This window comes from Molothrus ater, chromosome Z (assembly GCF_012460135.2).
Source record: "Molothrus ater isolate BHLD 08-10-18 breed brown headed cowbird chromosome Z, BPBGC_Mater_1.1, whole genome shotgun sequence".
Lineage (NCBI taxonomy): Eukaryota > Metazoa > Chordata > Aves > Passeriformes > Icteridae > Molothrus > Molothrus ater.
The window spans coordinates 8,903,607-9,027,131 of record NC_050511.2 but is presented as its reverse complement, the minus strand read 5'-3'; the positions used below and the strand labels follow the sequence as shown (position 1 = coordinate 9,027,131).

The following is a 123,525-nucleotide window of genomic DNA, read 5'->3' as shown; positions in this document are numbered from 1 at the left end:
AGTGAAACAGGAGAGAAGGATTTACCCTAACCTCACCACCCTCTCCAGCTCCACAAGACTGTACTGCAGCCCCATGGCAGGGGGTGTCACCCTCTCTCTCCCTGCCCCACATGGATGCACTATCTCTGTTATGGGGCACGGGGATTAACCCCTTCCTGACACACTCTTCAGAGCCACAGGGACACATGGTCACCAGGGTAGGGCAGCCCAGTTAACCCTGAGCCACAGCCCCACCAAGAAACCCTGACAGCCCACAGGAGCCAGAGATGCCAACTCCTTCCTCCCCCACCTTCAGCCCCATAGAGACTCCGTGTCACCCCATGGTGACAGAACAGGCTGGCTACCCTCTGCTCCCCACCCACGAAGGGGCAAAGGAGCTAAGCTCCCAGACCCACTGCCAAACCTGTCACCCCTTGGGGCAGAGAGGCCGATCCTGCCAGCCCCTAGGGACACCCTGCCACTTCACAAAGCAGAGGTTTAGTCCCCAGATCAGAACAGACTGTCACCCCATGGGTGGAGTGGGGCAAGCACCCCTTCCCAGCCCTATAGGGACATGCTTTCACCCTATGGGCAGAGGGGCAAATGAGCCCTGCAGTGACACCCTGTCACTCCTCGGGGCAGAGGGACTGACCCTCCCCAGCCCCACAGTGACATTCTACCATCCACAGTGCAGGGGGACTGACGACCCCCCAATTTCATGGCAACAACTTGTCACGCACGGCGCAGGGAACTGACGGCTGAGCCCCACAGCAACCCCTGTCACCCCCTGGGCAGGGGGACTGACCCCACAGCGACACGCTGCTAGCCCCAGACAGGGGCATTGCCCCCCACCCCAGGGTGACCCTTTGTCACCCCCCGCCGGTCCCACAGGGGCACCCTGTCACCCCGGGCTAGGGGGGACTGACCCCCGCCCAGCCCCACGGCAACACCCTGTCACCCCACGGCGCGGAGTGACGCCCCACCCCACAGTGACACCGGGGTGACACACGATCCCCCCCACCCACAGCGAGCCGCTTCGCTCTGTGGGGCACGGGGGCTGACTCCTCCCGGCCCCTCGCCACCAACTTGTCACCCCACGGCAGTCCCGCAGTGACGCCCTGGCACCCCGCAGGGCAGGCGGGCTGGCCCCCCGGGCCGGGCCGGGCTGCGGTGGTCGGTGTGGGGGTGCGGGGGCGGTCGGGGGGGCCCCCCCGGCACTCACCGCTCCCGCTGTCCCGGGGCGCCGCGCGCTCGCTGGGCCGCCCCCGCCCCCGCCCCCCGGCCGCCACGTCAGGGGAGACCCGCCCGCGCGCGCCACGCCCCCGTTGGCCCGAGGGGCTGTCCATCGCCCTGCTGCGCCACGCTGATTGGTCTGCCCTGAAAGGGAGGCGGGGCGAAGGCGGGCCCCCGCCGTTCACCTGCCCACCTCTCCCCCACTCGCCTCGCAGTCCCCGCCTTCCATTGGTCAGTTCAAGCCAGCACCGCCCTTTCGGCGCTCTCTGATTGGCCGGGCGCTCGCTCGCAGCGGCGGGATCCCCGGGGGGAATCTTCTGGAAAGGCGTTACGTCACCGAGGAGCCGCACCTCAGGCCGTCCGTGGGCGCGCCCCCTCCCCCGCCGCCCGCGGCTCCGGGGGCTCGGGGAGCGGGGGTTGTGACCCGGCCGGGGCGGTGCGGCGGCCGTGGGTGGTTCTGAGGGCACCGGGGCAGCCAGCACGCTGTCGGGGGCTGGAGCTGCTCAGGGCCCGTGCCCCATCCCCCAGGCCTGGCAGCCCCCAGGACCCCGGCGCAGGCAGGGCTGTGGTGGTGCAGCATCCCTGAGGGAATAAGGTTGGAAAAGACCCCTGAGCTCAAGTCCAACCTGTGAGTGGACACATCGCCATCAACCAGACCATGGCACTTAGCGCCAGGTCCTGTCTTTTCAGGGACGGTCACTCCACACCTCCCTGGGCAGCCACTCCAAAGCCCAGTCACTCTTTCTGTGACAAAAATCTTCCTAATGTTCAACGAAAACCTCTCCTGGCACAGGTTGAGGCTTTGTCCTCTTGTCCTGTCACTTGTTCGCAGGGAGGAGAGACTGACCCAGACCTGGCTACACCCTTCTGTCCCAGAGAGTGATAAGGCTCCCTTTGAGCCTCCTCCAGGCTGAACACCCTGAGCTCCCTCAGCTGCTCCTCATCCCCAGCTCCATTGCCCTTCTCTGCTGAAGGAGGTTCAAGGTCCTGGAAGCACTTGGCAAGGCCAGGAGGGCTGGATCCAGGGTGGGAATTGTGAGGAGAAGGTGTCAGGAAGGTACTGGAGCATCGGGGCCATGCCATGGGAATGCAGGGCAGTGCAGGCATCTTAAGAGCCCTGCCTGCATGAGGTGTGCCCTGCTCCATGTGGGACTGGTGGGGGCAGGAGGGACAGCAAGTCCTTGAGGAACTTAAAAAAGACATAACGGTGGTAGAGTGAGTCCAGAGAAGGGAAGTGGAGCAGGAGAAGCGTCTGGAGCACAAGTCCTGTGTGGAAGAAGAATTGGCTGAGGGACCCAGGAGTGTTTGGAGAAAAGTAGGCTCAGGGGGCACCTTATCACTCTCTGCAGCTCCCAGGAGGTATAGCCAGATGGGGGTTGGTCTCTTCTCCCAGACAGCCAGGGACTGGAGAGGAGGACAAAGCCTCAAGCTGTGCCAGAGGAGGTTTAGGTTGGACATTAGGAATAATTTCTTCATAGAAGAGGTGATTAGACATTGGAATGGGCTCTCCATTCGTGGACTCCAGGTGGTGGAGTCAGCTGCCCTGGAGGTGTTCAAGGGGAGATTGGACGTGGCAGTTTGTCCATTATTTGCTTTACAGGGTAGTGTTTGGTCATAGGCTGGACTCGATGAGCTCAAAAGTCTTCCCCTAATTGGTTCTGTGATTCTGTGGGGCTCTCTGAGGTGTCTGACAGGATGATGGGTGAGCATCCCCTCCCCAGGAACAATGCCATAGCCACATCAAACACCCAATGCGATGGGGACAGGGTCCTTATGAAACAGAGGGTGGGTGAGACTCTTTATAGACTGTGAGGGCTGACATTGTGCTATGCCTTTTCATCATGGAAAAGCCACTGGGCTCCAAAGCCCTGGTCCACTGGGACGCTCAGTGTCTGTGTTTAAAACAGCTTCTGCTCTGACATTGGTGCATCGCAGCTCCACAGCATCTGTGGCCAGCTAGCCAGGAAACTGGGTAGCTGAGCCACACATGCTGCCAGCACTGTCCCTCTGCAAACCCTGTCACATTTTTCCTTCTAAACTGGGGGAGAAATGTGTGTTTGGGCCTTTGCCATGTGAGTCTCCCCCTTGATCTTTCCAGCATCCCTGCGTGAGTTAGACCGATAACAAAGTGGCTCCTGGTTGGAGGAGCTGTCTGGACCCAGTGACCTGGATTTTGTCCTGGGAAATCTGCCTGTCTTGAGAAGAAAACCCACGTCTTGATGCTGTTGATTTAGTGCATAACATGGGGACAGCATCCTGCCTGCACACCTGTCCGCAGACTGAGGGGGGAAGCATCTGGTCGTGCAGGTGCTGCAGCTCGTGGGTGGAGCTGAGCGCTGCTGTGAAAGGCTGAGGCTGTTGTTTGTCCTTTTGTAACCTCTGTGTGCTTCCTTACTGATGGAGCGTTTGGAAAGGGCGCTTTCAGTTTGCATCTTGTCTGACCCTTGTGGTTTGATCACAGCATTGGCCTCTCTGTCCTGCCTGGGCTCCTTGGCTCTCCAGAGTCCCTTGGCAGGGTGTGCGCAGCCACCAGGGCTCCTGTTTCCCACCATGGCCTGTCCGTGGAGCCCCTCTGAGCTGGGAGAGACGGAGTTCTCTCTGCTCTGCCCATGGAGCGGCTGAGTCATCGCGGTACTGACCCAGCACTTACTGCGGCCCGTCTGTTTTGCTCTGTGCTGTTCGGCGGCCCCGTCCCCGTGTCGGGGGGGCTGCGTGTCCCGCGCCGTGCCCATGCCCTGGCCTTGCAAATGCTTTTTGTTCTGGCTTTTCATCGCCGGGAGCGCTGGAGGCCCCGGGCTGGGGGAGCTGGTGCTGGCCGTCCCCGTGCTCACAAATGATCTGCTTGGTGTGCAGCCTGCCCCGGGACAAACAAGGGCTCTGGGCCAGGGGCTGGCTGCGGCCCCGCTGGGCAGGAGCGGGGTCAGGGCAGAGCACAGCCTCCCCTCCTGGGGGCAGAGGGTGTTTTAACCAAAACCGCGCCTCCTTCGCAGCCCGTCTCCCTTGCTGGCACATCCGCACCCTTTTAAAGACACGCCGGGAAAGTGCAGGGAGGGGTGGCAGGAATAATTAAAGGTACGAAGCCGTTTCCATAGATGGAACAATTACATAAACTGGCTCTCTTCCGTCTGGGGGAAGAGATGACTGAGGGAGGCATGATGGGGAATAATAAAATCCTGTGTGGTGGGGGGAAGGAAGGTGAGCAGGGAAGGGTTGCTTGAGTTCCTGTAATTGGGCATCTTGTGTCAGAATATGCAGTGACATTTCAGGACATGAAGACATTTCCTGAAGCAGTTTGGGATTAACCTGTGGAAATGGTGGCCTTAGGTGAAGTGGTGGAGGGAAGACGTAGGAAAATTGTTTGGGATGAAAAGGCAATTGAGCAAATTCCTGGAAAGAGAAATCCACGAGGGCTGATGAGCCCACTGATGTTGGTTCTGGTGCAGGAAATCCCCAGACTACAGGCGTGAGCAGCATGCTGTGTTCACCTGGAGCTTCAGCTGTTCCTGGTACTTTGTGCCTCACCTCCAGAGGTGATGGGAAGGTGGGAAACCACACTCTGGGCTGTTTACCTGTTAAAACATCATTAGCTGGTGTCTGAAGGTTGGAGCAGAGGAGAAGGCCACTCACCTCTGCAACCACCTGCCTGAGTGCCATGCCGCTGCAAGAAAGACTTTTCCTGGGTTGCTTCCGCCTCCTTCTGGATCTGGATCTCCCCATGGCTGAGCAGATGGGGCAGGAGCAAGGCACTGGCTCCTTGCTGCACTGCTCCCTTATCCTGCTCAGAATCCCCTGCTCAGCGCAGCGCAGGGAAGTCTCCAGTGTCTGTGGCTGGGTGAGCTGGGGAGATGCATCTGAGGACACTGGGCTTGGCAGCAGCAGGGTTTGCGCTCTGTTCTCCTCGGCAAGAGCAGCACCCACGCATTTGGTGCTGTCTCTCCTTCTTGCCTGTTCCCATCCTCAGAGGTGTCGCCCGCCTTTTCCAGCACCCTGAGCTGCAGCAGGAGGAAAAGGCTGCAAGGAAAAAAATCCATGCTCAGTTTTTTGGGTTTTTTTAATGGTGGGATTAATGCTCCATTCCCTGCCTGCTGCTGTCCTGGCTGTGGTCTGAGCTTGATGCATCTCTTAGGAGATGATGGTGGGTCACCTTCTAAGACAGGCTGGGCTCTTATGTCCTACAGAAGCTGCTGTCCATACAGGGGAACCCTGTCCAGGAGACCTGGTAACTAGCATCCTTGGGATTCATCCAACCTCTGGCTTGTCCTCTGAGGAAACCACCAGCTCTCACCACCTCCCAGTCACTCTGGTTGTGTTGGTAGCCTCAGCATGTGGTGGGCTTGTGTCTGTCCAGCTCTGAGCATGGGGTCAAACAGATGGGAATGGTCCCCAGCAGTCTCGTGCTGCAAGCAGGATCAGCCACAAGGTCAGCGTGTGCTGCCTGGGGCTCTATCCAGGCTGACCACCATTGCAAACCACCAAGGACAGTCATTGCAGCACTAGAAGAGCTTGTTCCAGCAGCACCTTCCGTGTCCCTGTGCTGCTGTGTGTCAGAGCCTGACTGGCCTCCCAGAGCGTGCAGAGGAAGGGGGTGGAAGCTAATCTCAGCCATAATGATGGTGTTTGGTTTGTCCTCCCCGGCTGGGGCTGAGGATGGGGATGGTGGCCGCTGTCTCTCCCCTGCCAGCGCCGCCGGCGGCAGCCGAGCCGGCCGCTCCGCTCGGCACTCCGCACCTGCGGGGGCGGCATAATGAGCCATGTCCTTGTCTCAACCTGCCGCTTCCTCTCCCGGCAGCGTCTGTGCTGCCAGCTGGGTTATTTTTTCTTTTTCATATTTTTTTTTCTTCTTCTTTTTTTCTCCTTTCTTTTTTGCCTTCCTGCCGCTATTCTTGAGTGGTTCCCAGCCGGTGGTTGGCAGGCAGCCCTTGCTGGAGACCATCTCCCGGGCTGACCTTTGCCAGCCCCCTCGGATGAGCACAGCGGGGCTCTCCTGCCACCCCCGTCAGGTGCGCGGGTGAGATGCGAGCGGCTCTGAGTGGCAGTGTGTGGGAGGACTGGGTCTTCTCCAGTCGCTTGCTGTCCCCACCTGTGCTCATGCTCTGCTGGAGGGGACAGATCCTGAAGGCAGGAGTGAGTGGGAGGAAAGGGCAGCATGGGGGATGCTGCAGTGCTTTTTCTGTGGTAGAGCCTGGGGAAAAGGAAGGTTCCACTCAGCAGATCCTGCCTTTTGGACACCTTGGTTTGTCCTGACCTAGCCTGCTGTCTCCCTCACTGAACCACCAACGCAGAGGTCTAAACTGGGCATGCAGATTGAGTGGGTAGGGAAAGTCCCCCCTGGAGCCGTTTCTGCCAGCCCTGTATCCAAGCAGTTGGAAGAGGGAAGGCAGTGTCCCCACCCTAACTTGGCATGCTGGAATGTGGCAATTTGTCCCAAGTTGCTGTGGGAATCATCAGCAGGCATGGGACTAGAATCTGGAGCGTCCTGACTCTGGTTGTGATGCTACCCAGCAAGGCAGGATGATAATAAATGAGAGCCAGCAACAGCCCCACAGCCCCATCGTTCTTCTTGCCACTCATCCCTGACCTCCACATCTCCCTGGGAGGAAGGCCAGCTGTGCCAGGGAACCCAAGTAGCGTCAGTCGCCCTTGAGGATCCATCTGCACGTGGAGGACGCCTGCTGAAGTTTGGGTTGGCTCTGTTTCAGCTTCCGGCCTTTGCCCTGCTTTCATCAGCAAAGCTGTCCTGCTGCATTGGTTCCTCCTGGGCATGTCTCTCCCAAGTTACATTTTGGCCAAGCTATTTACTTGGTTTCTCCTGGGAATGTCATTCTCTCCCCAAGTTACATTTTGACCAAGTTGTTTCTGCTCTGTGTTTGGGTGTCAAGCACACTGAGCTGCTCTAGTCCGTCCGGCCAGTCTGTAATTTTGGAAATTTTGGCCCTGAAACATTCTTTCCAGGACAGGGGTGTCCCCAGGTGCTTCCAGCAGAGGTGCTGTCCCTGAAAATCACAGCTGGAGGTGGAGCTGAAGCACAGGTTGGAGACAAACCCTGCTGCATCCACTGGAAGTGTGTCCATCTGATGCCTTTCCATTGCAGATCTGCCTGGCATCTAATTCTTGACATGCCAAATGAGCTGTGAGGAGTTCATTGGGACAGCAAGTGGTGCCCAGCTGACTGCTGTAGGAATCTTCATATCTCTGTGGGGCTACCAAATGTGTGACCTCTAGAATAAAAATAAAAATGTCACAGGGATTGTCTGCAAGGAGAGTTTCCTGAAAGAACAAGCTAGGTTGCCTTTATTTTGGTCTTGGCTGTTCTCCATTGCCTACCAAACCTCCTTCTGTGTGTCTGCCCTGGCCCCATGGCAGGTAGTGCTCAGAGGGATGCAGGTGATATTTTTTTGAGGGCAGAAGATTCCACTGGTGCTGCAGTGGTAGTGGTTTGGTTCCCTGTCTACCCATGGCCCGTAACTACAATCGCTGATTTTGCTGCTTCCTTAATATCCCATCCTCTTATGGATAGTGGGCAGGTAAAGTTCTAACCCTGTGCAGAGGAGAAAGGACAGGGTTAAATTCCCAAGCACTTCCTCAGGAATGCTAGAGGCTGCTGAGGTGGCCCTGTCTTGTCTTCAAAAGTAAAAGCAGACATGTGGAGCTGCCTGACTCTGGGCATCTTGACTTGGTCTCATGGGATTTTGTGCCTCTCAGCCCTTGGACTCACTGTATGGCATTGTGCTGGTCATGTGATGGCTCTGCAGATCTCCAGGTCACTGTCTGCTCCTGGCAGGGAAGTCTTGCCTAGAGCTTTGCATAAGGAACCCAATACACCAGCCAGTCTTGACGCTGAAATGGGAGGGGATGCAGTAGTGAGTGAGCTGATGCTCCTGGCAGGGGCTGGCTGAGCATCTAATGGTCTGGCTGGAGGCTGTAGCAAGGAGGCTTTTCCTCTCTGCCTGTTTCTTGCTTGGAGACAGAGGATGGGCAGATGGGGCAGGGTGTGGAGGCAGTCTATGAAATGGGGAGTGGTTAACAGTTATAGGTCACCATCTGCAAGTCAAGTAGCTTTCTCATGTCCCTCTGATTCAGAGGGTAGTCCTTTGGGGTTTCAATTGGATCTGGTCTCCCTGGGTGCCTGTCACGAGGTATCTGAGCACAGTCATCCTCTCCTGCCTGGCAGACATGTCTGTAGTGGCTGCTCTCAGTATGTGTTTTTGCTGGATGCATTGCTCTGCTCCTTGGGGAAAGGAGATTGGTCTTGTCCAGGTGGCCTTGAAGCTGTCCACTAATTTCCACACTTTCTTCAGCTTGGAATGGGGCTCCTGCTCATCACCTCCATCACTCAGGTTTGGTGGCAGAGCCTGGAGCTGTGCTTGTCCCCCTTTGGAACACAGACATGAGAGTACACCCCAAGAACAGAACAAACCCTGCATTCTGCTCTCAGCCCAGGCCAAAGGGCAAGACAGGGGTTTGGCCCTTCCCCAGCACCCACCAGTGCTTCCCAGCAGCCCTGTGAAGTGGGACTCCAGAGAGGCCAAATCCCTGGGGATGCAAAGGTGTCTGGAAGCCCTGAACAGCTGACCAGGTATGTGGCCCACGTGTGAAGCACTGGGGCTCTCTTCCCAAAGCCATGTCCTATTTCTTGTGGTGAGAACTGCAGAGAGGATTCAGCCTGGCACATGGTGCCAGACCCCAAGATAAAGCCAATGCATCCAAGAATCAAGTACATCCATAGAAAATACATCCAGGCCTGGCCAGGGATGGTGGTGAGTGAAAGGGAGGCTTTGCAACCCCTCACTTCTGATTTGCTGGGAGAGAAATAATGGACAGGGAAAAGTTACAGTGCTGTGTAATTATGGAGTAAATGAGGAGAGCAGCAGCGTCTCCACATGAGAACAGGATAGAAGAATTAATGCTTCAGAAAATCAGTCCCAAACTGATTGCCTGCTTTGTTTCAACTTTCAGTAAGGGCAGTGGCACTGAAAGTACAGCCCAGAGGATGGGGAGTGGGAGGAAGGCAGAAAGGAGAAATTGCTGCTGTTGGAAAGGAACAAAACCACAGAAGGTTCAATGTACTGGGCCTGGGGAGAGGGGCTGAGCTGAACCAAGGGGAGCTGGGATTGCTGCCACACAGTGATGGTGGCAGGGTTCTTCTTTGGCAAACCACCTTCTTATAAAGTGTCACTCAAGCTGGCATTGCACTGAATGACCTGTGTTTGTGCAGGAGGAGGGTTCAGCAAGAGACACAGCAGGCTAAGTCAGGACAAACCAGCAGTCTGAGCACATACAAGTACCTGTGTCTGGTCTCAAATTCTAGATAAGTTTGAGGAAAAATATGAATACTCAAAGTCAGATGGGAAGAGCAGTCATTGAGGGAGTGGGCAGGGACAGGGCATGCAGTAGGTGCTGGTGCTTGTGCTTCCTTGGGGCATGCAAGGTCTGAATCCCTGTGTCTTTCTGAGGTGGGCAGCAGTACCCACTGCAGGAAATGTTCCCTGTCCAGGACAGATGTTGGCACATATCTGTGCAATTAGAGGGGGGAACTGAGCTGGATACCTGTCCTGCAGGTCTTGGGGAACCTGTGGGTGCATCAGTGTCCATCAGTCCTGTATGAGGGAAGGGAGAATAGGACTGGGGATGTGTCATGACAACTGAGCATCATGGATGTCAGGATCTGTGACCTGGCTCTGGGTTGGGAAAGGGTCTCATGCCAGGGCACAGTGATGTGCTTATGGATGCCACACACACTGTGGTGGCTGCCACCGCTGCACTGCAGCTGGTGCTGCTGAGTGAGTGCGAGGGAGGTGGCGATGGGATGTTTTCTTGGGCACCTCAGGGGACTCGAAGTTATTCTAGGAAAAGTAATGAGCTGAATCTGCTCCAACTCCCAGCTTGGTGCGGTGGCTTGTCCCACACTCAGCTGGAGTTACCTGAGGACATGCCAGCAGAATTGGGGTTGTGCTGAGGCACAGGCAGGCATGACTGTGCCCCACTGCTGCCTGGCCTGTGTGTGCCCTGTGTGTGCTGGGTCAGCAGAGCTCATGGAGTGTGTCAGGTGTGTGCACACTTGTGTGGGCACAGGCTGCATGTGCCAGGGGTTGCAAACTGGTGTGTGCTGTGACTCCTGTGACGCCTGTGAGCCTATGCATCCTGGGGAGTGTTTGCTGCGTGACAACCCCAGGCCAGACCTTTCAGCTCAGTAATGGAGGTTTCTGTCCATGCCCATCCCATGTGGATGTGTCAGTGGGCATTCACACACCCGCCTTGCACATATATAACACCCATGTCATGCATGTGCCAGGCCCATCACAGCTTCTGCCGGGTCCAGCTCAGGCTTTTTGGGGTAGAGTGACCTGTGTGACCATGGTGAGGGTTTTTGCTACAGTAGCATCCCTGTCTCCACTGAACTGTTGGGACAAATGTGGCTGGGAATGCTTTTTTCTGTGTGAGAGTTTCTGGATTTGGGACCAAAAATTGATGATATTGATATGGTCCTATATTTCCTGGGGTGATTTCCCCCCCAAGGAATACGAGACCCCCCTACCATGAATCTGCCACAATCAGGTTTGCCCTCCTGCAGAGCTGGGGTTCTGGCAGGACATGCACAGGTGCAGAATATACTTCAGTTTGGAGAGGGGGGTGAAGAAGTTGGCTGGGGGGGTGGGGACGGGGGTGGGGGGGGGGTTGCCGGAATTCCTGGAGGGCTTAGGGATGGTCGCACGTGTCTGCCACACATGTCTGCCTGCGCGTATGTTTGCATGTACGGGCAAAGCTTCCGGAGAGGGTGAATGAATGAGGCAATTCACTATTTCAGCTCTGGCTCTGGCGAGGCTTTTCCTTTAGAGGCAGGCGTGTGCCGGCGTGTGGGCTCCTGCCTGCGTATGTGCGTGGGTTCCTGCCTGCGTGTGCAGGTGGGCATGGAGGGGGCTTCGGGAGATGTTTGCCACGTCAGGGAATTCACGGCGGGGGCTGCCGTGCGCCCCCGCAGTTCTCGCTGCCTTGTCTGCATAGCGCAGGGTTGTGTAACTTCCGATGCCCCACCGGATCTCCTTACCCGGCAGAGTGGGATGCTTGGGCTGCCCTCCCTGCCTGCCGCCGCGGAGACTTCCCCTCATCCAAATGGGATGAGGAGGGCAGTCCTGGTGTCCCATGTGCCTCTCCTCCCCACCGCAGGGGTATCCCTGAACAACAAGAGGGAATGGCTGCGGGGGAAATGCCAAAAAAGCCGGGAACCCTCTTCTCTGGTTTTACGGATTTGTGCCCCTCAAACTAGGTGTTTGCTCTGGAAGTGAGAAGGGGGGGGCATGGTTCTACCCCCGTAGGGACCCACGAAGGGCGTCTGCCTGCTGCCGTGGCTCCCTGTATGCTGGTACTGTGAGACCTCGGCTGAGACCCAGCAGCTCATCTCATACAATGCTGGGCAACGGGCAGGGGAGATGGGCAAGGGAGGTGAGGCTGGCAGGGTTCCTCATGTCTGCTGCCCAGAACCCTTTCGAGGTATCCAGGGGAAACGGGGCAGCTTTGTTGCTCTGGGAAGCAGAAAAGGGGATCTGCCTGACATTTTTATCTCTCTACCACAGCGTTGCCATGCCAGTACTACCATTTCCATGCCAGTACAGCTGTTTCTATGCTGGCACTGCTGTTGCCAGGCTACAGCAAGGGTGTTGGAAGAGGACATCAGGTTGCTTTGAAGATAAGATGGGAGATTAGACCAGGGTTATGCTGTGGCTTCTGAATCCCACCTTGCTGCCTGCCTAGGGACATAGACCATCTCAGAGGGTGCTGGGCAGTGACAGAGCTGTTGCTGCCTGTGGGAGTTGGAGTGATGGGTGAAGGTCCCTAGAGCTGGGTCCTGGCAGGTCACTGGCCTTGTGATGCTCACCTGACATTGCCTGGTTCTCCCCTGGCATTGCTCTCTGCTCCCCTGGCATTGCTCTCTGCTTCCCTGATATTGCCTGGTTCTCCCCTGGTATTGCCGGGTGCTGCCACAACATTGCCCAGCGCTACCCTGGCATGACAGCATGACCTGACAGCAGTCTGGTATGTGCATGGTGGTATTTTAGCCACTGAATTTATAAAGTCATCAAATAAAGAAGCTAGGATTATTTGACAAGCCCTGTTGAATATATGGACATGAAGTCATGCTGGGTTATAGCCCCTTCCTTAATTTGATTTCCTGCACCATCCTGGGGTGTGGTCCTGCTCTTGTAGCCTATTATGGTCAACTGATGGGACTCCTGGTTGCAAGTGTCAGGGACTTTCTGACCTAAAAATAATGTTCGCTAGCAAACATCCTCCTGGGCTGGATGGTCTGGAGGGCACAAATGTCACTTGGTTGTGCTCCCCATACATGGGGCAGCCTGCAGGCTCCCACAGCTTCCCGTGCCAGCTGGGTTGGGATGTTTGTACCACAGTTATGCTGCAAAAATCTTTTCAAAGTGGGTAGCAGGGTGGCAACCCTCAGGTGAATGAGGCAGGGTGGTCCAATCAAAGTAGCAGCTTGAGTTGTGGCTCTGAGTACTTCACTTGCTCTTGATCCTGATGCCAACTCCTCAAGCACTAGATGACCCCACAAAATAGATTTGGTACCTTTTGGCTTTGGGAATATCTTATTTGGTGAGGTCCCTTCCTTCCTGGGGGAAGGGATTGGTCCCAGGGAATGATGAGCCCCTTTTTCTTTGCATCCCCTTCTCCTTCCTTTGATTTTTGTTGTGTGCCAGGTTGTGTACATGAGAGCACAGTTGTGGGCTGGGGCTCAGAACAGATGCCATGTAGTGGGACCATGTCTCCACCCTCTGGGACCCACCCTGTGCAGGCAGCTGCTGCTGTTATCCCATGTGTGGGAGATGCTGTCTGTCCTGCAGTGCTGATGGTTGGTCTCCAAGCCTGGCTGCGGGGCTGGAGCCAGGGCAGGACACTCCCTTGGCTGAAAGTATTTTCACCACAAAAGTGAGCCAGCAGCTTCCAGTTCCTCAGCTCTTGTGCTGTTTCTCACCAGTACTTGGTGTCCCTCAGGCAGGGAGAGGGAGCACTGCCAGAGCATCCCACCTAGCTTCCACCTTCCCTCCACCCATCTCCCAGCCCCCATCCCTCCACCCCCATGCTCCAGCCTAAATAATTCCTCCTCTGCCTGGCGGTGTGCAGACTGCTCTCCTGTCCTTCCCTTAGTCATCACTCAGCCAAGAAAGACAGATATAGTTTTGTGCGGCTCCTCGCGGATCAGTCACTCCAGCCCCCGGATCATTTTCCTGCTGGGTCACGGGGTGCTCCATGGTGAACACAAGGTACCTCCTCCCTTTATTACTCCCATCCTTGTTGTCAGAGCCCCAGGCCCCACTCCTGGAGAGTGAATGGCCCAGTTGATGCTGCGTAGGTTGGCAGATACCCCAGATGGAACTCTGTGTCCCCAGTCGTCTGAGGACTGGGTGCCTCTGCCAGTGCCAAGCACAGTGCTCATTTTCTGGAGTGGCTCAGATCCAAATCCCTGCTTTCCAGGTACTCTGGCTGATTTCCTCTTTCCCTGGCCAGCAGGGTACATCTTGGCCCCATTGAGCTCCCACATTAGATGCTTTTGTATCAATGTCCCATGACTTGAGGGTAAGCTAAGAGGACTGTGTGTGCTGTCTTGTGGGTCCGGGGGCACACCCTACATGGATAGGGGATAGTGGGGTGCACAGCACAGATATGGCATGAGGAGGAGTGCTGGGGCACACAGGGACAGGCATGGCACTGCCTGCTGTGCTATCCAGAGGGGCCATCAGCAGCTGCTCCAGTGTCAACTGCAGCACTGTGGGAAGGCAGGTCCTGCCCTTCACTGTACCCCAAATAATTTCACTCTCTGCTTCATTTGGCACCCAATGGCCCCTACCACACCAGCCCTGGTGTTTGGTAGCAGCTGCATAGGGGACTGTGAGGTGCAGAGAGGAACATGGAAGCCCAGGGCTGGGGTCCAGCTCCCAGTCCCACTGCAATGCCAGGGCAGTAGGATCAGGGAGATGAGGAGGCAGGCAACCAGTGCTGTTAGTGCATTGCTCCGGCATGGCCTTGCTCCGAGGCAGGAGAGGACGTGGACACCCTGCCTGAGTGCTGTGTGGGTTGCCAGGATGAGTCACAGCAATGCTGCTGTGGGAACAAGATGCTTGCCATGCCTGGCTCTGTGCTGTGCCTCCCCATCCCAGGGCCACCTCTGCACCCTTTGCACCACGCAGACCCTCCTGTCCCCCCGCGCAGCCGTGCTGTGCAGGGGAAAGTGGGAGAGAGTGTGCTGGGAACAGGACGGAGTGTCTGGCAGCCCTGCACTCTGCCAGGGCCACCAAGCCAGCAGTGTGGGGGTGGTGGGAGCTGGTGGCACAGTGTGCAGCTTGGAAACCATGCACAGGCCCTGTATGGGCTCCTGTGGGTGGGATAGGTCATGTGCATTTCCTCGGAGAGGAGCACACCGTCCCCATCTTGGAGTGCCTGTGGGGTTGTGTCCTGCTGGGGCAGCTCATCCAACAGCTGGCAGTGGGCTGGGTACGTGCTGGGTAGGTGCTGGGGAGGGGATGTAGTTTTCCCACTCAGGTGCCCTACGGCTCCCTCCAGACTTCCCTGTGGATCTGAGCAGCATGTGACTGGTCCCAGCAGCTGCTGGTGGGCGTCGCTGTCCTCACTCAAGCCACCACACCTAGTGCTAGCCTTCATTTCCGTCACTTGAACAGCCTTCCCAGCCAGGTTGCAGTGTCGGGCGTGGTCAGACCCTGCGGCTATTTGGGCTCTGGAGGAGGAGGAGGAGGTGCAGAGGAGGTGGTGCCCAGGGCTCCTGCCAGGGGACCAGGAGAGGAGGGGGCTCTACCTGCCCGTGCACCTCATGGGGAAGGGTTGTGAGACCCGACGGAGCCCTGAGTCAATCCCTCTTCTCCAAGGCCCGGGGTCTCCCACCTCCAGGGGGCTGCGGAGAATGGAGACCATCCCTGCAGGAGCCTGGGGCTCCCCGGGCTCAGTCCCGCTCCCCGAGCAGCAGGTGTGGCCCTCCATTCACCAGCCACGGGCACATAACCAGGGAGGAGGACGGTGCTATGAGGCAGAGGTGGGAGTCAGAGCTGGGTTTGGCGCAGGAGGGGAAGGGGGTCACAAACCGACCTACACAATTATTTCGGGGTATTGAAACGAGTCCCTGCGTCCCCTCTCCCTCCATCCCCGCATGCCTGTTCCCTGTGCGCTTCCTGCGGGTTCCCAAGTGGCACCGCCGGCTCCCGGCGTGGAGCAGGGGCGACACCCCGTGGTCACCACTCTGTGGCGGGGGACACGCACGCTTCTTACGGCCCCTCCTTGTACATCTCCTCAGCCCACTCACTCCCAGTCCTCCCTCAACTGTACCCAGAGGGCCCTGGTGCCCCTAGGGACCCTGATTTGGGGTGGGGGGATCACTTATGGGTAATCCCGTCTCCTCATCGCAATTCTGTTCTCCCAAATCCTCTCAGCTTCCCCATGTTGTTTTCCTGCTTGCATCTGCAGTGATGTTGCTAAATGGGGACACCATTTATCCCTGTTCTGCATGGTCACTCCTGCTCTGGCCTGGGAGGGAAAGGATATTTGGGGCCACCACGGTGTCACTGCCTCCATGGGCAGTGGCTTTGCTGTCGCTGTCACATGCTGCCCAGAGAATCCTCTTTTCTTCCCAGTAGTCTCTGACTGGTCCAATGATGGGATGAGGCTCTGACCTCTTGCTCCAGTGATAGTCAGTGCCAGGGCTCATCGTGACACTGTCCAGTGAGTCCTTCTGGTCATCTTTCTCCACTCTATGCCAGCACAGCTCTCCTGAAGATTGCCTGGCTTTGGCGTTGAGCTCATCATGGTCACTTCCCCTCTGGGACACACCAGACCTGGGGGCATCTGGCCAAGTCCAGGGGAGTTGCAGGGATGTGCAGAGGTGCCCAGGCTCAGAGGAGGGTGCTATCCTGCAACCTGGGGTGCAAAACCAAATCCTCCCCACTAACGGAGGTTTTTTTGAGGGGGTGGTAGCCCTGTCCAATAGCTCTGCGGCCTGGCAGAGGGGGCAACCTCAAATAGAGTGAGGCACTATAATCCCCCACCTCCTGGGTCTCCCGTGGGGCAGTACCCCATCACCTGTGGGCTGCTCCTGAGCCAGTCAGGATCTGCCAGTCCCCTCTCAGACAGCAGGACCACTGGGGTAAAGGGTGGACAATACTTTGACCACTGTCAGCTGTGAAACACAGGAGCCAGAACTGCCCCCCAGGACCCTGGGATTCTGTTCCTGGCTCCAGGCAGAGAGATGCTGGACTGGAGCCCTGGGGCTGGGAACCCCCAGTGGGGAGCACAGCATCCATGGCATGGCACTTGGTGGTGGGTGACAGATGTGGGACCACAGGCATGTGAGCTGCACAATGTAACTTCAGCAGGGCTTGGGAGGGTTGGGCTGGACAGCTGGTTCTTGCCCCAGCCTTAAATCCCACATGAATGTCCTGATCCTTTGGTTTGGGGCCTGGGATCACCATGGGGGTGTTTGCAGTGATAAGGGAAAGGTTTGCAATGGCACTCAGTTTGCACCAGCATTCAGAGAGATCTGGAGAGAGGTTTGCACCAGTGTGAGGTGAGCAGATTGCACAAGGGTCCATAGAGAGCTTTGTGACAGTTTTCGGGTGTTTGGGAGGTTTGGTACCAAATGCAGCAGAAGGTATCCTCCAGTATTTGCAGACAGGCTTGCCCCAGCATTAGGGAGGATGGTCTGTAGGCAACAGATTCTTTCTTGAGACAGTGTCTCAGAGGTCAGCAGTCTTGAAGGATGAGGTGACATCAAAGAAGAACCACAGCAACACCTTGCCCATTCCCCCACCACATCCTCCCACTTCTGCCCAGACCTCGATGCTGCCTCTGTGGAGACGTGGCTGGGGCACAGCGTGCTGCATGTTGGTCACTCCTGGGGATCTGTAGCTGTGACAGAGCTGTGAAGCTGGTGCTGCAGTGGTGACAGCACGGCCCTGCACGACACAGGCCACCACGGCCCCCTGTGGCCCTTGTTATCCAGCTTCCTGGGGACACCAGCCAGCTGTGTGTCTTGGCAGGGGTGCCAGCCTGCTGCAGGGCACGACAGGGTGGGCTGGGCCTGGGAGAGCTGTTGTGTCTTGTTCCCTGAGTGAAGAGCGTTGTGGTGCTGGCAGTGGGTGCCCCACTCCCAGGGTTATCAAGCCTTTGCTCTGTGCTTGGTTGTTCTTCATCTCCAGCAGACGGAGCAATAACACAGTGATTTAACACCCTCTCGCCATGCGAGGGCTTCCCTGGGCTTTCCTCCACTGGCAGAGCCCGCATCATCACCAATCCACGACATCCCAGCATCAGGCACAAAACCTCCCTCCCCCTTCCTGCAGATGTCCATCCTCTTCCCCAAGGTGCTGAGTGTGTCTCCCAGGTGACACAGATAATTTTAAGGCTTATCTGGCTCTCAGAGCCTGAAATGCTTGCTGGATTTTCTCTGTGGGTGAGCTGGACACCCCTGCTGTGGTTTGTACGCAATGGTATCCCACTGTGACCGTGGGAGTGAGCTCAAATATCCAAGTCAAGCTTTTAGCAGCAAGCTCTGTGGCCCCACAGACTGAACTGATGCTGTCAGGGCAGCATCCCCCTCCCAATTCCCTCCCAGATCCTATTCTCAAATCCCATTCCCCTCCCAGCTGCAGCATGGGCACTGCAAGGAAAGTCCCCCACAGGCTGGAGGGTCCCCTTTACTGGCAGCCTGGTTCCCACAGGCCACGTCCTGCCAGCAATAACTGCAGCTTTTCCTGGGAGCTCTGTGTATGTGATCAGCTGGAGCATTCCAGCCATGGGGACCACTCTCCTGGGGAATCTTGGTGTCTCTGCAGGATTGTTTTGCTGCAGACAGCCTGTTCCCAGCATCCAGCTGTCTCCAGTGCTCTGTTCTCATCATCCAGTGCCTCTAAGGGTGGAGGGCACACTCATCCCACTGGAGGGGTGTCCCTTTCATTGCAGTGTTTGGGGTAGTCCCACAATCAGCCAGGCACTCTCCTTACTGTCTGTTTTCCTGGGGAGACATGCAGCACCCCGAGTTTGCTGGGTCCTGGGTGCACATGCAGTGACCCCTGTCACTGCTGTGGGATACTCTGGGGAGAGGAGGCCCAGCTTGCCTGATGGGACAGTGACCTGAGTCTGGGGTGGGATTTTAAACAATAGGAAGCTGTGGGTGCCCAGAAATGCCTGCAGAGAAGCCAGAAGCCCTGTAAGCACACCAGACAGAGGCTAGCTGGACACAGCTGTTTAATGAATGCATCTCAGTACAGATAGGGAGCTGCAACCCACGCACCCACGGCCGCCTCCTCGCCATGGCTCTGGCCACATCTCGGACCTGGCATCCGAAATATCCCCATTGGCGCTCTGGCCACATCTCGGACCTGGCATCCAAAATATCCCCATTGGCCTGGCACGCCAGGGTGGTAGAGGAAGATGTCGTGGCACTGGTGCGCCTCCTGGTCTTGCAGTGGGGGAGACCCTGGAGAGGGGAACTGTGCCCTGGCTGGGGGAAGGGGGCTGACTGGGATGATGCCCACAGGGCATCAGGGATGGAGGTGAGGGAGTGACCAGGCTGCTGCAAGTGCACCCCTGGCCTGTGTACACCCCGGGGCCTCCTGGGTGAGCCACAGAACACCAGGCAGGGAGAGGCTGAGGGCACTGCGGGAAAGGGATTAGTGGGGCAGGAGCAGCTACTGGGACTGCCATGGGACCTGGGCATCCCAACCCCTGGCGTGTCTGGGGCAAGGCTTCTGGGCTTCCTGCTCCTTCATCTGTGGGCTGAGTGCATCTATCACTGTGGGCTGCCAACAGGCCCAGTGAATGCCTCATCCCTGCAGCTGGCACCTGGGGGGGCTCAGGGCTCTGCCTCCTCCTCCTCCCTACCACTAGCACTAATGCTCCTAGCGAGGCAAGGCTGCCCACTTGATGCAGAGGGTAGAGAGCGAGACTGAACAGGGTTGGTGTGGGATTGGAATGGCAAGCAAATGAAGAGCATCCCTTGGAACCAGGGGGACAGGAGGGAATGAGGGATGCAGGGGAGTGCTGCTGGCAAGATCAGAGGCATAGGGGGGTTCCCCTACATCTGACCTTGCCTTCCTATCCTCTGATGCTTTCTGTTACCAGTGCTCCTTCCTACACCATCGCTGTTGGCATTAAATAGTTGGTTGCCAGCAGGGAAGGGTTGAGCCATGCCAGGAAATCGTCTCTTCCAGCCATGAGCTGTGCATGCAAGAATGGACCTACTGGGCTCCAACCCCTGTTGGAGTAGGGCAGGGATGTGAAAGACCCAAAGGGAGTCAGTCACATCCCCTGAGGATCCACCACACTGATGAGCTGAGACACTGCTTGCTGCAGACCCGTGGGTGCTGCCTGTGGCACGCAGAGGCTCAGCTGTGCTGCCCCATGATGCTGTGGGAGGCTGGGGGCACACGGGTGCTCTGGGAATGCTGTCACCCCACAAGCACCCAGGGCAGCCCCTGCTCTGTGTGCGGGTCCCTGGGTGCTGTGAGGACAGGGATCATGGGGGCAGCATGTTCCCTGCCCCTTGTGCCCCATGGTGACCCTGGGCACAGGACCCTTGCCCACCGTGGTCCCTGCAAGGGCACAGGGAACAGTGGGGACACTCCCTGCCCCGCCCTGCTTCCCCCCACCAATCAGAGACCCGAGAGCTGCTCCCGCTCCCTCCGCCAATCAGAGCCTGGTGCCCATCCTCTTCACAGCCAATCCAAGGGGGAGGTGGGGCATAGGGCAGCATGGCTGCTTCCCCGCCAGCCAATCGGCACCTGGCTGTGCCCGCGGGGAGGGCGGGGCAGGTCCCCATGGCGGGCGTGGCACCGCGCCCTCGAGGCGCGGCCGGCTCTAGGCGAGGGGCTGCAGGTGCAGGGCGGCGCTGTTGGGGCGCGCGGCCAGGATGTAGGCGACGTTCTCCCGCAGGAATCCAGGCCAGTCGATGCTCCTGCGGGCACATGTGGGCTCACTGGACACCCTGGCAACACTGCTCCCCCAGGGTCTCCCCAAAAAATGGGGGTGTCCACCACCCCCCTAACCATCCCTGCCTCACCTGGTCTCCTCCTGCTTTGTGGCTGGCAAGATCTTCTCCGGGCTCTTGCCATTCCTGCTGCTGGCGGGGCTGCCCTCTGATATGGGCCCCACGTGGCTGATGCTGTGGAAGGGAGGAAGATGCTCTTCATCCCCTCTCCATTGCACCCCAAGTGGTGGTGGTGGTGGGGGAAAAGGATGCACAGGGCTGAGGGGCCATGGAGGGGGAGGTGGTGGGAAGTAGGGCAACCATTTCTGTGCTGAGCCCCTTTGGTAGATGTTGGGACTGTGCTGGGAGTACTGGCTGGGATATGACCCCTACACCAGGGTGGGCATCCCCTCACCTGACATTGCAGGACAGCATCTCCTTCTGGTGCTTGCGGAACCAGCTGTGCCGGGCCTGGCGGCACTCAGCCTCCCCGATGAAGCCATCGTTGTCCTGGTCCAGGGCCAGGAAGGCTGTCCGTGCCCGCTCCCGCTCCTTGGGTGTCAACAGCCGCAGAAGGGCATTCTAGGGGGTCAGAGAAGTGAAGGTGGAGCACTCATCCTGTGGGAACCTCCCTCCTTATATTCCCAAAGCTGTAAGGGTCTCCACCCTGAGTGCCATGGCTATGGGTGTCAGCTGTAGGAGCCAGCTTTGGGTGCCATGACCATGGGTGCTGTGGCTGTGGATGCTGGACCCAGGTGCCACTGCCACATCTGCTGGCCATGGTAGCCAGACCTGGGTGCTGTGACCTTGTGTGACAGCCATGGGAGCAAGCCCTGGATGCCACAACCATACCTGCGGCCGTATTTTCTGCAGCAGCTGGATGGACTCGTGGGAGAGAAAGTCCTGCCACTCAATGTGCCCCTTCTTGTCAGGGTCCAGAGCGTTGAACTGCAGGGCTGCCTGCTCCTCCTGTGCCTCGGGCATGGTCCGCTCAAACTGCTGCTTGTGCACTTGGTGTTTGTAGTGCAGGAAGTCATCCAGGGTCAGGCAGCTCTCTGCAGGGGACAGATTGGCTGTGCTGTGCCCAGGAAGGAGGGGGGACCCACCTCCCCAGCTGCTTCCCGCAGCCATCTGGGACCCACTGCATGGAGGGTACACACCTGGAATGATCTTGCAGTTCTTCAGGGTCTCCATCAGGCTGTACATCTCCTCCTCTGTCAGCAACAGATTGAGGTTGTCCTGGGGTGGGGGGCAGAGAGGAGCCATGAGGAAAAGACATGGGGTGAGGGAGCACATCTCTTTATGGCAGCACTGGGATCCCTTGAAGGCAAATGGGTGAGGACACCCAGAGATATGTGCTGTGTCACCCAAGGGTGCTGCAGTGGGATGGCTCCACACCCCTGGGCTTTGGCCATTCCAGCTCTGCTACAGCATCTCATGTGCCCACAGTGTCACATCCTGAACCAAGGTTCTGAGGAGCTGTCTGCAGAGGTGAGAAGGTGGCAAAGGGCCACTGTCCCCTGCATCTGGTGACCCCATCAGGCCAAGGTGGGTGGTGGGAACTGGAGAGCAGCACTTCCCCCATTGCCCCAGAGCAGGCTGTGAGGTGGGACCCTGCTCACGTCCATGTGGGACACAGTTCCCTGGGGAGCACCCACCACCCAGCAGCAACCTGGTGTCCCCCAGTCCAGGCACTCACGCAGTAGTAGCAGCTCCAGCCGGTCTCGGTGTGCGCGGTCTCTGTCACCTCCACGGCGCTGTCCTTCTGCAGGTACCCCATGCGGCGCAGGCAGCCATCGTGGTACACCCGGTGGCAGATGCGGCAGGGGAAGAGGCTCTCGGCTGTCCACACCTCGCATATCTCACACATCTCGTCATTCAGGATCTGGGGAGGGATGGGCACATGCTCAGCAGAGCAGTGTGGGCAGGGGCTTGGCTTCTCCATCTGGGCGGTGCTTGGCAGGTGGGGGTGGATGCTGAGGGGGGGAAGATGGAAATGTGTGGGGCTGGCATAGGACCTGGCTGGTCAAGTTAGAGGAGGGTGGGTGTGTTTGTGGGGAAGAGTGGTGGGTGGATGGATGGGTCTGGCTGTAGGGTTGGTGGGGCTGTGGAGTCGTAGGCTCTCTGCAGTGTGTTACATGTGGGTGGCTGGACTGTAGGGTTGTACATTGGCTGGTCTTTAGGATTGTAATTATCAATGAATCAGCTGTAAGGTTTTCCTCACATTTCCATTTCTACTTCCAAAGAGATACTAACCTTTGTATATTATCTAGGTACCCTGGGTAATTTAGGCTCAGGGTGTGATCAGACACTCGAATAGGCCCCGAAGGGCAGTGGTCACAGCACCAAGCCTGGACAATACTCTCAGGCACATGGTGTGATTGGTGGGGTGTCCTGTGCATGACCAGGAGTTGGACTTCAATGATCCTTGTGGGTCCCTTTCAACTCAGGATATTTCATGTCTTTATGGTGCCATATAAGGGTGTAGGTGGGCTGGGGTGTAGGCTTGTAGGGTGGGTGGCTGTATGTGTAGGGTTGTGGGTGTGGATGGGTGGGTTGTAGGAGTGGGTGGATAAGCTGTTGGGTTGTAGATGGGCAGGAATATTGGGACTGCAGGTATGGAGGGATGGCTTGAGTTGCAAGCTGGTTGACTGTAGGTGGACAAACATGTAGATCAAATTGTCCTCTCTTCCCCAGACCTAGAACTGTCTGTGCCCAGCAGTGACTTCTCCTTTTCAAGACACCCCAGGGTGCCTCCAGGGCACATCTGAGCAGCTGCACCCCCCTCCCAGTGTGGCACCTCCACCTGCCCAGCCTGGCTGCTGGCACTGTACCCCACTGAGCCACCCTGTAGGGCTTTGCGAGATTGTCACTGCCTGGCAGACGCTCAGATGCTTGTCCACCTCCGGCCCTGTCCCCATCCCTCCCACACTGTCTCTGTGGTTCCCTCAGCTCACCTGCTCCCTCTGCTCCAGGCTGATGTCCGGGGGCTCATCATCGTGGAGCTCCCTCTTGGGCCGGATGAAGGCTGGTGGCGTGAACCTGTTGGCCCGGTCGAACTCCTCTGGCTCCACGCCCCGGCCATCCCGCAGCCGCTCCCAGGCCGCCTTGCCGGCACTGCTCTCCTCCGGCTGGGAAGGTCCTGCCACCGCTTCCTCCTCTCCCTCTTGCACCTCCTGCTCCAGCGTCCCCTGGCGTGCAGTCCCCGCCTCCGCCCGACGCCGTGTCGATGGCTGCTCCCGCAGCCCATCCTTGAAGGCTGACACGGCCAAGCTGACCTTCTGCACCCTCTCCACCGTCTGCCTCCTGGACATCAGCACCCCCATGGCTCTGCGGTGGGAAGGAAGGTGCTATGTCCCTGACCCCCAAAAGGGTCTCCCGGTGGTTTTCCCCCAGCTGCATGAGGAGCAGTTCAGGGCAGGGAGAAGTGGGGTCTTTGCAACAAATTGACACTGGGATCATGGTGGTGGCCGTGAGGAGGTGGATTTCTGGCCATGGAGGGTCTGAGTGGGTGGGGGAATGGGACAGAAGGCAGGGAGATGGTTTGGGGGTGCCTCCCCACCTTGCTCTATAGATTCCAGCTTAACAAGAAACACATCCAGGCCTTTTCCATGCCAGATCAGTAAACCCCAGAGGGACTAGGACCAGCTGTAACCCTTCTCCTAGCATGCATCTCCTTTCTTCCTTAAAGATCTCTGTGGCTAGTCAAGGGTGAAAGACATCCTCCCTGCAGCCCTGCCCAGGACTAGATCATGGCAGGTCTGGTGCTGACACCTCACCTTCCTTAAATTCCTCTTCACTCAGCTGCCTCTTCTTGCACTCACATGTTTGTGTGTGTGCTGCTGCTGTGATCACTGGGCATCCTGCAAGGAGCCATGTGGGGAGGCTGGGCCAGCCGTAGGAGGACTGTGAGGGTGCAAGAGGGAAGGGGAGCAATGTATGGGATGGGGCACAAGGGACCCAAGAAGGATGTTTGGCTTCAGTGCCGGGGAAGATCACCTTAGGATAAAGTGGGGAGGCCAACAGCAGCAGCAATAACAAGCTGGGCTCTGTCCGACTGGGTGTGAGCTGAAGCTGAGGAGAAGCAGAATTTGGCCTCCAGCATTGTGGAGCACAGCATCACCTCACATGGGTCCAAGGGCTTCCCTCGTGCCATGCTGGGGTTGCACCATGGAAGATGCTGCCCTGGGAGCAGTGGTGGAATCACCATCTCTGGAAGTGTTTATAAACCATTATAGACATGGCACTTAGGGATGCGGTTTAGTGGTGGCCTTGGCAGTGTTGGGTTAATGGTTGGAGCCGATGATCTTAGAGGTCTTTTCCAGCCTTAATTATTCTCTAATTCTATGCTGCAGCAAAGAGGCACTTCCAGCTGGTGCCCAGGGACTGGGAGGCAGAGCAGGGAGATTGGAGCAGCAATCTCCCTCCCCGCCAGCCTCGGCAGGGAAGTCCCCAGGTAGCAGGATAATTAGCAGCACGCGTGCACGCCGCCGGGATCTCGCTGCCTGCGGGAGGACTCGACACCGCGAGCACTGCTGTGGCAGGGAGCCTGGTCAGGGTAATTACAGGTACCCCGCAGCAGCAGGGCCGAGCGGAGTGGAGCAGAGCATGCTGGCAGGCGGCAAACATCACTGCGTGCACACGCATGTGATTCCCCAGCCTCTCCCCACTGCCGCGGGACCATCTGCCTGCAGATTCCCACGCGCTGAGCTGGGGATGCAACACGTGTGGTGTGGGCCCCGTCCTGCACGTGGGGGTCCCAGCAGCGGGCGCGTGTGCGGGCTGGGGTATTTGCACCTGTTGGCCGCAGTGCCTGGCTCAGAGCTGGTGCCCGGACTTCTTCAGCTCCCAGGGCTTTGCAAGGGTGGGAGCGGGGCAGAGCTGGAGGCACGTGTCCGAGCCACAGCAACAGCATCTCTGCGGCTGTGCCAGTGGGAAGGAAAACACCTGGGTGTTTCTACCTCCTCGCCGTGCCACCACCCTCTGCCTGGCTGGCTCAGGATCACGTCTGCCGTGGTCAGGATCAGCTCTGCTGCTGGGCAGCATTGCAGCTCTGCCTGCGAGCGAGAGAGTCGGAGAAGTCACAAGGAAATCCCCCCAAGATTTGCCTTTGTAGGTCCCTGCAGCACCGACTGTTGACCAGTCCTGGCCTACTCCTGCCCAAGGTTTGGGTAGAAGTGGGGAGGAGAGGGTCTAGAGGGGCTAGGCTCACAGAGAAGAGTGAAAAGAGGTGTGTGGCCCATAGCACCCCAGTCTGCTTGGTACCCACACCGATGTTCCTCATCTCATCGTGCTGGCAGCTTCTCCCCACGATGCTGCTGAGCTCTGTGTGCCCCAACCCCAGCCACCCTGCAGTACAATAGAAGGCTGGCTGGTGTGTGGACTTGCTGTATTCCTCCCCAAATCTGGCTCTCCTGCGTGTTCACAGTCACCCACCTGCACTGCGCTGCTGCTGCTGCAAGATCCCAGCCCACCTCCCTGTTTCCTGTCCTCTCTCAAGCCTACCCCAAGTGCCTTCTGCCACTGCCTACTGTGTGCCTGGAGCCTGGACAGTGTCACTTCTTAGTCACGACTTGTGTCTATTCTCAGCTCTGCTTGCCTCCCTGCCCCTGCTAGTGCTGCACAGCTGGACCCTGACTGCACATCCAGGGCTGAATGGCTTCACCTTCAACTCAGTCTCCAGACTCCACTGCCTTTCCACAGGCCCCATTGCTCCCCAAATACCCCAAACTTGCTCTGCACTGTCCTGACCCCTTTTTGTCTCTGCCCCATGCCCTGCCTGACCTGGCTTTGTGGGGTGGGACTTCACCTTCACATAGAACCTGGGATGACTTGGGGGCCTGCCAGACTTTGGGAGTCCGCCTTCTCCTGGGGAGGGAGGACCAGGGGCAGTTTTGCCTCATAGCAGCCCAGAAACCTGAGCAGCCCCTGCGTCCCCACGTGTCCTTGGGGGAAGGTGTCTCCAGTACTATTTGTGTCCACCCCCCGAGGCAAACAGAACCACCACCTGTCTCATCATGACCTAAGAGGTGAGGGGGCCTCGACCTTGCTGCCAGGCTGCACCATGGGGCTATTTTTAGGTCGCCCCCACAGAGGAGCTAAATCTGGGCATAGGCAGGAGCTGCCTGCAAACACCGGGCTCCACTGAGCCCTGCCAGCTCCGGGGGCTGTCACAGTGGGTGGTGGGAAACTTCCCAACCCCTTCTCTTGTCCCCATCCCCCTGCACCCCTGCCCTGATCCTTGAGTGACACCCGTTCCCCACACTCTTCTCTTTTGGATTTGCTCCTTACTGCTTCATTCCTGCAGCAAAACACTGAGCCAGAAAGCATTTCATCCTCTTAGTGCCCATGGACACATCTTCCCCAGCTTTATGCTCCTCTCTACGTGGAGAAACTGAGGCATGGAAGCAAGGCTCGTGCAGCTGGAGTGAGAATTAAGCCTGTGTTAGGTGCGAATGGGGAGAGAGCTGGTGGTTAGCACGGAGGCACCCCGGGAGAAGGAAACAGGGCAGAGCATCCAGATGCAAACAGAGCAAGCGGTGCCTGCATGGCTGCAAAATCTCCGTCCCATGGCAGAGCACACGTGGCTTGTGCTGGGGTTAGGGGGTGCCAGGTTAGTGGTGGGTGGTGGCGGCGGGTGACACACGGGTGGGTATGACACACGGGTGGGCGTGCGTGGTGCAGCTGGGGCGGTGTGGCGGCTGGGAGCGCAGCAGGGACGTGTCGGGAGCAGCACGGGGGGGGCTGTGTTTGTTAGGGCTGGATGTGTCACAGGGGGGATGAGATGCGAGGGGTGGATGTGCTGCTTTGGGGTGAACGTGCCACGGCGTGGCTGGCAGTGCGGGGCGGGTGTCACGGCCCACGGGGGGGGGTTGCTGTGGACATGGGGTGGGTGGTGGTGGCTTTGGGTGCAGGGGTGTTGCAGGAGCTGTGGGAGTGGGGTGGTGTCTGTGGCAGCTCGGGGGTGTGGGATGGGTGCTTCTTGGGGGCTGTGGGCACAGGGTGAGCTGTTGTGGTGTGCAGTGGTCGCCTGGGGACATGGGGATGTGGGGCCACAGGGTCTGTAGCCACAGGTCTGACTGTTACCTACCCCACAGTGTGTCCTCGGTGAAAGGCCCTCCCAGCAAATGAAGGGTCAGTGGTGCACCCTTGAGCAGGCACCCACTCCCAGGGGGATGCATCAGGGGTGTCTGTGGACCAGAACCCCCTGATGTGCCAGGAACCGGCTCCCTGGTCTGGGAGGAAGAATGTGCCTGGTCCCCACAGGCTGCCAGGGGGCCAGGCCTCCTCCCTGCCCTCCCCAGGCTGCTGGGTCTTTTGCCCTGCAGTGCTGTGCCTTACTTAGAGCAGCATTAGGGAGCCTGGGGGCAGAGGGGTGGGGTGACAACAGGGAGGAGAACCCTGGGACCTCAGAACCCATGGCAGCCTGGTCCCAGGTCTCAGTCCGAAGGGCATGAAGCAGGGCTGGGAGGAGCTGCCACGGCTCTACCATGGCTCTTGCACATCTCTGCAAACCCTGGCAATTGCTGCCTGCCTGGGGTGAGGGGGACCAGGCTGCAAAGGCAGCAGGCTCTGCTTAGGGGACGTGGCATTCCAGCTCCTTGAGCTGGCTGCAGATGGCCATAGGGGTCTGCCAGCATCCTCTTGTCCCCTCTCCTGGACAGACAGCACATGCCACAACTGTGGCACTGCTGGGACTGCTGCTGTGAGATGATCTATTTGCCATGGGGCAGAAAGGTCCGTGGCTGATGGTCTGATGGTCCCTCCCACCCTCTGCAGGGCTATGGGAGTCCAGTGGGGATGTCAGGTGGGAGGGTGCTGTGTCCCAGTCCTGGGGAGACCAAGCCAGTGGCTGTTCTCCCTGCCGGATCAGGTTGCCCATCCTGCCGCGCTATGACAGATTTTATAGGTGTGTCGCACTCTTTCATCTCCCAGAGGGGGATAAAAATGCCGTGACAGCAGAGTCCCTTCCTCTGCAGCAGACACAGCTCCTGCCCAGCTCTGCACTTCTCCTTCTCTTCTCCCTCCCCAGATACCCACATGAGGACCCCGATGCCTGGGCAGGACCCTCTCACCCCATCCTCATCCCCACTCCCAGGCATCCCATCCCAGGAGCTCTAGTCCCAGGATCCCGGGGGCAGTGGGGGAACCCACCGAAGGGTGACACAATGTGTGGACAGCCCATGCTACGCACCCAGCAATGCACCTATAATGCAAAAAAAAAACCCCACTTACCAGGATCGGGGTCGCTCTGGGAACACGAGCCCTAGACAGCAGTCCACACGATCTCCATTGCCGCTGCCTCTGTCCACGAGCCCCTCTGTGCCTGCGGGTGCTCACCGCATGCCGTGCCCCGCGTGCAAATCCCTGTCAGGGGATGGATGGAGCGGCGAGGGTGGTACCCGGGAAGCCGGAGCCCTGCACTTGCTGCCGGAGGATGCAGGAGGCAGCGCGATGCTGGGAGCGGATGCCTGTGTCTATCGCACACACACACACACACACACACACACACACACACACACACACACACACACTCTCAGAGGAAGCAGGGAGCTTGTGACTGGGGCTGAGCAGATGCAGCCTGGTTTGCTGTCCCTGTACCAATTGCTGCCCGAGCCGTGTTAAAAAGCTCTCCGAGAAACGGAGATTTTTTTTAACCGGGCTGACGTGTGCTGGAAGATACCAATAAAAGCTTTCCCTGCATCTCCTTTGGCCCCCTGGGTTGAACCGCCTTTCTCAGAAAAAACCTCAAGGATTACAGAGGTGGGACTGCATCCAAAGATGAGCAAAGGTCTCATCTGCTCCCGCTGTGGGGTCTTCCCCAGACCAGTGCCTGAGTCACGGGCTACCTGCACCTGCTTTAACCCAATGTCTGCTGGTCAGTGCTGCAGGCAGGCTGTCCTTCCCACACGATGGTGCAGCAGGGGCACGGTGGCTGCTGGCTACATGCAGCCCTGTGTGCCCAGTTCAATGCAAAACCCGGGGTTTTTGTTCTTCTAGTCCCCAGGACTTGTTATATCACCTGAGTGGACACCACAGGGCTGCAGCAGAGCTGGGGGCATACAGGGGGTTGGAAGGAGGTGATGGGGCAGGAGGGAGGATGCTGGTGGGGAGAAAAAGGCACAGCTCTAATGCAGCACCTCTGAAGGCAGAGTATTTGGTCCATATGCATCCCCAGCTGCTCTACATCAGCTTGGTGGGGATGGTCATTCAGCCCCTTACACCTTACTGCAAGGGGGTGCCACTGGTAAGGGGCTGCACTTTCCCCTTCAGGAATAGACAGGTCTACATGGGGATGATTTAGGGTGAAACAGACTCTGAGCCCTCCTAGGAGCAGCTTCCATCCAGGCTTGGGATGCATGCTGAAGGTGAGAGCAGAGGGGTCTGGGCAGTGGGGATGCTGCAGGGCTGCCCTGCTCCTTGACCAGGTTGGGCACAGCAGGCGCTGTCCTGACTGGGACATGAGGAAGCTCTGCTCAGCCCCACTGCACTGTTCCTGTTCCCAGGATACTGCCTGGGGGGAACCCTCATCCCTCCCTGGCATCCTAGCCCTGCCAGCCCCTGTGCCCTCCACTGGGCAGGTCCTATCAGGCTCCAGGCCTGCCAGCCCCACAGAACAGTGGATGTGTGGACAGCAGGGAGCAGCAGGGGAGAGGTAGGGATGTCACTGTTCCCATACAGAGAGCATGAGGAGCGTGGAGTGGGAGACCTGGGATTAAGAACCATTTGATGACTGAAGCTTCCTGGCTTCTGGAAGATGGGAAGCACCATCCCTGAGGTCTTCTACGCCCCAAAACATACTGTGGTGGGTGCAGTATGCAACACCCCTGGAGTGCTCTGCATGCCCAGGTGCAGGTCACTGGGACAGAGCAGCTCTTGTGGGGACCAGGTTCCACATGCTTGTGCCACATGCTGGTGCCAGAATGGTTCTTGACCCTTGGCTGCTATTCCACATCCTGTGCCAGCCCTCTATAGACTTATGGGCACTGACACTGACCCCACAATACCCATATTGTCATTATGGACCCTTCCCATGGCTCACCTGGGAGTCAGCTGAGACCATCTGCAGCTCATGTCACCTGCAAACAGATCCAGAGGCTGGGAAAGGCAGCATCTGGGTTCTGTGCTGCGATCTGAGCCAGTCCATGGCCCTCTTTCCCATGGCTGGGGATACACAGAGCCAGGCTGGAGACAGGATTTATCTGTTTTCTGCTTGTGGCTGTCAGGTCCTGTCTTGCTTCACTCCATAAACTGCAGGAGCCTTAATGCAGCCTCTGGGTACCCTGCCCTGGCTGAAGGTGCCTCTCTGTGCTTCATCCTTCCTCAGGAATGCTTTCCTTTATGGTGAATCACATTTTGCATTATTTAGCCTGGGGAGGGTGGTGGAAAGGTGTTGGGATGGCTGTGGGGTGGAGAAAGTGGATGCCAGCTGTAAGGGAGGCCAGCGAGAAACATCTTCACAGACGAACCTTGGCCCCAGAGGACAGGAGAGGAGTGTGCGGGCAGGCTGTAAAAGCTTTTAGTGCCTCTGTGGGGAAGGCAGTCCCGGGGCCGAGTGCGGTGGTTCCTGGAAAAGCAGAGGCAAGGAGGAGCTCCAGCCCCTGCTCCTGCTCTAGCTGCCAAAGGCCTTGGGCATCCCGCTGCAGGCAGGTGCGCTGCCCCCCAAATGAGAGCTACAGCCCAGATCCGCTTCTGCAAGGACACCCTGTGCCAGATTAAGGATCGTCTCGCACCCTTTGGGGAGGAGGAGGAGGAGGACACCGTCCCCTGTCCTCTCCGAAAAACCACGGCGTGGTTGGCTGCTCGCTGGAGCGGCACAACCGGCAACAGGCTGGGGAAGCTCCTGACAGGGAGCCGGCAGCGCCGGTCTGCTGGAGGAGGGCTGCAGGGGCGGAGGTGAGAGCTGAGCTGCAGCGGGAATGTGCATTTTCGTCAGCTCCTCTCCCCGCTCCGAAATCTCGCATGACGCCCGCGTGTAGGTCACTGGCTGCTGCGGCGTGTGGGCTCGCCATCTGCGGCGGCCCGGAACGCCGAGCGCTGCCCCGCCCGGGCCCCGGGCCCGCAGCTGCCGCCGCCCCCGGGGGGACACGGGCCGGGGGTCCGCCCTGCCATGCGGAGGGACGGATGGAGGGATGGAGGGAGGGAATGATGGGGTCCCCAAGTTTTGGCAGGAGCGGCAGCCCTTGGCGCGCCTGCGCGAGCCGGCGTTCCTGCCAGCCAGCGGGGGGTGATGGAGAAGAGAACTTGTCAAAATAGCGAGATATCTTTTTTCAGGAGATTGCAAGTTTGGCTGATGGAGATAATAGTGTTGATGCGCTGCAGGGAGGGTTCGGAGAGGCATCGACTCCCCTCATGGCAGCTGTTTCAGGAGGGAAGGATGATACCAAAATCAGCGTGAAATTGGATAAAAACTGGCTGCCTGAAGGGCTGCCGTGTCAGACTGCAGGCAGAGAATGGCAGAGCATCGCCCATCACCTGGAATAAACGGTAAGCAAGGCAGACCATGTCTGGCTCCCTGCACAGCCCGTGCCCCCCATATGTGTGGGGTCCATGCAGGGAAAGGAGCTCAGGATCTTACCCATGGAGCTGGTCCCAGTTACAGACATTATCCTGTTCTCTCCACTGGCAAACAAACAGGAAACCTCCTGGTGCTGGCTGCAGACAGCACCTCTCAAGGCCACCTGCTGATGGCTGTCCTTCATGTCCACGGACAGTTGTACATCCCTTCCTCTGGACATTCACATAGGCTCATTGATGGCCGTCCATCACTCTCCTGGTCATCAGTCAGGGGCTCTGCAGGGGGCTGATGGCTGTCAGCCATCATGTTCCCACATCAAGGCCAGATAACTGACACTGCCTTTCACTCCGTGCATTGATGCAACTGTCCTCGGGTGGTGTCACACCCTGACAGCTCAGCCATCGATCCCCACAGCCTCCAGCTCCCTGCAGCTCAAACCCGAGGGTGGAGGAGAACTGTAGCCCTGTGCCACCTACCTTGAAGGTTTAAAAGTGCTTCCCTTGGGGAGCTTGATCCTGGAGAATCCTAGGCTGCTCTGATACATTCCCTCTCCCAGTCCTGTCCCCACCAATGTGCCCCCTTGCCAGCTGTGTGTGTGTGAGGCTGCAGTGCCATTGTCACTGCAAATTGGTGATGGGGTGGTGACTGCTCCCTGCATTCATCCTGCGGTGTTTTTTGGGATGGTGATGGGGACAGGAATCATCCTGGCTTTTCCCCTCCCTCAGGAGCCAGAGTGCCCTAAGCAGGAGCTGCCAGATGGTGCCCAACATGGGTGCAGCCCCTCCTTTGACCCCCATCAGCAGCCAGGCAGCAGCAAACCCAAAGTAGGTTAAGACACTGTGGGTGCTGGCTGTGTGCCTCACGGCTGTGGCACCAAGCTTTTGTGCTCTGAGCTTTTCCCTCCCGTCCCAGAACGCAGAGCTCTTGCTGGACATCATCACTGAGCAGCCCTGTTTACAAGGCTGGGTGCAAGGGCTGGTTTTGCTGTGCCTCCCTCCAGTCCCCCCAACAGCTTTTGTGGTACTCAAAAATCTCCCAGCACAAAAGCCTGGAGTAGAACCTGTCTATTGTCAGTCACACAGGAGCAGGGAGGGAGAGTTTGCAGTCGAGGTCTGTCTGGATTCATGGCAAAATTCCAGCTGTGGCATGGCCAGGCACCACTTTGTGTGGATAGGAGGAACCCCTCCTTTGTCCAGCCACAGATTTAGTCTGAGGTCCCCCTCCAGCCTGATCCAACAACCTCTCATGGAGCATGAGCACAGTGTGCTTCCCAGGGTGGTTTTAGCTCCTTCCAGGGCCCTGATCTGGTACAGAGTGGAGTGCTACTTCCATCTCATTCTCATCTGCGTCTTCTGCCATTCCTACTCCACATCTGCTGGGCTGAGGCACAGCAGCCCCAGGTCTGCTGGACATGCATCTCTCAGCAGGCAATGCATCCTAACCGCTTCTCCAGCTGCTGGAAGGAGAAGATCCAGCCTAGATCCAGCCATTTATCCTTTCACTTGTCCACTTCCAGAGCTGCATGCTACTCTCTGCTCCATGCTATAGTCCTGCAATTTGGCTGTTCCCTTATCCTACAGGACTGGGCTCTGAGGAGCCTTGGGCAGAGTGTGAGGTGCTCAGTACCCTATTCTCTTGTGCAGTCACTTGCCCACATTGCTCCTCCATAAGCTGCCTTCATCCCCACAGTAAGGAAGAAAAGCTGATGGAAACAACTGTTCAGACCTGGGAAGGGAGTAGAGAGAAAAGATGTGATCTGATAGTGTCTGAGTGCTAAAATGCCCCATGAAAAACTGGGAGGAAGGTTCAGGCGTGAGGGAAGCAGGGGGAGGAAGGCAGCAGCTCATCTTGCCCAGAGGACATACTCCAGGACTTGGATCTGCAGGGAGGTGTTCCCCAAGCTTGTGCTTATCCTGGGATGCCCTTCCTTGGAGTGGCAGGTCCCTGCAGAGCAGCTGGGGCAGGGAGGGTCTTTCGATCCTGTTCCTGCAGCTGGAGGCTTGCCAAGCATGGCCCTGATGAGATGAGGGAGCTCCTGCTGGACAGATAATAGCTGAGCAATTTAGAGCTCTCTCATCTAGGAGCACTCTTGCAGGCATCAGCTAAGTGACCCTCTTCACAGGACCACTCCAGCCAGCTCCCAGACCCTGGGCATCCCTCACAGCTTCTCCCCTCTGCTCCACCTGTAAATCCCAGAAAATGTGAATCTGACCCCACAAGTCTCCAGGGACCCTCCTTCCTAAGCAGAGACATGGGTGTAGTCAAATAGTGGAGACTGGTGCAGGGGTTTGTCCCCCAGGTCACTGATGGGCTCTGGAGAGCAGGATGGTGCCCGGGAATGGGGAGAAGGATCGAGGCTGTGTTGGTGGGGGGAGTGCTGGGTTTGGACTGTGGGTGGGTGCAGGGTGTGGGTTTGTAACCCCACAGCACCCTGCAGGACATGCACAAGCCTCACAGCAATGCCAGCCCTTCCTGCTGCCCGGCCTGGCTGTCACCCTGCAGCGTCAGCCGTCCCCACATCCTCCATCTCTGCCACGGCCGGTGCAGCATCCTCACAGAGGAGCTTTCAAGTGGAACGGAAACGCCTAATGAAGGCCAACTTCATTAACCAGGGCTGTCAGGGGGATGATTGCTGCCTTCCTGAGCCACTCTGTGAGCAATGAAGCTGTGTCAGAGGAGAGGAGAGGAGAGGAGAGGAGAGGAGAGGAGAGGAGAGGAGAGGAGAGGAGAGGAGAGGAGAGGAGAGGAGAGGAGAGGAGAGGAGAGGAGAGGAGAGGAGAGGAGAGGAGAGGAGAGGAGAGGAGAGGAGAGGAGAGGAGAGGAGAGGAGAGGAGAGGAGAGGAGAGGAGAGGAGAGGAGAGGAGAGGAGAGGAGAGGAGAGGAGAGGAGAGGAGAGGAGAGGAGAGGAGATGTTTAGGGAGCTGGGGACAAGCAGGCAGCCCTCAGGGCTGGAGGCAGAGCCCATCTGGCTCCAGAGGAGAGTGGCTCTCCCTCTCTTTTTCCCTCTCCTCTCACACAGCTCCTTTCCTATCTTCTTCTCTTAGCTTAGAGCTGTGAGTGCTGGATCTGGCCATTGAATCCCCCTGGGGCACAGCTGGGTCCTGTTCTAAAACACAGATGGGACCTGGTGTGACCTGCAGTGATCCCAGACTTCTGGATGCTGCAATCTGGACAGGGACATGGTGCTTGCAAGTGGTCCAGCAGGCTCCACATTGCTTTTGGCATCTCTGTCAGCCCTGTTCCCATACTGCAGCATGCTACAGACTGGCTTCCTGAAAAAGCTCCCTTTCCAAGCCTGGAAAACCTTTACCCATGTGAGGGGCTATGCACGCTCCTTATCTTCCCTCTTGGGAACCTCCAAGCACCCCTGATGGGGTAATTTGGAACAGCCCCGCAGAGCATCAGAGCCCCAGCACGCCACTGCCTCTCCTCTTAATCAGCTAATTGTGTGTTTGGGGTTTCAGGCAAGGGCCCCAGCCTGGTGTTGCCATACCAACCACATCAGCTTCACTTTCAAACATTTACCAAGCAGGCTTGAAATGTGGAGGGGGGAGTGGGGGGTGTGAATTAAAAGAGGAGAGGAAGCCAAACAGAGGGTTGAAGGGAGGGAAGAGAGTAAAAGGGCTGTGCCTATGCCTTTTCCACTACCCCACGCTGAGTCCTGCAGGGCAGAAAGCTCTGATTAAAACAGCTCTTGCTGGGACTCGGAGGCTTTTTGGGGAACAAAAAAATGCCCCTGCCTGCTGGAGACCGTCTGGGGCAGTACTGGGGATGGGATCATATTGATTCCTTCAGCAGGGTGAGGGGAGGGCTGTGAGATGAGGGTGCCCAGGACCCTGAGCAGGATGGGGGATGAGTTGTGGGTGCTGGTTCTGGGGCCCTGTCACCCCCAAAGTTGGCTGGGCTGGTGGTGCAGGCAGCTGGTGGGATGGCTCGGTGGAGGAGGTTAGAAAAGGTGGCTTGGGCTGTGATGTGGGGCAGATCTTACAGCTCAGAGGGTCTGTCCCCTCTTTGTCCCCAGCCTGCTGTCATCCCAGGGTAAAGAGCAGGACCCCCACTCCCAGGAGCAGCTGGCGTGTGCCTGCCCTGCTTTCTGGAGCTGGGTTGATTGTCTACCCTGCTCTCTGGCTCTGACCCTGTCCCTCCTCTCTTCTTCCAAATCTACATCTTTGCCCTGCTTGATCTATCTGTGAGCTGGATCAGTCCTTTCAGCTTCTGCAGCCCTGCAAAGCAGGCTCTGGGCTGCTTTTTCCTGCCAGCACTGGTATGGCATGAGCCCTTGTTTGTCTGCCAGCCCTGCTGCAGTGTCTCAGCAGTGGCCTGCATGATGCAGGCAAGGGAACTGCCCCAGGAGGGGGAATGGAGGCAGATGTGTGTTCCTTCACACATCCAGCTTCCTCTGAAAAGCCATTTAACAGATCAAAATTTTATACTCCGAGCCATGCTAGAGCCCAGAGCAGAGCAGATTTTAGTTACTTGCAGATCTTGGGCCAAGGAGAGGCATGGCATAAGCAGGAGACATCAGCTGCTGCAGGTACACAGGGGAGATGGTAAGGAGGCAGGGCAGGTCAGAGAAAGGATGACATACAAGAAAACCAAGTTTTTGAGGGTGACATGTGGCCCTTTTGGCATCCTGTTCCTTGGGATGGGCCTTCCTCTGGCATCTGATTGCCTCTGTCCTGTTCCTCCACCCCCCAGCATCCCCTGGCTGGACTCTGACACCCACCTGAGTGTCATGTGAGCCTGGTGGCACAGGGCCATGGCCCTGGCTGTGGAGCAGAGGTAGACTTTTCCCTTTTTTCATTGCTGAGGCTTTGACACATAGCACTGCTTCCCTTGAAGCCCCTGTGTCCCTCCTCCTCTGTCCTGAGCAAATCACTCCATCCCTTCACGCTGCCCATGTGGCGCCGCTGTGAATCACTGTGGGCAAGGCTGCTCCTCAGGAGTTTCTTGGTCTCTGGAGAAGATCCCATGCCCCCTGCTCCCTCCTGGCAATGCACCTTCTCCCTGCCATGCTTTGCTCTTCAGAGGCCCCAGCTCTCCAGAGACCAGTGCTTGTGGAAGGAGGGAGCTGGAAGAAGTCTGTTTCTCTGGAATGAGTTCTCTCCTTCCTCTCCCAGGCATCTATGCAATCTTCACATGCCCCAACAGCCAGCACCACCAGAAACTGTCTCCTCATACTCATCACAAGGGTTTCAGGGACCTGCGCCATGCCCAATGGCCCGGGGGACCCTGCCTGTGGCCTGTGGATCCCCTCCAAATTTCGTGTCCCACCTGTTATTTCTGTGATGGGAAGAGCCACTGAAATGGCCATGGTTTGGGGATGGCTCCTGTGAGCCTGAGGCTGGAGCAGATGCAGAGGTCAGCAGCAGGAGTGCAGCCCAGGCTTTGCAGGGCACGCTCTGGGATTGTCCGCACTGCCTCGGGCTTTGCAAGAGCCTGAGACAGCTCGGCCATCACAGTCAGCTTATCAACCTTGCTGAGCACCTCTGAGAGCCCCAGATGGCTTTCTGCTGGCAGAGTGCAGCCCTGGAAGCTCTCATCTGCTGGAGATGCTGTGTGGGCAGACCCCTGCCTCCTCCCGTACACCCTCAGGGGCTGGTGAGCTCAGTGCTGGGTGCTGGGGCTCACCCAGACGTGGCCACAGGGCAAATCTGGACATCAACAGGACAGGAAGGCAAATCCTCCCTCTTGGGGCTGTGTGGGTACTGCTGGCTCCATGGATGGAGCAGTCTGGGATGCCCTGTGCCATGGGTTATGCTTGCTGGGCAGGATAGCCTGGTATATCCCTCCTGGCTCCTGCACCCTGCCGTGTCTTCCCCACTATGGACCAAACACCAGCCAGGAGCTGGGACAAGGACTTCCCTGCTCACAGGAGTGCCACAGCCACCAGGACAAGCTGCAGCCTCCTAGCTGCTGCCTGCTTTGTCACAAACATCCTGCTTTGTTCTCCATCCTCACCATGTGCCCTTTTGACAGGGAAAAGCCTCCAAGCCATTATTCTTGGGCTGTAATCCCCTGCAGACTCAGAAGGAGATGGTCAGTGTGACCGCTGTGCAGGTGGCAGGGAGAAGGAATGTGGTGTCCCACGACCCTGCATCCCACCCCAGGAAGCTCATATGTAGCACATATGGGCCTCTGAGTGCTGGACATGATGCTCTTTTCTGGGCAGCTCTGCCTGTGCATTTTACATCTGCTTGCAACATTTCCAACAGTTTGATTTACTGTAATTCCTCTGGAAAGCAACTTTTGTGATTGCTAGCCTGGAGATCTCAAGCTGGACTTAAACAACAGGATCCTAAAGAGGCCATGAATAATTGAGCCTAATAAATATTAATAACTGTGGCAGGGCATGTAATTGCAAGGAGTGTTCTGGAAACACAGCTCTGCAGGCAAATGTGCACTCTCGGCAGGCCAGGGCAGAGCCCAGTTAACACTGATGCTGCCAGGCCATGCAAAGCTGTGCCTGGCCACCAGCCCAGCCACCCTTCTCTGTGGTTATTGGTGGCCACTGTGTGAGTTTTCAGCTGTCTGTGTTTAGCAGAGGGTCTCTCCCCATACCCTGATCTCCTGTTGAAATGAGAGGACTTGAAGCATCCACTGCATCATTTGGCAGGGATGTTGTCTGACTTTGAGCTATCCTCATCCCTCAGGGATCCTGCAGGACCTGGGACACTCCAGAAAGTCCTGCACACACTCACCCACAGGCCACAGGAGGAATGTCCCAAACTGAAGTCAGGGTCTTTGGCCACAAATACCTGACCATCTGTCTGTGGCCAGATTTCAAACAGGACTGTCCCATGCATTGCAAAAAATGGATGCGCTGCAAAACCTGTCTCTCAAGTCCAAGTGATACCAAGAAGGAACAGTCTGTTTTGTATGACCTAACAAGTCCTCCAAAGTTGGGATGAGTGAAGGGATATGCATGGATTTTCTATTTCTGACAGGACAGTGATGGGGAGTGCATGTGGCCACCTCTCCTGACTGAAGGATATCCTGCAGGGAAAGACTGAACTTGTCACTTGGACCTTTGCTGAGCCATTGATCACAGCTTGAGCAGATGCAGGATCCTGCCCAAAGTAGTTGAGCTTTTTGGATGAAATGTAACAACAAAGCTAAAACCAAAACCCAGCCGTACTCTTCCTGGCGTGCTCTAGTCCCTCACCGAATCCTGTGCCTGAAGCAATGCTCACCCTTTTGGCTTTGCCAGCACCCATCAAACCCAGCATTTCCCAGTCTTGTCTCTGCTTTTCAAGGCAGATGAGGGAAAGGAGTCAAGAAGGAGTCACAAGTGCTTGCACGGCTCAGTCTGCAGCAGTGCTATGGGTGGGTTTGAAATGCGTGTATGAAGGCTTTGCCAGAGCTTTCTGGGTGTTGTGATTCAGAGTGGGGGCCTTGTGGTCCTGCACCTTTGCAAAAAAACACTGGCTTTGCTACCTGATGCTGAGGGTGTGATGAAGGCTTCTGTATGCCATACAGAGGAACGCAACAGAAAAGCTGTTAGCTGAGCTTAGGGCAGGAGCTGGGGGCAATTTGAGTAGGATGTTATCCGCAAGTTTCTGCTTGAAAATTGTGGTGCTTGGGCAGCTGAAGGCCTGTGAATGCTTGGCAAGGGTATTGTATCCTCTGCAGGAGCTTCTCCCACACTGAACAAGTGCTTCTTTTCCCCAAGCTGCCTGGCTGTTGAGACTGCATCTTGCAAATGCGGTTTCAGACAATAACAGCTTGCAATTATGCAGTGCTTTCAAAACCAAGATATCCTGAATTTCGTTAGCGTCTTTGTATAAAACTAGCTGAGGCTGCTTTTGGGATGCAAAGCTCCAGCCTGTGCGGAAATGTCGCAGCTGGATCACCCAAATCTTTATTCTGTTCTGGAGATAGATCATCCTGAAGGAGATTTTAGGGTGTTGATGTCTGCCTGGGACATACTGCCTGGGCTCAGCCAGAGCAGAGGGTGCACAGAGACATTGTATGGTCTCTGATCCCCACTTTCTGTGATTTCTGCTGCAATATGGGTGCAGGGGGAGGGCTGGGGGGTGGGGATTATCCGTGCAGGAGTCAAAGGGGTCTGTGCTCTCTGGGCGAGAGAGAGATGTGGCTTGGTGAGGAGCAGTACAGGAAGAGGGAATTGCTGTAAGACCCATTGTGGGGCAGAAATCTCAGAAACCATTTCTCAGTGTGCAAAGGGCAAGCAAGGATTTCCCGAGGGAAAGCTGTGCTGGACACCAAGGGTCACCACCAACAGCTCGAAGGCTGGTGGGTGGCCAGTAATGACTGAGGCACCTGGAGGCTGACACAGGACTTTCCATCAGCGGGTACTTACAGGGATGAACCTTCTGCCAAGCCTCAGGTGCCACTAGACAAGGGGGGCTGACACCTGACACAGCCTCAGGGCAAAGGGATTAGATAAATGTAAGCACCAAGACCCTGAAATTCATCAAGGGGGATGCCCAGGCAAGGAGCAGAGCACGGAGAGGCGGCGGTGGTGGAAGGAAGGACCTGTGTGTTATCGTGGACACTGGGCTGAACGAGAGCCAAGAGAGCACTCTTGTCGTGGAAAAGGGAAACCACATCCTGGACTACATTAGGAGGAGAGTGTCCAGCAGACTGAGGGAAGTTATTATCCCTGCTCCTTGGCCCTGGGGGGATGCACAGATGTCAGAAGCTATTCTTGAATTGCTGCTAACAGCGGCTCTCCCCCAGCTTCTTCTGTTGATACCGGGAGGTGAAAATACAGATGATGATACAGGGGTTACAGCAGGAGCAATAAAGGAGCTGCAGTGTTATCCCAAGGCACTTGGAGCACTCACTTGGGAAATACATGGTATTTCCTAAGTTCCATATAGTTCAAATGACACATTTGGGGAAACAAGGATCTTTACGCTAGGATATTAACTTGTCTTTTGGATGAAAAATTAATGAAAAATTTTGCTGTGAAGAACCTGGAGGTTTTTTCTGTGATAAGATACCTCAAACATAGGAATACTGAAACGCTTCCAGTTGCTCTGAGTCTCTGTGCACTCTCCAGCTGAAAGACAGCAATACATCATCTGCTGTACTGCATTCAGGATCGAAAACTGCTTCAGCTGTAGTTGAAAGTGTGAAAAAGTGAGTGGTCAGCAGCTTGGCTGACCATTGCTATGTGCAGCTGACAGTGCTGGAGCTCTTTGAGGAAGCAGGCAGCAGATTCCTCTTTGAGGAATCAGTACTTGCCAGGGGCTGACTGCCCAGAGTGTGTTGCACGGGGAGTGCTCACATCAGTGTTTTCTCAGTCCTTTTTCCTTTTTGATTGTGTCGAAAATTCAGTGTTTCAGATGAGACCCATCTGTCATGGGTCAGCACATTTGCCCCACAGGGTCAACTTAATACCCTGTGGTTGAGAGGGACCTGAATAATTTTGGGGGTTATCACAGGTGTCTCTGCACTGGGTGTTGTGTATTGTGGGAGTGGTTTCACTGCTGGGTGAAGCCATTACCACGCTGTCAACACTTCAGAGGGATCCAGCATCACGTGGCAAGACTGGCAAGGAGGCACACACTAGAGAGACAGTGACGTGGGTGGGCTGGTGACAAGTGGCTGGGGCAGACTTTTGAGCCAGTGGCATGGGCAGGCTTGTGACAAGTGGCTCTGGAGGTGGCAAGCCTCCTTCAACAGGGAATCGAGGGCAGTAGTGGATGCCCTGCGACAGCTTTGCCCCAAGCTCCTGCCTTCATGGGTGATTGCAGAGCATCAATCCCCAAATCCGCTCCACTTTTCAAAGCTTTTAAGCTCCCCGGGCTTTACTATGCTCAAAGGCAGCTGCATGAAAGAATATTTTCCCTTTGTAAACAGATGCAGCGACCTGCTTAGCATCGATCCTGTGAGGCAGGGCTTCAAATTCAATTTGTTTCCATCATATCTGTGAATGGTTCGGTAAATTGATTTTTGAGAATAAAAATGTATTGACAGTGATTATAGCTGAAAAATATAATTTTAAATATAAGATGAGGCTTATGATCATTGAATTGTTCACCTGAGGGATGCAAAGCTTTCACAGTAAACAGTATTTTTCTAAGACATCACTTAAAGCTCTGACCTTTGTTTTTCATGAGATGACTCCAATTTCCATCTCTTTTTCAAGGGAGGAAGCCCTGAAAAAGTCATGGAGTGCAGCTGATGATCCCTAAACCTGCAATTTATGCGACTGTTGTAATCTCCGCACAACTGTAACTGATGAATATGCATCACATCATCTCTATGTGTGGCAGAAAGTAACCTATTTCTGTCCCCTAACAAGCTCTGGTAGGGCTGGCTGCATATTCCTGAGACTCTGCCCTCACTGGGGCTGTGGGATTTCAGGGAGCGTGGGGACACCACGGGAAAACCCTGAGGCCAGACCTGGTCTGCAGGTTAAGACCACATCTGTCCATCTGTTCCATGGGTGTCAGTGTGCTGATCTGCTCCTGCCTCCTAAGTCCCGCCTAAGGCAGGGTTTAGGGCACTGTGAGGCAGCAACTTTCTGAGGGTGGCTGGGAGGATGGTGGCCACCCCAGAGGCAGCCCTAAATTAACATCTCGAAGCCAAAGCCGCAGAGATGTGATAGACACAGAAGAATGGCCAAGTGACACTCTAATGAGTGTTAATGGGAGGTAGGAATTGAATCCTGCCGGCTCATTAGCAAGGCAAGAGGTGCCATCTGCTGTGGCTGGCAGGTTCCCTGCCACAGTTTGTGGAGGGGGGGCTCCTGCTTCTGGGGGGCTGTGGGGAGCCAAGACCCCTACCTGGGAGGGCTCCTGCTGCTTTGTGAGTGACAGCCAGAGCCCATGCTGGGGGGTGTTGTGTGTGAGAGCTTCCTTGGCCCGGATGGGATCTGCCTTGGCACTAGGAAGAGTCCCTGTGCACTCTCGTTTTGTCCCCAGCCCTTTCCAGCCTGGCCAATAGGGCAGCAGGAGCGGTAGCAGAACTGTCAAGAGGCTGAGCTTTGATCCTGCCAAAGAAGGCTGGTGGCCTTTCTGTGTGTGCCCACAACCTGGACTTTTCCCTCCCAGCCTGCTGGCAGTGACACAAGGATGCTGTCTGGGATCTGCAGGCAAAGCCAGTTGTCTGCAGGTCCTGACTGCTCCCAAGACCTTCAGGACTGAGCAATTTGGGGCTGCAGCCAGGGAGTGGAGCTTGAAGAGCTGTGGCTATCACTGGGACACATTGTGTGTGAGATACTTCTCCTGGATGGAGGAAAACTTGCCTAGGGTCTCCTGGTTTGTCTCTGGTCCTCCCAGCCCCTCTCCAAGCAGGACCTGCAGCAGGACCAGCTTTAATCCTTCCCAAGGAACACAACCATCAGACTAATCCCACCACGCCATGCTCATGAGCAGCTGAGGACAGGAGCCAGCCTCACACTGCTATGCCTGTGGTCCTCTCAAATCTGGAGTTGAGCCAGGCGACAAGCAGCAAGCACAGAGCAGGACAAAGGCTGGAGATGAAGCTGTGAACTCTCAGGATTCTAGCTGGTCAGGGTGACCCTGAGATGCATTAGAAACTCTCTTTTCCCAGCCCGGCACTCAAAGAAGGAGTCAGAGCTCTTAATTTCTCAGTCTCAAGGTTGTTTATTGTTCATTATCTATAAAATATTTTCTCCTGTCCAGCCAAGGTCCACTCAGTCAGAGTCACTCTGCCTCCCCCGGGGTGGTGTTATCTTTTTATACTAAAAACTATGTGTACAATATTTACAATTACTTTCCAATACCTATCACCTATGTTAGACAGTGAACTTCTACTCTAAACCAATCTAAAAGTGCCAACATCTCAGCAGAAGATGGAGGCCAAGAAGAAGAAGGCTAGACACACCCAGATTCCCCATCTTGCCCCCTGAACCCCCATTCTTATAACCCAAAAAAATCGATTTTTCACCCCATGATAAGTTCACTATCTTTCTATTTAAACTGTCGTGGCTTGCAGATCTTCAAATAAGGCTGGTAACTTGCTCCATGGGTCATAATCAAAACCACAGGTGTCTTGGGCTCTGTGCCAAGGTCTCTGAGCCCCCTGGCAGGGCTCTTGGCAGTCCAGGACAGCCAGAGGGCTGTCCTGAATTCCGACAGTGAACCTTTCTGGAGCAGTGCAGTGGTTCATGGGGAGGTTCCACTGGCTGCTGCCCAAATTCCTACAGGTGGTGACTGGCCCCTGAGTCCGAAGAGCCTGGCTGAGCCAGAGCAGGTCACACATCAGCAGCCCTGCGAGGCTGACTCATGCCCTGCACTGCATCCCTTGCCCACCAGTGCCTGGTCACTACCATGGCTGCAGTGCTTCCTCTGGCTGCAGTGGGGCTGCTGCCTCAGCCAGGACACCAGGCACCTCTGCCCTCACTGCTCCAGAATCTGTCCTGCTCCTTCGCCCAGCCTGGCCACTCCTGTGGAGCACAGCTGAGCCTCACTCCCCTGAGAGCCTGAGCGGCACAGACCTGAGCCAGGGAGAGCAGCCCCTGCAGAGCTGGGCTCTGCCTGCCCCTGGGATCTCTGCATGGCTGCACAGCCCCTTGGGCCTGGACGGTGTAGGTGGCACTGGACTGGAGAGACTGGAACTGTGGTTGTGGGTCATGACTGTGCTGGTGCATGGATTAGTTGGTGTGCTCAGCAAAAAAAATGGGGAGCACCTGCCAGAAAGGAGCTGGTTGGCATGAGCAGATGCAAATGGGAAGTTGGGAGGTATAAAACTGTGAATGCTTCTGGGAAATATGCATGGCTGACCACAGCAATGATGATAATAAGGAGGTACTGCAACAACACATCCTCATCTTTTAAATCTATTTCCCAAAAGAAAGAAAATGCTGTTATGCAAGAAAGGAAAGCAATGTCTGTATTCAGTGTTTGGGAAGAAGTAAGGAAGACTGTGAAATATTTTCCAGTTTATCAGGCACTATAGGGGATGCTAGAAGACACACACCAAGGGCAAATATTTCAAAAGTAGCTGCCTGCATAAATTGTACCCAAGAGCCCTATAAAATGGGCTGAAGGATGTTAGCTGCAATAGTCTTTATTTCTTTTACAACTGGAATTTCCCTGGTGCTCCCAGGAGGTGCTGGGGCTGACAGGCCTCTGCTGGGTATCTCTCTGCTCAGGCCTCCATGTTCCCTGAAGCACAGAACATCCTTCATGTGAGTCAGGCCCACAGAGATGACACTGCTCTTACTACAAGCATCTTAAGAGAAGACTGGCTGCTCCCTCTTTCTGGGAAAAGCGCGAGCAGAGTAAAGCAAAGGCAATGCAATTCCCACATGAGGTTTTAAAGGGTAATAGGGACATATCCCATGGGAAGGGAGACCCTTTGTCTAGCTCTCCACTTCTGCCTCCTCCATCCTTGTGAGAAGCTTGTGGAGAGAGATCACTTCCCCCTTGACATGGGGACACCCCGTGTCTTGCTGCTGGGAGACAGTACCTCTTTTTGGTGTGCATGGATTTTAATGGGGCTCCTCTTTTTTGTAGCCCTTTGGAGGTTTGACCATGAGTCTGCAGAATTGTCCCCTACAAAGAAAACCTCCTAGTAGTGCTTAGTTGCTGCTTCTTGCCAACCTGCCTCACAAGACAGGCCTCCAGAATAACTTCCAACTTATTTTGTCAATTCCACAGCTTTTTACAACCTTTTCTCATCATTTCCTGTGCTACAAAAGGTATTCCAGGTACCCTAGAAAATGCAACGGACGTGGGAGTCCCTTTGAGAGTTTGGAGACATCAGGTTGCCCTGAGCTGGGGAGAAACAGGAGGTGGCTTGGGACAGTAACCATCTGTGAGGAAGTGACACCTGCCAGGGTATTCCTTTGGGACCAGCTCTGGACTTGATGACGTTCAGCATGATAGGAAATGAATATTAAATGACTGTAGATGAAATCTGCAGGCACAAGGAGACGAGCAAGAAGGTAAAACATGGCACGGATTGGGCATCTACACAGCCACCAGTGAGACCTGGGGCTGTGAGAAGCTCATCTGATGGCTCCCTCAGGCTGGAGGCTTTTTGAGACTGAGGAGAATGCAGCCTGCAGCTGCTCCATTCCCATCAACATCCAAAGAGGCAGGAAACCTGGTTCTTCTCCGAATCTGTTGCCTGCAAAAGACCTCCTCCACTGCTTTGCCCTGTGAAGTTTTGGGCAACATGGAACAATGGGGCTGCAGCTATTCTGGGCATCACTCACAGGTTCTTTGAACACACAAAAGTTCACCATCCTTTCGAGGCTGCCAGAGCAATAGTTTTGGCAATACCACTGAGCTGCTAAAAGGCAGAAGGGCTCAACTCTTTTGTGCTGATCGCAAGAAGTCATTGCTCTCCTTTGCTGACCTCTCATTATGCCACATCTGGCTAATGTGTTCAGATTTCAGTCCCCTCAGTACAGGAGAAACATTGATAAACTGGAGCGAGTTCAGCAGAAGGCATTAAAATGGCTTGGGCTGGAGCTCCTGCCCTAAAGGAGAGGCTGGGGAGCCGGGATTGTCCATCTGTGAGAAGGGATGGTTTGGGGGAGACCCGAGAGCAGCTCCCCAGCATCTGTGGGTGGATTATTGAGAAGATGGAGCCAAGTGTTTAATGGAGGTGCACAGTGGGGGACATGAGAGAGAGAGATCTAACTTGTAGCACAGGAAAATCATCTCCATGGGCACAGTCACATGCTTGAAGAGGGGCCTGGAGAGCTGGAAGGATCTCCAGCCTTAGATGATGTCAAGATGCAGATGGACATCCTGTGCAAACTGGCCCAACCAAAGTGATTCTGTGATTCTCTGATCCCACAGTTTGGTATGGAAGGTTGGATTTGAGACCTTGTTTGGTCTGTGAGTTCCTGAGGTGGATTTGTCAGTCCCTGAAGGCTTAGGAAGGAGAATGGGATATGAGCAACTGGAAGTGGTCTTGTGCAGAGCGAGCCTGAAGGAGGGGTAGGGGAAAGCTGGATACTTGGTGGGAGGACAACCTGGTCTACCTCAAGCTTGCTCTACCACCAGTCCCCAGTGCCTCGTCTGAGACTGGGGAAGAATTGGCCTTGGCAAGGACCTGCTTGGAGCACAAGACTCTTGGAGCTGGTGGAGAAAAGCAGGACCAAACAGCATAGGGAGTCAGATAAGTTGGATAAGAAATAAAGCCAACTTCCATCATATGCTTCTGGATTTGGACTCATCCAATATGCTCTTCTGCCAGCTCCAAAGGAGATGGGAGAGGGGAAATTAATGGGGCTGCTTGGAAAGCATTTGCAAATGCTTTGGCCTCATGCAGAGGGCTGTGGGACAAGGCTCTGAGAGTGATGTGGGGCCGGGGTCCTGAGCAGGGCTGGGGGCTGACTTGCTCGGGTGCTGGCAGCCAGCACTACCTTCTAGGGGAAAAAGCAGTGGGATGCTGACGTCTGCATCAGGAATGGAGCAGGGCATGAGGTTACGCCTACGCCTCAGAGGAAGGAGGCTGTAAATCAGGGAATGGTAGTGTGCACAGGGCTAGGAAGATGTCTGGGCTGTCTCAGCATCTGGTGGGACCCGTGTTCCCCAGTGATTAATGAAGGAACTGCTGAGTCTGGATGAGGTGATTAAATGTGCACAACAAAGCCACCAGTCACTGCGGCCAGCTGGCAGGGACAGCCTTGGGCAGAGCTCTCTCATCCCTGGATGGAGTGGCTGCATTCCCCCATCCCTCGAGGATGGTCCCTGGCTCTGCTTGCCCCCATGCACTTAGCCTGGCATTAGCTGGCCTGGCTCAGAGGCCTCTGACAGAGTGTGCAGACGATTTGCCAGCCCATGCAGGGATGTTACAGTGGTGCCACTGCATCCTGAGCATCACCTCAAGACAACACCATCACTCTGCAGTAATAAAACAGGAGGAACCAATGCAAGAGAGTCTTCTGAAGCTACAGGTGATCCCTGGTTTCTTGGCTGAGAGACCAGGGGCTGCAGCTATGGGGAAACCAGCAGGGAAAAGGGACAAACAGAAAGGCCACTGCAGTTTGTCTCTTCCTAGGGGTAACAAAGGTCACAAAGCTGGGAAGTTTTATCTCTGTGCTCTCCTCTGTTTACTTTTATCCTTGGGGTTACTTTACTTTTATCCTTTGGGTTACTAACAGTCCATGGATGAGGGGCTCACCCCTCATCCATGGACTGTTAGTAACCCAAAGGGCTTCTCCATCTGATCATGTCCCCGTGATTCTCTGGGATGATTTTGTCCTCCCAGCTAGCAAGAAACTGTTGTCTGTCCTGCCATGGCTCGGAGAGAGAGTATTCATCAGTGCCTGTGGGTTCACAATGTCCCATGGCCATTTTGGGGTCTCCTCTGGAAGCTTTCCTGACTGGAAAACTCATGTTTTTCAACTTTCACCCATATGGCTTTCAGGAACATCCTTATTTAAAAAAAAAAAAAAAAAAAAGGAAAAAAGAAAAGATAATAAGAAAATTAGAAAAAAACAATTGCAAGTACTTCTAGTGTTTTTTCCTCTGATTGTGTTCCTTTAATTAATTAAGCTGTTTGTCTCAAAATCTCCGCTCTAAATCTGAGCTATGTTTCTGGTTGAACTGACCAGATTTCGAGTCCAAGTTGTTCTGTTTGTATTACCGGCAAAACTTTGGGTTCTCATGCCTGGAAGACATCACACTGGGAACAGCTGGACGAGCTGAAGAGGGGACGGGATCTTCTGTATCTGAGACACCGCAGATGGGGTACTCGGGGTCCTTGCATCTGGGTCACCGAGATCTCTGGTCACCTTGTGCCCTGCCAAGATCCGGCTGTGCTGAGCCAGAGCTTCGTGTGTGGCGGCAGCAGCACAAGCTCTGCCTCTTGCCGGCCTTCAGAGCTGCCCACGGGCAGGCAGGGGAGGTCCTGGCATGGCTGCAATCAAGGCCAAATGTAAATTCCCTCAGCCTTGTGTTGTGCTGGCCTTGGGGAGAGTGAGGGGGCTGATGGCAGGGAGAGGAGGGAGAGAAGGACAGACCTCCCCATGCAGCATGCCTGGAGCTTGTCAGGCTCATTCGGGTCCCTGTGCTGGCAGGAAAGGGGTTGTGAGCTCTGCTCCTGCTCTGGTGTTGGCACATCTGTGTCCCCACAGCTCATGGGCATCAGGCCAGAGCATTTCATCCCACTGTCATGGTCTTGCAAGCAAACTGCCCAAAGAAATGTCTCCCTCACCCCAAAACCAGCAATACTGGGGGACCTTCTGCACCATGCTGTGGGAAAACATCACATTTCAACTACAAGGCCCTCTTGCAGGAGCAGTGATGTTCTCTTTCCTCCCCAGCTCCCACTCGTGTCTGTTCCTCAGGACTCAGGGGTGATGTTTCCCTACTGCTCATCCTACACTGCAGTCCATCAGGAACCCCAGATGGCTGCACTCCCTCCTTTCTCCGTGCAGTCACAGCGAGGCCAGCTGCAAGCTGCTTGCTTTATGGAGTGGCAAACATACAAACATGGTCTGGGGGTCCAGAGTGAACCCTCAGCTGGGTGAGTAGAGAGAGGACAGCCTGTTTCCTCTGACAGGGACAGAGGCTTTGCCTCGGGGGGAGGCTACAGAAGCCTCAGCACACAGCTGGATGGATGCAGAATGGCTTCTCTGTGGTGTTGGCTTGGGGTCTCTGGGCCACAGAGGTTTGAAGGTTGCAAAATCTGGGGTTGATCGAATAATGAACAGCTCCAGGCAGCATCTATGGCCTCCAGGCAGGAGGCAGCACAAGGACAGGGCAATCTGCGTGGAAGGACTGTGATGGAGGCTCTGCTTTGCCACTGAGCCCTAGAGGATGGTGGGCTGCCCCCTCCTGAGGGGTGAGTGTGTTAATGTGCTCAGGAGGATGGAAGAGACAGCTAGCCAGAGCTCCTGGGGCCACACGGGACACTGGGGCCCAGGCTTCTGGGGAGATGTGTTACGGACGTGAATCCTTTCTGACAGCTCTGGGCATCTTTCCCCCAGCCTTGCTGTCTCCCTTTTCCTCCCCTTTGCAGGGCATGTGCCTAGTGACCCTTTGGTTTGCAGTGTCCCCAGGCTGGTGGCTAACTTGCCTGGGATAGCACCCAGCCCTTCCTGGGAATTCCCTTCACAGATGCCACAATGTTTATTAGCCCATGTGCTTGTGAGTGTGGCTGCAAAAGCTGCTTGCAGAAACAGGCTGGAACTGTTTGCAAACCTTCCAGGCTGGGTCTTTGCCTTAATCTCTGTGATTAGCTCAAATGGAAAGGAACAGCTGGGCAGCTGGCGAGCTGGGGAAGTGGGACAAACATATGTGAGATCCAAAGCTTCCCAGAAATTGCAGTGTAGAGTTTAGTGCCAAGGGACTGGAAGGACAGCTCTTTATGGGGGCATCCTTGGCATAGGAGAAGGGAGCAGGTACTGTGTTTGCCCAGCAGATGCTCTGGCATCCATGGAGGGAGGGGCAAGAGAGCCCTGGCTGGGAAGTGAGGACAGAAGGTGTGGGTACCTCATCTCCCCTTGTTTATTGTTTGTCTGGGCTTCTGTTTAAATGAGTTGGTATTTAAAGCTGGAGGAGACCAGTGGGTTGCTCAGTCTTAGCCCTGCACAGTGCAGATCACAGACCACTGTGATTGCTTTGGGGCAGGAGGTGCTACTGCCTTCACAGAGACCCATAAGGGATGCTGCTGATTCCCCAGTGGGCTTGGGGTGGGCCTGGACTGGAGGTCCACCACCTGTAGTCCTCTTGGCAAGCCTCAGGCCAGCACTCCAGAGTGTCTCACAGTCCAGGGACTGTGGTGGAGGTGGATGAACCCTGCACAGTGTTTCAGGGAAGTCTTTAAAGGGAGGTTTTCGGGTATAATGCCAGAGACAGGCTGCACTCACCTGAGACAAGCTCCTCTAATGTCCCACATCACTTTCTTTACCATATATAAAATGCCTGTTTCAGCAAAACATGATGAGGACAGGCACCAGCCAAGTCTCAGGACAGTGGGAATTTCCAGAAGATTTAGAAGAAAATGTTATGCCAATATTTGACAGGGGCACAGGGGCGACTAGAAGGATGGTGCATGTGTCTGGTGAGGCACTTAGTCCTCAGCACTCACTCAAGCTGTGCGATGTCTCTGGAAATCAAAACGCTTTAAATAAGACAGAATTTTTTCTGGAAGTCTCTGTGTGACCCAGCAGATCCCAAGGCAGATAACATCAAGTGGGAAGGGAGAACAACTTGACCTCCAAGAGCTGCTTGGATGTTTGAAGCATTACCCTTATCTTTGAAGAGCTCTTGCCAAGGCGGCTGTGTGCGATCTCAGCTGTGCACTCCACTCAGGCTCATTATCCCTAAGAAATGCTTAGTGTTTCAGTTCACTGTGATATGTGGGCAATTGGAAATTTCATTAGTTTCCAGGAAGATCTATTATCCCAGCCAGTGAGAAGCTAACATCACGGGGATGGAAGGTGAAAAGGCACTTAGAGAGACTGGGAGGAGATTGGGTTAGTGTCATGGGGCTGATGGTGGCACCTTGGGGTCCTGTTGGGGTCCCCTGAGCAGAGTTTACTTTCATGAGAAGCTGGAAACTGGCAGAGGTGTGTGGTTGGATGTCTCTCTGTACCAATCTCCCTCTTTTAAGAGTGAAGTGTCTTGTGTGTTTTCAAGCACTTTTGCATTTGTGCTCCAAATCCTGCTGCCCAGATCTGACCAATCTTTACATTGCTAGTGCTGTCCTGGCACACAGTGAGACAGCTGAGGTGGCCACACAACGTCTGCAGCAGCAGCAGGGAGGGAGTCCCTCACACCAGGTGTGTTCAGGGTGTGCTGTCAGACGGCGGGTGTGGCTGTGCTGAAGACTGCATCCTCATTTCCTTCTCCTGAGTGCTGCCACCCCTCCAGCAAGGGCAGATGTGGCGCTGCTGGGGTCCTGCTGTTAGGAAGGGGAAATACAGGTAGGGCTCCAAGGGGAATTCTGCTGTCAAAAAAAGCATGTGGGGCCATTTCATGATTCTGGAGGCATGAGATGAATTGGGGTGTGTGTGTCTGTGTGTCTGTGTGTCTGTGTGTCTATGTGTCTGTGTGGGGTTTAAAAGTCATGATCCGGAGCTCTAAACCCTACAACACTGCCAGTGGTTGTCATGGATAACCATACCCTCTGTCCATCCTGAAGCAGCAGGAGATGTTCTGAACTCTTCTTGCCTCTTCTGCCCTGGATTTTCTCTACAACATTGAGTTTCCATCTCTGGAAGCTTTGGCTGTTGTAGCATGAAGGGATGCTACATTGCGCAGTGAGGAGGGAAGACAAGTTTGGTTTCCCAGGATTTTAGTGCAAATGTCCTTACTCTGGGCAGCTGGCATGTAGCTCAGCAGGGGAATGGGCTCTGTGGACCCCTCAGCAGTCCTGCTTCCAGAGGTGGGAGCACAGGGTGAATTCAGGGAGAGCAGGAACATCCCCAGAGCTTTCGACACTGCACTGGCACACAGTCCTCTGCTGCTAGTTTGTACATCTTCCCACTCTCCCTCCAGGGAGGCTGTTTTGCAATACTGGCAACTCTCACAGAGACCTTCAGCACTGGAGCAGAGCCATTTTGTGCAGATGGGAATTAGGGCCATGGCCTTTGTGGTCTTTCTAGGAGCACAAAATTCCCATCCTGATTACAACCACAATCACTTACTGGTGGGATACATGGGGCATAGTCTGGTCTGAATCTCATCTTGGCAACCTTGAGCTCCTCCAGACTTCTGCAACTTGTAGGGTCTGCTCTGCAACCAAGGTGTGGGGGCAAGACCCATAGAGGGTGGCAGCAATGGGACCCCTGTTCCAGAATGCAGGACCCCTTGGGATTGTTCAAGGACACCCATCAGCTGGGCCACCAGAGACAGACCAGCTTGGAATGCACAGGGATGTCCCTCTGTCCAGTGGGAACATGCCACAACAGCCCTGGATGTGTTGAGACCACCACGCTGCCTCCATCACCCTCAGCCAAGGGGAAGGGCCTCGAGTGTCACTCTGAGCTCTTTGCTCAGGGGATCAGGAGGGAAGAGGCACCCACCAGCCCACAGGGGGAACACTGAGCCAGGCAGAAGCTGAGCCCTGGAGTTTGGTGTGGTGGTCCAGGAGCAGTGGGAGGGGATGGAAATTCCCTCTGGGACTGGGGATCACACGAGTGGCTGTTTACAGCAAGGGAAGAGCTGTAGGGCCAGAAGCTGGGTGACCTCCTGACAGTGTCTGCCTGCCAAAGCTCTGGAGACACATGACAAGGATGGAGACAGAACACACCAGTCCATCAGGACAGAGCAGCTCTGGCCTATGGGAAGTACCAGATAGGCCAAAGCAGATTTCTCTTACATCTTTCCAGTTTAGAGAGGAAAGATTTGTGCTCTTCTTCAGAAGAGATGCCAGCTTACCTCACTGTTTTCCAGGTAAGATCCTCTCTCCAGGGCAGCTTGGTCCTGTGGAGTGAGAAGCTGTTCATGATTTGGGAGCACAGGGGTACAGTGGACATTTGGGTCAGGTTCATCCTGATCTCTGACCTGATGGTACCACCTGAGGAGCCTTGGGCTGTCTGGGGATTTGGAAATATTCTCCCATCTCCACAAATGACACCAGCTCTCCTTCCCTGGGAAAGGTGTGAGTCCTTAGCTGCCCGTTGTAGGATTTCTTTATGATAAACTAGATGGAAGTTGTACCTGATGTTTCTTCTTCTGTGGACTGTTTGTCATGGAAACACACACTCCCGTGAGAGAGCTCATCAACACAGTTACTGTGGGGAACAAATTGTTTTCCCTGGCCAAACAGAGTGAGGGAGAACTGCTTACAGCTCTCTGGCCTGGCCCTGCAGCTTTGAGATAGCAAATGGGCTTGAATATTGTCATGGGATGAATCTGGTGGGACACTGTGTTTGGGTGCCTGTGAAGGCAGCACACCAGCCTCCTGCCCCATTAGAGACATGTATTAAAGCTTCCCGGTGCCACAAATGGAGGTTCTAGCTTGGATATGAGCAGCACAGAATCATAGAATGGTTTGGGTTGGAAGGGACCTTAAGGATCATCTCACGCCAAATGCTCTCCCCCAGGGGCAGGGACACCTTCCACTGGACCAAATTCCTCAGAGCCCCATCCAGCCTGGCCTTGAATGCTGCCAGGGATGGGACATCCACAACTTCTCTGGTCAACCTGTGCCAGGGCTTCACCTCCCTCTTCTGAATATCAAACCTAAACCTACTCTCTTTCAGTTTGAAGCCATTCTCCCTTGTTCTGTCACTTCATGCCCTTGTAAACTGTCTCTCTCCATCTTCCTTGTAGGGTCCCTTCAGGTACTGGAAGGCCACAATTCTTTTGAGCTCTCTCTTTTGCAGACTGAAAAATCCCAGCTCCTTCCTCATAGGAGAGCTGCTCCATCCGTGTAATCATCTTGGTGGCCTCCTCTGGCCTCTCTCCAGCAGGTCCCTGTCCCTCCTGTGCTGGGAGCCCAGGGTGGATGCAGTGCTCCAGGTGGGTCTCAGCAGAGCAGAGCAGAGGGGCAGAATCCCCTCCCTGCCCTGCTGCCCACGGGGCTCTGGATGCAGCCCAGGACACGTTTGGCTCTCTGGGCTGTGAGTGCCATGGCTGGGCCATGTGCAGCCTCTCACCCGCAGCACCCCCAAGCCCTTCTGGGCAGGGCTGCTCTGGGGCTGTTCATGCCCAGCCTGTGCTGGTACCAGGGGTTGCCCTGACCCATGTGCAGCACCAGCACTTGGCCTTGTTAATCTTCATGATGTTCCCATGGGTCTACTTCTTAAATCTGAATCCCTCTGGATGGCATCCTGTCCTTCAGGTGTGTCCCTCCTCATCCTTTTTTCAATGTCTTATCCCATTTTTTTCCTGAAAGGTTGAGTCCAAAGCTGGGTGGTGTCAGCAGTCCCCCCAAAGCTTGTGTGCAGAAGTGCACATCAGCTCCTGTTTGTGCTTCCCCAGTGTTTGTGGCAGACACATTTTGTAAGTACAGGTTATTTTGGCCACTGAAATTACTGATCTGAACACACTGATGGACAGCAGGGCTCTCTGGGCTGCGCTTACAGAAGAGGAACGGATTGGATTGATCGTGTTGATGATAGCTCCTGGCCTGTGGTTGGACAGGCTGAACCTAACCATTGCTCCCATCTTTCATATCTATCAAATTAAATCTCCCTGACTGCTGTATCTTGACCTCAGCGGCAGAAGAAGGTTGGGTCTTGCATTTTGTGCTTACCTGAGGCTTCCACAGCATCATGTGTATTGTTGGAGTGTGAGGCACTAACCATGAAATGGAAAGGTATTAATGTGACATGTGGCAGATGTACTGGTTTTATTGAGATAAAGGCCTTCTTGGCACCCAGTGTGGTGCTCAAAGTGTTTGAGATAATGATAGATTTGATTGGAATGTGTTAGACTGAGTTTGTATCTGCATTGTCATTTAGCTGTCAGTGGGCAGAGCTCCTGTGCTTGCCATGGGGTTTGCTTGTAAGATACTACAGTATCTTACATATACTGTATATATATCTATATATATACATATAGATAAACACACTCACTGGACCCTAGTGCTTCTCAGCGGCTGCTTTTTGCTTTAGCAGTTTGCTGCAGTGCTGTGCAGTTTGTCACCTTCCTGTGCCTGCGAGCATTCTGATAACATCCATGCCAATGGGCCTGGGCTGGCAGATGGCCAGTGCTGCTGCTCTGGGCAGGCTGTAACTCCAGTGGGAGCTCCTAGAAAAGGGATTAAGGGATGGATTAAGGGATTGTGACCTGTACATGGAGTCCCTGGAGTGTGGATGTGGTGCACCCCAAGGTGTCAGTGGCCATGGGTATCTCCATGTTGCAGCAGGCACTCAGTGAAGCATCAATGGCCATGGAAAAGGCCAGGCTGGAACACCTATAGGGCCATAAGTGTCTGCACATCACAGAGGGTTCTCCCCTAAAGGGATTTTGGCCCATGGATGAGTCTATGGCAGGGCAGGGGCATGGGGAGGGGCTCATCACAGTGTTATCATAACTGTTGTCACTGTCACCTCTTGTTCATCACCCTGAGAGACCGGGGTGGAAATTGTCACCTTGCACTGTGGCAAACTGGGATTTGAGTTGCATGTTGTGGGAGTTTCTGTATGAGGAACCCCCTGAGCCAGTGGAGGACGAGCCTCACAAGAAGCAGTGTAAGTGCAGCTGTGACCCCATCTGAGCTGTCTTTGGTGCCCAGTAAGTCCACCCAACACAGTCCCTCTCCTGCCCCAGTGACTACCATAGAGATGGAGCCCAAAGTCATGGACTAAGTGAATTCAATGGTCATTTTGTAGGTGTTTTACCAGGATGACCAACAGACTAAGGATCGATGCCTGTTTATAAATCGAAGGATGGGAAAAGGGAGAGGAGACAGTTAATGAGGAGGCATTGGGTGGTGTGGGACCTGAGCATAACCTAAGTGGTATCAAATAAGGGGTGAAGATGGTACTAGTTTTATCCAGGAAATAGTAAATTTTCTTCATAATAGCTCATATGGTGCTGTGTTTTACAATTGTGATCAAAAACAGTGTTGATAAGACAGGGATGTTTTTGTTATTGCTGAACAGTGTTTGCATAATCTCAATGCCTTTCTTATAATTTGGGAGTGCATGAGGAGTAGGGAGTGGAAACAGCTGGGACAGCTGACCCCAACAGATCAAAGGTGCACCCCATACCAATGGTGTTGTGGTCAGCAATAAAATGTGGGGAAAAGAAAGAGGAAGGGTGGGTTTTCAGAGTCACAGCATTTGTCTTTCCAAACAGCCACCACACGAGATGAAGTATTTACTTCATCAGCATGATGAACACTTTCCTGGAAGTGGTAAACACCTGCCTCTTGATGGGATGAAGTGAATTAATTCCTTATATTGTTTTTCTTGTGCATGCAGCTTTTGCTTTACCTATTAAATCTTCTTTTATCCCAAGCCACAAGTTTTCTGACTTTTACCCTTCTGATTCTCTCCTCCACTCCACTTGGCAGGGAGTGAGTGAGCCATATGTTTAGCTGCTTACTGGGGTTAACCCACCAGAGCTCATCAGCCTTTTTTAACTTAAGGCAGTGTTACTGCAGGGCTGTGGTGGAAGGTTGAGGCCACTGCTGTGAGTTCATAGAATCACAGAATGGCTTGGGTTGGAAGGGGACTTTAAAGATAATCTCATTCCAACCCCCCTGCCATGGACCTTCTATTTCCTCTAGACCAAGCTGTTCAGGCCCCCATCCAGCCTGGCCTTGACCATCTCCAGGGATGAGGCATTCACAATTTTTCTGGGCAACCTGAGTCAGTACCTCACCACCCTCACAGTAATGTTTTTTTCCTAGTATCTTATCTAAACCTACTCTCCTTTCATTTGAAGCCATTCCCCCTTGCTCCCAGTTGTTGGTGGGACATGTTCTGCCCAACTCAGCCTTGAACCTAAGAGCAGGGAGAGATGGGAACAGGCAGAACAGTTTTTATGTCTGAAATCCCATGGGGAGATCTTGGTCTGGCCTCATCTTCCTACTGAGTGGAGAGAGAAACCCAAAGGGAATGGGATAGGCCACATCTGCCAAAGCTGTGTCCTGAGGGGCTTCAGGGGCTGTGGTATTTGTGTAAGGAATCTGCTGTTCCATGGGAGGTAGCTGCAGGCAATGGAGAGAGCAGCATAGAATAATATGATCACAGAAAAATTTGGGTTGGGAAAGACCCTTAGGCTTATCTCATTCAAACCCCTTTGACGTGGGCAGGAGCATCTTTCACTAGACCAGGTTGCTCAGAGCCCCATCCAACCTGGCCTAGAACACTGGCAGGGATGGGGTATCTACAGTTTTTCTGGGCAACTTGTCCTTAGGCTGCTCTCCCTGTCCACTGATAAATGCCAACCATACCAATTGGCCTCACAAACTCTTTATTGCCTTTATAACCTTGCCTTGGGGCACCATGTGGGGCTTACAATGCTGCTAACTATCACAGGGATTTTCAGTCTTCAAGCAGAGTCCTGCACAGCTGGAAATTGGGGCTGCAGCCCTCATGGTATTCTTGGTGGGAAATTTCCCCTTTGTGCCTGTGACCACAGTCAGCCAGCTCTGGAGGCCACGGAACTGCACTTATTCTCAGTTTGGCAGCCATGAACCCCTCCAGATCTCTGCAGCAAGCACGGTCTGCTCTGCTGCCAAGGCACTGGGATGCAGCCATCGGTGGGCATGGTGGTATGTCTGCCCTTTGACCTGATGCCTGAGCCAGATACCATCAAAGAGAATCTCTCCAACTGTCTGGCTGACTTTTCCAGAGCTGCCATTGCAGATCTGTGTGGCCTTGGCAGGCAGCTGCTGCCAGGAGGTGTCACAGCTTCTGGGCCTGCAGCTCTTCCCTTGCTGTAAACAGATGCTTACCTGATCCCCATTCCCAAGGGGAATTTCCAGCCCCTCTCACTGTTCCCAGCCCCTCACACACTGCCTGCAGCCACCTGCTGAACCACAGATCCTGGCTGGCTGCAGCCTCTCGAGCAGCGTCCCAGCTCCAAACAATGTTTTTCCCATGTTTAGGCATGTGTCCTCTGCATCCTCCTGGACACACCCATTTGGTGATGCCAGGTCACACACCCAGTATTGACTCCCAATGTCCTTGGTGTGCCTAGGTCAGTCTCTGCTCTCTGTGTGCTTGGGAGGAGGTTGCTCTGCATTGTGCAGGTCTTCTGGATGGTGCAGGGTGTCCCCTCTGCATAAGTCATGTTTGCCTGGTGCCAAAATGACCCTCAGGTCAGTCCTCATGTCTTATAGCGCTGGTTTCGTGGTGGAGCCAGCTGTTGCCAAGTTCTGAAGGCTCTGTTGTTCTGCCCTACTGCTCGGAATCACTGTTCATGGCCAGTTTGATTAAGCTTGGGGTATGTAACTTCTTATCTTTTAACTATATCCATGCAGGAAGAGAATTGGCCCCTGCACAGCTGAGCTCCCAGAGCCCCCCTACCCACTTCCCTCTCTTCCAGCAGCTGTTTCCTTTCTGTGCAGGCTGCTGGGAACAACTTGGCCAGCAACTACTCAGGTGCCCTCCTGGCCCCGGTTCTCCTTGGTGCTAAGTCCTGATGCTCATAGCCCATGAAATGGGCAAGCACCATGGTGGGACTCCGACTGGTGTTGGTGCCTGGCACCTCCTCCTGCTGTGGGGCTTCATCTCCTTTCTCTTTGCTTTCTCTGCTGTTTGCCTTTTCTACTGCTGCCTGGGCATTTGGCAGCTGCTTCCTTGGCTGGGGTGTCTGGCTGAGCCACCACAAGGAGCAGAGCCCTTCTCTGGAGTTTTCCAGCTTTGGCTGAAGCATATCTAGTTCCTAGTTTATGACTTGTAATGTCTTCTGCAAAATCTCCAGAGCCTTCTCGATGTTTTCCTTCATCTTCATTTCCCTTTGGCTGTCTTTAATTCCTCTGTCTCCACACACAGCCCCCTGCCACTGCTGAATTCACTGACTGTGCCAGCTGCTATTTCCTCTGGTTCAAGCTCACAGGGAGGTGAGCTCGTGCCAGAAGCGTGGGGCAGAGTGGGCTGCCGGGCATCTGCAGCGGGGCTCTGCCTGGTGTCACAGTCCCACACCCCAGGAGAGAAGGAGCAGTTTCCTCTCCAAAAAACCACTCAGACAGCTTTTTCCCCAGCAGCTTCTCAAGTCTCTGTGAATTCACAGTGTAGGAGCGTCGGGGGGTAGGACGGTCGGGACGGACGGAGACGAGAGATCCCTGAAGCCAGGTCGTGGAGCTTGTGGTTTGTTGCAGAGGGCCTGGGTGCAGGGCCCTGCTGGGAGCTGCCAGCCACAGCTCAGAGCAGGACTGAGAGAAGAGAGGGGTAGAGAGGATGAGAGGGTAAGAGAGTAAGAGGGTAAAAGCGTAAGGGAGTAAAAAATGTAACAGCATAAAAGGGTAAGAGAGTGAGGTTCCTGTTACAATACAATAAATCTTCTTCTGTGTTGAATATTCTCATTCTCTAGTACAAGATACAAATCCTATAGCATTTACATACAGCCTATAAGAATTACCATACTGTGTTGCATTTTAAACCCTAAAAACTACTCTTTGGACCCCTTCTGCCAAGCTGGCAGGGTCTGCTCTGACCCTTGGACCTGTCTGCAAGCAGAGGGAATAGTTTCATCAAAAGAAGATTACCTTCAGCCAGCCACACCATTGTTTTCCAGTTGTTCAGTAACTAAGGTATCTCAAACTTGCTTTCATTTCAATCTTGCTTATAGTTTCTATATCCTCAAAATCTTTTGCCAGACAATCATATTTATAAGGCTTTCCTGTTTGATCTTCCCCAACACACAGGTCAGAACGATGCCTTCACACGCATCCATCCCAGACAGAGCCTGTCCAAGCCGGCCATCTCCCACTGCCCAGAGCTCCATCCCGGCTGGCACATGCTGTGCCCTGCTTTGGGAGCTGCTGCTCCCCCTGCCCTGAGAGGATTCATCTCCACTCGTTACATCTCCACTTTCACTGAAGGCTGGGTTGGTGCCAGTAGTTTCCACTGAGTTTTACACTTCCATGCGAGGACACATGGGATTTCTGGGTGGAGTATTGATGTGCTTCCTGTATTGAGGGAAGAGATGGGGTTGTTCCTGTGGTTGGTGGAAGGGATGAGGACTAGCTGAGCGGGACACTGTGTTTGGAGGACTGTGCAAGCAGTTAAACCTCTCTTCCTTGAGGTGTTTCCCACTCTCTGCCTTGTCCCCTTTCCCACACAATTCTTGGCCACCCCATGGGGGTCTCCGCAATGCCACAGAGGGACAGGCTCTGAGCCATCTCCCCTATATATTCTGTGCATAGTGCACGCTCACAACTGCCACAGTCCAAAGGATCCCATGTGCCTCGATCAGGGGAGTGAGAACTGAGCAATGCTGACCATGCGTTTTCCATGGGGGCACAAAACTTGCCCATCCCTTTGATTTTGGGTCTGAGCAAGCGCTGTGTGCAGCACTGCACACCCTGCAGAGGGAAGAGAGCACTGCTCCAGGGTGCAGGATCTGCTCAGGTCCCTCTCATCCTGTTCACTTAGCCCCTGAACATTTTCAGCATCCTGCCTTAAACCTGAATCACTCTCTAGGGATGCCTGCAACCAAAGGTTAACACGCACCAGGCTGGGGAATCAAGTTTCTATCTGGGGAAACAAAGAGTGTGTGTGGGGCAAACTTTTCAAGGCTGAAGACTCTCTCCCAGCCCAGCTGGCTCCAGCAACCCTGCGCTCCCGGGGAGCTGTTTCCTTGCCCTTCTCAGCATGTTGTGCTCACCCTGCTCTTCCCACTGGCCTCGCCGAAGGCCGGGGACAGCGCAGCAGCCAGCAGGCAGCCTGCCTGGCTCGTGTGCCGCCGGCTTCCAGCAATTATTTCCCGCATCCCAGGGAATGTGCCGCTCTTTGACATTTCTATACGTATTGCCTGGCAGCCTGCTCCCCTTCCCAGACACGGGGGCTTTCCACGCTGGGTGCAAAGTACCTCTGTGCTGGGTCCTGGGAATCGGGGCCTCTGCAGGAAGGAATGTGCTGGTCAGCGGGTTGAACTGAGCCGTGCGACCCTGTTCCTGTTAGCAGTGACTGTAACTTGGAGGCAGCATCCACAAGGATTTGGAAATTCCCAGTCCCACTGGTTCACCCCTTTTGATGCCTTCAGTTTGAGGAACATTTGCTCCCAGCCTGGAGCTGCCTGGGAAGCAGACCCTGCAGTCTGGTTAAGTGGGAGAGAGCTGGAGGCTTCTGCAGTGCTGGTGGTCAGCCCAGGCATGGATGAGTGGAGGGCTCAGGAGAACAGATCTCCTGGCAATATGGGTTGAGGTGCTAGGAAACTGTGAGGCTAGAAACCAAGGGAGTAATCCACACATGAACCCCAGGTCCTGGAGCTCTGGTGTTCTGGTGCAGGTGCAAACATTTGGGATGGAGGCTTGAGAGACCTGTGGTGGTTTTACTGCTTGGGAAGGCGTCGTGAGCAAGGCAGTGAAGTGATTTTGCTATGGTCCCACTGTTTCTGTGCACTCTGTGTGGGGACACCACAGTCTCTGCCTAGGACACCCTCCCCTCTTCATGCACTCTGGAGGTTCCTCCACCACAGGTATGCAAAGGGCTGGAGCTGGGCTGCCTGAGCATGCGGGTAGCTGGAGGCATCATCATACAAAGCCTTGCTGCAATGGCTCTGCACAGTGTCAGACACAGATCCTGTGGTCAGAGAGGGATTCTCTGTAGCTGAGACACCTCAGAGGGCATCCTGCCTGGCTGTGCATCCCTCCCTGTGTCTGCCTCCATCCTGCACCTATGAGCTATGGAAAAAGGTGGTCACTGCAGGAGCCCAGGTAAATGAGGAATGGATTATGTGCAGGAAATTGTGCCTGCCCAGCTGCTGGAGGTTGCTGGTGTTTGACACCCCTAAAAAACACTGTCAGTTCCTCTGTATCCCAAAAGTTTGGTCATCCCTGCAAACAGGGTTGCTCACTCATGTCTCATTGCCAGAAGCTCCCTTCTTTCTCCTTGAGCTGGGGAAACAAGTGACAGAGTAAGGCACATCAAGAGCAAGGAGTGAAGGGAGATGGTCTGAGGGAGGGGAGGCAGAAGGGGAGACAAGGCACGGACCCCCAGACTACTTTCCAAGGGGCCCTGCTGCTCAAGCATGCAGGTGTGTCTGCAATTGCCAAGTATCCGTTTCCCTCCTGGGACCTCTCCAGCCACCTTCCCTGGAAAGAGTGAGAGTCTGCCCATGCAGATGCTTTGTTAGAGGTGCAAGTCACAGCAACAGGGAATTGCCAAAGACTGATGCCTCTGGGAAGGAAAACACGTGCCCTGACCCTACTCAGCAGCTCAGACCGTGTTTGGGGCTGGCCTCTGGCCAGAGGTTGCTGCTGTGGTGTCTTCAAAACACTCAGAGCGCCAGGGACTTTCCAGGAGCTTGCTGCCTTAGTGGGACATAGACTGGTCAAGGGAGGAATCTGGGCTGTGTGCTGGGACTGCAGAGCTCCCCTGGGCTCCTTTATGAGCACCCAGGCACTGCTGTCTGGGGAGGTTGCACAATAAAGGGCTGGAAAGGCACTAAGTGCCAGCATGGCTCTCATTTTCTACCCTGTCCTGATGCCACCAATGCTTTGGGATTAAGGGGATGGGTGACAGCACACAGGATGCCTCTGGGAACTCCTTCCCCATGCTGCCAAATACCCTGGGGAGATGCACCTGCAGACAACCTGCTACTGCCCAACCTGCTGCTTGCCCCAGGCTCTGCTGCCCAACTCCACAGCAGCCTCTGTGCTGCACAAGCGTGTGGGGATTTGCCTCCCCCCATCTGGATACCCCCTGAATAGGATCTCCCTGCATGAGGGATGGAGGAAGCCCCAGGAGTGCAGCCCTGGCACGCTGCCCCACTGTCCTGGAGGAATGCTGCTCTCCTGGCTGGCAGTTGTTGGTGATCCATGACTCCAGCACTGCCTTCTCCCTGATTAGGGAAACAAGAGAGTGGGCACCTTACAGAGCTCTGCTTTCTGCAGCAGCTGGGACTTTGGGCTTCTCCTGGGCTGCTTGAGGTCCTTGATGACTGTTTGTCAGGGTCATTAACAGAAACTGGTGTTACAACCCAGCTCCCAGGCAGCAGGGCCCTCGAAGGGGTTTGATCCCCTCTATCCTTGGTTAGACTCCATGAGAGCTGCCCATTCCACTGGGGCTCCCAGGACACAGCTGGCATGAGCACTGGGACAGGACCTGTCCAAGGAGCTGGAGGCCAGGGTGAGTGAAGAGGGGCTGTTAGCAGTGAGTGGTGAAGGATGGCAAGGGGGACATCTTGCTGCTGGGGGCTGTCCAGGGGGGCTGGAGTGGTGCTGGGGCTCTGGAGCAGGGTGAGCGGCAGCGACACCAGACCCATCACAGGAAATTCCATTTAAACAGCGAGGGAAATGTTTTCAACTTGGGAATGTATCAGCCACTGGAACAGGTGACCCAAAGCAGCTGTGAAACCACCTTGGTCTCCTCCAGATCATGCTCTAGTGATTACCTGAAAAATGTCTGACTATCCTTTCCCCACAGCAGGACTGGTGTCACACTAGCTGCTCAGGGCTTGGTTCAGTAACAAGGGCCATCTCTTTGGATGGCTTTTATCACCACAGGAATTTCCTGTGGGGTCCTGTTCAGCTCTCTGGGTTCACTTCTATGTGGTCCCCATCTGTCCAGCTATGTCCAGCTGCACAGGGCCGTGTCATGCTGCTGTGGGTTTTCACATCCTTGTCAGCACATTCCTTCAGCTAGTCAAGGTCCCCACTCACCCCAGCTCCCCACAATTTGATATCAGCACCAAAATATGATGGGCTGTGCTGTTTTCCCCAGTCTGGCCCTCACACATCCCAGCCCTACAGCTCTATTCAGCTTTGTTCAGCTGGGTTCATCCCCAAGGCAGCCAGACACAGATGGGCACTCATGGGGAAGGGGTGTGGGCTCACCCTGAGCCACTTCTCACCTACTATTTGTGTTGGTGGTTGGCTTGGAAGCAAATCACCAAATGGGGGAGCAAACCAGGTTGACTCCTTGGTTTCTCTGAAGGCTTGGCCACCTTCCAGGATCCATTTCATGGGAATAAACACCAGACCCTCTGAGAGCAGGTAGTGGCAGGTTGTGAGACTGTGTAGGAAACTGGAGCCCACAAACCCGTCTAGCTGTGATGGGATCTGCATCTCCAGCATGTCCCCTACCTGGCACCCCCCTGTGATGGGCAGCTGGGAACAAGACAGGACGTGTCTGTAAAGGGGGGCTTGCAGCTTACAGGAATCCCCACCCTCTACTCGTGCATCACCCAGCCCTTGGCCGGCTGGTGGGCTGCCTGCCAAGCTGTCCGAAAACGAAAGCAAGGAATGCACAGATAAATAGGAGCAGCCTCAGCACGAGGCAGCAGTGCGTGTCCTGCTCCCAAGCCTTGTCCTGCTCAGTACCCGTGGCAGCACCATGGCTCTCCGCCCCTTCCTACTGCTGCTGCTGCTGCTGGCTGCCTCCCTCCTCATCGCCCAGGCTCAAGGTGAGGGGCAAGGAGCTCTCCTGCCTGCTCGTGCTGGGATGGGGCAGGGTGTGCGGGTCCTCAGTGAGGTGTGCAGGGTGTGGGGTGGTGTTTGTAGGGCCCTGGGGTGTGCAGGTGTGTGTAGGGCTCTGTGTGTGCCTGTGGCATTGGCTGGCAGGGCTTGCTTGGCTTGGAGTGTGTCTGTGTGCATGTGGCTGCTGGGGCAGCAACACCCCAAGCTGAAAAGAACAGAATGATGTTCAGTACCTTTTCAAGGAGCTTCTCTCTGCCTCAGTTTCCCCGCCACCACTCTCAGATGTGGTGTCTCGTATTCCTGGTGCCAGGTCTAACCTGTAGCTGGGCACTGGGGTTCAGAGCTTCCATCCCCACATGGTGCCCAGAATCACCCTGACCCATGACACCAAACAGTCCCTCTGCTGTCAGCTAGCATTCTGTGCTGAAGGTGTCCTGACTCACTCATGATCCCTAATCCCACATGCCCTCCTTGCTCACAGGCATTGGAACCTCAGCCTTGGACTGCTGCCTGAAGAACAGACCTTTGAAGAAGGAAATCCTTGGTGGTGTGGTGACATCCTACCGCCACCAGGGACCCGAGTCGGGGTGTTACCTCCGTTCTGTTGTGTGAGTACTCTGTGGTGGCCAGGACCACTTGGAACAGTTTGTCTTCAGACAAACCCTTCCCTGACATCCCTCTGCTCCCCCCCAGAAAATCTTTCTGCTGCTCCCCCAGGCTCATTACCAAGAAGAACAGGAAAATCTGTGCCTCTCCCACTGAAGACACTGTCCTGAAGTTGATTCAGAAGCTGGACAGGAGGGCCAAAAATGGCAAGAGCAGGAAGAAAGGGCAGACCCAGCGTGCCAGGGACAAAACCAAGAAGCAGAGGCAGCAGCAGGTCTAAGTCAGGCCTGAAGAGGTAGGTGAGGGGGGTGAGTAGAGTGAGGGTGCTGCACCCCATTCTAGATCCTTCTCGGTGGGAGGGTGGGCGTTCAGCTCCAGGTGCAAAGCCTGGGAGAGCTGTCAGAGCCGTGGCTGGAGCACAGAGGCACTTAGGGAACAACTCTCTCTTGGTTTGTGCTTGCCTTGAAATTAGATTTGTTACTGGAGCCGCTGGGGTAAGGCGATGCTTGGGGATGGGCAGGGCAGGTCACAGTAGGGAATGGCCCCCAGCTGGGGTGGATGATCTGGCTGAGACCCTCTCCATCTCACCCCCTCCTCCTTGCCTTTGTCAGGACGGATGCCTTCCCACTGGTGACTGACCCACGGCAATGGCAATGGACACACAGAAACCACACACCCACCCACCCGCCAGCCCCGGGGCGGGGATGGGGCAGGCTGAGGAGGATTCCCTCTGCCCCAGGACCTCTTTGTTGCTGCTATGCCTCACGCAGAGATCCCCCAGCACCTGCAGTGCCTGGGCGATCTCAGCAAAGCAGGCACCCAGGTCCTCACTTGTCCTATGGCCAAATAAGTGGGGACCTGGGCAAGGGAGCTGAGCCACGATCTCTAGAGGAAAGTGGACATGCTTCCCACTCAATGGGAGTTATGTAGCCTAGCAGGATAGACGCTTTTCCTATGACTTTTTTTTTGGGGGATATTATACATTTGTATTTATGTTTGAAAACTGTGCTTTCATTCAGTCTTCCTGAAAGGCTTTACTTCTCTCTCCTTATGCTTCACAAAGTAGCCTTTATGCTGCAGGCTGGATTTTTTGGAAGATTTCTCTTATTTTTCTACCGAATAAACTGTGGCTGCATTTTATTTTCCTCTCATCTCTTTGCTCCTTCTTGGCTTGCAAGGCATGGGGAAGCAGGCAGGTCCCAAGTCCTGAGGTCCTACTTGAGCTGCTTGCTGGGTGCTTTCTGCAGAGCAATTAACAGCAGCTGAGATGGAGAGTTTTGGGGTAACAGTGTGTCTGGACTGTTCTAATCTTTCAGGTTTTATGGCGCACTGTTGCATTGTAGTTTGTATAAAGATAGCCACAATTTGTCCCTTTGGTTTTTTCATTTTCTTTTTTAGGTACAACGTTTCCATGAAATCAGAACTAATTGTTCAATTTAGTGGAATTATACCCTTTTAGCTCCCCTGGCTACAAAATTGCAATGAAATTAGAACAAATTGTTCAGTTTAGTGGAATTTCACCCTCTTCTTTCTCCTGGCTTTGCTTGTGTCAGGGTTTCAGACACTATTAAGACAAATGCTTAGTTTTCTGGGAAAAAAAAAAGCCCCAGCAACCCTCTCACACATATTTACCAAATCTGAAAAGCCCACATGGTGAAAAACACATGTGAGGCTGTGAAGGTGGGGGAAGAGCAGATTTTGTAGAATTTACTGTAGATATCCCGCAGCCATTTGAGAGCAGCTCTATCCCAAACATTTAGTGAGAAAAGTCAGTGAGTAGAGGATACCTTTAGGTGAGACTGCAAGTGGAGGTGGGACAGGCCCCTGGGACAGGGGCTGGGGGAAAAATGACATCTCCCTGTGCTTGCAACCCGCTCTCCCTGGCTGAGAAGGAGCAAATTAAACAGCTGTGCTAGAGCCACACTGCTATCTGCTTGTAGAGATTTTGAACATGGACTTTGGTCAGTAAAGGTCTATTAAATCATATAAATGCAATAATAGGATTTGCAGAGCTTAACAGTATCAGCATGGCCAGTGTGTTTGTTGGAGTAAAGCTTATAGCTTAGTGTTTTTACCAAGTATGTATCAGGTTTGATTGCTTTATTAATAGGGCATTTAGGTTTATCATTTTAAGTGTGCTGTGCAAAGTAACTGTGAAGTCCAAGATCCTGGCCCCGAGCATGGGACAGGCACTGAGCTGTCTCCTCCTCCACGCTGAGCACCTGGCTGTCTGCCAGACCGGCTTTTGGACAGGATGTGTGGCAATAAAATGTATTCTTTATAACCAAATTCATTTGTTCTGGCTGTTGTGATGGGCTTTGGTGGGGTGGGAAGGGCTGCATGGCGGGGTGTTCTCCTGCCCCACTCACTATCATCCCCCAGGTCCAGGCTTATTCAGTGCTCCCATGTGATGCATCCTTGGGGTGCTTGGGCTGGGAGCTGCTGGCACAGGGGAGCAGTGCAAGCCCCCTCTCTTGCAGCGGTGATTCCCAGCCAGGTGGAGACATCCTGGTAGCTCATCTGTCCCCAGTGAGGGGTTCTGAGGTGCCAGAGAACATGGGCATAACACTGTGCCCTCCCACTGACGACACCGGGACACAGTGTCTTGGTTTGGACACAGCATCTTTTCTCACAGCCGAGCCTGTCCCTCTAACTCCGACCCATCCTGGGGGTGCACTGCTTGTTCAAAACAGGGGCTCTGTGCTCCTAGCTGCTTTGGGATAATAGCAATAAAACAGGTTATTAATGAGGCTATGCTCTGGACTGGACTTTGCTGGGAGCCTGGGAACTGATACCTGCACACAAGGAGTCAGGTGGGGTGCCATGAGAGGAGTGGAGGCAGCCCTGTGTTTGATGGGGATACACTGCATCCAGTGGCCTTGCCTCGGATGAACTCCTTGTGCTAGTTGTGGTGTCAGGGGATTGTGAAATGGTTGCAAAAATTCCCAAGAAATGAGGTCTAGACAAATACATCTGAAACCACAAACAGCTAAGCATGAGAATATGGCAGGAGCGAGCCAGCATGTGAAATGTGCCCTGGTGTCTCTGTGGCTGTAGAAGAAAACACCACACAGAAGGGATTTTTCCCTTTAAAGGCCAGGAGGGCATTAGGCTAAAACAGGTTAAAAAGATATACCAGTGTTGCTGTTCTGATTTGCCCTAAAACTTATTAAAAAAAACAGGGTCTGGAAGCACACAGGAGCTTGTTCCTTGCTCAGGAAGGCACACATGAGCACGGGCACAGATGCACAAATGCAAGCCCACCTGTGCCTGTGCCCGCACACACACAGGTGTTTGCGCTCTCCTTCCAGATTGATTGCTGAATGCTGCTTTCCAGGCAGACAAGGTGGCAGGGTTACTGGGGGCCTCTTGAGGCAGGTGTGAAACAGGTGGTCACAGCACTGCTACAGTGAGACGGCACCAGGGAAACACCTCCAAGGAGATTCCCTGTGAGAAGTAACAAGCTGCAACCTGCAGCACTCAGCAGGCACCAAAATTCCTTCTTCACAAAGGAGCTGAATCCATGGGCCCCATCTGGGACAAGAGATGTGAAGAAGAAGGTCTAAGGTGGTGCAGCAGTGAAGCAGCAGAAAGGAATTCACAGAGCTGTATCCCTGGGCAGGGCAAGCCTGATGCTTTGTGCAAAGATAAGGCAGTGCTGATGAAGTATGTGCTGGGGTAGGAGGTGGGCAAGGGATGTATAAAAGCCCACCTAGACACAGAACCAGTCAGCAGGGAAGGAAGCAAAGCTGAGCAAAGAGTTGGGATAGCTCGGCCACTCTGGAGCAGAAAGGCTTCAGTGACAGCAGAAAGCAGCTGGGCGAGACAGAAAACAAGAGCAGCCAAGGAAGTCTTGAGCCCAGGCCAAATGATTAGCTCAAGCCATTAGCTGGTGCAGAGCATGCTCCAGGGCTGCGCCAGCAGCAGAGTGCGCTGGGCTGCGACGCCAGGTGGAGCTCCAGCGAGGCTCACCTGGACACAAGCACATCAGCTCCATCCCTCCATCCCAGGTCCTGGCCCAGCAGCAGGGGTGGGCAGGGCTGCAGCAGCCAAGTGGGGCTAAGGGCTGCTTTTGGGGCTGCACGGGTGTGAGAGGGGCTTTGGATTCCAAGCAAAGCTTCGAGGTGTTTTTTGGTGTTCTCTCCACCAACACTGCTCTCCTGAGGTCTGTTATGGTCTTGAGAGCAGAGAGGATGTGGGAAAGTGGCTGGTGGCCAACAGGGGCTCTCACCTTTCCTACCCCAAGGTATTTCCCAGTCCTGGCCATCCCCTGACATTCATGCTGTCCTAGAGGGCACAACCCAGGGCTTCCTTTCAACCCTTTTGTTGGCTACGTGTAACTCCCAAGTGTTCTCCTTCCCCCATCTTCTCTTTTGCCGTCTGAAGACCCTTGGCTTTGGCATGTCTGATGCTGTTATTCCTCCTTCCATTTCCCCAGAACCCAAGGTCCCTCTGCTTGTGTACCATCCTTGTCTTCCCATTGCAGACTGCTCCTTGGCTGTGAAAAGCATCTGCTCTACTCTGAGGATATCCTGTGTCGAGGCCAACACGAGCCCTACTCCAGAGCTGCAACAAACCAAGAACTTCACAGTCTCCCCTGCCTGTTGTCAAAGAGCCAACAGAGCAGTGAGGCAGCCCCCAAGGGTTTGTTCTGTCCCGTTTTCTTGTAGACCTGTCCACAAGTGCTTGGGGTGTACAGCCTCACTGGGCATTCTTCTCTGCCAGGCCATGCAGGGTGTGCCAAGGAAATTGCTGATTGGCTGCTTTTTGTACAGGTCTTCGAGCTGTCCCTAGACATCCCCTCTGAAATCCCTTTTCAGGGAGGGGCTGCAGAGAGGACAGGCAGAATGATGGCAGGGAGTCAGGGCAGGGGCATCCCACCTGGCCACTGCCATCTCTGTGCTATTTGCAGGAAGCACCTGGCTGGGAATCTGCAGCCCAAAGGTGATGCTGAGGGACACGTGTGTGGCAGGGATTTTGGGAGAGGTTTGCTTGCCTAGGAGTGTTGAGCAAGACACAGCTGAAAGTTTTTTTGATCTGCTGCTCATCATTCATGGTGACCACAACACCAGTGACACTGAAGACAATGAGTATTAGAGGCAGAGCAGGAACTGGAACCTTTTGAGTTCTTCTGGACCAGATCCTCAGGTTCCTCTTTGCTACTTCTGGGCAAAGCTGTGACCTGCTATTCCCCCCACCCCCCTCCCTTATCTCCATTTAATCAGATTGGTTGTGTTCACTCAGCTAGAGGAGATCCAGTGGGGCCCTGAGCCCCATGGCTGCTTTGGCCTCAGTCCTTGCACTACACCAGGACTGGGAATGTGCTGGGAGCTGTGTGAGGCTGCCATGAACTGGGTGTTGCAAGCGGAATTGAAGCAGCTGCAGTGCTTTCCCAGTATTTCCCAATGAAATGAATGCAGCCAGCCCAGATCCCACCCCCAAGGACTGGCTGGAATTTGCTGAAATTCCCCCTTTGCCCTTTCCAGCTCTGTAGCTCAGAGGTGGAAGGCAGATCACCACCAGACAGCCTGGGGAATAGCTCTCCTGGCAGCTCCCGTGGTTGCCAGGTCTCCCAGGTCTCCAGGAAGGCAGCAGCATGGTCAATGCTCCTTGAGGAGAGCCCAGGGGTGAAGGTGATACCCACATGGTCAGTTTACATTTCAATGGGTTGGATTTCCCACAGGGATCATTAGTCCCTTCTGATTTCCACTTAAATTGACAACTGAATTATCAAGGTTTCTGCAGGAGTGAGTCCTCATGGATGCTTCATGCTGCATCCTGTGGTGTCCTTGGGGCTGGAGCTCCAGTGCTCTCTAATTGCTCAGGAAGAGGCTTAAATGAGTCAGTGTGAGCAATGCTCTTTCCTCATCCCCACCAAGTCCCCTGACTGTTTGTGCCTCTGGGGACCCTGGACCCTGAAGATCCCTGTCTTCCCCATCTGCACTGCCTCTTCTGGCCCCTGAGGCTCAGTCCTGCGAGGGGGATAGGCGACCTTCCTGAATGCCACAGGGATGCACTTCAGAGATGACCACGCTTTTCTAAGAAATCTTACTGACCCCCAGTAAGAGGGGCAAAACCCACCACATTCCCCTTTCACAATGCAAGTGGAAAGCCCCTTTTCTCACTCTGATGTTCTTCCTGGAGAGCAGAGGCGTGTGAAGCTGCTGTGCTTTGACCCACTAGGCTCCCTGACAGCTGTCATGAGGAAGAACAAGCTCTCTTTCCTGCCCATGTTGTTGGCAGGGGCTGTGGGCAGCTCAGGGGGTGGGGTTCCCCTGCAGCCAGAGGTGGCTAAGAGGTTTAGTCCCAGATGGATATATTCCCAACTCAGCATGCTCCTTTTGGTGTAGAGCCAGTTGAGAGCCAGCAGGAGGTGGGAGAACCTTGTGCCAGGGAAGTGGTGGCTGGGGACACCCGTCCTTGCCATGGGGTGCAGGACCCAGCAGTGCCTGGAGGGGAGTCCCACAGCACAGGAGTCCCACAGCACAGGAGTCCCAGCACCCCACACCCAGATCATGCAAGGAGGTAAGGGTTTGTTGCTGGGCAGCCCCCCAGCACCCCCCACCCCCCCAGTAGGTCAGGGTGCTGCTCTTGGGACCCACTTTTTGCAGAGAGCTCCACACTGTCAGACCAAGCCCCAGCGAGGAGCTGGCTCTGGGCTGGGAGCAGTTCTGGCCACCAGCTACCAGGAGCTGTCATCCTCCCTGCTGTGACATCTCTCTGGCAGTGTTCTGAGGAGATTAAGCAGAGACCAGGTTGCAGAACCAGCCTACACCCCCAAACCTGCGGGGAGCCCGGGGCTGATGACGCTAATCCTTCACCACCTAAACTCGACTTCTGCGGGTTTGGGACTGTCAGCAGGTGCTGACTGAAGTTAAGCTGACACATCCTGTTTGTGCTACTCCTGCTGGGGCACAGGAGCAGCCAGAGGCAATGCTTTCCTGATGGAGGAGATCACCCCACACATGAGGCTGGTGCCAGTGCCAGTGCAGGGATGCAGCACCATGTCTGGTGGCATGGCTGGAGTCTCCTCTTGCTTCTTAGCATGGGTTGGGGAAGGGGCAGAGCCTCTCCTACTGTTGAGAGGAGCGTGAGGGAGTCACTGAGGTGCCTGGGTCCCAGCTGTGTGCCTTGTGCCCAGGTGGAAGGGGCTCTGTACACTGCTCTCCACTTAGGTGCAAGGACAGTCCAAAGCTGGAGCAAGGGTAAAAGTGCAGGCATAGAGACTCTGCTGCAAAATATTTTTCTCTTTGTCAGTGGGAATTTATCTAGGTGCATCTGATGCCTTTCTGTTTGTCCTGCCCCTGGGCCCCTCAGAGAAGACCCTGACTCTGGCATCTCCAACTCCCTGCAAGGCAGATGCTGACAGCAGTGACCCTTCCGTCGTCCTTTCCCTGGGCTGCACAGCCCCGGTGATCCCTGCTTCCCACAGGGGACTGAAGCAGCTTGGTTTAAGGGACATCACTGCAGGTGGCACTGGCACTGGCATGGTGGTGAGTCACCATACCAAGGAGAAACAGCCCCCATCCCTGTGCTCCTGTGAAGATTCAAAGCGGGAGCGCTGGTGTGCGCTCTCGGCAGTGCCCATGCAGCGGGTGAGATGCTGGCACCCTGCGCTGTGCACACAGCCTCCGTGGGGGATTTCTGCTCTTGCATGGAGAAAACCTGTTTACTGGAAGCTCTGTTGCTGCCTTTGGCCAAGAACCCATTTTCTGGGACACCTGGAAATCAGGTTGTCTTTTGGCCTGTGAGATCGTGGTCCTGGAGTGCGCTCTCCTCTCTCTGCCAGCTTTGGATGTGCCCCCATGAAGGCACTGGGGAGGGCAGGGGGGGAAAGGCAGGCTTCAGCAACCAGCCTGGGAGACTCTGGGGGGGAGACAGACATCACCCCAGTACCAACATATACCCCAAAAATTGGGTTGAGGCAAGTTCTACCCCCCACAGCATCAGAGGGTTGAGACTACATGATATTTATTGTGAATGTCCCAGAGATGTCTCAGAGAAGAGGCTGGGAAATGTGTGGGGTGAGAGCCCCCCAAGTGCTATCCCAGGACCCTGGGGTGCTTTCACAAGGTAAAAGGACCTTGGAGCTGCCTGGTCCTTCCCAGCAACATCTATGGCCTGAGTGCTGGCAGAAGAGGGCAAGGGAGTTTTTGGCTATAGGATCCCAGAACAGCTGGCTGCAGGGAATCAGCTGCTGGAATATTCGGGAACTGCTCAACAATTAAATCCAGCCTGTTGTAATTCCTTTTTACAATGTCCCAGCCTTTAAAAGAAAGTGAAAGCCATGTGCTGCAAGGGTATATAAGCAGTGGGGAGCAGCAGCAACAGGGCCCAGGGAAGCTGAGCAGAGTTCACCTCTCCTGCCTGGAGCTCCATTGCCTCCAGCCCATCCTCTGCCAGCTTAGCAGCAAAATGCAGCAGCTGCATCTTCTCTGCTTCAGTCTCCTGTTGCTGGGACATATCCTGGATGGTAAGATGGGACCTCTCAGGCTGCCTTTCCTGGGGAAATTAGAGGATTCTGTTTCTTCTCTCTTTTGCATTTCCAGCAGACTTTTAGAGGGACAATGGCTGCCGCTTCCTCTCAGCCCTCCTGTGTCCTCTTCTTGTAACCTGTCCACAGGGACTTAGTCCTGCCCAAAGTCCAGACAGGAGCCTGCAGGGCTCTGGGGCTGGGAAGGTGTGTTTGGGAAAGGCCCATGGTGCAATCCTGCCTCCCAGTGCCCTAGCCCAGCTTGCATGCATTGGGCTGGGATTGTCTTGGTCCCATTCTCCCCAGTACACCACCGAGGTGACATTCCTGTCACCTGTGGATTGGAATGTCACCAATCCACGTTGGTGGAGGTGACATTCCTGTCGTCCTGTGGTGTAGGGCAGCCTGGAGGCAGGTAGCAGGGCTGGTAGCAAAAGGGAGGGTGTCTGCTGGGCAGGGCTGATGTTTGAGAGGCTGTTGGTGCTGGATGTGGCATTTGCACAGGTCACAGCTATCTGGGTGGGTGACATCAGAACCTCTACATGTGGTGGGGAGCTGGGGGGTCCAGATGTTTTGTGGTGTTGCACCACCACACGTTGCTGGTGAGGGTACAGATGTCTGTGGGTGCTGCCAGCCTTGTCAGGTGTTAACAGTGAGCACAGGATTTGCTGGGAGGGTGACTCTGGATCTCCTTCCCTGCAGAGAAGCAGACAGGTATGTCCTTCAGCTGTCACAGGGATGATCTGTGTGGGGTGGGCTGGTGGTGGGGTAGCTGCCAAAGCTGTGATTGCTTCAGTAAATAAAACTGAAATCATCCCCAACCCCTCAGAAATGCGTGTCTGTATTGCAGCACCCTGAAGCGGGGTAAATAAAGACCCCTGTGTCCTTTCTTGCTAGCTGGGGTGCAGGTGGGTTGCCTTCTGCCTGTTTACTCTTCCCCATCTCCTTTGGTTTTCGTGGGAAGGAGGTAAAGGGCTCTCAGCGCTGGGGTGTGAGTGCAATAAAGCACTCAACAAAGGTGCCTGTGTGCCCGGGCAGGGCGGTGTGCGACAGCATTCCTGCAGGCACCGTCCTGCCACAGCCCTGTCTCTCCTCTGGGAGAGGCTCAGCTGGGCGCAGCCTGCTCAGTGTGTTCCTCCTCCAGTGCACGGCGGCAACAACGTCCTCGACTGCTGCCTGCGGACGAGCGAGGCGCCCATCCCGCGGCGGATCGTCAAGGATTACTGGCTCCAGCTGGTGCAGGACGGCTGTGACATCCCTGCTGCCGTGTAAGAGCCCAAGCGCTGATGGCTGAGGCACTCGCGATGGCCAAGGGATGGACTTTGCACAGAGGCAGGGTGGAAAGCAGAGCAGGATGGCAGAGGGATGTTGAGCGGGATTTGAGGGTGAAGGAATAGGGAGAGCTGGAGAAGAAATCCTGGAGATCCAGAGGCACAGTGAGAGGGGACAAAAGCCAGGGAAGAAAGTAATCTACAGGCAGAGATGGGGAAGGGCACTGAGGTGGGGGGTGGGTGAGAGCTTGAGGTGTTCTTGGGCATCCATGAAGTGCCGGTCACTACATCTTGGTTTTTTCCCCTCATGGGCCTGGCAGATTCATTACCACAAAGGGCAAGCGCCTCTGTGCACCCCTCCATTCCCCATGGGTGATTCGTCTCCAAGAGAGCCTGGATGCCAGCTCTGCCAAGAGTGTAAGAACCATCCCTGTTCCCAGCCCAGGGGGTGGGTTTATCCACTGCCAGACAGGCTTTTCCCATTGTGACTGGGCTGCTGGGAAGAGCAGGGCTGTGCTCTACCAAGGCATGGATAATTTGTCTTGGTCTCCATCCCTCCTGCCTCCAGCTGGGACTAGTCTGCCTCCTTGGTAGTCCCTCTTCCACCCCAAATAAATGCAGCCCTGGGATTTTTGTCTACCCAGTTCGCTCTTGTCTGAGCCTGGTGTGTGCCATGGCAAATGGCACCAGGAGCATAATCCCTTCTCACTTCTGCCCTGTAAGCTTGGAGTCTGCTGCTTGTGCATCTTCATGGAGAGGGCTTATGATGAGCTTGGTGGGTGCTTTACAAGCCCTGATGGGTCCATCACTACCATGGCTTGTGCAGCAGAGGAAGGAACCCTGGGGAAGCTCATAGCCCAAAGAGAACACTAGTATCAGTTGGGTTTTTCATTTCCCTAGGGCAAACCACAGGGCAAGTAGGTCCTGAAGAAGCCATGGCTTGCCCCAACAGCTGGAGGGGACCATCTCCCACCTGTGAATCTGATGCTAACAGAGCCAACCTGCTTTCGTCTCCAACCTCAGGGCTGACCCTCCCTGAGACTCATGCCAGTGTGTGGGACAGGGCAGAGCCCTGTCTGCTCTGTCCTTTTCCCTCTGCCTCCAACGTGACCCAGCAGCCTGTGTCAGGCTGAGCCAGGGGCTGCTGCACTCCATCACCTTTGCAGCCTGGAAGCCGTTTGATGGACTGGTCTGTGAGGCAAGCTGGGGACTCCCATGCTTCCCATTAACACAGCAGTTGTGAGCTCGAGCCACAGTCTGATCCCTTTGGTTTCCATTGCCAGCCCCAACCTAGAGTTCTCCTGCATCCCTGGGAAGGGCTGCCAGCAGAGAACAGTGTGGGGCTGGAGGGGAGTGATGGAAATGTTCAGGATAGGGGCCATACATTGTACTGGTCCTTGCCAAGCACAACCCAGATGCCCTCAGAAAATGTGTAGCTGATGTTGTTCCTCTCTCACTCCTGAATTCCCTGCACTGTTTCCCTCCTGCCCTTCCTTGCAAGGGTAGAAATAGAGCCACTAATGTGGAGCAGGCAGAGATGTGGCTCTTAGCCCTTGCCCTCCTTGGGGATATTGTACCTTTTTCTCAGTCCCTCAGCCTGACACTACTGTCCAGCCCTGCCCCATGCCCACGCCTGGAGGTTGTGCTGCTCTAAGGTTATTTGCTGCTAGATCTGTTCATTGCAACAATTCCATGTGTATGCCTCTTCTTTACTCTCTTTTTTATTTTTTTATTGTGCAGTGATTCTATTAAATAAAAAGAAAAGCCAGCAGGTAGTTGTCGTGCCTCATGTTTGAGCCTGAAAGCCAGCGTGGAGTTTGTGGTGAGCAGGCAGCACTGCCTACTGTGCTGCACAGGCAAGGGGGCTGTGCTGGGCTGTGGGGAGGAGGCGGGAGAAGGAGGGCTCCTAGGGATGAGGGACACAGCAGATGGGTTGCAGGTCTCTCCTGGGAGTCCCTCAGCACTGTGGAAAACAGGCACCCTGCTCTGCACTGTTCAGCCAGGCTGAGTGTGCAGGGATGGGGTAGGAGGGAGCATGCCAGTGTTGCACCATCCAGCCCCAAACACTTCAGTCCTGCCTGTGCAGATGCTGGGTTGGATCTCCCCAGCTCTCAGCTTCCACAGGGGCAGAGGACATGGAGGAAGTGCTGCAGGGACAGGAGGTTTGTCCTTGCAGTAAAGAGAAGCTGAGGCACAGTGTGGTTGATTCCTCTGGCAGGTCAGCACTTGCTGGCTGCTGGGGTGCAGATGAGTGGGAGGATAAGATTTTGGGGCAATGGAGGCTGCTGAAGACACCTTTCCTGGGCACACCCATGGATAAGGCACAGAGGGCAGCTCCCCAGCTCCTGCCACTCATCGACAGTAAGCTGAGAATCTGTGGCGCTTTTCCTCCTGAGCCTCAGGTCTCCTGTGCAATCTGAATAAGGTCTTGCTGTCTCAAAGTGTCCTTTTGTCCCCTTTTGCCCAGGCCATGCGATGTCTGAACAAAGCTAGTCTGTCCAGCTTAAGCTTTCTGTGTCCAACAGGCAGGCACCATCCTCTCCTCCCAAGCCCTGCTGTGACTGTCTGCATCATTCAGTTAGTCAGTTTTGGTGCTAACCAGCATGTCTGGGCACAGGTTGGGAATGAAATGGCCCAGGACTGTTCCTGAGGGCAAGGGAAGCACCCCTCAGGGGATGCCATCCACAGTGATGCAGTGGCTGGGCTGTCCAAGCCAGGCCGTGCCCAGGTACCTGAAGGCTTTGTGCTGACACCTCTTGAGCCCAGGCTTAATCCTGTCCCCTCTTCTCCCCTGGTCACCTGCCTCACTCAGCTGGTGGCTGGTTTCTCTTTCAGGTGTTCTCCCCTCCGGGGTGCCCCTCCCTGGTATGTGCACACACAGTGCCTCAGGCTCAGATGTCTCTGAGTGTGACTCTCAGGGAGCACCAGCTCTGTCCCAGACCATTAACTACAGTGACAGCCCCAGCAATTCAATCCTGGGCAGAAGGAGGAAGAGAAGGAAGGCTGGTATGGGAAGAGAGGCCAAGATAAACAGTGTGAGTGGGAAATGAGGATAACTGGTGCTGGCTTGGACAGAAGCCTTCCTGCTGCTCGCTCAGTGACCTGCGAGGGGGCCGTGGCTGGGGAGGGGGAGGATGCTTGGCATGGATCTGCTCTGAGGCTGAGCTGCTGCAGCTGGAGCAGGTCCCTGTGAAGGGCAGGGACTGCCAGAGGGGCTTAGCCTGGGGTGGATTAGATTCGTCCTTGGCTGCAGGCTCCCAGGACAAGGAGAACAGTGTCCTGGACCAGGGAAAATGAGGGAGAAGGGGCTTACACTGATCTCTTGGAAGCAGGTTAATCCATTTCCATGAGAGTTTCAGGGATGTCGTAGCCAAGCAGCCCTTAAGAGCAGAGCCCAGGGTTCTCATCTCTCCTGGGAGCAGTAAATGTGTTCTCCTCAGAGCAGTGCAGCTGCACACCACAGATCCCTGCTAGCTCCTTGCCTGCTGTGGTTCTCAAGTGGATGGTGCTCCACGTCCCAGCTCTGGCTGCAGGCTGCTCTTAGCCCCCCACCCCCCAGGGGAGCACAAGAAGAGATGCTGTCCTGGACCACGTACGAGTTCCTGGCTCCTGTCCCTCCTCCAGCCCTGCAGCAGCCTCTCCGTCCACGCCAGAGCCCAACTCCTCTTGGAAATCTGTCAAAAACCAGATTGGTTCAGTGCTTAGTAAACCAGGGAAGGAGTTTCTCTGATTCAAAATGTCAATGATCTCTTTAGAAGGAAGCAGCCACTTTCCTCAGGGAAAGTAGCTAGTCACTGCTGTGTCAAAAACCTTGGTTCCCAGCCCAAAGCCAGTTTCAGTAAAAAAAGTCCTCCTGCTTTTTTCTCCCCAGACATGTTTTTCTTGCTCTTTTCCTAACCTCACTGCATCCTCAGGGGTGGGTGGTGCAGGACCAGAATCCATTGCAGTATGATGCAGACATACCCTCAGCAGCTCAGGAGTTACCTGCAAGGATCTCTCTGGCTCTGGAGCATTGGCTGAATCCCCTGGAGCCCTTTATTCAAGCCTGGGGACCTGTATTTCACACGTTATGGAGCAACAAGGTGCTGCAGCTGCAAAGCTTTCACAAGGAGCTGACAGAACAGCCGCTCTCCTGTGCACAAGGCAGGAGATAAAGGACAAGGCTGCATCTGTGCAAGCAAACTGAGCAGGCACTGGGTCGCTCCCTGGCTGCCAGCACTCACAGCTGGGATCATGAGAGCACTCATGTGTCTGCCTGGCATGGTGAAAGCAGTCTTGGATGGTGCCCAGGCTCAGTGCAAGGGGCACCAGACACAGCAGGCACAATCTGCTGCGGTCTCAAGGTCTGACCTGGCACAGACATACCCAGCTGGGAGGTAGGATTGAAGGTTCCATGGCGGAAAACATCCATTTGCTTCTCTGCTAGCAGGGCACCAAGGGAAATGCTATGTTGGTCTCCCTTGGTGCCATAATACCCTTTCCAGGAAAGGTGTTTACTGGAGCTGGTTTTGTCCCTTGCCTCCAAAGAGAGGGTGTACAGGGGCTTTTCCTGTCACCAGCATCCCCCATGTGCTGCACAGGCTGCTCCTGGAGTGACTGGGGAGGGACCAACTGCATCCTCCCCACATGGACCTGCAGGCAAGGTGAGTAGCACCACGGGGCCTAAAAGCTGTTTCCCCTCTCACAACCTTCACACAGCTTCCTCACCTGACTCCCTGGTGCACGAGAGTCGACAGGAGGTGTGGACATGCCCTGGGCCCATTTGCCAGTGCAGGGGCCAGTTGTTCCCCATTCTGGTGGTTTCCACCCCATGGTGCCAAGGCAAGGGGCTGCTCTTCCTTGGCACAGGTGCCAGATCCAGCTGGCAGGGGACCTGTTGGTTTATATGAGGAGATGTGATGTGTGGATGGCTGGGAAGGGTGAGAAGCCAAGTGAGGAAAAGCCCCTTTAGTCTTGTTCCATTGTACTGTCTGCTCTTGCCTAAACAACATGTGTGGATGATGGAGAGGATCCAGAACTGGCATCTCTTATCCTCAGGCCCCTGCTTGCTCCCCCCTCATTTCCAGCATGTCATCACCACTGCTGCTTGTCTGGACACTTCCTGCTGAGATTTGTCCTGTGGGAAGGTGCCAGCACTCTTAGCCAGGCTGCATGGTTCCAACAAGGAGCTGGTGCCATTCCTGCCGTGCTCCTCCTGCAGCTGAACTCTCCCTGGTGGCATTGCCTACCCTGCACCTCCAAGGTCTGGAGCATGAGATCAGGGTGTTTGCCCTGCCCTGAGCTCCTGGAGTCAAATTGAGTCCAGAAGCTGTTTTATATGGAGACCCTTGTGCCCGGACAGGATTTGACTTGGCTTTGTGTTTCTAGAAGCAGCAGAAACTGCAGCTCATTGCAGTGGGGGCTGAGCCCCGAGCCAGGCACAGCTGTGCCCAGGTCCCAGGGCTCCCTTTGGAAAGGGAGGGGGACCCTTCCTCTCTGCCCTCAGATGCACCCATCTTCTTCAGATGCACAGAAGCACTAAAAACTGGACATAAAGACAAAACCAGGAGGGCAAGCGAAGAGAAGACTTAACCTGCTGAGAGAATGCTCTGGAAAATACCTGTTACCCATCCCTCCTGAACAAGCAGTAGGCAGTGAGAGCAGGCTTAGTGCCATTTCCGTGGCCCTCCCCACCACTCTCTCCTGTTTTCCTGCCTAGATGTGCCTTCAGGTAAGGCTTTTTTCTGCTCTCCAGCTGTGTGCCCAGCCACGGAAGGCTGGTGGAAACCTATCCTCCCTTCTTTCCTCAGTTGCTCTGCATCCACAGCAGAACAGCCTGGGTACAGGGCAAAAAGAACTGAGACTGAGGGGAGGGGTCTCTCCACCAGATCAGATTGCAGGGATGGGGCTTGGAGGGGGCTAGCAAAGTTCTGGTTAGCTCTGCTTGGGATGAGAGGGACAGCCATGGGGCAAGCAAAGATGAGAAGATTTTGGATGTTCTCATGGATTTGTGAAACTGGTGTGCAGCCTGAGGCTGGCTGGGATGCATTACACCCACAAGCATGAGAAATCTTTCCTAGCCTATGGTGAAAAGGGAAAGCCAGAAGATTAATTAAGGCACACCCAGGGGCTCTTCCTGCAATCTTTCTTTAGATCTAACAAGAACAAACCACTAATCCTGGTGTCTCACTCTGTCTGCTTGGCCCCGTTCTGCCCAGTTTCTGCCTAGTTTCCTTGGATTCTTCTGCTCTAGATGTATTTTACTGGCATTGTGACTATTCTGTGCCTGTCCAGCTGTGCTGCATCAATGCAGATTTGCAAGGTGTGGTGTTCACAAGCTTCCTGGCTTGGGAGGTTTCCCTGCTGCAGCCTTTAGTTGCTTCTTGCTCCAAACACATCTCCTTCTTCCCTACTTTCCCACAGAAAGCAACATTTTCTTTCTTGCAGATGTTATGGTTGGGAAAGCCCCTTCTCTGCTGAGATGTGGACTGCAAGCTCACAGCTCTGTTTACATGGACGCTCCTTAATCCTGTTTAAAGTATCAAGCTGTGACTTTTCTGTTCTCTGTGGGAGAGACAATTCTCCAGAAATGTGAGCTGCTGAGGTGGTCTTTGGTAAATAAATAAAGAGCTTTCCTTGAAAGTACCTGCAATATATAGTTTCCCACCTTTTTATTTAGCTGACACAGCTTTTGGAAAGGCACCAGTGTGTGTTTATGGTGATGGATGACAGCCACTGCTCTGCAAAGAACAAAAGCAGAAGTGTCCTGGATACAGATACAGATTCAGCCTCTTCTCACAGTGCTCGGTTTCCTTTCCCACCACTGCATTGTCCTCTGACCCTGACCAGGACAGCGACCCCAGGGAATTCCCAGTGTCAGAACCAATAGGGCTGTGGGTTTCACGGTCTCCCTGAGGTGAAAGCAGGGATGATGTCTGCTGGAACCCAGCTGTTTCTGAGGGCTGTGTCTGCCCTGTGCAATGGCTCTTTGCTGAGCCTGTGGCATTCAGCTGGCTTCAGGAGGGCAGCAGGTCCTGGAGCTGCTGTCACTCAGCTCAGCCCTTCTCACTTCAGGTGGGCAGGCTCTGTCCTGTTTGCACTGCTTTGCCCCCCATCCCACTACAGACACTTGGAGCACCAGATATTTTGAAGTTTGACAGAGATGGTAGGAGGGATGCTCTCTCTACCTTCATCTGGATTCCAGCTAAACTACCCACTAGCCTTGCTGCCAGAAAATCCAACACAGGTGGTTTGTTGGAAAAAATAGCATCTTCTGGCATGCCTGTGTGCTGTAGAGCTGGTGTTTAAAACTGAGTTACTGCAGACTGAAGCAAAAAATCACCACAAAGAGCCATTTGTGAGTCAGCCTCACACCGAGGGGTGCTCAGGTCTCCAGCCCAACTCAGCAGCTGGTGCAGTGCTAATAGGAGAAGTGGGGGTTATGTTGGGATGAGGAAAAGGGGTACACATGCTGCAGCTTGCTGTGACTGCATCCAGCTACTGTCCTCTTCCTTTCAGCAGGGGTGGCTGCTTGATTTATCTCTGAGATTTCTTTAGTGAGGATTTTGGACATCGCTCATGCGTGGTCCTGTAGGGCTTGAATTATAAAAATCAGTGTCATTGGGAGGTGTGGTCCCAGATGGGACAGCTGGACTCTGGAAAGGTGTGCACCCGCTTGGGAGGGTTGTGGAGGACAGTGGTGAGTTTGATCAGAGGTGTGGATGATGTGGCCTTAAACAACAGGCTGAAGGAACTTGATTTAATCTTGCTTCCAGGAATGGATGACATGGTCTCCAAGTGCACAAAGGGACATAGTGAAGAGAAAGTGAAAAGAAGTACTGAGTCCAATTCTGATAAGTCAAGAAACCACAGGGGTCAGATTTGGGGGAAATTCCATTTACCAGGAAGAGGAAGATGAAGAAATGCTGCATGTCCATTGCTGGAAAGTGGTCTTTTCCAGTGAGACCAGAGCTTGTCAGAAAACTGGAAGCAGTGCTGGCTCTGGCTCAGCACAGGACGGGTTAGACCACCCCAGGCAGTCCTTCCTAATCCTTTTTCCCCCTTGTTAAACTGTCCTACCAGGTTTCTAGAGGGTGAGGTGGATCTCCTCAGCCTCATGGTATACTTCTGAGGGCTGTGTGAAATCCTTCACTTCCCATGACCTTGGGAATCTCTCTGAAAGGTGGAGAAGGGAGGATGGAGCTACACTCTGAAGCCCCCATTTACTGGCTGGGTGCTTGATGTGAGGCTGCCTGTGGTCACAGGAAACCCTTGCTCCTGGATGCAATTCCAGGATCTGACCTAGTGCCCAAATGATGAAGGTGCCTTGGGAGCTTGGGGAGAGCTTGCCACGCCAGACTGAAAGAAACAGATCTTGTGTTCTTCCATTAGAAATGACTTTGAAGTGGAGCAGGCTGTGCAGTGCTCATAGTGGAGTGTGAACCATCAGCAGTGAAAACCAGCATTCTTGTTGTCACCATCTGGGACACATGCTAGGGTGCTCCTGATGAAGGCCTTGGCAGGCTTGGCTCTGTTTCACCAGCAAAATTTGAGTTTGGGCTTGAGGAAAAAAGGGAAGCAACCCAAAGAGATAACAGAAAAGAGCTCTTCAGGGCGAACGTGAAGCCAACGAGTTTAGCATCAAACGCCTTTTGAAAGCAGCTGTGCAGCCTCGCTCAGGGATAAATAAAGGCTGGTTTGAAGCTGGAGAGCTAGCTGGCAGAACACACTGTTCCCATCTTGCCAAACACTTCCCAGACCACCTGTCCTTGCAGGGCTGGGCTTCCTGCAGAGCTCTCATGCTGCTACATGCTCCAGTGGAGTGGATGGGTGTATTGCCAGCATCTTGATGCTCAGCCCAGCTTGGAGCGAGGGCACAGCTCAGGCTCTTCTCAAGGGGAAAGCCCTTGCAGGGTCCTTTATCTCTCTGGAGAACTCAGAGAGATGGAGACCATTCCACCTCATGGTATATCCTCACCCTTGCCATGATTCCAGGATTTGGAGTGGGAGGCAGCTGTGAGAGTTTGGCTGGCAGGAGATGCGCGCTGCCTGGCCCCAGGGTAGTGCCAAGCAGAGGCCATGGTTTGGGCTGGGGCAAGGTCTGAATCATTGGAGTCAAGGGAGCTCTAATCAAAGCAGGCCCTCAAGTGCCTGTGCTCAGTGCTCTAGCAGAATAAGGAAGGACTCAAGCAAAAAAAAGCATCTGGAACAAGATCAGAAGCCAGACACTCTCCTAAACAAAGGAGATGCATGGCCTTGGAGGGGAAAACAGACATGAAAATAGAGACGGAGGGGGCCAACAAAAGGTTGGGTTTCTCTGGATCTCATTTGTCTTCCTTGTGCTGCAGCTGTCTAAAGTAAATGCTGGGGGGCTGTGGTGTGCTGGAACACGCTGGGGCCATTCGTCATGGGCCGTGCTGTCAGCTGGGACAAGTCCATGATGAGCAGAACCTTCCAGCTTTCCAGAGGGCTCTGCCTCTCTTGCACCACTAGTTTTGAAGCTGCAGTCTTGTGCTGCCGACAGGCAAAGGTAGGGAGGCAACAACTTCTTTCAACAGGGCATTCACCCCTGTGAATGTGACCCTGAGATGCTTTTTCACAAGGACTCTGGTTGGTCTTCAGGAGGGTCATTGCCCTCTCTGTTTCCAGAACCTCTTCAGTGTACTCCAGGAAGGAATTCCTCCTGGTCCAGATCTTGCCCCTTGCTGACTGTGTCTGGCTGTACTTACACAAAAGCCTTCTGGGTCAGTACTTTCCAGTCTGAACAGCCTAACAGCCTCAATCTGCTCAGCATTTCTCCTTCTCTTTCTGTTCTCCTGTTCTGGACAGTGTGTGTCAATGTGGAGGACAGGTAATTCTGCAGGGATTTGATACGGAGCTGCTACAATGGGCTTTCTTTGACAGCCAGGAGATGGAGTCTGGGCACAGCTCTGTTGTGAAGAGAGTCTGCAGCTTCATGCCAAGCTTGTCTGGGCCATCAGGGACAGCACAGGCAAAGAGCAGAAGACCAGGATTCCAAAGTGAGACTTTTTCTCAGCTGCTTGCAAAGGTTGCTGGAGAAGGCCGCAGTGGCTGGGATTTTGAGAGCTTCCCTGTGGAGCAAAGGGGCTGTACTACTCCAGAACAACATAATCCTTCCGAGTTTTCCTGTGGGATACCCCTGTCCAAGGATTTCCAGGCAGAGGCTTATTAGGAACAGGAAAAATCCATCAAATAAAATGAAGCTAAAGTCTTCTGGGACAGAACTGCTGAGAGTTCAGTGGGAGCTAGGGAAGTTTCTGAAGTGTGTAAGATGTACTAGGCTGGTATTCCTAAAGGGGCACAGCAGCAAGGAATGGGAAGTCCCTGGCTGGCTCTTCTGTGCCTGATAAGGCAGACTGGCTCCATGCCCTGCTAAGGAAGGACTTGCTTGTGCATCCTTTCTTACTGGAAACAGAGGGGAGAGTCATCAAGATAACAGTCAGAAGGATGAGAAAAGAAAATATGTCCCACTCCAAGCACAGGCATTGTGTTAGCCAAACTCCTAAACTCTTGGAAAGGAGCTATCAGAAACTGGGCAGCATTGAAAGCCACTGAACCCCTGAGCTCCTCTCCCTTCTCACAAAGCTACCCCTGCAGCATTAGAAGTGCACTGATCCCCTGGAATCCTTAAAGGCCTTTTAAAGCCTCCTTCTTCTTCAGGGAGCCTGACCCAGGACTCCCACTCAAATTTGATCAGAAACATCCTCTGCACAGCCCACTGCAGCATTGCTAGGGTCCTGAACCCAAAGGCTCCTGTTCTATGTGCATTCCTGGAATGCTCAGGTCAAAGTTTAAAAACATCAGCAGTGCTCTTTTCACACTCTCTGCTAATAACCCACTGAACTCTCAGCATGGGTGGGCCACAGCCAGGGGCTGGACAAGTGCCCCACAGGTAGGTGCATGAGGTTCCCACACAAGCTCCACCTGGGGAAGCTCCTGCACTGGTGCCTCCTGGGTGCTGGCAGGGAAGGATGACTTTGGATTCCTCTCTGTCTGCTGATTTCTCTTATGTACGTGGTAGTGGTCTCAGCTACCACTGAGACAGAAGAGACGGAAAAGAAGAGAAGAGAGAGACAGAGTGAGGGAGCCTCTGTCCTGACCCAGCACTGCTGCTCTTGGATTGTTTCCTTCAGCCCTTGCACTGAGAAATTTCATGTGATGCCTTTCACATCCTTTTATTCTTGTAAGGGGTAAATACTGCCACTCTCCTGAATGATCAAAGAGGCTCATTAACGTGTTCTCACCTTCCTTGTTGGTGTCCTCTGACAAGCCCCACAGGGTACTGGGGCAGCTGCTCTTTCCAAGTAGAAAGGGGTGAAGTGCTTGCTGAGGCACCCCTCACCCTACAGGGGGCTGGGATGAGGGGTACCAGCAGAGGTTCTTCCCTGTCCTTCATCCCCAAAAGATCTTTTCCTACCCAGCATTTTTCACATCCTGAGGAAGTGGTTGCAGATAGAGGAGCTGTGAGTGCTGTCCGGGATGGAGGGTGCTGGTCCTCTGACCTCCTGTGCTACAGGAACAAGAGCTCTGCTGGCTCTCTGCCCTGCTCTAGCAATGCTTAATCCAATGTCCCTGACACCCTGAAAAATCCCAGCCAGCAGAAAAAGGCAGCTGCCCGCTGGGAAGAAGGAAGGCACCCCCAGGTCTCTTCTTGTCTTTGTTCAGGCAGGCAAAGTCCAAGGCCAGCTGTCACATGGAGCCAGCACAGTCTGTGGGTGTGTGGCAGCACATCCTGGAGGCCCACAGAACCTGGAAGCAGGGATAAAAAAGCTGGAGAGAATTTTGCCTGAGGGCACCCAGGGGTGGTGCAGGGCTCAGGACATGATGCACGAGGTTGGGCTGGTTTTATGTGAACTCACAAATGGAACCGATGGGTAGTTCCAGTTCCTTGCAGTAGAGAAACAGCACCCTGGACCACATCTGTGCTGACTATCGACTGAAACATGCTGACCGGTCACTCCAACATATTTCAAGTATTTTGTGGTTCCTGTTTGTGGGTTTCATTCAGTTTGTTTGTTGGTTGTTTTGGTTTCTTTTATTGAAAATGAGAGTGATTTCTGTGGACAGGGGTGCTTGGGGTGAGCATGACAAGGACTCAGAGATGAGCTCAAAGTAAGAGGCTGCTTTGACAGATGCCTGCCCTTCCTCTAAATTTCTTGCAGCTGCTGTTGCTGCATCCCAAACACCATTTCTGAAGGGATGAGAGGGTTTGTGGTCATGCTAAGGGAAAAATGCCCCTTGTCACCAGCATGGCCCAGTGTGGAGGAGCAGCCCCGGCAGAAGAGATTGCTCCCTGCCAGTGTCAGAGAGCTTATCAGGCAGACATAGCTGCAGCTCTGAGCCCAGGAGCACCTGGGTTTTGGGAGAATGACACTGCTCAGCTCTGCTCCTCAGTAGCAATAGGCTCATCCTTTTCAGAAATAACAGAAAAAGCAAGAGGAGCATGCCCTGCCATGGTCTCTGTGTGTCACTCAGTGTCCTCCTCCTTCCCTGTGTACAGGAGTGGCAGATAACTCTTCCATTCATTGTATGCCTGGTCTGTTTAGATAAAACTGTGAGGGCTTTAGGGTCTAGGGCAGGTCTGAGTTTCTGGACAGCACCTATAGGAGTAACAGCTCCTTGAGAGAGGCACACAAGGCTGGCACATCCTGCATGTGAGTGCTGATGCTCCTTTTGGTGTGTGGGAACTGAAGCCACAGTGCTGACTGCTGGCAAGGGCCATGGGAAATGCTCCAGCATTCTCTTTACCTCCCTACTGTCCTAATACCACAGGAAAACACTGACAGTCCTCCAGGCCAGGGGAGCCCTGCTTTGGTCATGCAATGCTTGTCTTTGCCAGAAACCCCATCTCAAGGAGTCTGTGAGGTGCTGGGATGGCTCCACAAGCCTTGCCCCCCATAACTCCCCTCTCACACAAACACAGAGCCAGGAGAAGGCATCTGCCAAACTCCCCCCAGCACCAGCAGTGGCAGCAGGCAGCAGTGGGAGCTGGGCACGGGGCACAGCCACACATACCCATGGCTGATGGTGAAAGAGCTTGCATAGGACACAGTGAGCACGGGAAGAAGCCAAAATCTCCATCCTGGTGAGTATCTGCTACTCTTTCTCAAGGTTCCCATGCTGGTACATGTGAGCCAGTGCCAGTTCAGAGCTGACATCACATCAGAGCCCTAGGCACATCCCATCCTGCCATTCACTGGGTTTATCACTCCTGGCACCCTCCTGGTGTACTTGGATGGTGTCACAAGGCTGTGCATGGCCCCCTGTACCCGTGTGAGGACACTGAAAGCCACCTGGTTTGCAGCCAGGGATGGGATAAGGCTAGGCTGCTCAGCCTGCCCCAGGTGCATGCCAGTGAATACTTCCCAGCTAATCAGGGATGTTTTCTAGAGAGCTCTGAGCTGTGCACAGCTAATGTCTCACACCAGTGCCATTTACCTCTGCAGTGAAATAAGCTGCTGATTACACAGCAGTAGACTAAAGGGCTTTCTGTATCTTTATTGGGTACAAGATACAAAAACTTAGCCTGGAAACTGTCTTCAGAGGAAAAAGAAGTGAAGGTAAATCTAAATGATAAAGGGAGGACTTGGCTCCTTTCTCACTTTTTACAGTCTGCAGATTACACAGCCCTGTGTACATTTCAGTAAATACTCACAGTGCTACAGAGAAGGTTCATTTCCTTGCAGAGACACTTGCAAGCTCCACACCTTGGTCTTGTCCTCTCTCTTTTTGCACTGCCAGTGGTAATTTGTCCTTTGCTGCTGATGGATTGTGTGGCTTGGAGAGGTACTTTGTCTCCTGGCCTGAGCCATGAGTAGAGGAGCAGTGGGGAGTTGTGTTGTCTCCTTGCTGTTCTTGGCAAAGATGAGGAGCACAGGAGAGATACAAGACAACAGCAGCCCAGATCCCAGAGATGCCAAGAGGATAGGCTTCCCTTGATGTGACAGGAGCAAGACCCCACAGCTGGGGGTGCAGCACCCCCTTCTCACACCTTGTGAGGTTTCAGCTGCTGCCCATCCCCCTGACAACTAATCTCCTTGTCTTTTTGGGGCTTTTTTTACTTTCTGGATCCAAGATGTGTTTTGAGGAAGGGTATCAGAATTACTGCACCAGGGGAATCACAGTACCAGTCACCACGGGCTGTGCTGGAGCCTGTGCAAAGGGAACCTGTGCTTCCCTTTGCAGCTGATGTTCCAGTAGAGAGGGCAGATCCTTTTTGCTTTTTATCTTTGAAGTGACTGCCTTCCTGAAGAAATGAAAGCATGACCTTTCAGGCATCAGTATACTTCCTCTGGGCTCCAGATCCCAGTTCTAACACTTGTATAGTTTTCCAGCCCTGCAGAGCAAGGAGCACTATAGAGGTGAAGCAGGTCTGTAGATCACCTGTCAGGTCTTCACCAGGGATCCTCAGGCCACAGCTTAGTAACCGCTGCTTTTAAAGGATTGTGGTGCAAAAAGGAAGAGAAAGAGGCTATTTTCTGCAGAACTGGGCCCTGGAGCAGAGCCAGGCTCCTACGCTGATATAATAAAAATAAGCAAACAGCAAAAATCCCGCAGGAAGGGAAGGCCACTAACCCGCTGCAGGATCTGAGGCACCAACAGCGTTGACTTCTTCCTCTTTCCTCCAATTGAGGCTTTGGTTTCTGCTGGGTTCCCCTCCTGCTGGGCAGCAGCAGGCTGCCCTCCCAGCAATGGTGGCACACAAATTGTACTGTGCTTCCTTCCATCTGCCCTTCCAGGGGGCCCCTGAACTCAGCAGCTCTCTTTAGCCAGGCTACAGGCAAGAGTCTGACCTTCTTGACTGTCCCAGTGCTCCTGAAGACAGAGCAGCGCCCACTGCAGGGCACCAGGGCTGCGCAGGTGACAGCAACTGAAGCAAATGTTCCCTTGTGCTGGAACACTCTGAGCATCATTTCCGGCAGGTTTTGGCCCAGGTCAGCTAGCCTGACCCCAAAGGCAGGCAACATTCCCAACCAGAAAGCAGTCCTTGGCAGAGATGATTTCTTAGTGCAAATGTAGCTGGAGCACCCTTGCTCCTTTCTGTGCAGGCCTGGATGCTGGTTTCTGTGTGATGATTCTGCTGGGGCTCTCGGTGTGCCATGGTGGGTTATTGCCTTTGCTCTGCCACAAGGGTCTGGGGGGGGCTCATCCCTCAGCTCTGCACACAGCAAAAGCATTTCTCCAGCTCCTTCGGCTACCTGGCCTGCTCATGCCTCTCATCCATCACCTGCTGGAGCATCTGAGCAAGCACAAAGGGGATGTCCAGCCCCACAGTCCCCTGCAGCCTCTTTGAGTCTGCCACCAGTGCCCCACATCGTGCCAAAATCCTGGGCAAGGCCACTGGGAGAGAGGTGCAGGTCCTTACTTGGTGCAGCTCTACCAGATTTTCTGAAGCATTGCCAGCTCCATGCTTAGAGGATTTTCTCACCAGGCAGCACGAGCTGAGGGATATGAATGGTGTCACCCTGCTGCAGATGGGAGAGAACGTGGCCCCCAGTTTGCTTCAGCCCCTGGTTGTCTTGAGACCACTCCTGACAGGGCCCAGCCTCCAGGGGTCTGAGACGAGGCCTAAAGTAAGACTGGGGGGTGGGAGGGTGGCTGCTGCCCATGGCAGTCTGTCACCAGTTAGAGATGCCATGCAGAGGCAGGAAGCATTTGTTTGGTGGAAGCCACCCCCAGAACCCTGAGCCTATAGGGAAGGGACAGAACCACTCCCAGGACCTGGACTGGAAAGCTGGAAACAAGCACACATCAAGGCAAAGATGTGACAGCCCCAGATGTGGGGACTTGTCCATTCCTTGGTGTCCTCAGGCCAAGAGGTCAAACCCTCCTGGACTGGCAAATCTCAGCTTCAGGAGTGAAACAGCCACACATGTGCTTAACTTCTGCTCTGCTGCCTGCAGAGGCTGTGAGTTTCACCAAGGGATGGGAGGCCTCAAGCCACAGGGGTGCTGCCCCAGAGCCCACACCATCCATGTGGTCACTGCTGTCCCTGCTGTCCCCAGCCATCAGCACATACCAACACAAGGGTTGGCAGGGAGCCCAGCTGGAAAGGGCCAGAAGGGCTTTCTACCTGCTTGGCTTATCACGATCCTTCCCTGGCCTGCTGCCCTGAGCCTCAGGCTGCTGACTGGCTACCAACAGTTCCCTCAGTTTCTATTCCCCAGACACATTATTCCTTTCATTTTCCAGAGCTTTCTCTGTGACTATAAATAGCCTTGTGAGGGAGTTGCCAGCCCTCGTGGAAGAAGGGGCAATGATCTCTTCCCGAAGGAAGTGGCCAGGACACCTGAAGGAGCCAAGTGTAAAGGATAGCAATGTGCCCAGGGAGAAACTGAGGCAGAGGGGGGCAGAGGAAGCTGTGATTAGCAGGGCTCCACAGTGTTTTGTGGAAGGAATACAGCTGCTGCCATTACTTAATTAATGCTTGGTGAGGGGCTGCCTTTGTTGGGGATCCATGGTGCTCCTCTCTGAGCACTGCTGAGCCACAGGCTTGCCACAAAACCAGGCCACAGGCTTGCCACAAAACCAGGCAGCATGCTGTGAACCACCAAGAGTTCTGTTGGGGGTCTACAAGGAATGTTTTAAGTGAGATGATTTATTACTTCTCATTTGCCAGCTCGGCACTGGAGATGGCTGCCATTCCCTCCAGCCAGCCAGAGGTCTGCATTACAGAAACAAAGCCTTGTTCTGAAAAAACTGTCCTTGTCCAACAGGTGAAGGCACCCACAGGGTGGACTGGAGGTCTGCAGGAAGATCTGCATGCAGCATCTTTACACTTGGCTGGTGTTAGGAGCTGCTGATCCCGCAGTGGCAGGGGTTTCACCCTTCCACAGAACCTCTCCTCCACACAGGACAGACACAGCTGAGATGACACACTTTTGTCTTGACATTCCCTAATTGGCTTGATTTGTCCATATTAAACATTTACCATCCACAGTTAGCTCCTTCATCAGCTATGACACATCATGTTTAACCACACGGCAACATTGCATCAATGCCAGGGCCAGCAGCAAACACTCAGGAAACTTCTGCACAAGGATAACACAGAGACCATGAAAAAATCTGGGTGTGAATTAAAACTTCAACAAGCCTGGAAATACTTCTGAGCTGGTAGAAGACCTCAGACAAGTGTGCACATCTCCATGCACAGCCTTCATCCCTGCCTCCTTTATTTACACACAGCATAATGGCTTGCCTGTGGACCTGGGCACTTGCAGAGAGGAATGAACACTCATTTGGTTTGCAAACCACAGTGTAATTAATTCCCAGAAAAGCTCCTGGACTTTTCTCTCTGGCTGGGAAGTTCAAGGTGCTACCCAGGGTTAACCAGATGCTTCTCCTGCATGCCCAGGGTGCTCAGTCCCACCAGCATAGGGCAAGGGTGGGTCTTCCAGAACCAGGGAGAAACCAGACAGGTGGGAAAGGACAAACATTTCAGAAATAACAGAAAAAGCAAGATGGGGAGCATGCTGGGGTCCCTGCCACCCCCAGCCCCACGCTGAAGAAGCCTCAGGCCCGTCACCCCCAGGGCTTTTCCCTGAGCGTTTTCCCAGCCTCCTCTCAGAGGGATGGACACGATTTATCCGAAGGCTGTTTTTGAAGGCAACGTTTGCCATCTAGTGGGAAAACAGAGTCTGTGTATCTCCCCTGCAGAAGGACGGGGCTCGTGGCTATTTTGGCAGTAGCTGGGAGCCACACGCCCCCTTGCCCACAGCTGGGCAGCGGCTCCCAGCTGGGAGCTCTGGGGAGAAGGAAATTGGAATAGGTGCTGCTGGTTCAGCTTCCCCCAGGAGGCTCGCCAGGCTCTTTGCCGCCAGCCATAGATGCCTGCCTGAGTGTGGATCCCTAGCCTGAGCCCTTGGAGAGGATCCTGGCTGTGGATCCCTAGCCCAAACCCTTGGAGAGGATCCTTGCTGTGGATCCCTAGCCCAAACCCTTGGAGAGGATCCTTGCTGTGGATCCCTAGCCTGAGCCCTTGGAGAGGATCCTGGCTGTGGATCCCTAGCCCAAACCCTTGGAGAGGATCCTTGCTGTGGATCCCTAGCCTGAGCCCTTGGAGAGGACCCTGGCCGAGCTGCTGCCCAGTGTAGGTGGGGAGCTGAAAGAAGTGCTCTGCAGTAGGGGAAAAAGCATCATGTTCTGGATAAATGGTGCCTTTCAGATCAGCAAACCCCTGGGGATTGGTGCCTTCCAGACTGGCATCCTCCCAGGCATCTCTCTTCCAGGTAGGATCCTCCTGGGATCTCCAGGCTGGCATCTCCGGCACTCCACTGGCAATCAGCACCTTCCGAGTCAGCATCCTCTCTGTCATCAGTGCCTTCCAGGTCAGCTTATTTCTAGTGATCAGAACTTTCCAGGTTAGCTTCCCCCTGGGAATCAGTGCCTTTAAGACCTGCAGATCATCCTGGGGATCAGCCGTGATCCCAGGAAGGGATCTCAGACAGATCTTGGACACTTTTGGCACCTTATGGCCTCCAGATCCATCAGCACAGAGGTGACTGTGCTGGTGCCAGTGCCTGGAATTCATGTGGAGCTCAGCTGCTCCCACATCTGGTGGATCTTCCAGTGGAGAACAAAGGCTGGGAGTTGCTTGAACGTGATGTGACCCTGCAAAGAGCACACGAGACTCCCAGAGGCACCTTTAACTGGGGTCCATCATATTCAGGATGCAGACAAAGGCACAGCTGTACAGAACTCTGTCTACCCAGTGCCCGCTCCATGGAATCCTGGAAACATGGGGAGCACTGGAGTGCCCCAGCTGGTTCAGAAGTTTCTGCAGAGGTCTGGGCCATGCTGTCCATAACCTCTACTAGTTTATTCGGCCCATGCTGACAAAGCAGCTGATGTGGCAGTGAAGGAAGGGAAGGAAAAGGTGCAGCTGGTGGGAGGAGAGCAGGTAGAGGGGCTGCCCAGGGAAGCTCCCAAAGCATGTCCTGCTCTGTTTTAGTCCCTGCAGCTGGAGGAGAAGATGGAGTTCCTGCCACGGGGAAGGGAGGAGATCATCTCCTCTGAGCAAGTAACATGGCACCCCTGAGGAGGTGTAGTGCTCAGAAATGTGTGCATGGGGAGCACACAGCACGTGTCCCCTAGTGACACCACACTCCAGGGCAGGAACACAAAACACTGGGAACTTTTGCTTGGACAGCAGGACTGTTTCTAGTGCTGAAAAAGGAAAAAAAAAAAAAAAAAAGAAAAAAAAAAAAAAAGAAAAAGGAAAAATCTAGCAGGAAAATTGTGGGCTGCTGCTGCTGCTGCTTGGAGCAGGGAACAGCCATTTCCCAAGAGCATCACCAGCAGCAGTGCTTGGGCAGAGCTATGCTGCTGGCTGTTGCTTCCCAGCATCTTTGTGGCCAGGTGCTTGGCATTTCCCATCTGTGAAACACCAAAAGCTTCCTAGAGGCAGGGAAGGGGCCAGCCTCAGCAAGCAAAAAAAGAAACAACCCATTTCTGGAGGGAGAAGCTGACAATGCAGCAGCAAGAGGCAGCTCAGGTCTCTCCCTTCTCCACATCTGGCCTGGCAGGTGATGTCTCCTCTTCTGTTTCAGGAAAGAAGAGCAAGGAATGTTCAGGGCTGTGGCAGCTAGAAAGGGAGGCAGACGAAGAAGAGGGAGTCTGGGGGATTGCAGGGATCTCTAATGGGTTCAGTCGTGGATCTCTAGCAAGTTCCCAGGCAGAGGTATCCACATGGAGGTGAGATGAAAACCATGGTCAGGGTGAGCACTCAGCACTATGTTTTTAAAGCATTCATGTTTGGATTCACTGTGTCTGTGGGCATAGTCCCTGCTGTTCCTGCTCTCTCAGTGTCTGGGCAGTGTGAGATGGAAGCGGCTCCTGAGGGGGATGCAATCCCTCTGGAGATGGCCCACATTCTCCCCAGTACTCTCAGGACCTGAACTGGTGACAGTTCAGCCTCTGTCTCCTCACGTCAGCTGTGATGCCATTTATATGAGGACTGGGTGCATAGGTCACACCCAAGACTTGTTCCCAAACACAATCCTTGCTCTCTGCCCATGGGCCTCTCCTCCCTCTTCACAAGTCAGCCCCTGCAGAGAGAGCATCTTTGATGCTTGGGATGGTAACTGAGTGTCCAAATACCTATCCATACATTCATCTATAAATCGATCTACCCCTTCCTCCCTCTGACAACTGATCCACGCATCCATATACACATCTGCATGTCTGCTTCCCTCAATCCATGCATCCTCCTTCCCTCCCTCCCTGCTGAACCACTGACTGTGTATGTACCCTTTGCTCTCTGCATCCTCTCATGGTGCATATAGATAGATGTATGTTTCATGGCTATTCTGCTGAAGCTGCCTTTCCCTCTTTCCCTGGCTCAGGATTTGGCACAGAAGGAAGCAGGAGCAGCCATGAGAGGTAAGTTGAGATGTTTTGCTTCACAGTCCTGTGCAACTCGCCTCCTCCCCTGCAAAATGCGGGCTGATCCTGGCAGCGAGGGAGGGAGAGGAGGAGGCTAATCCTGAGGGCTAGCTCAGAAATTTGGCAGGGCTGGTGGCAGTCAAACAGCCCAGGCAGTGCTGCACAACCGCCCACAACCAGTGCCCTGCTGCATGGCTTTTGCCAAAGCTATGGATTTCCCAAACAAGCCCCTGCCTGAGACATGATCTGGTCGCCCTGTGCTGGATGGAGACAACGGATATGGATGCCTGCGTGTCTCAGCGCTGGGGACCTTCCCTGGTGGGGAGCATTGGCTGAAATTGATGGAAATTTTTCAAACCAAGTATATCCCAGGCCATGTTCTCCTGCACTTTTGTTTCCTGCCGGGCTTGGGCTGGTCCCTATTCCATGCCAGGAAGCTGGACCCATCCCTGCCTCATGTGGATTCTGTCCATGGGCTGTTTTGACCTGGCACATTCTCAGCATCTCCAGGCCTGGCTTGTACCAGCTCCCCTGGCGATCTTGGCACAGCATCCACCCTGGGGTGGGTGGGATATGGCAGCAAAGGCAAGTTTGGATGTGCCTCTGCCTACTTGGGGCAGGGTGCGTCCAGGCAGGGCTCCAGCCTGCAGCAGGAAGCCTCCTGCTCACTCAGCAGCTGTGTGAGCCACCAGGGAGCCCAAGCCCAGAGGAAGTGCCCTGGCCCCACAGTGGGACAGGGAGGTGCCGACACTGGGACTGGTCTCATGGTCCCTTCCTGTTTTTCTTCTCCACAGCTTGAAGACAAAGTTGATTTTGGCATCTGGATCCCTCTCCTTTATTCCAGATTGCTGCTCGCCCCAGCCCTCCCCTTGCATCTTCTCAGTCCACTGGAAAGCCCTGTTTGCCCACGTCCAGCACCAGTTCATCCTCCCCTTTGGCAACGGGGAGGGCAGCACCCGGCACCAGGCATCTTTATTCCCCAAAGCACAGGATTTGCTGCTTCCTTTGGGTCCCCAAGGCTTGTGTGTCACATCTACAGGCTGCTGGGGTAGGGAGCTGAGCCATGGGACATCCCAGCAGGAAGCTGCAGTGCAGGCATGCCGGACTTTGTGGTGGCGTGCAGACTCCCTGTCTGCTCTTGGTATCTCAGCTGCCAAATGGATGGCAGGTCATGCCTCCTGACATCAGAGAGGAAAGGGGTCACACTCCAGGACCATGGGCAGCAGGATGCAGTGATGAGGACCAGATGTGCCTCTCCTGGTCACCAGAATTGGGTGTCCCTACTGCCTGGCCAGGCAAGCCTCACCTAAGGAAGGGAACACAGGGCTTGGCACACAGAGACCACAGACCTATGGGTTCCCCAGAGAGCAGCAACAAACTTCTATTTGGAGCATGCATGGACCTTCTGGAGTTTAAAAGCAGGCAGATTACAGGGGCCAGAGCTGCTGTCTCCCATTTTCTGGCTGCTGTGCTGCTACATCTCAAGCAGGCATCAGTCTCCAAACCAGCACCAGATGCTGGGAAATTACTAAGTTGTTTGCCAACACTGGAGCCACAGCTATGGGATGCACATCACCTGTGTTCTACAGCATCTCTGGACAACCACTGCCTTGATCCCTTCCACAGTGGCAGAGGATTGTGACCTGGTGGTGATAAGAGGAGGTTTCCAATGGTGAAGGCTGCCCATGCCATGCTGGGGACTGAGAAGAGACCATGACATGACAAGGGTGACTGTGTGACACATCAGAATGGGTGTTGGTTGGGCTGGGTGCTGGGGACCAGAGCACAGCAGATGATGGCAGTGTGATACAGCTGGAGCTGACAAACCATGGGATACACCTGGGAGAGGTGATGTGGCTGCTGAGCCTGGAAGTCCAGGCAAGATCTGGCTCCTTACACCTCCCCAACTTGGTGACTTGCCTCACCTGGCCTGTGGAGAGCTCTGCTCTGGTGCAGGGACAGTGCCATGCCAGCAGCACACTGCAGACAGAGGGCTGACCCCCATCTCCCTCACTCAGTGTCTGTGCTTGTGAGGGACAGTGAGGGGCTGCAACCCCACAAAGCCAAGCATGGAGAGCCCACATGACCCCACAACCAGGGCACCCAGTGAGAGCAGCAGCAAGCCTGTGGGCACACAACACATTGCAAAAGGCACAGCCTGCCCCAGCTCCCTCCAACACAGCCCACACAAGGACCCGTTGTGGCTGCCCCAGTCCAGGCTCCCTCTGCATCGTGGGTTCACGGGCAGCCCCAGGACCCAGGTGGGTCCCCATCCTGCACTGGCTCTGCTCCCCCTGCTCCACACATTGCTGCTGTCTGAATTTCCCCCCAGCTCCATCTGGATCTCGTTGGGCTGCTGGCACGGAGCACCGGGATCTGGAGGTGCCAACACATGGAAGCCATTAGAGGGGCTGGGTCGAGGTGCAGCAAGGGGGCCACATGCAGAGCAAGGGGGCTGTGCAGAGGGTCCTGTCTCAGCTGTCATGCTGGTGAGGGTAGGGGAGATGTCCCACACAGCTGCCTGTCTGCATCCTCTTCTGGCACTTAGCCTCGGCATGGGTCTCCCTCAGCCCCTCCACGCACCTGGGGAGAGGACTGAACAGTTTGGGAGGCAGCCCTGCTGCCTGTGCACCTCCTGCAAGGACCATTCCCAAGCTGGCACTCACCCTTCCCTTGGCCCAGCATCACCTGCACAGGGGTTTTGCCTGGACAGTGCCAATGATAGCATTGGCATATCCCCTTTATTGGCATCTCTGCTCCATCCAGCCACAGCACGGGGGATTGGGGCAGAGGGAAGGGGCAGGGGGTGTTCTCTTCTGCCTGCTGGTGGCTGGTGGGGGGTGACAGGCAGGGATCAGCACCCCACTGATGCCTGGCACCCCCGGAGCCTACACCCATGGTCCCCCTCAGCACTAGGCAGTGCAGTGGGGCTGGCTCAGTCTCTTATCCCCATTGGTTTAGCAGCGCTCAGAGGTGGAGCTGGCCTGTCACCCTGAGCCTGAAGTGACTCCAGCTGGCTCCTGGTGGGCCCAGGCAGTCCAACGCTCCCGAGAGCAGAGCCTCTCTCCTTAGGATCCATCCTGCAACCCCAGGGTGTTGGGGGCTCCGGCAATGTCCACAGCTGTGGGGTGACCCGGGAGGCGTGGGCTCCTTGGGGCCAGCAGTGGCATCAAGTCCCACGCGTGGGCAAGTGGGTGCAGGGAGCAGGGATCGGCCAGGGCTCACTACAGGATCTGAGCTTCTGCCAAGAGAGAGGACAGGGGGTCAAGGGGGACACTGGAGACACTCACCTGCCCCATGCTCCACATTTCCCGCCCCACATTTCCCCCCCATTCCCCACCCTGCACCCCAACTCACTTGGTAGTGCCTTCAAGTGGGTGGCAGCAACCAAAAAGCTGGGTTTGGTCTTGTCCTTGCCGTGTTTCCTCACCCGGAGCCTGGGGATGAGAGCAATGGTGGCTGAAGACCCCAAGCAGCCTCCCTGAGCATCAGGATTGCCCAGATTCTCAGGGATCCTGCTGTGTTTCCATCCAGCTGTGCCCAGCTCAGCTTAACCTCTCCAGTGGGTCAGCTACAGGGCTACAGCAGGAACTGGTCACCAGATAGAACAGGACTGGGATGGGAACAGAGACTGATAGCAGAGCCAGAGCATGGCAGGGAGATCCCATGGTGGTAGGATGAGAGGGGACCTGGGGACAGGATTCCCAGGGAGCAAAGGCACATGGAGGGATGTCTGTGCTAACTCTGGAGTGTGAGACTCTCCAGCAGGAGCCTTTGGGAGGATATTAGAAGGAGCAGCATCGTGAGGGGATTCAGAGAAAGGTCCCTTGGATCTGGGGTCGTTGGAAAGAGCCCAGGCAGGCTGGGCAGTAATGGATGCGCTGGGAAGAGGCACTGGTGAGGCACAGGGGCAAGGGCAGCATAAATCACCCTACAGGGCATCAGTGGGTGTATTTTGGCAGGGACCACAGAGCAGGGCTGGGGGATTACAGGGCACTCCATGCTGAGGGTTCAGGATGGGATGGGGACAACAATTATACAGCCCCTCCTTCTCCAAACCCAGCCTACCAGATGAGGATGGTGATAACAAGAACAGCAGCCAGGATGAAGAAGGCAAAGATCCCAAGGGACACCAGGACGGCCATCTTCTCCAAGGGGTCACTGCCATCTGGGACAGAGAGATTGTCACAGCTGAGGGATGTCACAGTCCCCAGCACCTGGGGGACCCTATGGCAAGCTCCTGGACACTCCCACAGCCCAGGCACACATGGGCTTGGGGCAAGAGACCCTTCCCATTGCTCTCAGCAGCACACATGGCCCTCCTGCCCACCACCCCTAGCTCTACTCACTGATGGGCTCAGGGTTGGGAGCCTGGGAGGGCTCCTCAGCCAGGCTCTCCAGTCTGGCATCTGTAGTGGTTTCTTCACTTGCTGTGGAGGCCAGGTCTGGAAGGACAGAAGGGATGGAAACACTCACCAAAAGCATTTGCAGCACCTCAGGGACCTACAGAGAGGAGTGTGGAAGGGTGTCTTTGTGCCCCAGAGGTCCCACGAGCCCAAGGGTGCCACTGAGGTGCTAATGGTGCTTTGGAAGCCCCTCTCTGTCCCAAGCCTGTGGCGGGCAATCCCCAAATGGCATCAGCGCAGCTGCAGACTGACATGGTCTTGGAGATTTGGGGAGTTTTGTCCTCCTGCAGCTCTGCCTCTCAACCTTCAGTGGTCCTGGAGTTGAGACTCACTCTGGTTGATCTTTGGGGGAATGAGTGCCATGGGGAAGGGACTGAAGAGGGGAAGTCCAGAGTTCTGGAGGGACTTTGGGGAGGGATGGCACAATGTGGTTGGCTGCTGGAGGCTGCAGCCTGTCCCTCTCTCACCTCTGACTGGCGTTGCCCGGGCCTCAGCACTCCACTCACTCCAATTCCCCGCATCCAGGAAATCTTTGGCACTGACTTGGACCACGTGCTCCAGCCCGGCAAAGGCATCCGTGATAACCTCAGACAGATTCACTGTCTCTACCTGTGCCAGGCAGAGGGGAGCTGTGGGGCAGGCAGGGGCACCTCTCCCTGGCCCCATGCACTCCCTGCTCCTGTACTGGCCCTGCCTTCCCTTGCACACTCACCACGGACCAGGAACGGTGGATGACGGGTCGGTACTGGAGCCGAAACCGTAGCTGGAAGTGGGGTTCCTTTGGCCAGGAGGAAGGGTACTTCCAGCTCACATGGAGCCGCCGTGGGGCCAGAGGGATGGGCTCCACCACTAAGCCCTCTGGAGGGTCTGGCTTAACTGTGTGGGAAAGGTCAGGAAGCCCTTGTCACCCCACACTGCCATGCACAGGGTTCCCTGCTGTCACCCACAGGTAACTGCACAGGGATGGACAAACAATGGGACAGACGGGTGGATGGATGGATGGATGGATGGATGGATGGATGGATGGATGGATGGATGGATGGATGGATGGATGGATGGATGGATGGATGGATGGGGACTCACTGATGGCCTGCATGGTGACATCAAGAAGGCGGTAGCTGAAGCCCAGGGGGTTCACCTCGGTGATGTTTAGGCGGTAGGAGCTCCAGAACTCTGACCTGTGGACGGTGCAGGTGCCAGGGTGGGACGGATCCTGCAGGCACAGTCCCACGTGCCCGTTCTTGTTCCTGCAGACAGGGAGGCACACTGGTGACATGTCCTACCCTCCCACCATGCAGAGTTTCCAAATGCTGCCAAGGAGGTGCCATGGAAGACCCTCATGCCAGGACCCTTGTGGAGGAGGCAGCCTGTCACAGACATATTTTATTAAAAATCCTTTCCTTAGGATTTTTTCTCCTGAGAAGCTGAGAGGCCTCAGGAACAAAATGTAAACAATGATTATCAGCTGCTGTGGAGTGCAACAGGTGCATCTGTGATTGGTCTCATGTAGTTGTTTCTAATTAATGGCCAATCCCAGTCAGCTGGCTCGCACTCTCTGTCCGAGACACAAGCCTTTGTTATCATTCCTTCTTTTCCTATTCTTAGCTGGCCTTCTGATGAAATCCTTTCTTCTATTCCCTTAGTATAGTTTTAATACAATATATATCATAAAATAATAAATCAAGCCTTCTGAAACATGGAGTCAGATCCTTGTCTCTTCCCTCATCCTGGGACCCCTGCAAACACCATCACATTAGCCCCTCAGGCTCAGCTGCACTCATTCTTCCAGAGTCTGGCATATCCCTCTGAGCATGACAGAAGGGACCCTCATCCCAGCATCACACTCTGCCTGGGAAGGTCCCTCCCTGAGGCAAACCCTTCTCCCTGAAGCAAACCCTTCTCCCAGACTCCCAGGGTAGCTGGGAAGTAGCTGGCTCCCTGATGGGGACCCCCAGCTCTTGCTTTAGGGTCCATGCTGAAGACAGCAGCAGAGCCTTTGGGATAGGGGCCAGTCCCCAGGGAGCAGGAGCAGGGTGGGAGTCAGTCCTACCTCCGCTTTTCTTCGCCTGTCAGGGATTTCTTCCTGCCATGGAGACAGATGGAAAAGCAGATGATTAGGATGAGGGGGCAGCACAAAGTGAACCCCACCATGACCCAGAGGAGGGACAGGAGCAAAGCAGAGCCCCACACTCCCATGCTGACACACACATGTGACAGCATGGGGGAAAGAGCCAGAATCATGTCCAGCTCTTCCAGTGAATGGCCTGGCAGCAGGAGCTGGCAATCCCAGGGAAAAGAAATGGGACACCCTTCCCTGCCTGGGATTTCATCACACAGAAGCAAAGGCACTGATAAAAGCAGCTCCCCAGAGCCTGGCTTCACCCTCCCCCTAAAGCCTGCCAAATCCCATGCTTCCACTCCCCCTCCCTGTGGAGACCCTGATGCTCCTCTCAGCCCCCTCCCCACCAAGCCCTCGGCTCCTGCAGCTTTCAGCAGGGCTGTGCTTTATGAGCTCCATTGGACTTCAAAGCCGCCCACTAATTTGGCTTGCAGGGATAATTAGAAGCAGCAATGCTGTCAGGGCTCCTTTCATCCCAAAGCATGCCGGAGTGTGGAGGCTTGCAGATGACCTGCTTCTCTTTTATTGCCCCTCTGGTGCTGGCAGAGCTGTCAGCAGGGAGGGAGTCTGCCTGTGCCAGCCCCTCAGTGCTGCTGAGACCCCCACTGAAAGCAAGCAAAGGCTTGGTGCTCTGCTGACCCCAAAACAGGACCTGCTCTGGGGTGCAGTGCGGTCCTTGGGGCAGGAGGTGAACCCAGGGCATGTGTGGGATGGCCAGATGGATCTGGTGGTTATCCTTGGCTGTGACCCAGAGCTGACACCATAACAAGCCCATTCCATGCCCTGTGGAGATACTTCACCTGTATGTGGTGATGTATCTGGTGGGAAGGAAGGTCTCCACACTGGAGGTCCAGGAGCAAGAGAAATTCTCATAGTCAGATGCTCTGCAGGACACAAAGGGAACTCCAGGCAGGTCTGGGGTCCAGGAGAAACAGCAGTCAGTGAAGAGTCCCCCCCATCCCACATCTCTTCCAGCACACAGGGATGCCTGTGCCAACACCGAGCCCCCTTCTGGCAATGCCCTGGCAGGGCTGCAGGCACCACGCTCCCCCTGGAGCAGCCCAGCTCACAGGCATGCTACTCACGCCCCAGACGCAGGGACACGGAGTGCAGAAGGCTGCCGTCCTCGCTGTGGCAGCTGTATGTGCCCCCGAGGGCCGGGCTGGCGCTCGGCAGCACCAGGGATCCCTGCTGGATCACCGAGCCCTCCGGCAGCGCCGCGGCGCCCGCTCGCCTCCATCGCACTGCTGAGCTGGGGAGGAGAGACCAGGCGGGATAAGAGAGAGGACAGGCATGCCCAGCCCACCCTGTAAACCATCCCACTGGATAGATCCCTTGATGTGCACGGAAAAGACTTACCTGGCACGGGCACCAGGGCATGACAGGGTCACGTCTGTCCCCAGCTGTCCATACTGCACGCCTGGAGGGACACATGTCCCCAGATGGGTGTTAGCACTCCATACCACCCCACAACAGGCCTGGGGGCGCAGCTGGGGAGCCCCTGGGGGCGTATCCCACACACAGTGGGCACTGGCTATGGGGTCTGGCTTCATGCAGGTACCACCACAGGGTAAGGACTAGTCCCGCTAGGGGCTGGGCAATGAGCAGAAACACAGGTTGGCCATCACTGTAGGATGTAGGGCTGTGTTTCATGTAGCCCTGGTAGGTCTGTTCCTGTCTGGGGGAAATGGGGTCCCTGCAGGGTCCTCATGGGACATGGGGAGGGGTGCTGTATGGGGGCACTTGGTGGGGGTCTCACCTTCCTCTCCCCAGTCTTCAGGGATAGCAAAGGAGGCTGATGCCAGGGCTGCTGCAAGGAACACCATCACCCTGCCCAGGCTTGGGATGGAACTGTGCATCTGGAGGAGGCAGACAAGGGGAGGAGAGAGTGTTATTCCCTGCAATGGGGCAGCTGATACAGTCCACAGCCCACAGTATTCCTGCAGGGCCTTGGATCCTGCATTTTCCTCTCATCTCATCCCATCCTGCTGAGGACAGAACAGGGACTGAACCCCGGGACCCCAGCTGGGACATCTGGCAGTGTCTGTGCCACAGTCACAGCTGGTTCCTGGCTGCTGAGCAGTCCCCATGCCTGGGGCAGGGATGCAGGGGGCAAACATTGGCCAGGAGCTTAGGGCTGTGTGGGTTGGGGGGATTAAGGGTTCTTTGCCATTGCAATCCTGTGCCGGGAGCCTTGGCTGGCTCCCAACCCCAGGGTGGTCCAGAGACCTGTGCATGTGCTGCTGGGGTGGGAAGGGACCAAGGAGAAATTCTGGCCTGTATTTACATGGCAGGTGACAGCAATCAGATCTAAACAGGCTCACAGAGCTGGGGAAAGCAGGGCTGTGAGCTCAGGTTGTACCAAGTCTCACATCACTGCCCATGCCTGCACCCCCTGTGAGGCTGGTCCAGGTAAGGCTCCATTTGGGGGAGAATGGGGCTGAAATCCCTTCCTCACACTCAGTGATCAGCAGAGAGAGGGGCAGGGGATGCAGGGTTAGAGATGTGCACCCTTTCCTTCCCAACCTACACCACTGTGGGCGCATCAGCCAGCGCCACCCTGGCCAACACAGCCAGTGTTGCCCTGTCCTGCCCCACCACCATCACTCTGTCCATCACAGCCAGCAGTGGTCTGTGACATCCACGCCATCCAGCACTCTTTCTGTGCCAGCCAGCACTACCTAAAGCATCCAGAGCCACCTGCAGAGTCCTGCATCAGCAGGACATATCAGCCAGTGTCACCCTGTCCATCCCAGCCCCATCTGTGCCCCATCACCCCAGGGCATCTGCCCTGGCAAACATCACACTGTCCCTACCAGGAGTGCCACACAATCTCTGTCAGTCAGAAATGAATGATTTCTCCCTAGAAAACTCCCCTGCCCACCCCTCACAACTGGACTGGCCTGTTTATTTACACCCACACTGCTGGGCTCTGCTCCCAACTGAAGGCAGGGGCTGAGGGCACATAAGGCAGGGAGCTCCCTGCCAGCCCCAAGAGCAGGCATAAATCTGTAGGCATAAATCTGTGTCCCCCTGGGTTGAACAGCTGAGGGATTGGAGGGAGGGATGCTCCAGCCCGGCAAAGACACCCCAGAGCAGCAGCCAGCTCCCCTCCTGTGGCTGACTGTCCGTGGCCACAGACCAAACCGCCTGGCAAAGGAAGCAAGAGCTACAAGGCAATCTGCTGCAGGGGGGAAGGCGTGTGGCACCCCACATCAACCCCGCTCTGAGCATGCCAGGCAGCCTCAAACACAAGCCCCAAACGTAAATAATTTCATGAGACTGTCATAAGCTTTTCCTACCAAACCACCCTAGAAATGTTCCCAAGAAATATCAGTCAAAAAGTCTCTGCCAAAACTATGCTGGTAAGTAACTGGGAACATTTGGCCTGAAAGTAAAATATTTTGGTGATGGAAAAAAAAAAAAAAGAAGAAGATGAAAATGAGTGTATTTTTTCTTAAAAGCAGAGACCAAAAATAACTCCAAAAACCACGTGGGCTAGAGTGAAGGAATAGTTCTGGGGGGAGGAGGAAGGGGAGTGGGTGTATGTGTGTATGTCAGGAAGAAGGGAGAGTGTGTTAATATAGAGAGAGAAAAACAGCTTTAAAAGAAAATAATTTCTTCTCATGACCACCCTGGTTTTTCATTCAAACACTGCAGAGGGTATCCAGCCCCTCTCCATAATGACCCTGGTGGTTAAGTCTGGTTACCCAGACCCCAACCCTAATGGTCCCTAATTCTTACCCTAAACTTAACCCTAAGACTGCTCATCCTGATGGCCAGTCCTCATCTTCCACCCTTCATTACCCTTTGTCCCAGGGTGCTCCCAGAGCTACCCATCCTCACCCTAGCACCCCAAGAGCTCCCCTGCCTCAGAGGGGCCCCCCTGCCAGCGCAGTGTGAGAAGGCAGCACTGAGCCCCTCCAGACATGCTGACTCAGTAAATGACCCACATGAGCACTGCCAAAAACTATCCCTGGGGACACAGAATCACTGCAGAGAGAAGGAGCAAGCCCTTTCTTGCCTGCCCAAAGGCCAAAAACAAAAGGGGAAAGAGCTACAGAACCAGAGAAGACCAGAGCCCTCGTGTGCCCCAGGTGCAGAAGCAGGGCAGGGGGCCAGGTGCTACAAGACAGCCTGGCCAGAAAGGATCCCCTTATTTTCTGCCACCAAAGTCCTTGGCCAAGGGAAAAAGAGGCGTGCAAATAACCACGAGCATGTGAGTGGCCAAGCCTACCTTCCTTGGAGGCTCCACACCCCCACAGATGGGCACACAGGCAGAGAAAACATCCCTTGATGCTTGCACCAGCAGTGACACATTCTGGGGACACAGAGTCCCGGCACAGTGGTCCTGGAGCCGAGCCGGGACAGAGGGAACAATCAGAGCTTTTCTTCTTCCCCTCATGCTAATCCTGGCCAGAGAGATGCCTGCCGCCAGCCCAGGCTGGGTGACATCCCCTTGCCACAGTCAGGGCAGAGGGACCCAGCTCAGCCTGGGGGTGTGGCTTGGTCCTGGTGGGAAGGGCAGCAGTGCTGGACCCTGCTCCCTCAGCAGAGGATGCTCTTGTCACTGGCATGGCCAGGGTGACCAGGCAGCTCTGGCACCCGTGGGTGGGAGCCAGAAAGGCAAGGTTTCACTCTCCATACCTCCCTGATCCTGCTGTTCTGCTGGGCAACATCTGAGCTCATGGTTTTTAGGCAGCGGTGGGGAGAAATCCTGACATAAGCCCCTTCCTGCATGCAATCTGAAGTGCTGTAAGCCAAAACTTCCCTCAAAAATCATGACCATGTGCACCAACACCAATGCCCACGTTGGATGTGACAGCTCCCTTGGCATAGCTGATCTGTGCCATGCCCTGCTGTGGCCTGGCAAAGCCCAGCACAGATTCCTGGGGGAAGCCAACTTTCCATTGTGCTCAGGGCTTTGAAAGACATTGGGTTTTGTTTTCTTAGGTTTTTGTTGTTGGGTTTTTTCCTTTTCTTTTTTTTTTTTTTCTTTTTTTTTTTTTTTTTTTTTTTTGCTTCATTTGAAGTTGCTCTTCAAAGCAAATGGGCTGCACACAGAGCTGGGGTGATGGGGACAGGGAGGGACAGAAGCAGATGACACGTGCCTCAAGGCTGCAGATGGCAGCGTGAAGACTTGGGATGCTCCCCACTGAGCACAGAAGCCTGGGGTGCCTCTTAACCTCTTCCTAGGCTGGTCAGGGGCAGCATTGCTGCAACAGAGATATGGCAAATGACCCAAGAGCACTTGGCAGCTCTGCCTACCCTGTGCCAGGCCTTGGTGGGAATCACCCACCTGCAAAAAGCAATGGGCAGAGGCCCAAAGCTGGCTCTAATGCCCCAGAGATGGCACCCTTCTGAGCATCCCCTGAGCTGGGGAAGCATCCCTGGCCCCGTGCTACAAACTGTCCTGTCTGCCAGTGATTGCTGCAGCAAGAATGTCCTACGCTGAGATGCAGAATACCGCAGCAATTCCCCTCTCCTTATTTCCCTGTGGGGAAATGTGCCTCTGGAGCTGTGCCTTGCTAATCCCTCTGTACCTGACAGGCCTGCAGAAGCACCAGGCCTCGCTTTGAGGAGCCATGGAATGGTCTGAGTAGGTCCCTGTGGCTGCTGATCTGCCCAGGGCCCTGGAATCACCCCATCCCTGCAGCACTGTTGACTTCCACCATCACTGCATGAATGTGTGCCTGTGAGCATCAACCCCACTGCTGGATGCTTCCCTGCAACAGCCACCCCTGTCCCCCAGATGCTGCTGGCACCCTCCCTGGGTGCCCAGAGAAAGCCCAGCAGTGGCTGCTGGAGGGAACCATGTCCCCCACCACCATCAGGGCCATGCACAGTCTCCAGGACTACCAGCAGCACCTGAGGCAATACCTTGCCCACTTGGTGGTGATGATCTGAGCACTGTCCCCAGTCCCTCACCCCAGTGCCTTGGAGACCTCAAAAAGGGCTGTTTTCCTCAGCACCACTTTGGTGGGGTGCATGGCCCCCCATTCCTGCTGGGGGGGGGTACCACGCATGCTGGGCTGTGCCAGGACACACACATGCATAGCTGCAGCCAGTGCAATCCCAGTGCACTGGAATTACCCAGTTAAACCAGTAAAACCAGTTGGAGCCTTTCCCTGTAAGGCCAGTGCAGTCCCATAAGACCTGTGCACAGTTTGAACATAGGACTAAACCCAGTGCAGTCCTGATGCAGGGCTTAACTCAGGACAACCCAAATATTGGACTATACCCCACAGCCCAGAAGGAGAATTAAATTCCACCCAGCCCAGGGGGACAATTCAATCTGGTGCAGTCTAAATGTGTGGTTAAACTCAGCCCAGCCCAGGACTGGGGCTGAACTCAGCTCAGCGAAAATGTGAGGCTCAAACATGTGGTTATGCCATGTTAATGTGGGGTTAAATTCGGCACAGCTCAGGAGTGGAGCTGACCCACAGCTCAGCTCAAACACAGGGTTAACCTCAGCACAGCCCAGTCATGGGGTTACACAGTTCAAATGTGAGGCTAAACCAAATGCAACCCTGGCATAAGGTTAAGCCCAGCTAAGCCCAAACACAGGGATATTGTCCATACACCCAACATTGTCCAGGGAATCAGTTATCTCCACAGCCAGATACAATGCACATCTCCATCCAACCACACCAACCCCTTGGTGATACCCAGCTGACCCCAGCCCCGCTGGTGTCCAAAGCCAAGCCCAAACCCCTCCATAACCCAAGGGTCACCTCTCTCCTCTGTGGAGCCAGCAGCTGCCAGCAGTTCCTGGTGTTGGGGCTGGGGGGACCACTACACACCTCAGCCTGCCAGCAGCACCATGGAGGTCAGGCTCTGCTCCTTCCCCAGCCGGGACACTCTCACCCCAACGCCCTGATTTCCGCTCTCCTCTGCTCCATCCTGCAGGAAGAGCTCTCTGGCTCCTGGTTGTAACTGGAGGCATCGGCAAGGGCCAGAACAGCGAGGGCTCTGTTAGCAGCCAGCAGCCCTGGCCCCGTGCCAGCTGGCAGCACTTGCATTCTGAGGGGGGAGAGAAGGGGCACCCCCCTCTCCATCCCCATCCCCACACTCCTCTCTCCAAAGCCACGTGCCAGAGGCATTCCTAAAAATAATCTCCCGGCTGTAAAGACACCTACCAGCGCTGTAGCTGCAGAGCTGGTGGGTTTCTTTACAGCTTGGAGATTATTTTTAGGGTGGAGGCATGGAAGTTGGTGGGAGGGGGTGCTGCATCCCCAGTGTCCTTGGCACACGGTTACAGGACAGGGATGGGCACAGTGCTGGATCTGGGGACAGGGGTGGGACCTGCCAGCAGAGAGCTGGGCCACCCTGTGATTACAGCAGGGTGGGAAAGGCTTTTCCTGTCCCAGGAACATTTTGGGATTTGGGACATTTTTCTGCTCCTGGGCTCAGCCCAGGCTGGCAGAGAATTAAGTGAGCACACAGCTCCCAGAATGGCAGAGCAGCCGGGCACCAGCCTGCATTCTGCTCCCCCGGGACCATCTGCACCTCCCAGAAAAAAAGCTTCCCCATAAGCTGGCCCTGGAGCTGATACAAGAGCGCATGCATCCATAAATGCAGGGCACAGGCACACATGTACATACCTGTGAACACCCCAGGCACACCCAGCTCCCTCTGATGCTCCTCATGAACTCCAGCCTGGGGCTGGGAACTCTGATCAGGAGCAGGGCCCCACAGCATCCCCCATAGGCGATGCTCCCCCTTCCCTCCCCCTGCTCCAAAGCTGGCTGGAGCCCAGGAGCCATTCAGGCTCAGCTCCATCCCTGAGGCACGAAGGCGCATGGGTCAGCCAAAACGCAGCAGGGCCAAAATAAACAGCTCACCTTACACAAATGCTCCCCCAGCTAGCAATTTGCTGTCACTCCTTTTGCAAAACAAAATCCCTTTTGGGCAAGAGAAGGATTTCAGGAGTCATTAAGGACCACCTGGGCAGCCACATAAAGCCATCAGCAAGGGGTGGCCCAAATAAAGCCACCAGCAAAGGGTGTCCCATTAACCTCCTGTACACCTCCGGCAGAGTCCCTGTGGAAGAGGGGCAGGGGGATGGAAATTGCAGATCCCCAACAATGTGTGATGTGGGGATAATGGTGCCAGTCTCCTTCACCTGATGGGATAACCATGACCTGTCTTCTCCAAGCTTGGAGTCAATCCTACCTGCTTTCATAGAATCATTAAGGTTGGAACAGGCCTCTAAGGTCATCAAATTTGCCACGTGGAGGCAGTGCAGGGGTGGCAGCTGGTTGGGAGGCACATGGCAGGAACAGAGGCTGGGAAAACTCCTCACTGGGGGCAGCATCCATGCCCCCACACCACACTTCTTCCCAAGCCAACTAGATGGCAGTGCCCAAGGCAAAAGGAGATGGAAACGTGGCAAAAAGTGGAAAGAAGGGGAGAACATGGGGGCTGCTGAACAGGGCCGGGGGATGGGGGCTGATCCTTACCTAAGTTGAGAAGGTTGGAAAAACACCGTCGGGCTCGTTTTTTGCTAGGGGAAAAAAACCTAGCCAAGTTCTGAAAGATTAAGTGTGATTGTATCCAAGAGGGGGAAAGCAGAGCCATGCAGTGAGTGTGCTGACACATCTCCTTCCCCAGTGCTGGAGAGAAGCCCCAGCCCCACTCGGGGCCAGTTCTGTTTACAGGCTCCTATTGTCTCTCTTTTTTCATTTGGATTCCCCCCCTCCAATGTTATAGTTCAGAGTAAACAAAAGCAAGCAGCCTCTCACTCCAAACATTTCAGCCATCCCAAACTTTCTCTGGAGGGGGGCTGCCCATGGAATTTTCCTCATCCAAAAGAATTTCGAAATGTTCCCGTTGCAGCCTGCTCTGACTGGAGGCCAGGACAGCTCTAAAATTCTTCACAAAATGTTTGAGCTGCCCTGTGCACTGCCACAGCTCCGGCTGTGCCCCAAAGCTCCCCTCATGCACAGAGAGATCCTCTGGCCTGGCCAGAGGGGAAGAGAGGCACATTCCAGCCTGTGTAATTCCCCACAGCTCATCCCATCCACCCGAAGGGAGACAGCAGGCCTTGATGAGGCTGGATCCCACCTTTCTATTTTAAGCTGCCACTTCAGTTCTTATTGCTCCAAGTCAGCAGCGCCTGTGCAAAGTACTTGGGTGCGCTGGGGGATGTGTGTGGCAATGCACCCCAAGAAAACACAGTACTGCCCTTGGCAGGCAGAGGGCAGAGGGTGCAGGGGTGCCAGAGCTCCTCCTGGGAGTGGTCAGTGGCACCTCGAGCACCAGGAGCGCTTTTTGCAGCAGTGATGTCTCTTTGGTGCTGCTGGGTGACCTAGGGGAGGTGAAGAAAGAAGGGATGGTGTGCTGATACATCCCCAAGGATGGAGTGGGAGCACAGCACTGTGCCCTGCACACCCCTGTTAGATGGTGTGTGGAAGGGAGGAAAGAATGTACTCCAGGATGAGCCATGTGCTGGGTGCCTCCTGAGTGTGCTGCTGCTCCTTGGCACACATCCTGCTGTCAGGGTATGCACCCTGGCCCCAGAGGAGGTGAACCAGAGACCCCCAACAGCTGTCTTGGCTTGAGCTGAGTACAAATATGAGGTGAAGCCCATGAGACCCTGGCATAAGGGTGCCAGCACTGCTCTGCCCGCTGGTAATGGGGGCACTGGAGGCAGATCCTGAAACAACTGGAAGGGGAAGAGCCCAGCTAAAAAGCCCCACAAAAAGCCAACAGTTGCAGGAAGTACCTAAAGCTCAGTCCAGCATGGACTTGGATGTCAATGCAAGCCACTGGAGTGGCCTGGCATGCTGATGTCCCTTGTCTGCTGTCCAGAACAGCCCCTGAATGGGTTTCATGGGTTTCATGGTGGCCCTGCAGCCCGAAACACAACCCAGCATGCTGGGGAACCCCCACATCCTCCCTCCCTGGGCACATGCAGATTTTGAGGACTGCAACCCCTTGATGAACATGCTGTACTTCACCTCAGAAAGGGCAAAACATTGCTGGTACCTGCTGCATCTCCCACCCACAGCATCCCACCCTGGTGGGCACAGAGCCCTGCGCCACCACAGCAGCACTGGCAGGGGAGAGATACCTCAGCTCCACGCCGGGCTGGAATCTTGCTGTGGGACAGGGCTCTGCCGGGTGCCCCTGCTGCCTCTGCACCATCTCCCTGCGCCGCCTCGTTGGGTTCTCCTCCTCCACGGAGGCTGCTCAGTGGTTTGGCGTGGGAGCGGTCCTACCCCCCCAACCCCAGCGGCCCCCTCCCCTATAAAGGGGCCAGGCAGCGGCTGTGTGGGGAGCAGAGCCCCCGACACAGCAGATGGGGTCTGTAAAGTGAGGCTCCCCCAGGTGTGTTTGCCTTGGCCGGGGCTCAAGCCCGTCCAATTAGAGCTATAGAAAACATATCTTACAAAAAAAAAAAAAAAACGAGGGGGGAAAAATAATCCTCTCCCCTGCGCTGGGGCCCAGGGTTTGGCCGGGGTTTCTCGGCAGGCCAGGCGCAGGCGATGCAGGCTCTGCTGGCAGCAGCCCGGGGAGGGCGGGATGTTTGTGGATATTAAAATGCAGTCGTAAAGTAGAAGAAAAGGGCAGCCTTGTTTCAGAACGAGTCTCCGAGGCTTTCCCCTCTCCCGTCATGCTCGGCACCTGGCCGGCAGCACGAGCAGCTCCCCCTTCCCACAGCCCCCCCAGCCACCCCCAGCTCACCCAAGGGCAGAGGTGCTGTCAATGAGACCCCATCCCTCATGGACTGAAAGTCATTGTCTCCAGGAGGGGGAAGATTTGGGAGGGTCCCCCTCTAATGTTGACCCATATTGGGTCAACATTACAGCTGTGCTTCTGTAATATCCACCCCTGCACATCCCTTCCTTGTCACCCCCGCAACTCTCTGCTTTCCCTTGTCCACTGCCCTGCCTGCATGGAGCCAAGGCTGGCAGGCTCCAGCTCCTTGGCAGCAGCCACATGGCAGCACCACTGGTACTCCACTGGTTGGCCTCCCCCTGCCTCCCTGCTGAAGGAAAAATAAGCTGGATCGTCTTTTGGTCAAGACTTCAAATTATTCACAGGCACCCAACATCCTGTGCCCACGCAAAATAAGGGGGGCATAGCAGGGTCCCATGGGGTTCCTCCCATTCCCAGGGACCCAACAAACCTCTGGAGAAGCCCTCTCCATGGGCTATCTCCCCGAATCCATCCCTGAAACAGGATGCTGCCTCTCCACAGCATCGCTTCTCTCTCCATGCTGCCATGTCCAGCTCTGGAAAGTCACAGCAGGAGGCTGGGAAGCAGTTGCAGGCATCGGCTCAGCAAGGGTGGCTCCATCCCGGCCCACCTGCTCAGCTGGAGATGCCCAGCGCACATCTGGCTTCACCACTGCCTTCTGCCCCCCTTCCCAGCTTGGTAAGGTGGGGATTGCAAGCCTGGAAGGGCTCCCTCCCCCATCCCTCTCCCTTTGCCTGTCCAGGCTCTCCAGGCCCCCTGCCCCATGGGGTCCCGAGGCACATGGCACCCCCAGGCACGGCCCAAGTGACTAAGGCCCCGGCAAGCGAACCGGGCGAGCAGGGCCTGTCCCTTGGCCGCGCTCCCTCCCCGCAGTGGTGAAATCACGTCTGGAGAAAGCCCGGGGAGTGAGGCGCCGGGGCCCCCCCGCTGCTTCCCAGCGAGGATGCTCGCTCCCCGCCCGCTGGCCGGCCGCCCCCGCTCTGCAAACCCCACAGCAGCCCAGCAAAGGGGTGCTCCCGGCAGCACAGCCTCATACCTCATCTCCTCCTCCTCCTCCTCCTCCTCGCTCCGGATCCCATAGCAGCATCCCAGCTGTGGAAGTGGCTGTGAGAAGTGGAAACGCAGCAGCGAGCCCCAGATGCTCGTAAAAGCGCTCCCGGGGAGTGGGCAGGAACCTCTAATCTCCCTGTAAACCCGCCAGAGGCTGGGGGGCAATCGGGGATGGAGGGGATGGAGTGGATGGAAGGGATGGAGGGGATGGAGGGGGTGCCCCTCTCGCCGACACACCACCCCCTCCACGGCAGAGCCGGCTGGCTCATGGAAGGAGCTGGTGTCTCGGGCTGCCTGGGACCAGCAGAGGGGACAGCGAGGGACGGGCCACCAGCGCTCGGCCTCGACCTGTCACACGGCACGTGCCGGCTGCGACGGGGGGTGACTCATGCGGCTCTGGGAGCGCCTCCGCCGGCACGGGAGCGTGGCTCCGGGTTAGGGTTTAATGATCTGCCTTCCTCCGCAGCCCATGCTCTCCGCTCCCTGAAGCGCCACGGGGACCCCGGGAATGTCGTCCATCCCCCCCGCCCCTGGCCGGGGCTGCTGGCATGGAGCGAGCAGGGCTGCGGCGGGGAGCTGGCTGGGAGCACGCCGAGGCTGCAGCTGGGGGCTATAAAAAGCACGGCTGTGGTATGCAGCGAGGCACTGAGAGGGGAGTAAAATAAAATCAGGTGGTGGACGAGTCGGGTGCTTGCTTCTGCACCAGGTCTGGCGACGGCGCTGCTCCCCATCCCCCCTTCCCTGCTCCCTGCCCGGCTGACTCCCGGTGAGGCTGGGGCAGAGCGGGGAACGGGGATTTGGCAAAGGGTGGAAGATGCAGGGTTGGGCCGGCGGGGAGCGGAGGGGGTCAAGGCTGGGGAAACAATCGCTGGCTCTCGTACACGGGCTCCTGCCCGGGATGGAAGCATTGCAGCCATCCCTGGTCCAGCTCGGAGACGCCTGATCCGGGCGCTCAGTCCTCTGGCAGCTCGCACCAGAGGATTAATCATGCGCTGATGGGCGGCCAGAGCTTCCTTTGCCAGGAGGGAGCCCCACCATCCCCCAGCACCCTGGATGAGATAGGGACCTCATCCAGAGGGGACAGTGACACCACAAGCTGGGTACAGAGAGGGCTCCCCTCGGGCCAGCAGGAGCTCTCTGCCCATGGACGTGCCGTGTTTGCACAAGTCTGAGCAGGGGAAGGTCAGATTAATTTTAAACCTGAATAAACAAGGAGAGAAGGCAATGCCAGAGCTCGCCCTTCTCAGTAGGGATGCCCAGCAGCAGAGCACAGCACCCGCAGCACAGCTCTGCCCTGCCCAGGGGTTCACATCCCCCTGAGAGAGCTGGAACAGACCCACAGCCAGGGGCCTCCCTTTTCCACAAGGAGCTCCCAGCTGAGTCAGTGTTGGCAGCAGGGAGAGCGGCTCCTGCCTGATTCTGCAAGATTCCTCTGGTCTCCACAGGAAAGCATCCACTCTGGGACCCCCACCCCACTGGGAACAGCACCAGGGCTTGCCTGTTCCCTGGCCACAATGCACAATGTGGTCTTGGGAACGAACAAGGAGGAGAAAAGAAAATAGTAAAATTGTTTGTAGGTCAAGAAGAAAATGAAAAAAAAAGAAGTTTGTGTTTTTCATGCCAAAAGGAAAATGAAAACCAAAACATTTTGTTCTAAATGATAGGCCTTGTTTAGTTTTCAGTGGTTTTACTTTTTAAAAAAAGGTTTGAGTTAAATCGAGCTAAATTTGTCTTCCAAACATTACCTTGGGGCAGGGAATAAAATAAATTGGAAAAAAAAAAAAAAAAGAAAGAAAGAATGAATAAATCAAAACATCTCATTTGGAAAATGTCAAGAGTAAAACGCGACGGCTTTTCCAGCCTGGGAGAACCGCAGCCGGGCGCTGAACCCAGCCTCAGTTCACAACTTGGGACAGCCCCCCCCCCCGGAGCAACTTTTTTTCCCGGAAAATAAAGCAAGTACTGTGCCAATTGATGGCTGGCATGGCTTGTGTCCTGGGGCCTGTCTCCCATCAGGGATGCCCCCACTGCCCATGCCAGTCCCCAGGACCTGCTGGAGCGTGGAGAGGCCCTGTTACAATCAGCAGCCATGCGCATGAGCCGAATCTGAGCTGCGCTGCTCTCCAAAACTCCTCTTTAAATGTCTTTTCTATTAGGTCAGCATTCCTGCGTCGCCCAGGGAAGGTGGTTACGGCCGGCAGCCCGGCACACAGGCTCCTCCGTGCTCGCTGCTGGCTCTTCGACAGCAAGCAGCCTGCCCATGCTATTAAATTACTGAGAAAAATGGATCGTTTCACCAAAAATTAGGTGCAGGAACCTCTCACACAGTGGCAAGGCAAGCTGGTAATTGGAAATTCATAGAGCTGGCCGCAAATGCTGCCTCTGGCTCTGCTCCACCCTCCTCTGGTTGTGGTGAGGGATGGCAGAGAGGCATTTGCTGCCATCTCTGAAATGCTGCCACTGATGGAGATGCAGCAGCCACGTCGCCAGCAGCAATGTGAGGTCCCCCACATATCTTTGGAGGGTTAAATACTGCTGCACAGTTCCTCTGCCCTTGATAGGTGGGGAAAATAGGTGAAAAAAACTCTCAGAGACTTTTCCAGGCACTGGAGGAAGAAAGTTCTCCATGCACAGCTCACCATCAAGCATCCTACTGGGGACATGTCTCATGGGGACAAAGTTTGGGGATGCAGCAGGACATGCTGTGCCAGCACCATCCTATTCTTAGAGTAGCACTCCAGGGGTGCTTCCCCACAGACCTTGCCTTGCTCAAGTCCTTCATCTCTCCATCCCAGGCACAGTGTAAGCACCACTGCTGCTCCATCTGAGCTTGGGCATCTCACCATCCTCCCGGACCACTCTGAGCCCAAGCCTCAGTGCCTTGAGAGCTCAGAGCTCTCCAAGGCATCTTCAGGGCAAACCAGCCAGCTTGAGGAGCTGTCAGAGAGCCCAGTGCATATCTGCAAAAAGCTGGGAAGCAGGAATGTGGATGCGCAGCAGATCAAGAGCTGTGTCAACAAGATACTCTGAGAGACCAGTCCCTGACTGCTCCCTGTGCCAGCACAGGAAATGGAGGCACTCATCTTCCTTGCTATGTGCACTGTTTTTTGTATAGTGAGGTGCAAGGACTGTGGGCACAGTCCCAGCTGGAGAGGGGAAATGGAGCTAGGCACAGGAGGCCAGAGAAAACGGATGCCTCCCCTGGCACAGCCATGCTCCAGCCATGGAGCTGTAAGACTCAAAGCCAGGATGGGGTGGAGCAGCCTCAAGGGGGCCATGAAACAGCCCAGCGGGAGTCTTGCAGGAGCTAAAACAATCAAAAGCAGCCAAAGCACTGAGGAACCCCCGGGGTTGCGTGTTGGCCCTTGCAAGACAAGGATGGAGCAATAGCTGGTTGGGTCCACCAGCTCCTCCTAAGCCTTGAGGCCTCAGGCAAAACTCATGGAAAGCAAAGACTCCTGCAGACCTCCCCAGCAGCCGGGGGCTGGCCCTGGCCCTCTGAGGAAGTCTGGAGAGGTGCCAGCTGGCCCAGGCACCCTGCGTGACAGCGGCTTGTGCAAAACCACGCCGGGCCACTGGGCCAGGCCATCCCTGGAGACCTTTGCAGGGCTGTTGCAGCACAGCTGTTGTGAGCTCCGTCACAACACTGGCACGGCACTGGGCTGGACCACAATGAAGACCCTTCATGACAGCCCTTTCTGGTTTTCCCTATCTATTTTTGCAGGAAGGTAAGGGCTGAACTGCGCCTTTCATGATTTTACTGAGTTCAAAAGGGACCGATGCCCATGCCAACCTTCATCAAAAAGGGACTGGTGATGTGGCTTTGGGACTATTGGTCTGGCTAGGATGAAAGCCTTCTGTCCCAAAGGAAGGGGATGGTGAAAGCACAGGAAGGCGAAGGAAGCAGCTGGACAGGCAGAGCCACACCAGCCCAGGGGCTCCAGGGATGCCGTGCCAGCCCTACTGCCTCCCACTTGCTCTTCTGTGAGCACATCCACACCCCTTAGGCTGCCAGCAGGATGGCAGGCAGCAGCCCTGAGCCCTGTCTGGAGCTCCCCAAGGTGGGATGACACTTAGCTACAGCTGAGCACAACACTCCTCAAAGTTAATGGGTCAGAAGACCCTCCCCAAACAGCTGCAGAGATGATGGTCCACCAAAGCTGGAAGATGGTCTACAAAAGATGATGGTCTACAAAAGATGATGGTCCACCAAAGCTGGAAGATTCTTCCTTCCCTTCCTCCCCTCGGTGTGTGAGAAGCACTGGCTTCTCAACAAGGGTTGGCATGCCTTGTTTTCACTTTGGGAGGTGAAATAAACGAGAAGATGCCCAAATGATTTTATTTCCAACATAAGGATTTCATTAGATGGTGGAGCCTTGAACTTTCCCACCTCTCCCTATACAGCAATCTCTGCGAGTCCATAGCAATTTTCATTAGGCAGTTTCTATTTTGGCTTTCTCTGTACTGAGAGGAATGGACCAGAACTGAGCAGCCTCTAGGGAGCCCCAGGCTGATTTCCAAAGTGCTTTCAGCATCCTCCCTTCTCCTGGCCAATGCAGTCTTGCCTGCATGCAGGCCATCACCACCTGCATGGGACAGCCCCATGTCCAACCTGTCAGATCTCCTGAGGTCCCTCCGGCCTCCTTGTCCTCTCCAAAAGCATCTTTAGGAAACATGTATGAGCAGGTGGATGTGATCTTCCCCTGCCCAGACTCTTCCAAAATTCCTCAAGAGCCTTTTCAGCAACGATCAATGTCCGCTGCAGCAAGCCCAAGCTGTGCTGGTCAGATGTGACCAATGTGACCTCAGTGAGCAGTCTGGGTAAGACAGAGGCCAATCAGGTCTTGACAGATTTCTTGTCTCTTTTTTGCTGGATGCCCCCAATTCAAGCACCAGAGTAGAAGGAGAATTTTTTTGCCATGTCCCAGACTCGTACCACTGTAGGGAAGGACTTGCACCTTCCAGCCCAGCCATCCACCTGTACTGAAGATCTTGGCAGATGCTCCAGGGGCTGCAGGTGCTGTGACCTTTCAAAAGAGCCTAAAGCTCACCCCATCCCACTGCCATGCCAGGGTGACTCAGTGACCTGGGAAGCAGTCAAACTTGAGAGATAATTCCTAATTACACACTGATCCCTGCAAACTTGCTACTAATCTCCAGAGGAATTTTTCTTTTTCCATGGAAATGGTCCATGGGAATCTGCTGTTGGAGAAGACTTAACCACAATTGCAAGGCATCTGCCCTTCCCCACCTTCATAACCTGGATGGGAGAAGAAAACCATTACTGGGAGGTGCAGAGAGATTTGCTGGTAGAAACTCAGGTCACAAGGTCATGGCATCCCTGGCCAGAGAGATTTGGTGATTTTCACACATGCGATGCTGTGGTAACCACAGGAACACTTAGAAAAACCAAAAACTCTCTAAACATCCCAGCAAGCCAACTCAGACATCCCAGGGCTAATCCCTTATGCTGGCATTGTATCAGCATCCCAAATGCTGCTGAAGATCCCATGTTTTGCCTATAGGGAAGAGCTCTCATACCATCCAAGCTCTGCCCTTGGCTGTATCTTGGGCAGGGGCAGAGCCACCCTCTTTCATGCCTAAACAAGAGGAGGGGAAACAAGCTGTGAGAGATGCAGAAATTTTCCAAAGGGAGAAAAAGCAGAGGCACAAGCCAGCACCTGCCCCTCCCGCGGGAAGCATCTCGCAAGGGGTTTTCCTCCAGAGCCAAACCCGCGGGAGAAGGGGAGGCAAGAATCCCTTGGCTTGCTTAGCCTAACAAGGAAGCCATAAATATAGCAGGGTAAACACCGGAGAGGGAGAAGAGGTCTTGAACTAAAAGCACAATGTTGGCACAAACCCACAGGGGAATAAGCTCTCCAGGAACACATTCGGCAGGAAACCAGAGGGAGGTTGAGGCCTGTGTGAGCAGGAAGAGCCTGGAGTTGCCTTTGAACAAGAGCAGGGTGGAAATAAAGGGTTTAAACTGAGTGCTCAGCTAGTTCATGGCAGGTGAGGATGTCACGCACTGTCGCCATCCGTGAGGGTTTCCCCACTCAGGATGGTCCAGGTGAGCTGTGTGAGAAGGGCAGGAGAGGCAGGACACCTTCATGTGTGGGCTGCAGCTGTGGGGACACCTTGGTGCCCACCCAGCATGACAGCTTCTGATAAGCCCAGCAGCTGCAAAGGGGAACTGCTGCTGCTGCTGCTGCTGCCACGATGAAAACGGCAGGGAGACTCAGTGCGCCGTGAGTCATTCATTCATCCCTCACAAACAGGGCCTGCACTTGGCCAAGCATCCTCCTCCCCCCGCCTCTGGGACAGCTTGCTGGGACAGGGAAAAAGTGGCTTATTAGATATAATCAAGTCAAGTTTTCCCCTCCCTGTGAGGTTCCTCTTCCTGGAATAGGAAGCACAAGACCAGAACTGCTTTTCTTCCACCTTCCTGCAGGCTCTGCCATTAGCTGCACCCTCCAGGGAGCCCTCCCCACCACCCCACTGAACCCCACATACCCTGTTCACCCATTGCTGGTGACATCCAGCCCTGAGAACAACCCTGCTGTCACCAGTTTGACCCTGTCCCGCACCTCCAGTCCCACTTTGGCTGCCAGGCTTGGTTTGCAGCTCTCTGGAGAGCACGTATTGCCCCCTTTGTTTCTGCCCAAAAAGTGCCAGGTTGGTGGGACAGAGGGTGTATAGCTGATGAGGGGGCATTGTGGCCATATCTCATCCTTGTCCCTACCACAGGAGGTCCTCGATCAGCTCCCAGCTCCCTCTGAAGACCCTTGCCCTGTGGCAGGCTGGGTTGATGTGTGCCTCATGTCACTGCACACACTGTAACCTAGCTGTGACCTGCCCTCCTCTAAACAGGTAGAGTGCAAACACGCCACCTCCTCCTGCAAACACAACAGCCAGACGTGGGGCAGCCACCTCCTGGCACACAAGGAGCTTGGGCAGCCCCAGAAGTCTCAGCTCTGGCTATGCCACCAATGCCAGCAAGTCGAACACCATTTTGTGTGCATGACAACACATCTGTGAGCTGCTACAGCGCCGGGCATCTATGGGGACCAGGCACAAGGTGCCCTCAGGCCCCATCACAGTGGGGTCACAGTTGCTGACAGTGATGTCCAAGCCAAGCTCAGCCTCGTGGACACCTCTGACAGCCATCACCAGCCCAGAGGCAGAGCTTGGAGGGGACCTGGTGGGTGACACAGCCACCGGTGAGGGTGGTGGTGGGCACAGCCCGGGGCTGGCCACTCATGGGGCTGGCACGGGACAGAGAAGCTGGGATTGACACAGAATCCCGGGGCAAGGAGGGACAAGGCAGTCAGAGCCCTGCCAGCGCCCGCGCATGGGAAAGCGCCTCTCTCAGCGCCTCTCCTAATTGGGAGCAGCTTTTCCCTGGACCCCCCAGGAGAAGAGGGGGCCCTGCCAGGGGGACGCTTTGCCTGGCATTCCAGAAAACTCCCTTCAGACACAGTAGGGGTGCCCAAATCGGGAATGGTAGGGGGTGGTCTGTGGAGGCTGGGGAAGGGGCTCAAACATCCCAGTCCAGGAACATCAATCCCCCGAGCATCTCCGGGCAAGGCGGAGGCGCGGAGGGCGGAGAAGGGGCAGCAGCCCTGGGAACTCACAAGCAGCCGGGAGGGACCGGGAGGGCAAGTCCCTTGTCAGCTGCTTTGCGAGGGGACACAGACACACAGACATCTACACCCACACCCGCACAACTTTCTCCACCCGGGCAGCAAACAGCTCCGGGAGCTGCCTGACCGCAGCCGCGCGTCCCTCACCGCCAAGTCGGGGCGGCGGCCATTCGTTCCCCTCGGGGGCTGGGGACCGGGGGACTGTTCCCTACCTTCCTGCGTGGCGCCGCGGCTATGTGTCCATGGCGCTATGGGAGCGGGAGCCGGGCCGGCAGCGGGAGCGGGAGCGGGGCGCCCGCACCGGGCTGGCTGGGGCCGGTAGCGCAGGCGGTGCGAAGCCGCCGGGGCTGCCGCCGCCGCTCCATTGGAGCAGGGCTCTGCCAATCTGCCGCCACCACCCCGGGACGCTTCCTGCCTGTGAGCCGCCCCCCGGGACCGGGAGGGATCCGAATCCCGCGCCCACCGCTTGCCCGGGATTCGCGGTGCCCCCCGGGGCTCCCTCCCCGTGTCCGTCCGGCCGGAGCGCTGGGATGGGGATCCCACCGTGGCGCACTGATGTGCGGTGCCCTCCGGGGCGCGGGTGTCCCCCCGAGGCTCCGGAACCCTCCCGAAGATGCACAGCCCTCCCCGGTGCTCTCGGGGGTCAACATTCACCGTGACTGTCCCCTTCCCTGAATACTGGAGGAGTGGAGACAAGCAGGTCCTGCCTGTGACTCAGTTTCCCTTGCCCCTGGGCTGGCCATTTCTTTGGGGTTTATTGTTGTGGTGGTTTATTTGATGGGGAGCATGCAGGGTGAAATCTGGCCCTGGGGTTTGTGTCCCTGAGTTGAAGAAAAGGCTCATTCCTCCTCGCAGCTTGTGGTGTGTGTTTCATCCTTCTTTTGCAGGACACATCCACCACCCAAGCTGCTTTCCCTTGGAAATGGATTTTGTTTGCCATTTTATTGCAGTGAAAATTCTTAAGAGGAAAAACAATTTGTTGGAAGTGTGCAACAGGAAGCCAGCTAGTGAAGACCCACTGGGAGCTTTCCTCTCCGGTGGTACCTGAGGCCAGGTTTCCTTTGGGGTTTCCCCACGTGATGCCATCAAGGCTGGCACTGCTGGAGCCCTGGGATGCACCCAGTGTTTCCCTCCCCACATCGTCTCTGCCTGTGCAGAGATAATGGTCACATATTCCAGGAGTGTGCAGCATCCATGCAGCACTTCCCCTGCAAAATCAGAAGGCTTTCTAGGCTGGCAGAAGTGAACAGGGTCACAGGGTCCTTCTGCAACCCTACAGTGACAAACTGATCCTTGCCATATCCAGGCACATCCCTGAGCCCCTGAGCCCCTGAGATCCTGAACCCCTGAACCCAGAGTAACAAAAGACTACCTGCTGTTGTCCAATCCTATCTCTTCAACACCACAAAAACACGCCCATGAGCTATCCCACCTCCTGAGTATCCATATGATAACAAACTAGTGTTTTCCTTCATCCCAGCTCAACCCCACCATTTCAGACGTTGAGAGTGGGAGAGGCTGTGTGTGGGGTGAGCAGGTCCTGTACTGGCTCCTGGCTGCACTGTGAGTGTTGAGCTCAGCCATGGTTGAGGCTTGGTGCCCACATCACGCAAGGAATAACCCAATGTGGCACATCTGCTTGTGGCTGAGGCTGCTGCCTCACCAGCCACATGTGGCCAGCTCCATCCCACCTGCACTAGGAGAGCTGGGGCTGTGCCAAGGCTGGGGATGTCCCTCCTTGAGTCAGCTCACATGGCCCTTCAGGTGCTTTGCAGGTGGGCTCTGGTTCCACCAGCCTGCTCACATCTTCCCTCAGCTAGTGACTCATGTGGATTTTGGGAGCCTGGGGATGTAGAAGAGGCTGATCCTGGGCAGAGAGAGCTTTCCTCCATCCAGCCCCGAACTTTCACTTTTCCACCTCCCCATACTGCTCTGCTCTCTGCAGCTGCGTGAGTTGAGGGACACTGAGCATCTTCCAGGATCGGCCGGCTCCCCTGGAAGGAGCAGAGTTGGACGGGCTGCAGCAGGCATTTGGCCCCGGGCGCTCCCCCGGGAGCAGACCCTGGGCTCTCCTCAACGCCTCCTCGTGGTGCTCGCAGCGCACCGGGAGCCGGGCTGCTTGGCGCCACCGCTGGCCGGCAGCCACACGCTGCTTTCTCCGCCGCTGCAGTGCTGGAGAGCCGAGCCGAGCCCAGCATCTGGGGAAACCCCCAGCTCTGCAGGGCCTGGGCCACCCATGGGGGTGGGAATCTGAGATCAGAACC

The 123,525-nt window shown here is 55.1% G+C and overlaps 5 protein-coding genes across 6 annotated transcripts in view; 2 read left to right on the top strand and 3 right to left on the bottom strand.

The window, feature by feature from the left end:
• The window catches only part of DNAJB5 (DnaJ heat shock protein family (Hsp40) member B5), a 15,762-nt gene extending 14,542 nt beyond the window's left edge, over window positions 1-1,220 (bottom strand). Inside the window, exon 1 of the mRNA XM_054517921.1 lies at window positions 1,202-1,220. The gene's annotated coding sequence lies outside the window, so the exon portion shown is untranslated. The remainder of the gene's footprint in view (window positions 1-1,201) is intronic.
• A 17,234-nt stretch (window positions 1,221-18,454) lies between these two features.
• Window positions 18,455-28,816, bottom strand: PHF24 (PHD finger protein 24). Of its 2 annotated transcripts, XM_054517896.1 has the most exons (9): window positions 28,427-28,816; window positions 27,282-27,381; window positions 23,149-23,521; window positions 21,891-22,076; window positions 21,352-21,430; window positions 21,044-21,246; window positions 20,607-20,773; window positions 20,285-20,386; window positions 18,455-20,179 (listed from the first exon to the last, which is right to left on the bottom strand). In XM_054517896.1, the coding sequence occupies exons 3-9, from the start codon at window positions 23,515-23,517 to the stop codon at window positions 20,083-20,085; spliced, it is 1,203 nt and encodes a 400-aa protein (XP_054373871.1). In that variant the 5' UTR covers window positions 23,518-23,521; window positions 27,282-27,381; window positions 28,427-28,816; the 3' UTR covers window positions 18,455-20,082. The 2 variants fall into 2 exon arrangements, with proteins under 2 accessions (XP_054373871.1, XP_036259016.1); XM_036403123.1 differs by lacking the exon at window positions 27,282-27,381 and having other exon boundaries at window positions 28,427-28,815.
• A 35,672-nt stretch (window positions 28,817-64,488) lies between these two features.
• On the top strand, window positions 64,489-65,979 carry LOC118699412 (C-C motif chemokine 19-like). The gene is made up of 4 exons (XM_036403419.2): window positions 64,489-64,594; window positions 65,089-65,215; window positions 65,325-65,508; window positions 65,825-65,979. Exons 1-3 carry the CDS (start codon window positions 64,525-64,527, stop codon window positions 65,491-65,493), a joined length of 366 nt encoding a protein of 121 aa, XP_036259312.1. The 5' UTR covers window positions 64,489-64,524; the 3' UTR covers window positions 65,494-65,508; window positions 65,825-65,979.
• A 5,749-nt stretch (window positions 65,980-71,728) lies between these two features.
• On the top strand, window positions 71,729-77,518 carry CCL19 (C-C motif chemokine ligand 19). The gene is given in 6 exon segments (XM_036403719.1): window positions 71,729-71,738; window positions 73,526-73,612; window positions 73,615-73,686; window positions 74,831-74,954; window positions 75,278-75,374; window positions 77,483-77,518. Coding segments are annotated over 6 exon segments (426 nt in total).
• Window positions 77,519-98,038: 20,520 nt separating this feature from the next.
• IL11RA (interleukin 11 receptor subunit alpha) lies at window positions 98,039-121,558 on the bottom strand. The gene is made up of 13 exons (XM_036404032.1): window positions 121,474-121,558; window positions 103,624-103,723; window positions 103,224-103,284; window positions 102,950-103,116; window positions 102,665-102,779; window positions 101,796-101,828; window positions 100,829-100,992; window positions 100,458-100,621; window positions 100,213-100,354; window positions 99,689-99,784; window positions 99,408-99,507; window positions 98,697-98,776; window positions 98,039-98,580 (listed from the first exon to the last, which is right to left on the bottom strand). The coding sequence occupies exons 2-13, from the start codon at window positions 103,721-103,723 to the stop codon at window positions 98,564-98,566; spliced, it is 1,239 nt and encodes a 412-aa protein (XP_036259925.1). The 5' UTR covers window positions 121,474-121,558; the 3' UTR covers window positions 98,039-98,563.
• Window positions 121,559-123,525: the final 1,967 nt, after the last annotated feature.

Excerpts from the sequence above, each read along its gene's own strand:
- PHF24 (XM_054517896.1), bottom strand. The coding sequence starts at position 23,517 with ATGGGGGTGCTGATGTCCAGGAGGCAGACGGTGGAGAGGGTGCAGAAG. Across the intron at positions 22,077-23,148 it reads GCCTGGAGCAGAGGGAGCAG|ATCCTGAATGACGAGATGTG; the intron begins GTGAGCTGAGGG and ends ATCCCTCCCCAG. Across the intron at positions 20,387-20,606 it reads ATGCTGTCCTGCAATGTCAG|CATCAGCCACGTGGGGCCCA; the intron begins GTGAGGGGATGC and ends TCCCTTCCACAG.
- LOC118699412 (XM_036403419.2), top strand. The coding sequence starts at position 64,525 with ATGGCTCTCCGCCCCTTCCTACTGCTGCTGCTGCTGCTGGCTGCCTCC. Across the intron at positions 64,595-65,088 it reads CCTCATCGCCCAGGCTCAAG|GCATTGGAACCTCAGCCTTG; the intron begins GTGAGGGGCAAG and ends CCTTGCTCACAG. Across the intron at positions 65,216-65,324 it reads TGTTACCTCCGTTCTGTTGT|GCTCATTACCAAGAAGAACA; the intron begins GTGAGTACTCTG and ends CTGCTCCCCCAG.
- IL11RA (XM_036404032.1), bottom strand. The coding sequence starts at position 103,723 with ATGCACAGTTCCATCCCAAGCCTGGGCAGGGTGATGGTGTTCCTTGCA. Across the intron at positions 100,993-101,795 it reads ACAGGCGAAGAAAAGCGGAG|GAACAAGAACGGGCACGTGG; the intron begins GTAGGACTGACT and ends CCCTGTCTGCAG. Across the intron at positions 99,508-99,688 it reads TCCCAACCCTGAGCCCATCA|ATGGCAGTGACCCCTTGGAG; the intron begins GTGAGTAGAGCT and ends TCTCTGTCCCAG.